Source organism: Oryx dammah, unplaced genomic scaffold (assembly GCF_014754425.2).
Source record: "Oryx dammah isolate SB20612 unplaced genomic scaffold, SCBI_Odam_1.1 HiC_scaffold_5, whole genome shotgun sequence".
In the NCBI taxonomy this organism is placed as follows: domain Eukaryota; kingdom Metazoa; phylum Chordata; class Mammalia; order Artiodactyla; family Bovidae; genus Oryx; species Oryx dammah.
Window position 1 is genome coordinate 43,909,259 of NW_024070189.1, and position 138,918 is coordinate 44,048,176.

Sequence of the window (138,918 nt, forward strand, 5' to 3'; positions counted from 1 at the left end):
CAGACCACCAGGGAAGTCTGTCATGTATTTTTTAAATATTTTCCCCAATTGTATGTTATCTTTCAGTTTTGCTCTGCTGCTTTAAAATTTGTACATCATTTTTAATTTGCAAGTAATAAAAATCCATCAATCTTTTCCTTATGTCTTCTGCCTTTACTTTGATACCTAAAAAGCTTTCTCCACTCCAAGTCAGATTGATTTTACCCACACTTGTTTTTTATTATACACCTCATAACTGCAACGTAGGTTCTTCTAACTGGGTTTGGTTTATCATGTTCAGAGTCTGTTGACCTGTGCTGAACTAGGTGGCTGCTCTGGCTGGCAGAGCACTCGACAGGGGATGGAGAACTGATGACAAAATGAGGGGAACCACCTTCACCAATGCACTTGGACTCTCTGCACCTAAATCCTGTTAAAACGTAGGAAATTACATTTGGACCCCAAGCATTCCTTTTTTAAAAACTACAAAGTATAGTACATGTAAACAGAAGGCTGTACAGTGAGATGAATAATCATGAAACAAATGTTCCTGTGAGTGCCATCCACATCACTGAGATGGAGAGGGAGGAAGAGCGGAGGGAGGAAGAGAGGAGGAGGAGGCAGGGGGAGTGGGCCGGAGGGAAGGAGGGAGAGAAGACAGATTCCCACAATGGGTTCTTTCTCAGAAACACTCCTTTCACCTCTTGATAATCAGTCCTGAGGCGGCCGTCTTCACTTCCTTACTTTATACTTTGCTCTCCTGTGTATTCATCACCTATCTTTTCTGCATATTTCTAAGCTTTAACGGTTTCATTTTTTCATCCTTATTTATAATCCATTTGGAATTAATCTTATCAGATGACGGGAAGAATTTCCCACAAATGATTTTTTAATTATTTCAGCACTGTTTATAGCATAATACTTTCTTCTTGAACCAGTTTTTTAAAGTCAGACCTCACAAGATATAATTCATACTCTTATGATAGTGTCATGAATTTTGACAAACACCATGTGTAGTCACAACAGTCAACACACATAGATGGAGTATTTCCATCATCCCCAAGTTTGCTTCTGCCCACTTGTAGTCAATCCCCCATTCCACCTGCCAGCCCCTGGCAACCCTGATCTGTTCTCTCTGTTCATGTGGTTTTGCCTTTTCCTGAATGTCGATGAAACATACAACGTATAGCCTTTTGAATTTGGCTTGTTTACTGTAATGCTTTTGAGATTCGTCCATGCAGTTGCTTGTATCAGCAGTTCCTCCATCTTATTGATGAGAAGTATTCCATTGTAGGGACACACCACAATTCATAGATTCTATCTTCCACCATTAAGTATGACGGTAGCCATAGGGTTTCTGTAGATGTCCTATTATCAGATTGAGAAAGTTCTAGTGTCCTGAGTTTTTATCATAAATGGATGTTCAGTGTTATCAAATGCTTTTCACGCAGTTATTAAGGAACACATTTTGGTCCGTCTACCCGAGTAACAGACTGCCACTGCAGAGATTTGAGGCTGTAGTCTACTGTCCAGGGAAAAAGGCAGGGTCTTGAGCCCCCTGTCCACTGATCACTTTGAACCCTGTGGGCAACTTGAGTTTCCTGCCCTACCCCCAGCAGCTTAGAGCTTTTGATCCCTAAGGGAGGAAAATCCAGGGAAGCCAATGGCATTTTGTGTCCCCAGCATCCACCAACTGCCTCCCTCTGTCTGGACCTCAGATGAGGGTTCAAGAGGGCCAGTCTCCTGCCCTCCCCCTGTACTTCTGGTGAGCAGCTGGTGGAAGTCTGTGGAGGACAGTCTAGCTGAGACGGAACTCCTCTGCTACCTCAGCTACCCGATTTACAGTTCACCCACATGCGGATTTTAAGCTACAATTTAGCTGATCTCATCTCCCCACCTGGACAGTGGCTGAGTTTCTGCTCCCAAGCTCTGTGGGAGTGGAGACAGTTGTGAAGCCATCTCTCTTCAGAGAGGCTTGTCTCTCTTCTGAATGAGGCTGTGCCTCCCAACCTCATCTTTCTCATGAGCTCAAACAAAGTCATGATTTTGTAGTTTATGTCATTTTCTCATTATTAGGACAGAAGAGATGTGCTTATTAGCAGCTTCCTATATTTTAAGCAGAGGCGTAAGAACATTTCAATTCCACCTTCATCCTAAACCAAATGTATATACTTAAGTCTGTTTGGGGGCCTATTTTTATTCTTACACAAGAACCATGCTGCTCTGATAATAAATCTTTCAGTGTAAGCCACCTCCCAATCTTCTAAAAATTTCTCAGCCTTTTATTAAGCTTCTCAGGTGACCTTAGGATTATACTGTCTAGATAAAAAAAGAACATTTTTGACATTTTTATTAGAATTGAAATGCCTGAATTACTGAGTTATGCCACCCAAGAATGTAGCATGCCCTGCCATGTAAGTCTTCACGTGTCCCAGGAAAGCTTTATAGTTTATATGGGTCCTGCATAGTTTTCATATGTCAAGTTTATTCCTAGATATTTTCTATTTTAGTCTCTATTTTAATGGCTTTTTAAAATTATATATTCTGATGACTGCTAATTTAAAGCATAAGCGTAGACTTATACTGATTTTGCAATCCACTGACTTACTGAACTTTCCTTACTTCTTATAATTTTTCAGTTGATTTTCTTGGTTTCCCAGGAAGGCAGTTACATGCAAGTAATAATTCATCTCTTCCTTTCCAAAGATTTTTCTCTTATTTCATTTTGTCTTATGGCTTTTGACTCAACTTTTGGGAAATATTAAATAACCATGAACAGTCGGCACACTTGACTTGTCCCCAACTTTGGTGGGAAACTCCAGGGTGTTATCATTAAGTATGACGATACTTGAGGCAGACACAACAAATTCGCTTAGTCAATAGCTACTCAAATTTCCTTCCAGCCAGTATTTGAAAAAGAAAAGATCAGTCCCTGACATTCAGAAGCTGGCTAGGTACTTGACACAGTTATTCTCCTGTTGGACAGAAACCATCTCTCAGAATACCAACTCAGACAAGGTCACTCTGGGAACATGATTAAATGAAATAAAACAGGTACACAACACAATTTCACCTAAGGTCACGGTGCCATCCACAAAATACCAAACACCCTTTCTTTGCTAAAATAAGTGACTGTTAATTCTTTATCAATTATTCACACCTATTTCCTCACCCGTTTGCCCTCCCTATATGTAAAATTTATTGAGATAATCAATCATAGAATTTCCCCCACCCACACTGTCTGATGACATCGAATTCAGAGCAAACCCTAGCAAGTCAACCAACCGAAGCCCAAATCCTATAAAATCACTCCACCAAAGCCCAAATCCTAACATCCTCTTGCTGAGGATTCCCCATGGTCGGCATGGTGTGTGTTCTCCCCTGCCGCAAAAAGTAATAAGCCCAACTTGTTCAACTCTGTGTTCATGGTGGTCTCTGGCTGCAGAACAGACATGTTTTAAGAGGCCAGAAGATTAGAAAGTCCATTTCTAGACTACTTTATAGCTAAGGTTCAGTCTTATGACACTTGCCAGTCACTGATACCCACTCCTGATTCAGAAAATGAAGTAAGTACCTACAGACCAGGGGAAAACATATTATATACTCTGGGGCCCACTTAAAAATTCTTTGAGCTAGCTAAGATCCTTAATAATTCCCTTCTGCTTAATCTAACAAGATGTTGAAAAGGGACACTTGCTGCCCTCATGTGCTATCTTACAATGAGGCACTATTGTGATAGGTATCGAGATGCCAAAATGATTGTGAGGGCATCACTTCTAACTCCCAATTATTACTCAGGTTCATCTTTTGATCAATTCTAATCCAGAACCATGCAGAGACATAGAATGACCCAGCCCATTTCTTCACAGGATTAATATTTTCTATTTTTATGCCCTTGTATCATACATATATTTTCATTTTTTTTAAATTAAAGTATAGCTGATTTACAATGTTCTATCAGCTTCTGGTATACAGCAAAGTGTTTCAGCTATATAGATACATATATGCATATATGTATATATATAGTATATATACATGTGTAGTGTATATATACATATACACATACATATACACACAAATATATCTCCTTATACACACATATACTTTTCCATATGATTACAGGATATTGAATAGTTTCCTGTGCTATACAGTAGGACTTTGTTGTTCACCTATTTTATCTGTAGTATTTTGTATCTGCTAATCCCAAACTCCTAATTTATCCCTCCCCCAAGCCCTTTTCCCTTTGGAAACCGTAAGTTGTTTTCTATGTCTGTGCGTCTGTTTCTCTTTTGTAAATCATTTGTGTTGCATTTTAGATTCCACATATAAGTGGTATCATAGTATTTGTCTCTTTTTGACTCACTTGATAATGTGAAGGACAGTACGATAATCTCTAGGTTTATCTATATTGCTGCAAATGGCATTATTTCCTTTTTTATGACTGAGTAGTATTCCATTGTACATGTGTACCACATCTTCTTTATCCATGCATTTATCAATGGACATTTAGGTTGCTTTCCTATCTTGTCTATTTGTATCATTTGTATTTCTTCATTAAACTTATAAGATTTGTCCATAACCATTTTTCCCTCAAATAATTAAGGAGTGTTTTATTATCAAGGAGGTTATGCTTAAACTTTCTTAAAAAGAACAACTTTCTGATTTTAGGGCAGAATGATTTTAAAAAGGGGTCTATATGATTCTTGAGAGAATGTGAGGACTTCTCTGTAAATTAAAATTGCAGAATCAATTTAGAGTCTACAACTATAGAATTTAAAATTTGTAGGATCAATTTTACCAATCGTTAAGAGACATTTGAAAAGACTGGTATTCTCCTTAGAGTACAAAGTTTGAAATATTTATTAGAGCTACTACTATGTAGCAACCACCTCAAATTTCAGTGGCTTAGTAAAAACTTACCAATTTGTTCATGAGTCTATAAAGTCAGTTTGTGCTGGTTTACATACTCTCACCTGTCATCAGTGTTTGTTGCATCAGCAGCTATAAGGATGCTGGCTAGGTTCTCTCGTGTTTTGTGGTTGGCTGGCTGTAAGCTGGGGCCCACATCTCTCTTCCACATGGTCTCTCATACTTGAGCACATCAGCTGGGTCTTGTTTACATAGAGAAGCAGAGATCCAAGAAAGAATAAGGAAGCAAAGACAAGGCTGAAAACCTGCAAGCTGTCACCTCTGCCACATGCTATTTGACTTTCTAGTCAGCCCAAATTCAAGAGGTCAGAAGAGAATCCACTTTGCAATAAGAGGAACTGCAAAGTCACACTGTAAAAAGCATGGATATAGGAAAAGAGTCAAGAACTTTTGGACTCAGAGGGAGAGGGAGAGGGTGAGATAATTTGGGAGAATGGCATTGAAACATGTATAATATTATGTAAGAATCGAATTGCCAGTCTATGTCCGATATAGGATACAGCACGCTTGGGGCTGGTACACGGGGATGACCCAGAGAGATGTTGTGGGGAGGGGGGTTCATGTTTGGGAACGCATGTACACCCGTGGTGGATCCATGTCAATGTATGGCAAAACCAATACAGAATTGTAAAGTAAAATAAAAAAAAATAAAAGTTAAAAATAATAATAATTTGTAGAGCCCAGACTGTAAAAAAAAAAATTTTTTTTTTAAATAAAAAGGAAAGAAACAAACAAACAAAAAAAAAGAACTATGGCCAGATAGATAAAATGAACTTAAATCATTTAAATCAGATTTTCTTATGCTGGGGTCCACTATGGAAACTTGAGACTTTAAGATGAGCTTCAGGAGGTTTAGAAATGGCTTCAAATTGACTGCAGAATGTGTTCCTCCCAATGTGCATTAAACAACCCTTTTAGGTTCATTTATGCCTTTTCCTTAAATTCCACTTCATTTGATATTAATATTGCCATCCCTTACTTTCCAGAATAAAATTTTTATGAGTCTCCTTGGACCATTAAGTGAAAATAATTATTCATTCAGTCCCTACTCAATAAACATTAAAAAAATTTTACTTGAGTGCACAAGTATGATTCACTTACCAATATTTTCTCTTCAATCCAATGAATTTGTGGTTCCATAACAGATACATCCTAAGCTGTATATTAACGTAACTCACGGTAGGCCAGTTTGCTTAAGACTAAAGGCTAAAACCTATCTCATACAGAGATTGGATCCTAGACAAGTTACATCAGACAATGGCTGAGAAGAGGGTCCTACTTCTAGGAATAGGAGTATCTATGTCATCTATGTAATTTTGTCCTGCTTTAGACTCTTTCTGGAAGCTCACCCACTCCAAAACCTTTCCTGTTTTAAACCCACATACGTGAGTGAGCTCTTCTTAATCAACTAAAATTGTTAGTACAATCTCTGCACAATGAAATCCATGGGAAAAATCTAATCATTTTCATCACTTGTGGAGAAACACATCCATTCTATTTTGCAATGTTTGCAGTATACTCACTTCACAGGTCCTTCCCCTCAGGGTTAGCTGGAGCCTCATTCACAGTTTGATAACTCGGAGTCAGCTCCAGAGACAGTATAGTCCGCTCTGCATCACACATGCTATATACTTCTCAACTTCTGGGAGGATGAAGTGGTCCTAACGTTCATACAGTTGACAACAAAACCCAAATTGGCCTGACAACATAACCTTTTATTGATCTGTATGATATTTTTAATTTTTACCTTTTCCCCTCACTATATCTCTTTAAAATTAATTTCCCCAAAACCCAAAGGCAGTTTTCCAGGGTGCCCTGATGTCTACTCCCAAAGCCCCATTTCTCTACTCTTATCACACTCAGCACAGTGAACACTTGTAATTACTGAATTACTCCTCCTTTCCCAGTACAGTGTGGGCTCCACGAGCAGGGGTTGATTCCTTTTTCACTACCTGTATCCTCAGCACCAAGCATAGAATGGTTGCCCAATAAACTGAGCTGAAGAAAACAAAAGCTTACCTTAAAAAAAAAAAAGCTATCATATGACAGCCAGGGTAATGGCTAGCCTTGGGGAAGAGAGGTGGGCAGTGACAGGGCAGGGGCATGAAGGAGACCCAGCGCTGCTACCACGTTCTCTCTCTTCACCTGCTTACCTGGGTACGCTCATCACTTGATCATTTATTCAGCTAAACTTGTGATGAGTGCAACTCCTGAATGTGCTGTTGCTGCTGTTTAGCCACTCAGCCATGTGTGACTCTGTGACCTCAAGGATTGTAGCTCGTCAAGCTCCTCTGTCCACAAGATTTCCCAGGCAAGAATACTGGAGTGGGTTGCCATTTCCTTCTCCAGAGGATCTTCACGACCCAGGGATCAAACCTATGTCTCCTGCTTGGCAGACGGATTCTTTACCACTGAGTTACCTACAAAGCCCTCCTGAATGCGCTATACACTAACAAAAAAAAAGTGTAAATCTATCATAATTCTCTGGGGAAAAAACGGAAATTACAAGCATTCAGATATTGTTAAAGAGAAGAAATCAGTTTCTGAACCATGTCAAGTTAATTTCAGCATGGAAACTAACCAGATGTACTTAGCAACAGTCATAATGGGAAAGGTTCATTGAGATAATGTATACACCATGTTTAAAACAGTACCCAGTCCTGAAGGTTAGCAATTAGTACACTTTAACATACTAGAAGCAGTTCCAAATCAAGGCTGAATCTTAGATTACAAGCAAACATTCTTCATTAGACTCCAAGATGTTTTGTTCTTACCTATTTCAAAACACTTTTAAGAGCCTGATGAAGTAGCACCCTCATTTATGCAATTTATAGTTACGGAGTCCCCACCACCACCTGGTGTGTTTCAGTCACACCCAAGGAAGTAAAAACTCTTAGGAGTAAAACTCATAGAGCATCTGCCCTGAGAGAAAGCCTGGAGACCCTCTGGTCGAGGGATTCTTAGCCACGCATCACTGGGGCATTCGTTACCAGTGTAAACCCCTGGTCCCCCACACCAAACCCTGACTCACTAAGTCGGAGAGTGAGGCCCAGGGATTTGGATCTTTTAACAAGCCCTTCAAGTGATTCTGAAGGTGTTCTCCAGACAACTCTGAGCCTCTTATCTTCTAGGTAAATTAAATGGAGGCCAAGCACGGAGGAAACCTGCCCAGAGTCTTACTTCTGGTTAGTGATTATGCCAAGACTAGAACAAAGGTTACCTCCCACCACTCCAGTGTTATTTCCATGCTTCCATGCTATAATACCTTAGGACCCAGAATGAATCTGCCCGACACCTCAGTGACTTATTCACTGAGCCCTCTGCCTTTTTTACCCATACATTAGGTTAACTGCAGAGGCCTAGAAATATTCCTGTATATTCATTGGGTATGCATAAATAACTTAAACCTAGAGTTTAAATTATAGTCCAATATTTACAAACTGTGTAACCCAGAGATGGTTATTTATAAAATATAGCACAGAGCATGTCAAATAATGAGGTCCCAATAAATAGTCGCTATTATTAACGCCATCTTAAAACATGGCACTGAAGCTACATTCTTCATTTGACTCGAAGTGCAGTTCCCAAAAACAGAATCATCTGGAAGTACTTATTTAAAACAGATTTTTAGTGAATCAGAATATTTGGGGGAGAGGGGTGGAGAGGGACCCAGAAGTGTGCATTAATAAGCACCCCAGGTTCTTCCTCTGCATATAAACATTAGAGAAACACCGAACTAGGGCCGTGGACAGAGTGCTGAATACTCTTAACAATTTCTGCTAACAAGAGGGAAGTGAGTGCCATCTACTGCCTTATTTTAGAATGCAAGACTGAGATTGGTTCTTCTAACTGAATTCACTCTGAAAAATCAATCCTAAACAAAATAGCCAAGCAACAGAAAGCACTGTTGGAAGGAGACATAAAAACAGTTATTATTTAAGGAAAATAAACTTTATAAGTTAAATGATTTTTGGAGTTTTAGATTAACATATCTAATAAATTCCTAAAATTTCAAGTTTCAGCTAAAACAGTAAAGGGTAATATAAACCTTCACCCACTAGTCAATGCCAAAAGTGAAAGGAAAAACTGAACCACAGAACGCTCTAAAATACTGCACTGAAACAACATGCAGGCATGCTCCCCTCCACCACCTCCCTTAGTCTCAAGAGGAAAATCAAGTGAAATAATAAGGACAAGCTTTCTTATCCTACAACTTTCTACTCAAGTCTGGTATCAAAACTACCACCTGCAGGGCACTAGCTACAAAGCTAACATTCCTTTCAAACGGTACTCAAAAAAGCCTTCTGAATTATACAGTCTGTCACTATATTTAAAGCTGATTTCCCCTTCCTAGTTGCAAATACATAAAATATAACCAGAGGCCCTCAAGAAATGGACAGAGATTTATAAATATTTGTATAAAACCAGCAGTGGTACTTCATATTTCAATAATTCAATAACAATTCATAGAAAGCATTTGTCTTTAATTTTTGTTGGTTTTAAGAAATAAATGGTAAAATATATACACCATGGAGTCTGAAAAGTCCCATCACAGAGCATGAATGATGGTCCGGTTGCGAAGCTCCTGGATATACTCTTTGGCGTGGTTGACTGCTGTCTTTGGTGCCTCAGGTGGAGGGGGAGGGCCTTCCACCAACTTCACAAAATAATGGCAAAAAACCTTCTCCATAATCCCAAAGCGACCTCTGCCGTGGTATCGGATGCGTTTCAGGTATTGGCCTCGCCCTGAGGTGGACTCAGCTAGACAGGGAAGAAAAAGAGAATTACACAAAACAACCATAACTGTATTTGCAAGATTACAGCTTGACTGGCTGAGCAATTTCTGTCTTCTCCTCAGCTAGATTCTAAGATTACATGAGCTCGTTGGCTGGCTACAGCAGCTTATCTAAAGACAAGCATCTCCTGAGTTCTTCCTCACAGATCAGGCTCCATTTCAGGTCCTGGAGAAGTAAGAGTGAACAAGACCAGCAAGGGCCCTGGCTCCGTACAGTGGACACTCTAGAGGAGAATGACAGAAAACGAACACCATCATTTTAGTTAGTGACAAGCACTATGAATAAAACAAAAACAGTGATGTGAGAGAGACTGAGAGGGTGTTGTGGGGGCAACTCCAGACTGGGTGGTGTCAAGAGGGATCCTTGAGGAAGACACATTTGATCCAAGACCAGAATGAATCACTCATGCAAATACCTAAGGGCAACGTGTTCCAGGCTGAGGAAAGAACACGCGCAAAGCCCCAAAGGTAAGAACATCCTTGGCTTGTTTCAGGACCAGAACCTGCAAAAGCACAGTAGGCAAGGCGCAGAGTGATACAAATAAGGGGAAGAGATCAGAGATGAAGACAAGATTACACAGAGCCCTGGAGGTTGTGGGAAGAACACTCTGATTTTATTTTAACTGTATGAGAAGCCTCTGGAACCAATGGTTCCCAAATGCTATCCTCAGGCTACTACATCAAGCAAACCTAGGGAACACATTTAAAATGCTGATGCTGATATTCTAGCTTACATTTGGAGTGGGCCTTGGAAATCATATCCTGAGCAAACAACATCCCCCAATCCAGGCAACTCTGATTCACAGTCAGGTTTAGGAGCTCCTGCATCACATCTACCCCCTCATCTCCCTGTCCCAATTCTACATCTCAAGGTTTGACCTTGCAAAATGGGAAGAAATCTTTTAAATAGTAATAAGAAGTAATCTATTCACCTGTTCACCCACGGTAAATCATAGTAACTACCTTCTGAATTTAGTCTTACATTTTTAGTTAGTTTAATAAGCCCATTAAAAAGGCAAAATCTATAGCATAAGGAGCAAATTAATTCACTTTCATACTCACCACTTTTATTCTTACTGTGACAGAACCTTATATTACAGAGACCATGTTAAAGTACGTGCTCCACAACCCTCTGACCACAAACCTCTCATGAAGTGATTTCAGCAGAACCATCCTAGCTTTGCCAAAGAGAAAGCTAAGGATGAAAGTGACTAAGAAAACTGCCTAGGGTTTCAATGAAATAAGGTGAGAGTTAACTCCCTATTTATCAAATTCATCTACTGGGCACTAAAGAAATGAATTTAAGAATTTCCAAAGACAGCGGTAGGGGGCAGGTGGGCAAAATGGATGAAGTGAGTCAAAAGGTACAAACTTTCAGTTATAAAATAAATAAGCCATGGGGATGTAATGTACAGCATGGTGACTGTAGTCAATAATATCCATATTGCATATCTGAAAGTTGAGAAGAGATATTACAAGATCTCATCACAAGGAAAAAAAAAAACCCTGTAACAATGTATGGTGACAGATGCTAACCAGATTTGTTATGGTGATCACTTTGCAATACTGAATCATCCAGCTGTACACCTGAAACTAACATAATGTTGCATGTCAATTATACTTCAGTAAAAAATTTTTTTTAGTTTCTCCAAACAAAAACCAGTATTACACAAATCACTTCATAATATAAAGTATTTCCAGGTGCTCTGAATCCACTTGTCAGGAGGAATCCTAAAAATAAAACCAGTGACACTGGGAAGAGTGTAGAAACTTCTGAAAAGATTTTACAAACATGATGGCTAATTTTATCCAAAACTCCTACTCTATCCAATTTGAGCATCAATCTCCAAATGCTCTGAGAATAAGGACTACTACACTCCAGGGAAAGAAGCATCGAAATCAGCTAACTGTGCAACACTACATAACCTATCGAAACACAATGAGCAGTGCTATCAGCGTCTATGCTAACTACCATTTTCTTTCCATTTCTCCCAAAATACCTAAGAGCAAACACTCAGAACCTACGAAATGCCAGCTATGGTTTCCTCTTTAGGCCATAAAATAACATTTGCCTAACCTTCATGCATATAATGCCATCACGTTTTAATGTCAAAACAAAACCATTAATTCTTCTCAAACACCACACCCTGGAATGGGAATACACAACACAACCACTCAGATCTGAACGAAATCAGGGCTTACAGTATAGATTTCAAATTGGTTTAGGGTCTCCCCTCTTCCAGTTTCTCCTCCACTAATTATGTATGTTAAGTTTCAAACTACTTTAGTACAGAACTACGTCAATTAAAATGAAACAGTATGTAGCTGCTGCTGCTGCTAAGTCGCTTCAGTCGTGTCCGACTCTGTGTGACCCCAAAGACGGCAGCCTACCAGGCTCCCCCGTCCCTGGGATTCTCCAGGCAAGAACACTGGAGTGGGTTGCCATTTCCTTCTCCAGAAACAGTATGTAGATGCCCACTTTAATAGCAATTTGTTCTAAATGAAACTTGGAATTTCTATTTGTTGGTTTGAAGCCAGGCTTCCCTGCCCATCACCAAATCCTGGAGCTTGCTCGAACTCATGTCCACTGAGTTGGTGATCCCATCCAACCATCTCATCCTCTGTCATCCCCTGCCTTCAATTTTTCCCAGCATCAGGGTCTTTACCAATGAGTCAGTTCTTCGCTTCAGGTGGCCAAAGTACTGGAGTTTCAGCTTCAGCATCAGACCTTCCAATGATCACCCAGGATTGATTTCCTGTAGGATGGACTGGTTGGATCTCTTTGCAGTCCAAGGGACTCTCAAGAGTCTTCTCCAACACCACAGTTCAAAAGCATCAATTCTTCAGCACTCAGCTTTCTTTATGGTTCAACTCTCACATCGATACAAGACTATGGGAAAAACCATAGCTTTGACTAGATGGGCCTTTGTCGGCAAAGTAATGTCTCTGTTTTTTTAATATGCTGTCTAGGTTGGTCATAGCTTTTCTTCCAAGGAGCAAGCATCTTTGAATTTCATGGCTGCAGTCACCATCTGCAGTGATTTAGGAGCCCAAAAATATAAAGTCTGTCACTGTTTCCATTGTTTCCCCATCTATTTCCCATGAACAGACATCTCTGCTAAATCTGCTCAAATTCTAAACTAAATTTCATTGTTTCCCAAGTACACACAGTACTAATATGTATGGTTTTGGTCCATGGGGTTTTGTGACCCCATGGACTGTAGCCCACCAGGCTCCTCTGTTCATGGAATTCTCCAAGCAAGAATACTGGAGTAGGTTGCCATTTCCTTCTTCAGAGGATCTTCCCAACCCGGGGATCAAGCCCAGGTATCCGGAAACGCAGGCAGAACCACAGAGACTGAGCCAACAGGGAAGCAGGCACTCAAATATTTTTTGAATGAAAGAAAAAACAGTAAGATATCTCAAAAGAAGAAAAGACCTTCAAAGATATTGCCCAGCAGGTACCATGTATTGAAAATACTCTCAATATTTCTGATTACTTGTATTTAGGTTAATGCGAATCTTAACATTAACTTCAGAAACCCTCCCCACTTTCCCCTTCATGAGTCTTAGCCCAGAAGACTGATATACAAAGTCACTTTCCCTGAAGTGAACCACTTTAAGATGCTATGAATCACAGAGCAGTGGCATTTTATTAGTCCATGTCCACTTGTTAAGGCCTATCACTGTGTCATCAGTCATCATTACAAGTTTGAAAAGGAAATGAACTTTCAAAGCCTATGATCATGCAACACCAGGTATGAGCTTTAGACTGATGACAAGCATTTGAAGGAATTACCACATAATGAAAACATATGCTACAAAAAAAGTACATCTCCTATAATGTCTGGACTTACTTATTTCAGGGGACTGAAAGAGCTTTTGCTGAGCCAAACCTGCAGTCAACAAGTAACTAGGCTTTCAAACTCTAAAAGAAGTCTATGGAATGAAATATCTAGGTCTTCTCAAAGACTATAAGATCAATCAGTTTCCCACATTTTATGGGTAAGAATCAATAGACTTTACCCAAGCCTCTCCCTTGGGGTTTCAGTCTGTGGTGAGGCCTGGGAATCTGTGTTTTTAATAAGAGAAAGTGAAAGTCACTCAGCTGTGTCCGACTCTAGAGCCTCAGACAATTCATATCAGGGAAGTTTAGCAAATACAGGGATAAACTGCCTGATGTATTGTGGTCAGATACTTCATCTTCCTGGGGGTACTCATCTCCTTTTCCTTCATAACAAAATTAGCCAACAAAACACTTTGCAAATGAGTTTTTAAAATCATAAGACAAATCCAGACTTACTAGCCCTACTTAAGAAAAGAGATTTTGACCCAGAACTAGATGAAAAGAAGGTACAGGAGGGGCAGAGGTTTCTCAGCAGAAACGTGCATAAGAAGACCAGTACATTAAAGGACCATTCACAGTTAAGTTGATTTCTGCTTAAAGGTAATATTGGACTTTGCTCCTTCATTCGGGAAGACAGGATTAAGCTCTTCACCCTCTCGCTATATATACTAACTACTGAAACGGATTTAAACACAAATTCCATTTCACTTGCATCTGAATTACATTATGAAATGCTGCCGATCAGCTAAGAAGCCAATATTCTTATGAAATTGAATAAAATTAATTAAATGTCATTTGATATTCAGTCATGGAGCAGGAAAGGTCACCAAGAGGTTTTAAGCAAACGGTCTTGCCCTTCATCCATTTCATCTCTTCCAGTGTTTTGGGTCCTTCCAGCATTACTTATTCATGCTTCTCCCAGAAGAAAATGCTTATGATTAACTACTGTGGCCTGCATCTTCTAGTTGCCATTTTGATTCCCCTCTAACTCTATGCATGTATCAGAATATAATTAATTTTACAAGACTCAGCTTTAAAATAAGATGTTTCAATTGAAAATCATAACTCATTTAAATTTCAGAAGTAGCTGTAGCTGCCAGCGTCAATTTCAGGTGAGGTGAGGTAAGATATTAACCAGAATAAACATCTCCAGTAGGGCAGAGGTTATGTGAAAAAGTGGAATTTAGATGATCTTTTAAAATGCTAATTGCTGAAAAACTATAAGGTACAGCAGCTAACTTCCACTATAATGATTCAGCCTTTTCCCCTCTGTGTGGAGAGCAGCGGTTCCCATATCTTGAATTTGAAATATCTTTAGTAAAATAGTCCTTCTAATATGCAGGTTTGGTAGATGGAGAAAATTTTGCTTTGACATCAACATCTCTGTTTGGTGACAAAACTGCTGAAGTCAGGAGTAACTGCTGCATTAACTCCAACCTATGCTCCATTTTATTGGGGTGGGGTGGGGAAGAGCTTTGTAATAAACACTGATCTCTTTCTAAAAAAAGATCAGTATGAAGGTATGCTACCAAAATATCCTTTACATTTGTACAGTACACCATGCCTTCCAAAACATTTTCACTTACATTAAATAGATGTGAGACAAGCCTACAAAACCAGAGCTAATGCTTTAGGATGTTAAGAACAAAGAAGAACCAACACATCTGGGTCACTAAGTCTTCGAAGGTCCCCTGGCTTTTGTAATTCAACAGATGATTTTCCATTCTGGTACTAGGAGGGCTAACTTACAGGATACCTCTATGGATGAGGCACCTGGCATGGCACATTATCTATAAAGACTTTCTAAGTCCACTGTGATCCTTTATATATCTCTTTCGGGTTGACAAAGAATTCATTTTTAAAAAATCAGCTACATTCTTATTATGAGTAAAGGACCACTCTACGTATCATCTTGATATCCATTATTTAATAACTCAGCAATAGATTTCATGATCTCAGTCTCATTAGAGAACAAATAAAAATAAAGCAGTTAGGACCATTACAACAGACTTAATGTTCACATGCTGGAGACTGAAAAATAAGCTATTACCAGCAATTTCCAATGGTAAACATGGTCCAAAGTATTTAGCTATCAAAGACTGTTATTAGGTAAAAAACTCGGCATCACTTCTGGAAGATACTTTCCAAAGCTAAGTATATTAGAGATCTTACCTATATATAAATTGGATCTGAATTCCACATTGTGGTCTCTTACTGCCATATCTTGTGCTTCTAAGAGAACCTTAAACAAGGAAAAGAAAGGCATTCGTATGACTGACCTTGAACTAAAACAGAATTAAAATTCTCATTTCTTGTTGTTATCTCTACATGACTGCTAATCACACACTTTTCTATTATAGTCAATTTTAAAAAGAGAATATCAAATGATAACAGTACTAAGGAGAATGGATACAGTGAGTTTCCTTCCTCAGATAAGAATTGCGAATGCAAAGAACACAGTCAATACTGCTAAGTTTTAAACGGAATGTGTAAGCTGTAAAGGAGGAGATAACAGTACTAGCAGCAGAAACCCTGGTAATGAGCAGTATGTCTTTGAGTCACAGACTCTGTCAAAAAGTTCAAGAAGCTCAACAGCTAAATCTTACTGAAAATTCTTAAACTTAGGATGCAAAATAACCATTAACAACATCAGACAAATACAGAAAATCATACTTGAAAATTTCCTTTAAGAGTTATTAAGTTTAGGGATTTCCCTGGTGGTCCAGTAGTTAAGACCCCAAGCTTTCAATGCAGGGGACTCGGGTTCTACCCCTGGTCAGGGAACTAAGATTCCCACATGCCAGATGGCACAGCCAAAAAATAAAAACAAAACAAACAAAAAAAGAATTATTAAATTTATACTCCATAAATATTTTGAATTAACTTTCTCCAGAACACATTTCTTAAAAGAGGACAATAGTTGTCAGAAATAACAGAAAGCAGATCTTTTTGTCCTTTAAAGAGGAAGAATGTAGTACAAAGCTGGGTACACAACAGATCCTTAGTAATTGCATTCTGAATGGAAATAAATAAGAGGCATTACAAGAGAGCCTCTTAGAAGTCTGAATCCAACAATCTCAGCTATTCAACTACTAAATTAAAAGATCTGACTTAATGTGAAAATTAACTGAAGTAATGCTGATTTCCCCAGCTGTCCTCAACTCAGTTTTCTGAAACAAAACACTTATGTGCCTAGAATGAGTCACCATAAATACCAACAGTATATTTGCACCAAGTGAATCAGCTACATTTAGAGCTAGAGAGGTCTTTCTTACAAATAAGAAAAATGGAACCAGACAAGTGCCTTGCCCATAGTCACAACAGAAATTGTCAGAGAAGAGATTAGACCAAGTCACCAGAGTTCCAGTCCAGTGCTTTTTCCACTCAGTTATAAAATCCCAAGGTCTCAGTTGTGGAATTGACAAAAATTCTAAAATAATGTATCAAGACCCAATAATTTAAAATAAGATGTATATAAATGACTTTGTGGTACAAATAAAAGCATCTCAGGAAAAAGAATACTTAAAGCATAGAACATCCCTAACGTATAAGAACATTAATAAAACTGAGTACCCTGAATCTGTATAATATAAACTCTGCACTTAAATGAGCTAATTCCGGATTTAGGCAAAGCTTACTAACATCTGCAAGCCAACTATGTGCTCTTTCCCCACCAATCTTAGTTTACCTCTTTAATTATCTGGGCTCCTTTTTTGTCACTGAATTCCAATTGAGCCAGAGCCTGGTCAATTGACATTCCTCGTATCTAAATTAAAGGATAACAGACAAAGAGAAAATAAATAAATTGGTTTACAAAGTCAGTATTGCCACTTCAGTGAAAAGTAAAAGCCTTACATAATCCAAATAACTTCTAAAAGTAGCTAACAAGTTACATGTTAATTACATCTCAGTAAAATTAGGGAAAATTTTTTCATTAAAAATAAAAATAGCTAATAAATGCAAAGGAGAAAAATACACATTTGAGAAGGTACACCATCACTCTCTTTAAGTTAAAATCAAACTTAAAAATTTCAACCACTAACCTGGATTTTAATAGTTTTAACAATAAAAGAGAGCAGACATGACAAAGAAAGATTATAGGTTGGCAAGGACACTAGCAGGCATAAAAGGCATCTTTCTCCTACAGAATAAATGTATTATTATACATGTATTTGCTGCTTTTGCTTTCTCTCCTATATAAATTTTATTTTCTGGGTAAAAAACTTAAAAGGCAACAGTTTTGAAACAGGTTGAATCAGCTTTTACAGATATGTAAGTCTGCTTCCTAGATTCTCTAACTGTAGCCAGGTTCTCGATGCCTTTGTTCTAAATATCTATGAATCTAACATGATTGAGATTCTCAGGAGGTAAAAACTGAACAAAAATCACTAATTTCTGAGCTATCATTTTTGGATTACCTACCAAATGTCTGAAAATGTAATTATATTCCTCACTTTTTGAAGAAAACAAGGCAAGTTTTTTTTCGGTTTTTGGTTTTTTTCAAATAATAGGATAAAATTTGAACCTTCTTTCCCAAAGTATTATATGGTAATAGTCACTTTAGCTTACCAATTTTGCCAAATACCACATCTTGTCTTTGCTGTACTTTATTTGTCTTCGACAATGGTAGATTTCCTTACAAACAGGAAAAAAAAAAAATTAAACAAGCCTATCAAAATGACAGTTGCCACTAAGTCACTTCAGTCGTGTCTGACTCTGTGCGACCCCATAGATGGCAGCCCACCAGGCTCTGCCGTCCCTGGGATTCTCCAGGCAAGAACACTGGAGTGGGTTGCCATTTCCTTCTCCAACGTGCAAGAGTGAAAAGTGAAAGTGAAGTCGCTCAGTCGTGTCTTGACTCTTAGTGACCCCATCGACTGCAGCCTACCAGGCTCCTCCGTCCATGGGATTTTCCAGGCAAGAGTACTGGAGTAGGGTGCCATTGCCTTCTCCAAAAATGACAGTAACACACTATTAATAAAGTTTTTTACTTTCTAATGCCTAATGAAATACTGCCATAAGAAATAAAAACATTATCAAGAACATGGAGACTGTTTTTTCCCTATTTAAAGCTATATTTTTCCAAAGTCTCACTATGTTATAAAGATTACTAAGGGAGAAGCAAAATGGCTAGTTTGTGACAATATTTGCAATGCTTCTATACAGGTGAATAGTAAAAGACTTAAATGAAAGTATTTTAAAAACATTTAGCTGGCTAAAAGAACAAAGCATACAAAAAGAAAAAAAGTTTCTTGTTAGTGAGGAAAACAATGGAAAAACGGATGAAACAGCTACTTTTGTAAGAAAACCAATACTGCAGGTGTCTGGTGAAGAGCATAGTTTCTAGAATCAAACTACCAGGGTCTGAATCCCCCACTCTACCATTTACCAACTACAGAGCCCGAGGCCCTTCACCGGTTTCTGGCTAAGTCTCTTCTTTAAAATGAAGACAATAGTACCTAACACCTAAAACTACAATAAGGATTAAATAAACTAACCTATGTGAACTAAGTACTATACAGTAACTAGCACATGGTAAGATCTTAGTAAATATTAGGTTTTTATTTTGGGGGGCTCCAAAATCACTGCAGATGGTGAATGCAGCCATGAAATTAAAAGACGCTTACTCCCTGGAAGAAAAGATATGGCCAACCTAGATAGCATATTAAAAAGCAGAAACATTACTTTGCCAACTAAGGTCCATCTAGTCAAGGCTATGCTTTTTCCAGTAGTCATGTATGGATGTGAGAGCTGGACTGTGAAGAAAGCTGAGCGCCGAAGAACTGATGCTTTTGAATTGTGGTGTTGGAGAAGACTCTTGAGTCCCTTGGACTACAAGGAGATCCAACCAGTCCATCCTAAAGGAGATCAGCCCTGGGATTTCTTTGGAAGGAATGATGCTGAAGCTGAAACTCCAATACTTTGGCCACCTCATGCAAAGAGTTGACTCATTGGAAAAGACTTTGATGCTGAGAGGGATTGGGGGCAGGAGAAGAAGGGGACGACAGAGGATGAGATGGCTGGATGGCATCACTGACTCGATGGAAGCGAGTCTGAGTGAACTCCAGGAGTTGGTGATAGACAGGGAGGCCTGGCATGCTGCAATTCATGGGGTTGCAAAGAGTCGGACACGACTGAGTGACTGAACTGAACTGATTTATAGAAGGTAGCTTTATCCCACTGAATTTTTTAATCAATCATCCATTACACAATTTATAGTTCATAAAGCATTTTCAAGCCCTTTATTTCATATGATCTAACTCTATGAGTTGGGAGAGAAAATATTTTATAAATCTTTTACAAAATGAAAATCAGAGAAATCAAGTGACTTGTCCAAGATAGCAAAGCTTGTAAGAGACAAAGCTAGTGCCACCCAGGGAAGTATGTGAAGGGCTTAATACAATGTCTGGCAGGTCTATCTTTAAAGTTCTCCTCATGACTCTAAAACCCACACTCTTTCTACTACTACACCACACCGCCACTTAAAAATCAGAAAAACGTTTTCGAGGCAATTCAAGGCAAGTAACAGCAGAGAAACCGCAGAACTTTTCAACATTCTGAGACCTGCTAGAAGTTTACAAATGACTTAGAAACACCAGTTAGTCTCAAGTGGCCATCTTTCAATATGTAGCAGATTTCAATTCTGTTGCAGCAGAAGCTGACAGGCTGAAAAGTGTAGCAACAGTCTAATTACATTTTCAGCAATAATGTGTCCTGGGGAGCACAGGAGAGGAAAGAACTGTCATGACTGATAATATTAATCTGCAAAATTAATACTCAACAAAATCTTTTATATAGAAACCTTTCAACTCTTGGTTTCCCATGGTGAGATATTGTTAAACCTGAATTGTATATAATCATCTTCAAATATTAAAAAAAAAAAAAAAAAGACACTGTAATCCTGGCAAAACACTGGGAAAAAAGGAATCAAATGTTTACCAGAAAACATGAAAGTTATTCAACCATCATCTTCTAAAACTAAAAAGCTCAATGTTTACTTGAGGCAGGTGCATTGTATAAGGGCACTTTCTAAAGGTAAACCAGATAAAGTCTCAGTAAATAAACCTATCATGGCAAATAGATAAAGTAGCAAATTTGGAGGTCAGAAGGCCTGGTTAAACATCATGGCTATTAATTACCCTACACAGTAGAATTAGGTAAAGTTACATTAGAATATAATGTCCAAAACAGCTATTCAAATAAAGTAAAAGTCTAAATTATGAAATGTCTAAATTAGTAACTTGTAAAGAAGTTTATTTTTAAATGCATATAATGACACAAACAGCAACAAAAAATGTCACCTAATAGAGGATCCACATTAATGACTCATAAGAATGACATATGATCAGTATGTCAATTAATCCACATATTAAAAACATGCCTCTTATAGAAGTGACTGTTCAAACAGTTTTGATAGAGTTTCACTACTAATTTATTTAACTTAGCTTTCTTCAGAAACACAAAAAGTCAAGCTCAATTTAACAAGGTATGACTATTTTATATGTATATATATTTTTAAAAGCCTTTAATTTCTGACTTACTTTCTTTACCAGGATGAAGTCACATGTAAGATATTATCTACAGGAGCCTACATTGTTTGGACATTTGTACTAGCTAAATTAGGAAGACACTCTTAAAAATAAAGGAGTGGTCTAAACTGGTGACATTCATTTTAAGTTACTGCTATAGGATTTATTCATTGCCCCATCTACTATTATTTAACTACATATTCCAAATGCTGAAGAATAGAATGAGATAGAATGGTAAGTATTATCTGGCCCTCTTTTAAACAAGAGGTAATACTAACTTTCTAAATGTTTGCAGCTAGCAGACTGAAAATTCTAAGGAACACTGCAAATAATGACACAGTGTGTAAACTATGTGGCTAGGTGAGCAAACGGTTAATAAGCAAGGTATTTATAGTGAAAAAAGTGAAAGTCGCTCACTCTTGTCCAACTCTTTGCAACCCACTGGTCTGTAGCCCACCAAGCTCCTCTCTCCATGGAATTCTCCAGGCAAGAATACTGGAGAGTGGGTTGCCATTCCCTTCTCCAGGGGATCTTCCCTGACCCAAGGATTCAACCCCCAGTTCTCCTGCATTGCAGGCAGATTCTTTACCATTTGAGCCACCAGGGAAGCCCATCCAGGAGCGCTTCTGGATAAGCAAATAAATAAAGAAACAAAATAAATAAGAAGCAAATAAATAAGAAACAAAAACAATCTTTTTAACTATCAAAAAAATAAACCTAGAATATTTTCTGCTATAATTTTTTTCTTAATATGGAATACTAAATCATTGCTAGCTACACAAGAGTAAGAGTGCTTTATCAAAATGAAGAGATCAATTATACCCACAAACTTACAGCTGGTCTCCGAGGCTCTCCAGGCAGTTGTGGAGGATAAACAATTTTATTCTTCTTCTCCCATTTTCGAGATATTTCAAGAGAAGCACTTGTGTGGATATGTGATTGGGGTAAAATGCTGTGAGATGAAAAAAGCCTGTAAAGCAACAGACACTTAGAATCTTCTCCACATCTATTTTCTGAACCACATCAGCTCCATTTTGATGGAAACTATTTAAGGATAACAAGTGGGAACATTCTGGACATACTTGTTAACAGAGAGTGCTATTACATAAAATACCACAAAGAGCTTGTAGTGTACTGAATGCTAAGAAGAGTGAAAAGTCAGTAACTCACATTAAGTCAAATAATAAACATATTATAATGCCCAAGATATCTTATCCTTACTGACCAATAAACACTTATTTTTTTAGGGACTTTCTCATCATATATATATAATATACAACATTATGTAAGTTTCAGGTGTACAACATAATGAGTCACAATTTTTAAAGGTTACATTCCATTTATAGTTATTATAAAATGTTGGCTATATTCCCTGTTTCACAATATGCCCTTGCAGCTTACTGATTTTATACATAGTAGCTTGTACTTAACCTCCTACCCCTGTTTTGCCCCCGCCTTCCCCTCTTCCCGCTGGTAACCATCAGTTTTCTATATTCACTAGCTTGTTTTCCAGTTTAGATTCAACATATGTTGTACAATATTTGTCTTTCTCAGTCTCACTTATTTCACTAAAGATAATAATTTAACTGAAGTTCATCCACATTGTTGCAAACAGCAAAATTTCATTCCTTTTTACGGTGGCCAGTGACTACTGATTCGCTACTGTAAGTCATCTCAGTCCTAAAACAGATTTAAAGACACAGCAGATCCCTGACATGATCTGAAGAATTACTCAACTTTGTTGAAAAATCAAGACAAATAACATCATTTTGTAATCCCTAAGAAATTAATGCATAAAGGTGGATTTATATGCCTCCTGATGTAAAAAGACACCACCCACTATCTATGAAGTAGTCTTTCTGCCAAAAACAAACCTGAATCAATCTTGAGTCAATACAGAAAAGACAGAGACAGGGACACCTGTTAAACAACACGAAGGGGATGTGCTCAACAAAATCCGAGCTGTACTTAAGTCTGTGACACCAAAGCCCACTTTCTTCAACAAACAAATCACAAGGAGAGTTTTTAAAAAGGAGCTGAATAAAGAACCTATATACAGACTATGAGAACTAAGAAAAATGTTGAGTGGACTTTTTTTTGAAAGTTTGATTCAATGTATTTAAACTAAAAAACGGTAAAACAAACAAAAAAAACCAATTTGTCCATTTTTCCCACCCCTCAACCCAAGAGGTTGCAGCCTCCTGCAACTATCAATCTGTTCTCTGTATCTATGAGCCTAGTTTTATTTTTGTTTTGTTTTTTAGATTCCACATACAAGAGAAATCAGATGTATTAGTCTTTCTTTGTCTGACTTATTTCACTTATCACACTACCCTCCAGGTTCGTCCTTGTCACAAATAGCAAAACTTCATTCTTTTTTACAGCTGATGAATACCTCTGTGTGTGTGTTTATATATTTATATATATCACAATCTCTTTACCTATTCATCCACTGACGGACACTGAGGTTGTTCCCATATCCTGGCTACTGTAATGCAGCAATGGATAAGAGTGTGTATATATCTTTTCAAAGCAGTGCTTTTGTTTTCTTCAAAAGTAGAATTGCTAGCTGACATGGTAGCTCATTTTTAAGTTTTTGAGAAACCTCCATACTGTTTTCCACGGTGGCTCCACCAAGTTACATTCCCACCAAAAGTCCACAAGGTTTCCCTTTTCTGCAAATCCCTGCCACCCTAACAAGTGCTGTGGTCTGGATTTGCATTTCTCTGATGATTTATGATACTGAGTATCTTTTCACGTACCTGTTGGTCACTGGCATGTCTTCCTTGGAAAAATAGCTATTCAGATCTTCTCAGTTTTTAATTTGATTGGGATCTCTTTACTACTTAGTTATATGAGTTTGTTGTATACTTTAGACATTAACCCTTTATCAAATATATTACCTACAGTTGTTTTCTCCCATTCAGTAGCTTGCCTTTTCATTACATAGCTGATTTCCTATGCAGAAGTTTTTTAGTTTAATAAAGCCCTACTTGTTAATTTTTGTTACTGCTTTTGGTGTCAGATTAAAAAACATTATTGCCAAGACCTAGGTCAAGGAGCTTACTGCCTGCTTTCTTCTAGGAGTTTTATGGTTTCAGGTCATACATTCAAGTCTTTAACCCACTTAATTTTGGAGTATGGTGTAAGATAGGATCCAATTTCATTCTTTTGCATATGGCTGTCCAATAGAGACTATCTTTTCCCCAATGTTGACAAAATATTTGTGGGTTTATTTCTGGGCTCTCTATTCTGTTCCATTGATCTATGTGTCCATTTTTATACCAATATCATACTGTTCTGATTACCACAGCTTTGTAATCAGGTAGCATGATGCCTTTAGCTTTGCTCTTCTTTCTCAAGATTGCTTTGGTTATTGGAGTTTGGAGGGTCCATACAACTTTTAAAAGTGTTCCATTTCTGTGAGAAAACGCCACTGAAAAACTCTTTTTAATTTTATTTATTTATGGCTGGGCTGGGTCTTTGGTGCTGCATGGGCTTTTGCTGTACGTGGGCTACTCTCCAGTTGTGGTGTGCAGGCTTCTCATCACGGCGGCTTCCCTTGTTGTGAAGCACAGGCCCTGGGACACGTGGGCTCAGCAGTTGCAGCTCCCAGGCTCCAGAGCACAGGCTCAATACTTGTGGCGCACAGGCTTAGTCACTACACAGCACGTGGGATCTTCCCAGGTGAGGGATCGAATCCGTGTCTCCTGCACTGGAAGGTGGATTATTTGCCAGTGAGCCACCAAAGCAGCCCTGCCACTGAAATTACGATAGGGACTGCACTGAATCTGTGACTTCTTTGAGTGGTATGGTCATTTAACAGTATTAATTCTTCCAGTCTATGAACACAAAACATCTTTGCATTTATTTCTATCTTCTTCAATTTCTTTCACTAATGTCTTGTAGTTTTTAATATACAAGTCTTTCATCTCCTTGGTTAAATTTGAGATATTTTATTCTTTCTGATGAATCTGTAAATGGGTTACTTGATTATCTGATAGTTCATTATTAGTATAAACAAGTTTTTGTGTATTGATTTTGTATCCTGCAACTTTACTGAATTCATTTATTTTTAATAGTTTTTTGGGGGGTCTTTAGGGTTTCCTTATCATGTTATCTGTAAATAGAGTTTTACTTCTTCCTTTCCAATTTGGATACCTTTTATTTCTTTTTTCTTGTCTAATTTCTGCAGCTAGAACTTCTAATATCATTTTGAATATAAGTGGTTAGAGTATATGTATATCATCATCTTTGTTCCTGACCTTATAAGAAAAGTTTTTAGCTTTTCACCATTGAGTATGATGCTAGCTGTGGACTTGACATATATGGCTTTTATGATGTTCAGGTATGTTCACTCAATGCTTGCCTTTTATCAAAAATGGATACTGAAAGTTTTTATCATAAATGAATACTGAATTTTGTCAAATGCTTTTTCTGTACGTCCATACTGAGATGATCATATGATTTTTTTTAATCTTTCATTTTGTTAATGTGGTGAATTGCATTAACTGGCTTGCATGTGTTGCACCATTTTTGGAATTGGAAAGTGTTGAATACATTTTTAGAATAAATCCCACTTAATCATGGTCTATGACCTTTTTTTTCTTTTTAAAAGTCTGGCAAGGATTTATTAGGAAGCTTATTAGTCACAGTGAATAAAAAGCCATGAACAGAAGAACCGAGATCTCCAAATTCTGCCACTGGGCTTACAACACTAGTTAGAAGCTGATAAACATTAAGGATATCCCAAAGGGAAGTATATCAAAGTCCCGTCTTACCCCAACCAGGATACCCACAAACACAGAAACAATGCCATGCTCTCCTCAGACCACTTACCTGGGCAACAGGGAAAAAGGACCCTCTCAAGCTATTAAGCAACATCAGGAGATTCCTGCTCTTCAAGCTGTAACATGGGACACTGGTACATGACAGACAACTCCAAGCTGGGCAACTTGACAAGTATGTTGAAAGATGACAGGGAGAAGGAGCAAGCAGGGACAAGTATTTCTGGTTACAGACTCCCCTGATGGTTAATACAAACACAATGCTGAGGCTTCAAAAAGTTTACCGCAGCCCAGGAATAGTTTCCATTTTAAAAAACAAGTCATAAAATAATCCTGCCACAAAGCAACAAGACACTTGGGATCCCATGGCCACATAAACTGGGAAGGCAGGCATTATCCATGGCTGCCAGATACTGACCAGCCCAAGACCCAGTTTCTGCAGGGCCCTAGAGAACCACGACTGTTCCCTGGCACCCACAAAACCCTTCCTGGGGGTGTGGTATCTTCCATAGGCCAGGTTTCTGCAGCAAGCCCCAAAGACAAAGCTTGGCAGAGGCTGTGGCAGCCAACTCTCTTTGGAGCCCCATCTCTCTGTCCTTCCCAACAGGATGTCATACTTCTTCAATGACACAATGCCTCTGTGGGAGTCTTAGCCAGACTTTAGGAAATAAATTGTGTCTGTGGGGTTACCTGATGGACCCTGTGGTCAGCTGGATTGGCTCATGCTTCATAACTGCAGATGGTGACCTCATGTGAGCAAAGCTCAGTCCATTCTCCTCTCAGGCCAATATAAAAGACCTTTGTGGTATCAGCTACAAAGTTTTTTGAAATATGAATTAAGAGATGACAGGTATTTGAAAAATGAGAAATTTTTGTAGCATACTCCAATACCCCTGTAAGATCCCGGTTCAGACTAAAGGTCTGATCTGGCTCCCTGTCTCTATCATCAAAGGACATCTGTGGAATGTTCCTGCACAGTCTTATCTCAGAAGGGTGTGAGTCATCATCTTCTCCCATTATAATGATGCCCTTGAGCTTGACATTGCCTGTACATGGAATATTAAACATAAGCTCTTCATCTGCATCACTTTCAACAAACTTGGAGCGGTCAGTCAGCTCCTCCATGGCCTAAAGACACCGCGGCCACTGCCCTCACGGCTCTCCTTGAGGCACTGCAACTGCTCCAGGTCAAAGAGCAGGTACAGGCCAGGTACAGGCCGAAGGTCAGGCCGCGCTGCTCGGGAGGCTCCTCCCGTTTGGCGGCGCAGCGGCAGTCGCCGCCACTGCTCGTGCGTCCCCTCGGCCTGCCGCTGCCGCCGCTCCCCACCACTCCTCTATGATCCTTTTAATGTATTGGTGAATTTAGTTTGCTAAGAACTTGTTGAGGGTTTTTCATCTGTGGTCATCAGGGATATTGGCCTGTAATTTTTTGTGTGTGGCACATTACTTGGTTTTGGTATCAGGATAATGCTGGCCTCATAAAATGTGTTTGGAAGAATTCTGCCCTGTTCTATTTGGGGGGAGAGTTTGAGAAGGACTACTTTTAATTCTTCTTTGAATGTGTGGTAGAATTTACCAGGGAAGCCATCTGGTCCTGGACTTTTTTTTTTTTTGGTCCTGGACTTTTGTTTGTTGGAGTTTCTGATTACTGATTCAGTCTCCTCGCTAGTAATCAGTTTGCTCAGATTTTCTATTTCATTATGATTCAGCCTTATGCTTCCCAGGTGGCGCAGGGCTTGGTAAAGAATCTGCCTGCCAAACCAGGAGACACAAGAGACGCAGGCTCAACCCCTAGGTTGGGAAGATCCCCTGTAGGAGGAAATAGCAATCCACTCCAGTATTCTTGCCTGGAAAATTCCATGGAGGAAAGCCTGGTGGGCTATAGTCCACGGGGTCGCAGAGTCCAACATGACTGAGCACACACACACAGATTCAACTCAGCCTTAGGTTATACGTCTCCAGGAATTTATTCATTTCTTCTAAGTTGTCCAATTTGCTGGCATATAATTATTCACAGTAGTCTCCTTTTTTTCAGTATTTTTCAAGTTATTTATTTACTTATTTTGGCTGCACTGCACCTTCACTGCTGTGCATGGGCCTTCTCTAGTTGCAGCACGTGGGGGCTGCTCATCAGCTGCAGCACGTGGCCTTCTCACTGCAGGGGTCTCTCTCAGGCTCTGGGCACGCAGGCTGCAGTTGTTGCAGTGCATGGGCTTAGCTGCCCTGCAGCACGTGGACTCTTCTGAACCAGGGATCAAGCCTGTATCCGCTGCAATGGTAGGCAGAGTCTTAACCACTGGACCACCAGAGGAGTCCCGTAGTAGTCTCTTAAGATCCTTTGTATTTCTGTGGTATCACTGTCACATATCTTCTTTTCATTTCTGATGTTATATAATAAAGTCCTCTCTCTCTTTTCTTGTTGAGTCTAGCTAAAGGTTTGTCAGGTTTGGAGGATTTTTTTTTTTAATCTTTTCAAAGAATTAGCTCTTAGTTATCAGTATTTTCTCTTGTCTTTTTAATGTCTAGTTCATTTGTTTCTGTTTTAATTTTTATTATTTCCTTCTTTCTGACTACTAACCTTGGGCTTCATTTGTTCTTCTAGATCCTAGAGGTGCAGAGTTATGCTGTTTCTTGAGATTTTTTCTTGTTTCTTGAGGTAGGCATTTGTTGCTGTGAATTTCCCTCTTAGAGCTGCTTTTGCTGCATCCCATAAATTCTGGTATATTACATTTCCATTTTTCTTAAGGTATTTTCTGACTTCTTCTTTGACTCATTGGTTATTCAGCAGCATATTATTTAACCTCCTATATCTCCTGCCATAGACACAATGAGTCTACAGCTACATATGGAACAATTTTCTCTTAAAAAAAAAAAAACAACTAAAGGTTGGCAGGATGACAACACATCAGGTACACAGGAAGAAAACTATATCACAGCAGTAGGAAAGGATGGCTCACAATCTTGTCATAAATTCCACACCCACCATGGCAACCCATAACTGAGAGGGAACTCAACACTCAGAGCTTCTCTCTGAGAACAAAGGGTTCAAACTCCATATCTGGCACTGCAACTTTTAAGACACACACTTGAGAGTTGAACCCCCAAAACACCTAATTTTGAAAACCAACTGAGCTCACGGCCCACAACCCACAAGCTGGAGACAATCAGAGAAACACCTCTTAAAGAGTCACACTCAGAAACTCACCCACCCCAATGCTCAGCTCAGAAGCAGCCAATTTCCACACTTACAGTAAAGGAGGCTCACTTGTTTACATTAAAACTTCAGCCCAGGGATTTCCCCAGCAGTACCATGGTTAAAACCGAGGTCTTACTGCAAAGGGTCCAGAGGCTCAATCTCTGGTCAGGGAACTAAGATCCCACAAACCATGTGGTACAGCCAAAAGTAAATTTAAACGAACAAACAAACCAACCCTAAGCCTGAGAGGCAAGTTAACACACACATTAAGGAGCCTGGTGCAACACTCTCCAGGGAAGGAAACTGGTAGGCACCATCTTTGCTCTCTCCTTTACCATGCTCCAGAGAACCAGTATCTATCTCCCAGAAGACAGCCTTTATATGCATCTGGTACCCCAACTTTTGCAGCTGCCATCCAGGAGATAACTCTTGACTGTCTGGCTCTGGGGGTCAGAGGAGCTTGCGTTCCTGTTCACATGGAACTGTAGTAACAGGTGTCGCCCAAAGAGCTCAGAACCCTGTCTGGCACCATGAATTTTATGACTGCTGCCAGGGAACACTTCTACATCACTTGGCTCTGGTAATCAGAGGCTTAAACTTACTTGTGGGTCCCCCAGGAATGTAACCAATGGAGAAAGAGTTCTTAAACAGTTGCCACCCATGGGACACAGCAAGAGGCAACAGATCTTTGAGGTCTTTCTATGAAGGAGGCCTATTAGCTAACCATCCTAACTGGCCTGGAGGCAGGCTTCTAAGCAAACAATACATATCAAGGGACTGACTGTAATCCTTTCCAAAGTTGGGGTTGGTGGTAGGGAGGTTGTAGACACTATCTTAGCACTCATCCTCTGCCAGGCTACAAAGCACCAGTGTCTCTGGAGGGGAGCTTTACACATGTCTCATATAGCTTCTGCAGCTGACATCCATGGAATGCCCCTTGGTCACCTGGCCCTCATGACCAGAGGGGCTTGTGTTCTGGGTCTCATGGGACTGCGGCCATTGGGGAAGGATGATTCGTGGCAGACTACCATCCTCAGGTGACTGAACAGACAGCAGACCAAGGCACACTCCTCAGTCTTTCTATGAAGGAGACCACACTGCAGTCCTGGAACTTTTGAGTGGAAAGCCTCAAGTCTGCAACACATTTAGTAGCCTATGAAGCAGCTCTCAAGAATGCAGGCTGGGGTCTTCGCTGGTTGTCCAGTGGTTAAGACCTCATGCTTCCAATGCAGGAGGCACAGGTTTAATCTTTGGTTGGGGAACTAAAATCCTACATGCCTTGCAGTGCAGCCAAGAAACAAAACAAAACAAAAAATAATGTAAGCTGTAGACATCAGCTTAGAGCTCTTTTTCTCTGCCTTACTCCAGCTTACCAATCAATATCTTCCCCAAAAGAAGCTTATACACTCATCTGGAGGGTGTATCCTGATTTTTGCAACTGCTGCCCAGAGGACAGATCTCCTGGCTCTGGGGGCCAAAAGGGCTTACCTTTGTGGCCCCCCAGAACTGAATATATTTGCATACTTATAAGTTTGCTGCCTAAGGGTCTAGCTTCCAGTCAGATTGAATCTAGGTGCTGAAATCCTCCTCTTTGGAACACTATTCTCAGCACAACCTCAACAAATGGGAGCCATTTGCCACTTGTGCAAACACAGAAGTGTGAAAGACAAACAAAAGCTGTGGCAGGGATGAATGAAAAGTTTCACCTCCTACATGAGGCCACTCCTTCAAGACTGGGAGAAGTGGCTGTTTCTTCTACTGTATAGAAACCAACACAGAGAATCAAGTGAAATGAAGACACAGATGAATATGCTCCAAGTGAGTTAAGATAAAAACCTCACAAAAAATTCTTAAGGAAACAGAGATAAGTAATTTACCTAATAAAGAGTTCAAATTAACAGTCATCAAGATGCCCAGTGAACTGGGAAGACAAATGGATGAAAAGAGTGAAAACTTCAACAGAAAGTGGAAAATATAAGAAAATATACAGTCCGTATATTTCTCTAGGCCAGAATACCAGCGTGGATACCCTTTCCCCTCACCAGGGAATCTTCCCAACCCAGGGATCAAACCCAGGTCTCCTGCATTGCAGGCGGATTCTTTACCAGCTGAGCCACAGGGGAAGCCCAAGAATACTGAAGTGGATAGCCTATCCCTTCTCCAGGGGATCTTCCCGACCCAGGAATCGAACTGCGGTCTCCTGCACTGGTGGATTCTTTACCAGCTGAACTACCAGGAAAGCAGCAGAAGTCACGGAGCTGAAGAATTATTGCGCTGAAAAATACACTTGAGGAACATCAACAACAAATTCAATGAAGCAGAAGAAAGAATCTGTCAACTTTAAGAAAAGGCAGTAGAACTCACCCAAGCAGAGCAACAAAAAGAAAAAGAATAAACTTCCAACCAAGAATACTCTATCTGGTGAAGTTACCATTCAGAATTGAAGGAAAGACACCAGAAAATGGGCATAGCGGGAACCTACCTCAACATAATAAAGGCCATATATGACAAACTCCGAGCAAACATTTTTCTTAATGGTGAAAAACTGAAACTATTTCCTCTAAGATCAGGAACAAGACAAGGGTGCTCACTCTTACCACTACTATTCAATATAGCTTCAGAAGTTTTAGCCACAGCAATCAGAGAAGAAAAAGAAATTAAATGAATCCAGATTGCAAAAGAGAAAGCAAAACTCTCACTGTTTGCAGATGATACGATTCTACACATATAAAACCCTAAAGGAGCCACCAGAAAATAACTAGAGCTAATCAATGAATTTACAGCAAAGTTGCAGGATACAAAATTAAGAGAGAAATCCCTTGCATTCCTATACACTAACAACAAAAAAAAATCAGAAAGAGAAATTAAGGAAACAATCCCATTCACCACTGAAACAAAAAGAATAGAATTCCAAGGAATAAACCTACCTAAGGAGACAAAAGATCTGTATGCAGAAAACTGTAAGACACTGATGAAAGAAATCAAAGACGACAGACAGATGGAGAGACGCACCGTATCACTGGACTCAAAGAATCAATACTGTGAAACGAGTATACTACTCAAAGCAAGCTACAGAGTCAACGCAATCCCTACCAAATTACCAACAACAGCACGAGTCACAGAACCAGAAAAAAAAATTTCACTATTTGTATGAAAACACAAAAGGCTCCAAATACCCAAAGCAAACTAGACAAATAAGAAGGGAGCTGGAGGAATCAACCATCCTGATCTCAAACTATACTACAAAGCTACAGTCAGTTAAGACAGTATGGTATTGGCACAAAATCAGAAATACAGATCAACAGAACAAAATAGAAAGTCCAGAGATAAATACACATACCTATGGGTACCTTATCTTTGACACGGGAGGCAAGAATATACAGTGGAGAAAAGAGAGCCTCTTCAGTAAGTGGTGCTGGGAAAACTGGTCAACCACATGTAAAAGAATGAAACTAGAACACTTTCTTACACCATACACAAAAATAAACTCAAACTGGATTAAAGACCTAAACGTAAGGCCAGACACTATAAAACTCTTAGAGGAAAACATAGGCAGTACATTCTTTGACATAAATCACAGCAATAACCTCTTTGACTCATCTCCCAGAGTAATGGAAATAAAAACAAAAATAAACAGTGGGACCTAATTAAACTTAAAAGCTTCTGCACAGCAAAACAAACTATAAACAAGACGAAAAGACAACCCTCAGAATGGGAGGGAATAAATGCCTGTGAAACAATTGAGAAAGGATTAATCTCCAAAATATATAAGCAGTTGATGCTGCTCAATACCAGAAAAACAAACAACCCAATCAAAAAATGGGTGTGAGAACTACACAGGCATTTCTCCAAAGAAGACATACAAATGGTCAACAAACACATGGAGAGATGTTCAACATCATTCATTACTAGAGAAAAGGAAATGAGGTATCACCTCACACCAGTCAGAATGGCCATCATCAAAAAATTTACAAAGAATAAATGCTGGAGAAGGTGTGGAAAAAAAGGGAATCCTCTTGCACTGCTGGTGGGAATGTAAACTGATAGAGCCACTATGGAGAACAGTATGGAGATTCCTTAAAAAACTATGAATAAAATTACCATATGACCCAGCAATCCCACTACTGGGCATACACCATGAGGAAACCATAACTGAAAAAGACACATGTAACCCAATGTTCACTGTACCACTATTTACAGTATCTAGGATACAGAAGCAACCTAGATATCCATCAACAGGTGAACGGATAAAGAGGTTGTGGTACATACATACAATGGAATATTATTCATCCATAAAAAAGGAACACAGTTGAATCAGTTCTAATGACGCAGATGAACACAGAACCTATTATACAGAGTGAAGAAAGTCAGAAAAATAAGTATCATATGTTAACACATACACATGGAATCTAGAAAAATGGTACTGATTAAGCTATTTTCAGGGCAGGAATAGAGATGCAGACGTAGAGAATGGGCTTTTGGACACAGTGGGAGAAGGCGAGGGTGGGACGAACTGAGAGAGTAGCAATGAAATATGTATATGATCATGTGTAGAATAGCTAAGGGGAAGTTGCTGTGTCACACGGGGAGCTCAACAAGGCACTCTGACAACCTAGGGGGTGGGATGGGGGGGTGGGTGGTGAGTGAGGGGACAGATGTATACTTATGACTGACTCACTTTGTCATATGGCAGAGGCCAATACAATATTGTAAAGCAGCTGTCCTCCAATTAAAAACAAAAACAAAGAAAAAAACTGACTGAAATACATATACGTAGACAATTGCTTCAAGAGATTAAAAAAAAAAAAAAGAACTAAAGGAGTCTTCTAGACAAGCAAAAGCTAAAGGGGTTCCTCACCATTAAACTGACCTTACAAAAAATTCTTATTTCTTTAAGTGTGGACTACTATAACTTTAAAAGTATAAAAGTTATTTAACCACTGGATATTTGAACATTACCTGGACATTCGATACTTTTAAATAAGATACACAGTGAAATGTTTATTGATGAAATAATAAACTATCTGGGATTTGTTTCAAAATATGGTGGGGGAAAGCAAGGGCCAAAGATAAAGCAAGAAAGGCCATGAGTTAATAAGTGCTGGAGTTGGATGATGGGTTCATGTGGGATCATCATACTGTCTACCTTTCCTTACATCTGGATATATCCAAATAACAACAAACTTTGGTGCTTCCCTACTGCTCAGAATATAGTCCAAACTCCTCAATAAGACATAGAAGGCCTCTCATATTCTAACCCCAAGCTGACCATCATAGCTTATTTACCTTAAGGCACAGACATTTGCTGCTCCCTGTACAAGCCACGTACTTTTATATATATCTTTACACTTTTGCTCACATTGTTTTCTCTTCCCTCATTATCTCCTAAATGAAATGCATGTCCTGTTTTAAGTCCCAGCTCAAATGTCACCTCAATGTGAAGCACTGAGCACCTCAACCTGAACCTGATTCCTTGTTTGAGATAACCAACGCCCCCCCACCATCGCCTTAATATGAATACTTTGTTCTTGCCAGCTGTACAACAAGTTGGACTACTCCTGAACTATTAATAAGGTGACTGCAAAACCATGAGTTCCCGCAGTAAGTATATCAATTTGAGCATCTCAGGGGCAAGACTGACATCCTTTGTATTTCAGCACCAAGGACAGTATCTGGCACATTCATACTGGGTGAAAATTTAATCTACACTTAAAATATTCAAAGCTGCTGTATACTGGCAGACTCTCACACAATATATATGCAATTAGATTATATACTTGGTAAAGTCTTTGCTTTTAATTCTCAAACCATTCAGGCTAAAGAATTTTAAAAATGTATTCTTCTAGTGGCTCATTTCTCCTACTCTACCTCAAGTTCACTGATCAGTGCCATCGAAATACCTAACAAAATCTGTACCTTTGCCATCCACCTTTAGGTTCTACTATTTTAACTGAAAAGCACAAAACTAGGACACATGATGTTAGAGGACAGAATTTTCTAATAAAATTATAAGCCAGGTGATGAGGGCAGAGACTATAGAATCCAGCAGACCTGGATCTAAATCCTAACTCTAATCCTAGGTGAAAGGCCTTGGGGAAGTGACATACCTTTCGAGGCCTGTTTTCTCACCAGTAAAATGAGTAATAATAATTATTATCTCATAGGCTTTGTTTTGGCTGCACTGTGCAGGAGGCGGCATCTTAGTTCCCCAACCAGGTGTTGAACCCACACCCCCTGCAATGGATGCACAGTCTTAACCACTGGACCTCCAGGGAAGACCCCCTCATAGGTTTCCTGAAAGTGAAAGTCGCTCAGTCGTGTCCAACTCTTTGCAACCCCATTGACTGTACAGTCCTTGGAACTATCCTGGCCAGAATACTGGAGTGGGTAGCCTATTCCCTTCTCCAGGGGATCTTCCCAACCCACGGATTGAACTCAGGTCTCCCGCACAGCAGGCAGATTCTTTACCAGCCGAGTCACGAGGGAAGCCCAAGAATACTGGAGTGGGTGGCCTATGCCTTTTCCATGGGATCCTCCCGACCTAGGAATCAAACCAGGGTCTCCTGCATTGCAGATGGATTCTGCACCAGCTGAGCTCCCAGGGAAGCCCATAGACTTCTTAAGGAGCTCAAATGAGATACTTTAAGTAAAATATTTAATCTGACACATTAATGAGGCTCAATAAATTTTAGATATTATTACTTTTAGAATGAGAAGAACAATACCTACTTCATTCTGTTGGCAGTGGATAAATAATTAACATACACCCCACAAAGTCTACCACATGATATACACCAGTAGCTAGTATTAATTTTTAATCAGGCCCTCTGAACAATTCATCTCTTCTGTTCTCAATAAGTAAATAAATACTTTGCAGATTAAAAAAAAACTCTTTGAACTGTAAACTTCACATTACAAAATTTCAAATCTCCTCTCATGTTTATAATCATGGTCAAATTTGTTTCTATGAAGCTGTGATTCATGGGTCCTAAGTTAGTCAAATTTCTTTTATCTATAAGAAGAGGAATTGGTGTACTTCATCTCCAGGGAATCTCTGAACCTTAATCTTCTCTAATCTCATGCCTAACAACAGGATTTCAGAAATATGAATGGCTTGGCTTCTATTTAAAAAACAAACAAAACTGAAAGGCAACCAGGATCAACTTTTATCACTTGGAAATTCATATATCACTACTGATATTTACTATATCTTTTCATTTACTAGGAAACCCACATCCCTTTACCTTCACTGTATCTCTGTTACTTCGGTGAAGGAAGGTAGGTATGAACCACCAGTCTAGAGTGTTCATACGTAAAATATACACACAGGTTCCCACAGTACAGTGAGACTGCCAGAACTCAAGCAGAAAGTGGATGGTATGCTGGAACTAGCATATGAATTTCCCTACTCTCATCATTCTAGTGTTCAGTATCTACCAATACTCAAGGATTAAGTTTAAGTAGCACTTTCCAATTCCTGCCATAGTCATTTGGCATTGAAAAGTAGCTCAGCATTGAAAAGTAGCAGATCCACGCCAAATTTTAGGATTAAGAGTTAAATCAGATAATAAGAGTATCTGAAACTTTAAAAAATCACAATTTGACAGAATACTTCCTCTTTGTTACTCAAAGTTTATTTAGAAATTTAATACAAGGTATACCCAAGTCCCAAGTGAAGATAATACTGGCCTCCAGCTCAGTCTTAAGAGAATTATGTCATTAGATGCAACAAGGTAAAAAATTCTTTGTTCCAAATTTACTTCAGATAACATCAAATTAATTCCACACTTGAGACTGAATAAAAGAACATACTCCCTCCTGACTCAATTATAATCTAAAAGGGCTGAAGTGATATATATATATATTCTCAGGCATGCGTGCATGCTAAGTCACTTCAGTCATGTCTCTTTGAGACCCTATGGACTGTAGCCCACCAGGCTCCTCAGTTCATGGGATTCTCCAGGCAAAAATACTGGAGTGGGTTCCCATGCCCGCTTCCAGGGGATCTTCCTGACCCAAGGATCGAATCTGCGTCTCCTGCATTACAGGCAGTTTCTTTACTGCTGAGCAACCAGGGAAGCCCTGTATATTCTCCTAACTCAATATGATTTTACTGTGTGAAAATCAAGGACAAGCAATCAAGGAAACAGGAATTTAGCAAACAAAAAAAAGTGAAACCAACATTGGTCTTGGTATCTTCTTATCTTCAAACTTTATGTCTCTTCCTTGCTAATTAAACCTCCAGTGTCTCCTCCCTCATCCTCAGTCTCAGCTAATAACTGTGCTTCTTCACTGAGATAAACAATCAGAAGAGAACATCTACAAGCTCCCACTACCTAGTCTACATACTTACCAGCATCCGTATCCATACACACTTAACGACTATACCTTCACTTACTACTATAATTCAAGTCTATGCACTAACCAGGACCAATCTCATCCCCTGCTCCCTAGATCCCATTCCTTCTCACCTACTTAAGAGCACTGCTCCCACCAATTCTTTCTTCCCCCTTTAAATCATCAATTTTTCTTCTCTACCAGAACATTCCCATCAGCAAACAAATATACTCTTAATATCTCTCAACTTAAAACAAACTGTCCCCAACCAACTTCCCCAAACTACTCAAGCAAAACTCCTTGAATGAGTAACCTAAATTCCTTGTCTCTCATTCCAGCCCTACCATTCACCCTTAATCCTCTCTTCAGTTGTGACACTAACACTGCTTTATTAAAGTCATTGAAGATATCTGTGTTGTAAAACCCAGTGGACAATTCTCACTTCTCACCCAGAACGATTTAAGAATCTCTGGTAAAAGGGATCTGACTACTCAACGATTCCAACTTTGGGAGGGTGGGATTCCTCACACCACCACTAAGCAACACGGACGTCAGCTGGGGGTCCTACAACTCAATTCTGACACTCTCTACCTGAGGATAGCAGATCAAGGGCTTCTCCCATAAAACCAACATCCACTTCAGATACCAATTACAAGCCCAGGTTGTTACCTGTGCTTCTGACCAACTGCCTATACAGATCAAGAGGTTCTCATGACCCCCTTTTGGGGTTTGCTAAAGCAGCTTATAAGATTCAGGAAACCTACTTAATCACTAGATTACTGACTTTTTACAAAAGATTGAACCCCCTTTTGTCTTTTTACGGAGGCTTCATTACACAGGCAGGATTAACTCATTCACTGGCCATTCAACCTCCACTCCTCCTCACCGCCCCCCCACACCCTGTCCCTGGATACCAGGAGGCGGTACAACTCAAAGTCCCACCCCTCCATTCATGCTTGATTCCCCTCACAACTACCACCCCGTCTTCAGTGCTTCCCCAAACTCACCTCATTAATAAAAACCCTGTGGAAAGGGGCTTGTCAGGAATAACAAGAGACCCATGTCACTTTATGCCTCTGAAGTCATAAACTGAGATGAAAGACCAAAGATGATGACAAAAGAAGCTCCCATCAACCTATGGCTCAGGAAATTCCAAAGGTTTCGGGAGCTGTAAGCCAGAACCATGGACAAAGACCAAATAAATATGACAGAAATGTATTTTGGCTTCTCATAAATCACAATACCCCATCCAGTCACTTGCTCTTCCTTGGGACACTTTTCTGAGCTCCAGGACACTGTGCGTGCTGGGTTTTCCTCTCACCCCTTAGACACTTCTCCAGTCTCCTTTGTTGTGTCCTCCTCACCCTGATGTGTAAAAGCTGGGTACCTCAGGTAGAAATCAATCCTTTAACTTGTGCACGCAAGCATGCTCAGTTGTGTCCAACTACTTGCAACCCCATGGACTGCAGCCCACCAGGCTTCCCTGTCCATGGGATTTTTCCAGGCAAGAATCTGGAGTGGGTTGCCATTACCTTCTCCAAGGGATCTTCCCAACCCCAGTCTCCTGCCTTGGCAGGTAGATTCTTTACTACTGTACCACCTGGGAAGCTTTCACTCCTGAGTTTTCTATCTACTCTCACAGTGAAGCCAACCAGTCTCATGGTTTTAACTACTGTTCATACACTCAGGTCAGTTCAGTTCAGTCGCTCAGTTGCGTCTGACTCTTTGCGACCCCATGAATCGCAGCATGCCAGGCCTCCCTGTCCATCACCAACTCCCGGAGTTCACTCAGACTCACATCCATCGAGTCCGTGATGCCATCCAACCATCTCATCCTCTGTTGTCGCCTTCTCCTCCTGCCCCCAATCCCTCCCAGCATCAGAGTCTTTTCCAATGAGTCATCTCTTCACATGAGGTGGCCAAAGTACTGGAGCTTCAACTTTAACATCATTCCTTCCAAAGAAACCCCAGGGTTGATCTCCATCAGAATGGACTGGTTGGACCTCCTTGCAGTCCAAGGGACTCTCAAGAGTCTTCTCCAACACCACAGTTCAAAAGCATCAATTCTTAGGCACTCAGCCTTCTTCACAGTCCAACTCTCACATCCATAAATGACCACTGGAAAAACCATAGCCTGGACTAGACGGACCTTAGTTGGCAAAGTAATGTCTCTGCCTTTGAATATACTATCTAGGTTGGTCATAACTTTTCTTCCAAGGAGTAAGCGTCTTTTAATTTCATGGCTGCAGTCACCATCTGCAGTGATTTTGGAGCCCAAAACAATAAAGTCTGACACTGTTTCCACTGTTTCCCCATCTATTTCCCATGAAGTGATGGGACCGGATGCCATGATCTTCGTTTTCTGAATGTTGAGCTTTAAGCCAACTTTTTCACTCTCCACTTTCACTTTCATCAAGAGGCTTTTTAGCTCCTCTTCACTTTCTGCTATAAGGGTGGTGTCATCTGCATATCTGAGGTTATTGAGATTTCTCCCAGCAATCTTGATTCCAGCTTGTGTTTCTTCCAGTCCAGCGTTTCTCATGATGTACTCTGCGTGTAAGTTAAATAAACAGGGTGACAATATACAGCCTTGATGTACTCCTTTTCCTATTTGGAACCAGTCTGTTGTTCCATGTCCAGTTCTAACGGTTGCTTCCTGACCTGCATACAGATTTCTCAAGAGGCAGGTCAGGTGGTCTGGTATTCCCATCTCTTGAAGAATTTTCCACAGTTTATTGTGATCCACACAGTCAAAGGCTTTGGCATAGTCAATAAAGCAGAAATAGAAGTTTTTCTGGAACTCTCTTGCTTTTTCCATGATCCAGCGGATGTTGGCAATTTGATCTCTGGTTCCTCTGCCTTTTCTAAAAGCCTATGCCCCAACCAGTAACACTGAAGAAACTGAAGTTGAACAGTTTTATGAAGACCCACAAGACCTTTTAGAACTAACACCCAAAAAAGATGTCCTTTTCATTATAGGGGACTGGAATGCAAAAGTATGAAGTCAAGAAACACCTGGAGTAACAGGCATATTTGGCCTTGGAATGCGGAATGAAGCAGGGCAAAGACTAATAGAGTTTTGCCAAGAAAATGCACTGGTCATAGCAAACACCCTCTTCCAACAACACAAGAGAAGACTTTACACATGGACATTACCAGATGGTCAACACCGAAATCAGACTGATTATATTCTTTGCAGCCAAAGATGGAGAAGCTCTATACAGTCAACAAAAACAAGACCAGGAGCTGACTGTGGCTCAGATCATGAACTCCTTATTACCAAATTCAGACTTAAATTGAAGAAAATAGGGAAAACTGCGAGACCATTCAAGTATGACCTAAATCAAATCCCTTATGATTATACAGTGGAAGTGAGAAATAGATTTAAGGGCCTAGATCTGATAGATAAAGAGTGCCTGATGAACTATGGAATGAAGTTTGTGACATTGTACAGGAGACAGGGATCAAGACCATCCCCATGGAAAAGAAATGCAAAAAAGCAAAATGGCTGTCTGCGGAGGCCTTACAAATAGCTGTGAAAAGAAGAGAGGTGAAAAGCAAAGGAGAAAAGGAAAGATATAAGTATCTGAATGCAGAGTTCCAAAGAATAGCAAGAAGAGATAAGAAAGCCTTCTTCAGCAATCAATGCAAAGAAATAGAGGAAATCAACAGAATGGGAAAGACTAGAGATCTCTTCAAGAAAATTAGAGATACCAAGGGAACATTTCATGCAAAGATGGGCTCAATAAAGGACAGAAATGGTCTGGACCTAACAGAAGCAGAAGATATTAAGAAGAGGTGGCAAGAATACACAGAAGAACTGTACAAAAAAGATCTTCACGACCCGGATAATCACGATGGTGTGATCACTCATCTAGAGCCAGACATCTTGGAATGTGAAGTCAAGTGGGCCTTAGAAAGCATCACTACAAACAAAGCTAGTGGAGGTGATGGAATTCCAGTTGAGCTATTTCAAATCCTGAAGGATGATGCTGTTAAAGTGCTGCACTCAATATGCCAGCAAATTTGGAAAACTCAGCAGTGGCCACAGGACTGGAAATGGTCAGTTTTCATTCCAATTCCAAAGAAAGGCAATGCAAAAGAATGCTCAAACTACCACACAATTGCACTCATCTCACATGCTAGTAAAGTAATGCTCAAAATTCTCCAAGCCAGGCTTCAGCAATATGTGAACCGTGAACTCCCTGATGTTCATACACTGATGACTCCCAAATCTGCATGTGCTCCCTGAACTCCAAACTCATATATCCAGCTGTTTCCTCACATCTCCACTTGTATGCTTACTGGATATTTCAAATTTAACAAGCCCTAAACTGAGTTCCTGGAGAAGACAATGGCAACGCCCTCCAATACTCTTGCCTGGAAAATCCCATGGACACAGGAGCCTGGGAGTCTGCAGTCCATGGGGTCTCGAAGAGTCAGACACGACTGAGCGACTTCACTTTCACTTTCACTTTCCACTTTCATGCATTGGAGAAGGAAATGGCAACCCACTCCAGTGTTCATGCCTGGAGAATCCCAGGGACGGGAGTCTGGTGGGCTGCCGTCTATGGGGTCACACAGAGATGGACACGACTGAAGCGACTTAGCAAACTGAGTTCCTGATGGTCTCCCAAAGCCTGCTCCTCTGGAAGTCTATCTCAGCAAATGGTAACTCCATCCCTCCACTTGTTTAAGTGGCAAACCTTGGTGTCACTCTTGTTTCTCACACTCCAATTCATCAAGAGGTCTTGTCAACTGTCATTAATATGCTGCCAAAATCCAACCATTCACCCACCTTCACAGCCATCCTAATCCAAGCCACAATAATCTTTATCTTGAAATACCCAATGGTCTCTCGCTCCTCATCCCCACTATGGTTTGTTCTCAACAAAGACTCACCCATTTCAGTCATATTATTCTTACACTGAAAACCCACCAATGGTTTCTCATCTCACTTAGACTAAAAACCAAAGTACTTCCAATGACCCATAAGGTTCTACATGATCTCCTATTCCTTCTTCTGACCTCATCTACTGTGTTCTTCCTCCTCTCATCCTCTCATACACTAGGTATGTGTCCTTCTTTGGGCCTCTGCATTTATGTTCCATCTGTCTAAAATGATCTTCACTCAGATGGCATGGCTTGAGAGTTTGCTCCCTGGTTTCTTTCAGATCTTTATGCAAATGTTATCTTCTTAAAGAGGTGTTTCCTACCTGAAACTGCAATATCCCTCTCATACACACACACACACACACACACACACACACACACACACACGCTTTCCACTCCCATGCTCTGCTTTCACTCTCTCCTACGTAGCTGTCACTTTCTCATATATTCTATATTTTACTTACTATTTGCCTCCCTCACTAGATTGTACACTCCATAAGGGCAGTGATTATGCTTTTTGTTCACTACAAAATTCCCAGTGCTAGAATAGCTTGGCATGTGGCAGGCACTAAATACATACTTGTATCAACAGAATGAATTAGAGAATACAGGGGACAGCCAGGATAATACAAACAAGAGGGCTGAGTATAAGTACCCATGCAAAAATTTTACACATGGTTGGAAAATGAGGGAAACTGAAGAATATCCACCATCCAAAGAGTGATGCACTCTTCTGCTCTAGAAATTGCTGCCATGTCTTGCTATGCATAACAGAATCTAAAAAGCTAGATTTTTATGAGAAAGTCACCAGTTTTAAAATGATTTTTTTTTAAGTTTTTAAATACAATATAACATACAAAACGTATTTGCAGGCCTGACTCATCAGGCAGATCTTCAATCTGTAACCTCTTGGGGTAAGCTAGTAGAGCCTCAAAGCAACTATTTAAGTTTCATTCCTTCCCAACCCCACATCACTCTTATTTTTCATGATACAGCCCTTATTCATTATTTTGTATTTTTATTTATACATATATATATATTAGGGGAGGTTGGCTCACTCTAGAGGTGGATAAGAACAAATAAAGAAGTCACAATTTTCAGCAGAATTATTTTTTTAAAAAAGAATCTGAGGGGGGAAAAAAATCACAAAATTTATAAATATATTCTTGTTTAACTTCCAATTTCACAGATGTAACATGTTCCCTCAGAGAAGCTAGTGGAAGTCTCTGGTGTCAATAATCATCTGAAAATAAGGCACTAATCCTTTCAGATCCCTACTGTATCATTCAGAGTAGTAACAGCCATGTTCTAGTCAGTAACAAAGGTACACAGAGCTTCTCATTTTTTCCTAAGGAATATTTAGAATACTTAAAAGAATCTGGATAATCAGTGCAAGCTAGTCTATTACATAAAGCTGGAATCTGTACCTGTACTTAATTTGCCATTAGGATTCGTTCTTGACACTGGAGTGGAAAAGCCAGGATCTCAGTTTCCGGCAATCCTTCATCTACAACTTGCATCCACTCAGGCTGAAAGTTCAACTTACACTTATTGACTAATAAGGACAGGGTACTACAGGTACTGTTTCAGGTGATGGGGATGCAAAGAGACATAAAACTATTTCCTGTCAAGTGATTTAAAACTCAGTTAGAGAGATAAAGAATTAACCATACTATGCAATAGGCATTAAAATGTCAGAAAAAGCAACAGAAGGGCTGGGGTAATCAGGATGGCTTTAAGGAGTTGGGACTGAGTGTTGAAGAAGGCAGACGTCCATACTCAGAAACCCAGTACAAGAGCACTCCAAGTTAAAGGCACAGCAGAAGTAAAAACACTTTTACAGGGCATCATTCTGGAAAAAAAAAAAAAAAAAAGACCTGAAGATGTCATCACAGACCTTTTTTGAAACTCAACGTAGTGGGCTGAACAATGATCCCCAAAATATGTCTGCATCCTCACTCCCAGAATCTGTGAATAATACTTTTTGTGGAAAACGAGGTAATTAAGTTAGGGATCTACACAGGAGGAGCTTCTCCTGGATTATCTTGTTCAGCCCTAAATGTAATTTCATCTTTCCTAATGAGAAAGATGCAGAGAAACGGAGGGAAAGGTGAGGTGAAGACAGAAGAAGAAGCTGAAGAGACAGGCAAGGAATGAATTCTCCATACAGCCTCCAGATGGAGTGCAGCCCTGCTGACAGCTTGATTTGGGGATTCTGGCCTCCAGAACTATGAGATAATAAATTTCCATTGTTTTAAGTCACCCAGTTTGTGATAATTTGTCACAGCAGCCCTAGGAAACGAACACAAAACTCTTTCAAGTAAAGTTTCTACAAAGATCTACAAGTAAGGCTTCAACAAGATACAAACCCTAATTGAAAGAAGAGTACTTACGGAAGAAACAAACACAACATTGTAAAGCAATTATCCTTCAATTAAAAAATTTTTTAAAGGAAGAAAGCATCTTGCGAGTGCCTTGAAAGGAGTAAAGTGTCACATAAACAAGAGACTCACTAAACAAATATAAACATTACGGCACTGAAAATTTTCACCTGTAAGTTTTAGTGCGTGGCCATTTTAGGGCTTATTGTCAAGCCACAAATAATAGTCAATTTTTCTTTTTTCAAAAGTAAATGCCAGCATACACTTGACTTCTATTTGACTCCTTTTAACATTGAAATAAAAGATAATTAAACTGTACCATTTCAATAATAGTTTGTGGTTCATGGGACCTTTGTCACTTTTCAGAAATATAACCTGAATTGATTAGGAGTAAAGTACCATAGTGTGTACAATTCACTTTCAAATGATTTGAGGGGAAAAAGCATATATATTTATAGAGAGCTAAAATTATGAGTTCAGCTGATGAGTCCAGCTGAAGGACACTGTAATATTCTTTTAACTTTCCTACAGAATTGAAATTTTTCCAAATAAATAGAGGGAAATATTTCATCCATGAGCACAAGGGCCACTGCCCATACCACTAATCATCACTGTGTAGCTATATACATAATTGTGTATCATCATCGTGCTTTTGTTTAGTTATCATGTCCCAGTGCAAAGATTCCTACACTAAGGATGATGAAATTACAAGTCAAACTATGAATACTATACGCATTTTTCTGGGAACATGTTTTGTGGCTTTCATCAGACTCTCAAGGAAGTCTGTGACTGCCTCAAATTTAAGAATCACTGACCTAAAGGGCAAGGAATCACAACTCCCTCAGGTCACAGGTTAAGATTAATTAAAAGAGCACAAATCGACATGGTAGTCATATCTGCTGGTCACAGCAACCAGAACACTGACAGCATAGATACATTAAAAACAAGAGATAATTTCTCTTGGTAAAGGTGACACTGCACTTGAAAACACGTGCGTTATTTTCAAATATCTTTTGATACTGATTTCTAACATAATTCCACAGTGATCAGAACAGACTCTGTATGATTTCAATACCTTTAGACCATAAAATATTTGCACCTTGTTTTATGTCCCTGGATATGATCCAGTCTCTCCTAATTCAATCTACGGGAACTTGAATAGGATTTTTATCCTACTGTTGTGCGAAAATTGTATAAATCTTAATTATGTTGAATCGATTTATGGTTCTTTTCAGGTCTACTATATTCTTCTACTTTTCTGTATATTCATTCTATTAATTTTTGAGCATTTGATATTGAAGCTCCAAGTAAAACTGTTAATTTATCTACTTAAAAAATAATTGTAATAAATAGTGGAACTATATGCAACTCTGTTCTGTATTTTCCAAGTTTTCTGTAAATGTGTTATCATACTTTAATAATTTAAAAAATCAAAAAGAAGGAAAAAAAGAATTAAAAAAAAAGTAGGGCTGATGGATGAAGTAGGTAACCTTATCTAAGAGTGTTGAGTATCCAGTGATTGATTCTAGCATTAAATATAATTCCTCTCAAACAACTTCACAGCAGTATCATCTCCAACACAACATTTTCACAGTGCCATGCACTATAAGACATTTTACGTATTAAGTCTCTTAATTCTCACAGGCATCCTTGAAGTTAAATATTATCCTCATTCTTTGATATGTGGAAACACTGAAACTGAATCTCAGAGAAGTTAAGCAAATGACCCAAGGCTCCAACACCTGTGCCTGACAGAAGCCTGAAATCCAGCTCTATCACCTGCAGCCCAGTGTTTTTCAAACATATCACAATGCTGTCATCATTGTTCCACCAAATTGCTGATTCACAGTATTTCCAACTTGGTTTTTCTTGTGGAGAGTTTTAACATATGTACACCTTAATTGTGTACACATGTAATTAGTGCCTTCAAACTTTTACAACCGGCTCTTCTATTTTTAAAACACCAAACCATACTCTTCACTCTTTAAATTTTAACATCACCTCTTCCGGAAAGACTCCCTTGATAAACCCCTTAAGGGCTCGTCACTCGTGTCCCTCCCATGTGTGATACAGCACTATTTTAAGCCCGAGAATTTTTTGTTTAGATCCCAGATTTGCCATGTAACCTTGAGTAAGTCACAAAATTTCCCAAATGCACGGATCACTAAAATGGGAGACTTAAAATTTAACGGCTGGAAATTGTCCATCTGCTACCAAATATAACCTGTAGAAAAGTATTTGATGAGCAGCATTTTTAAATCCAGTTCAGTGTCATTAGAGGAGGAATGTACTCAACTGACTTCCACAATCCCTACCACTCTTTTTACAACAACCACGTCTCTATAATTCATTTCTATTATCTGTCTGGCATTTGGGATGCAATGAGGTTTCCAACCACTGGATTATTATCAGTTATACCTTTTCTATTCAGTTTTCATGTGGTCATTTCCCCACTATTAAGTCCAAAATGGGGACTCATAAATTATGTAACTTCAAAACTAGAAAGAGATTACCTAGCAAAATCCAACCTTTTTGTATCACACAGATGAAAAGACTGAAGCCAAAGTGCTTTAGTTACTTGCTCAGAGGTTCCCAATACAAGTCAGTGTGGGACAATTTAAATCAACCAGAATAAACAAAACATTCACTTTGTGCAAGACCCTACCCTGGAGCTACAAAGTGAAACAAGAATTGTCCCTAACTGTCCAGGATATACGAGGTAAGAAAGGACAAAGACATATATATCTGAAGCCATTATTTAAGAAACACATGCTAAAAGAAAGAAAAAACTGATTTCATTTTTTTTTAATATTTATTATTTATTTGGCTGCACTGGGTCTTAGTTGCAGCATGTGGGGTATTCATTGCAGCATATGAGATCTTTTAGTTTTGGCATGTGGGACCTAGTTCCCTGACCAGGAATCGAACCCCGGGTCCCCTGCAATGGAACCATGGCGTCTTAACTGCTAGGCCACCAAGAAAGTCCCCATTTCTTTCATTTTTAGTGAGATCATGAAAGGGAAACATTTAAACAGGGATTTGAATAATGAGAACTGCTGGATTGTTTTGTTTGTTTTGTTTTTAGATTTCCCCATTGCCTTTACTCACAGAAAAATGTATCTTCACATTTGTTCTCAATCTGACCAACTGGAGCAGCACCCTTTCTCCCAGAGAAGTGCATTGTCAGAAGAAATGGAGAAGGGCTTTGAGGGCTGCCGTTACTAACAGAAAGTGAGGGCACAGCATGAAAAAAACAAGAAATATGTAAAGGACAGCATAAACAGAAAAAGTAAATGAATCAGCATGGCTGAGGCTAGTGATGGAAGATAATCTACAAAAGCAAACTGAAGACAAATCCTAAGTACCAGTACTTCTTATTTTCTTCTTTAGCCACCTCTTCATCCCTTAAGCCAAGAACCTAAAACAAAGCTAGATATAATAGGAACTACACTCATGGAAGCTAAGATTTAGGGTGGGAATATTATACGTCATGCACTGCATAAAACACTTTATAAACATTATTTCATTTAATCCTAATTTAAAAATCTATTAAGTAGGCACTAATAATCCTCTCATATCACAGAACCGAAGCTTAGGAAAAATGAGTTAACTTTTCCAAAATCAAAGTTAAAATGTGGATTCACAACTTATCAGATGTCTCCAAAATCTATGAATTAAACCAAAATTAATGTTAACAAACACATCAGTTAGAAAATTTACAATCAGATTATCAACCTCCACATAACAATAGCTATACTACATTAGAAGGAAAATGAGAAGCAGAGAAAGCCTCTTACCAGTACTGACTAAAGTTCATTCCCTAACCTTAAGGAACGCTTTGTCCTGAGGTCAAAGAATGCTCTACAAAATACAGTATAAAGCTTCAAAATTCTGTAACTGTGGGACCTTGGGCACAGGTTTCCTCGTCCAAAAAAATGGGTATTGCAGTACCTACACTATGTAGGATGCTGTAAGAATGAGATAATGCACATAGATTTTAACACAACACGATGTAAACTGCACCTGTCTACAATACAATCACTGCCCATATAGGCAGATAATTAGATAACTAGAAAAGTATGCTCCCAACTTGGTGGGAGAATCTAGGAAGTGTCCAGAAAAGGCATTTACAACGTCCCTTCGGTCACTGAAAATCCTGGTCCCCTCAGGGCTATGCAATACGGGGGTAACAAAAAACGGGGTGGCAAAGCTGAGATTCTGGTGTACCGTTCGCCAGCCTCAGGGCATAAAGCAGAGCCTGGCACTTAAGCTCTCAGAGGATGAGACAGTTGGACGGCATCACCGACTCAGTGGACATGAGTCTGAGTAAACTCCGGGAGTTGGTGATGGACAGGCGCAGGCGTGCTGCAGGACACGGGGTCGCAAAGAGTCGGACACGACTGAGCGACTGAACTGAACTGGACTGAGGCCAGGAACCTTCTGCAACTCCGAGGCGACAGACTTACCCCAAGGCCAGCTTCCCCCTGAGATTCTGCACCCATAACGCACCTGCAATATCAACACAAGTCGTTAATTCAAATTCCCAGCTCACTCCCTTCCTCCACCACTTAACCATCAAAAAATCTTACCCAAACGTTCCAGTATAACCGCCGCCATCTTTCTCCCTCCGTCTACGGAAGCCTCTGAGTTCAGAAGGCCGGGTGCGCAAAACGCATGCGCAATTCCCGGGGTTTTTAGGGTTTGGTTGGGTGGTTTTTTTGTTTTTTTCCCTTCTTATCGCGATACCCAGCCGCACCTTCATTCGTGGTGTTGTCTTGGAAACCGTCAACAAGAGGCTGGTGCTTAGGGCGGGGTCCCGTCAGCCTTGCTTCGTAATGGATTACTCAATAAGGGCCAAAGTTTAGCGAGTTTCCGAAGATTCGTCGGAATCCAGAAAAACTGCGAAGCCTCACAAATGGTCTGAAAGGATTAGGAAAACAGACCGTGAACCAAGCCAACTAACCTGGGAGGACTTCAGTTTTCTAAAAACAAAAATAAGTATCATTGGGGCACAGGCTTGTAAAGACCACTAGAGATTGTATGAAAGTTCTTTTAAAGAACTCTAAGCATCAAGGTGCTAGTCACTCAGTGGTATCTGACTTTTTGCGACCCCATGGACTGTAGCCTGGCAGGTTCCTCTGTCCATGGAATTCTCCAGGCAAGAATTTTGGAGTGGGTTGCCATTCCCTTCTCCATGGGATCTTTTCAACCCAGGGATCGAACCCAGGTCTCCTGCATTGCAGACAGACTCTTTACTGTCTGAGCCACCACTGAAGCTCACTATGTATAAAATAAGCCACAAGGATATATTGTACAGCACAAGCAATATGGCCAATATTTTATAATAACTTTCAGTTCAGTCGTTCAGTCGTGTCCAACTCTTTGCGACCCCATGGACTGCAGCACGCTAGGCCTCCCTGTTCATCACCAACTCCTGGAGTTTACTCAAACTCACGTCCATTGAGTGAGTCAGTGATGCCATCCAACCATCTCATCCTCTGTCATCCATCCCCTTCTCCTCCCACCTTCAATCTTTCCCAGCATCAGGGTCTTTTCCAAAGAGTCAGTTCTTCACATCAGGTGGCCAAAGTATTGGAGTTTCAGCTTCAGCATCAGTCCTTCCAAAGAATATTCAGGACTGATTTCCTTTAGGATGGACTGGCTGGATCTCCTTGCAGTCCAAGGGACTCTCAAGAGTCTTCTCCATCACCACAGTTCAAAAGCATCAATTCTTCTGTGCTCAGCTTTCTTTATAGTCCAACTCTCACATCCATACATGACTACTGGAAAACCAAAGCTTTCACTAGACGGACCTTTGTCGGCAAAGTAATGTCTCTGCTTTTTAATATGCTGTCTAGTTGGTCATAACTTTTCTTCCAAGGAGTAAGTGTCTTTTAATTTCATGGCTGCAGTGAAAAAAAAAAAGTCTGCAAAAAATAAAATAAAATAAAGTCTGACACTGTTTCCACTGTTTCTCCATCTCTTTGCCATGAAGTGGTAGGACCAGATGCCATGATCTTAGTTTTCTGAATGTTGAGCTTTAAGCCAACTTTTTCACTCTCCTCTTTCACTTTCATCAACAGGCTCTACTGTTCTTCTTCACTTTATGCCACAAGGGTGGTGTCATATCTGAGGTGCATATCTGAGGTTATTGATATTTCTCCCAGCAATCTTGATTCCAGCTTGTGTTTCATCCAGCCCAGTGTTTCTCATGATGTATTCTGCATATAAGTTAAGTAAGCAGGGTGACAAAATACAGCCTTGATGCACTCCTTTTCCTATTTGGAACCAGTCTGTTGTTTCATGTCCAGTTCTAACTGTTGCTTCCTGACCTGCATACAGATTTCTCAAGAGGCAGGGCAGTTGCTCTGGTATTCCCGTCTCTTTCAGAATTTTCCACAGTTTATTGTGATCCATACAGTCAAAGGCTTTGGCATAGTCAATAAAGCAGAAATAGATGCCTTTCTGGAACTCTCTTGCTTTTTCCATGATCCAGCGGATGTTGGCAATTTGATCTCTGTTCCCCTGCTTTTTCTAAAACCAGATTGAACATCTGGAAGTTCACGGTTCACATATTGCTGAAGCCTGGCTTAGAGAATTTTGAACATTACTTTACTAGCATGTGAGATGAGTACAATTGTATGGTAGTTTGAGCATTCTTTGGCATTGCCTTTCATAGGGATTGGAATGAAAACTGACCTTTTCCAGTCCTGTGGCCACTTCTGAGTTTTCCAAATTTGCTGGCATATTGACTGCAACACTTTTACAGGATAATCTTTTAGGATTTGAAATAGCTCAACTGGAATTCCATCACCTCCGCTAGCTTTGTTCATAGTGATGCTTCCTAAGGCCCACTTGACTTTACATTCCAGGATGTCTGCTTCTAGGTTAGTGATCACATCATCGTGATTATCTGGGTCATGAAGATCATGGAGTTAATCTTCAAAAATTGTGAATCACTGTTATATACTTGAAATTAATATTGTAAATCCACTACACTTCAATAAATAAAAATAAGGAACAAATGGTTCAAATACTAAGTATGATGCTAATCTTCAGGTTTACCTCCAAGAGTTAAGAGTTAATATTCAGCAGGCACTAGCTACCACATATAGCCAGGAGGCATTTCAGTAAATCTCATGTAATCCTCACAGTTAGACCCAACCCAGCTAGATCTGGATCATGATCTTACTTCTTCAGCTGAGAAAAAGGATTTATGAAAGGTTAAATTCCCTGAGATAATAACTGGTAAAAACAGTGGTCAACCTAGGGGGAAAGATTTGTAATAGGTTAAAGTCTCTCACATAATAACTGGCAAAAAACAGTGGTCAATCGAGGGGAAAAAGATTTATGATAAAGCTTCTCTTCAGTAGCATGGATAGTTCAGGTTTCCTTTGCTACATATTCAAGAGTTCGAGATACCCAATGCAAACAAGCAATACGAAGAATAAGTGCATAAACGGAGCATTTTAGGCCGTTTGAGGTGGAAGGAAACTGGTTCTTTTTTCTCCACAGCATTTAACACATACAGTCCCTTCATAGAGTGGTAGTTAATCACATCAAAAGAGGGTTACTCTATTCTGCTTCTCCTTGAGTAACAAAACCCAAAGATAGAATTTCCACCCAGTTTCAAAAACTCGTTTTTTATTTCTGATTATAATTTTTACCTTTTTGTTAGTTGGCTTCTTGCAGATACTTTTAAACCATCTCCAGAGCTAGCACGGTAGAAAATAAACTAGCAGGGCGGGGAGGTGACTCCATTGCTGTCGTTAATGAGAATACCTAACCTCTGGGCTGGGCTTCCTTGGTGGCTCAGACGGTAAAGAATCCGCCTGCAAGGCGGGAAACCTGGGTTGGATTTCTGAGTTGGGAAGATCCCCTGGAAAGGGGCTTGACAACCTACTCCATTATTCTTGCCTGGAGAATTCCATGGACAGAGGAGCCTGGCGGGCTGCACAGTCCATGCGGTTGCAGAGTCGGACACGACTGAGCGACTAAGCACACAGTACAAGCTCTGGCTAACTAGGCTCCAGTGGTACCAGACCCTCCAGGAGGAGCTGGGAAGCCGACTGCAACCCGGGGCCCCGCCTCTCCCAGGCTCGAGGCGGCTAGAGTCGAGCGCGCCTTGAGATCTGGACCTTCGCGCGCGCCGTAGCGGCGGGCTCCGAGTCAACCCCGCCCCCTCCCCGGCTCCAGCGTGGGGCTACGAACGGTCTGTTCCAGTGGCTGCTTCCCTCATCCCTGGTTGCCCGTGATTATGGGACAGGAACCGCGCACGTTGCCGCCCTCCCCTAACTGGTACTGCTCCCGATGCAGCGATGCCGTGCCCGGGGGCCTCTTCGGCTTTGCGGCGCGGACTTCGGTCTTCCTTGTCCGCGTGGGCCCGGGCGCGGACACGATCCCAGGGACGCCCCCATTTCGAGGTAAGTACCCACCTCTTGACCCCAAACTACCTGCACTAACTGCGTTCCCCGGGGGCGCCAAGAGGGCGTGTCTAGCCACCCCACCCCTCCATAGATGGGGAAACAGAGGCTCGGGCAGAGAGAAGGGTCTATTCATAGTCGTCTAAACTGAGTTGTGTCCGAGTCTCCAAGGCTGAGCTCTAACCACGCTGTGGCTGAGCGGTCCCGCCTCCTGGCTCTCTCAGCGTGCATCCGCTGGCTTACTAAAAAGTTATCCGTGTGTCTTTCCAGGTATTTATAACACCTAGGCCTTGCTTTCTACAGCTCCAGGCCCTAAGCGAGATCTCCTTCCAGGGTCCAGCTAGGTTTTGGTTATGCCTTGGGATACGGCATGCCAGATACTTTCTAAAGACTTCTAGCCAGATCCCTTTTACATTCTTCATTGGAGCTGCTCCTCAGCCTGAGAACTAGGCACATCAAGCGATATGAACGTATTTCACAGTTAAAAAGACTGAGTCCCAAGGAGATAAAACGACTTGTCTGAAGTCAGATGGCAGAGCCAATATCTGCACATGAGATTTCTAATTGTGGGTTTCTGGATATTTTTGTTATTCCATGGAATAAGTGAGGCCGCAATCACCAACAACAGTAAAAATGCTGGCAAGAATCTTAGATAGCTCTTTAACCTGCAGCCTGGTTTTGCTTGAAGTCATAGGCGAGTTGGTGGGACACACGGAAAAGGTGTCTGGCTTCACGTTTTGTCATCACCCGGGTCAATACAACCTCTGCGCCACCAGCTCTGATGATGGGACTGTGAAAATCTGGGATGTAGAGGCAAAAACAGTTGTGACGGAACATGCACTCCATCAGGTACCATGGCTTACTGGTTTCTCAAACTATTAATAAATATCTGTGTTAGAGTTCTCCTGCTTCAAGTATAGTTTTGCTAGCTCCTCTGTGCTAACTTTTATTTATATATATAATTGAATATAAATTTTAAAAGATATACACATTTTTATAAATATATATTAAATATTTATTAAATACATAATAAAATTTATATAATATATATGGTAACTTTTATAATTGTATTTGTTCATTAGTCAGAAGGTATATATTGTAAAGGTACCTCAAAATTTTTTTGGAAGGCGATACATATAAATCAACAAACTGCACTGCTGCCTGCTTTTGCAGATTGTTTCACTGGAATACAATCACAGCTGTTCATTTTAGTATTGCCTACAATTTTAATTATTGCTGCTTGCAGGCTACAATGGCAGAATTGAGAGTTAAAACAGACAATATGGCCCACACAATCTAAAATATTTACTCTCTGGCTCTTTACACGAAAAAGACTCCTGATATAAACTGTGAGTGAAACTTATTTTGAAACTAGATGGTTAATTGATATACCTGCCTAGAAAATATAGAAAAGAACTGTTAATCTTAGGAAGAATTTTGCATTAGTCTACAAAGGAAGAAAAAAATTTAATCATCCTTAGCCTGAATTCTCCTATCATTTGATAATATAATATTGCTATATGGGTGGTCCTAACAGTATTTATTAAGTATCTATAATATGCCTAGATTATACAGATTAAAAACTAAGTAAAAATTAAGCAATAACAAATGAGAAGCAAATGTATCTTTCCTTTGTTTTAAAGCATACAATATCAGCATTGCATTGGTCTCCTCGAGTAAAGGATTTGATAGTATCTGGAGATGAAAAAGGAGTAGTTTTCTGTTACTGGCTTAACAGAAATGACAGCCAGCACCTCTTTGTAGAACCCAGGACAATATTCTGTCTTACTTGCTCGCCTCATCATGAAGATTTAGTAGCTGTCGGGTGAGTACTGTGCCATGTGCACTAGTAATTTATTTTTGTTTATGATGTTATTTTGTATTTTCTTTACCTTCTCCTACCCCTTTATTTCTCACAGGAAACCATTTACAGGTAATAACCACTCTCCCTGCACCCCTAGCATCGTTATTCCTGTGACCTCCAGGTCCTCACTGTATTTTTGTTTCCCTGGTTTCTGTGATACTGTACTTTCCTTATTCTTCATATCTGATTTCTTCAGTGAATCTCCAAATGTCAGAAATGTCCTCTTCCACTTTTTACTCCTCTGTACTTACCCTTGGTTATATTAATAACATTTATTCCCATAGGGTCAAATGACTCAGCTCTGCTCTGATTCTCAGCTCTTCCACTCAATTGGGAAAACAGTGTGGCATTGGGATCCGTCTCCCCTGTGATCATCAAGGTTGTCTTCACATGAGCTGCCTCAGTAGGCAGTCCTCTCTCCCTTACTGCTCCATTTACTTATCTCTCAAAGATGTCCATTCTGTCTAGTTTAAAGATGAGACATAAGCACAAGCATCTAAGAGGAGAAAGTCCAACCGGAGAGAATTCCAGACACTTGGAGGCGGGGTAGATACACATGGTGACAACTTTTCCACAAACTCTGTTGCAGCAATGTGCATGTAGACATGAAGCCAGAGGAGGCATATGGGGGTCAGGGAGCATTAAATGGGGGTCAGGGAGATAACAAAGGCATGTTTCTCTGCTGATGGAAATGAGGCAGAAGAGGGGGAGTCTGTTTCAGGGGTGAACAGTGATGAATACAGGAGTGATGAGAAGTCAAGAGGGAATTGGCTCCAGATCACAAGTAAAAACAACCAGCTGAGAATGTGGAGATAGGTGTAAGTAGTTTCACAGATCTGCTTGGAAGAGAAGGGTGTTTCATTCTGATGGCTTCTGATTTTTTGTGATGCACAAGTCAAGTTCAGAGTGGGACAGGAGCTGGATGCAGGACGAAGGTATGAAGAGTCATCTCAGAGAACAGGAAAATGAACTTTCTGATGGAAATTGCAGGTCCCGTGGTCCTGGTTGAATGCCAAGCTGAGGATCATGATCATGAATTTTAAGTAAACTACTCAAACTGATTGAGAAAGGGGGTGGTTGGATTCAACCAGGTTTGGGGGTCTGTGGAGTAAATACCCCTGAGAAAAAGGGGGAACAAAGGAGATAAGGATTTTATTTAAGGAGTGATTATAATGATGGATCATGAATCTGCTCTGCATGCAGGGATGAACAGGAAGACAGGTGTGCGTGAGTAACACTGAAAATGGAAAGGGTCTGTGATGGGAGGTCTCCATGAAATGGGAGCACTGTGGTGAGGGTACAAGAGACAGAGCAGAAAGGGTGGTAGGCAGGGGTCAGAGAAGGGTAAATCAAACTGACCTTGAAAGATGAGCAGAAATTCACAAGAAGAGGTGAGTCTTTCAAACAGTCAAACAGGATTGAATCAAAATGATTTATTTTTAAATGTTCTTCAAAACAGTGATTAGTCCCTAAAGTCTTGATTGAAATTGCAAAACAGCTTGATCACATGTCTATTGTTAGGTTATATAACTTGATGGTTTTCAAAGTCTCTATCTTCAAAGATTTGATATATTCTATGATTTTATTTTTTTAAATAAAGTTGTAACTGGGAAAAAAATTTTTTTAATAAGAGAAATAAAGCTGTAGGATTATCTAGTGTATAGGAAAACAGGTATGCCCACTTTGGAGGCCAATTTTGCACTTTCTAGTAAAGCAAAAATGTGACTAAGATTCTGGCAGTTCTGTTACTAGGCATCAAACCTGAAACTGTCTTAAGTGTGTGATAAGATTATTAAAGATTATTATATATTTTATAATATAATAAGATTATTAATAGCATTTTATGTGTGTAACAGTAAAAAAAAAAAAGTGAGAGCCTTTCAAAAGGAAAATGAGTAAACTTGAAGTATATTCATACAGTGGAGTACTATGCAATAGTATAAATGACTGATCAGGGACTAGAGTTACATGTGTCAACATGGATGACTCACAAAAAGAATGAGTGGAAAAAAACAAGCTACAGAAAAATAACATGTTACCATTTATATGAAGCTTTTAAAGTACAAAGTAATTTTGTATCTCATTTAGGAATATATACAAAGGAAGTCTAGAACTAATGTAACACAAGATAGAGGAATTGCAGCTTACCTCTGTGGAAGAGAGGGAGAAAAATCTGATTGGGATGAGATATACAGAGGATTTCAACTGTACTGCAAAGTTTTTTTTTTCTTAAGCTAGAGAGTAGATATTTCTTGTGTCTGAAATACTTCATCATTTAAAGAAAAAAAACTATTAGAATTTCTCAATTTCTTCTAAATTAAAAAAAATGACAGTCTTGAAATACTCAGATCTACAGGTTAGAATTCTGCAGCTTTTGTTAGAAAAGTAAGATGACTTGTAAAATAAAAAGATATTTTTAGTGTATTAGGACAAATTCATTTCCAATTAGGGGGATTTCTGGCCCCTTTCAGGACTACTTTTCTTTAACTTTTCCCTCAAGCACAAGCATGCTCTGCTGTCAACCTTCATGCTGGGCAACATGCATAGTATAATATAGTACCTGGAATTTGATCATTTGATCAAAATATGAAATAAGTATACTTCGGAAAAAGGACAGAACAAAATTATTCCTTGCTCTCTTTCCTTCCTCCCCTCCATCCACTTAACTTGTAGAAATGCACTCCTAAGCCAAAAGTTTCCTAGAAAGACAGTCTGTATTTTTCAGCAATATTTCTAACCTTGTCTTTTAGCTACAAGGATGGCATAGTGGTTATAATTGACATCAGCAAGAAAGGAGAAGTTATGCACAGGCTTCGAGGCCATGATGATGAGATTCATTCCATAGCCTGGTGTCCCCTGTCGGGTGAAGACTGTTTATCCATAAATCAAGAGGAAAATTCAGGTAGAGATGATTTAAGAGGGTTCAGTACTCTTTAGACCCAAAGAACCAAGTGGGTAGAATAGTGCAATTTGAATTACATTTAAAACTAGATTTTACAGATCAAATCTATGAAAATGATAGTTACAGGAACCCTTGCAAACTAGTTTTTTCTTTAATGGGTACATTCTTAATGCAAATTAAAAACAAAATTACCATCTCTATCCTAGAAGAACCTGAAATTCCCAATGGGAAAGTTACAGCACAAACTCCAGTAACAAAAGGCTGCTACTTAGCCACTGGGAGCAAAGACCAGACCATTCGGATCTGGAGCTGCTCTAGAGGCCGAGGTAAGACTAATATTCAACATTTCCCTTGTGATATAACTTCTATCAATCCAGTAAAAGCTTTTTTACTGTCTTATTGTCCTGAGTGTGTGTTTGACTGTCCATGGAACTTCTTTTAATCTGCAGGGGTGATGACTTTGAAATTGCCCTTTCTTAAAAGAAGAGGAGGGGGTGTAGACCCAACTGTTAAAGAGCGCCTTTGGTTGACACTCCATTGGCCCAAGGATCAGCCAACTCAGCTGGTATCCAGCTGTTTTGGGTAAGTTTTTTTTTTGGTCATGCTCTCTAACACATTTTGTTTTCCTCTCTAGTCTCAGGAATTCCTAGGCTTCTCTTTCTAGACACAGAAGATGGAGACAGCAGTGGCTAAGAGACCCATTATATTATGATGGGCCATTAGTAATGGAAAAGTCATGGAATTAATACCTGTGCTGTCTAATAAGAGTCATGAAAAGATCAAATAAGTACAGCCTGCTTGTTAAGTGTGGACTCTGAAGTCAGGCAGATTTCAGAATCAGTCTGTTACTTATCAGCTGTTCATAAGCAAGATTCTTCACTTTTCTGAGCTTCAGTGACTTCACATGAATAAAGGGGCGGTTATAGTGTTTCCTTTCTCTTAGGATGATTATGACCATTTGTTAAGCAAAATTTATTGAGCACCTGTTTCTAGGGGCTTGAGATGACAAGTAAATTTCACAGACAAGGTCCCTATTTTAAGAGGTAATGCAGGTAGAGCATATAGGATCTCCCGAGGTGTTAGCAGTGATGCTACTACCCGCACTGCTCCAAAGCAGACGTATGTCTTAAAGCCTTTGTGGTTGTGCAAATTATGATGGCATTTTATAATTAAAGCTATTAGGAAAATCTGTTCAGAAGGTAGTCTAGTACGTTTGCATGGTTCAAAAAGAATGAAAGGATATAATAAAGCTCCTTTTTAAAAATTTTAGCCACACCACGTAGCTTGCAGGATCTCAGTTCCCTGACCAAATCGGGCAACTGCAGCGAAAGCAGAGTCCTAACCACTAGACCACCAGCGAACTCCAGAGCTCCCTTTCCACCTCTGTCTTCTCTGCTTGGTTCTCCTCGCCACAAGCAATAATTTCTTTTGTTTTTTTTTTTTGCGTCTGTTTTAGAATATGTAATTTGTCTCTCCTTAAAGGAACAATGAACAGAAAGTATTTTGCAGCTGAGGGCCCACACTCTGGCCCAGAACCGCTTGCTTTCAGATTGCTCATGAAAGAGAACTGCTACTTGTTTTTTCCTTCACAGAGGTGAACTGCTGCTATGGGATCTCACTCAGTCTTGGAGACGGAAATATACTCTCTTTAGTGGTTCATCAGAAGGGCAGAATCATTCAAGGATTGTGTTTAATTTATGTCCTCTGCAAACTGAAGATGACAAACAGCTGCTGCTTTCCATTTCAATGGACAGAGATGTAAGAACAGCTTATTTTGCATTCAATACTGTATATTGGTGATTTATGACTTGGATAGGATTAGAGGACTTTTTCAAACTATCATCAGTTCTCACACCTCACCTTGCTCCCAGGTTCCAATTTCAAAGTTACTGTTTCTGATTGGCATTAAATACATTAGCAGTAGAGAAGTAAAGGGAAGGGGAGGAACAACCAAGATGTCTTTTTGTTAAAGCAGATACGATAAGGAAGAGATGTGTGCATGGAAGGATGTGAGAGGTCATCATGGTTTAGCTTTAAAATATCCTTGTCTATATAGTTTTGGTTGCAGAATCATCTGCTCTTGGCAGAGTCTCTGTAAGAGAGAATTGGCTTTATCTAAGTAACCTTACTGTTTTTCAGTAATGAAAGCTTGTTTGATAGATTTTGTTTTCTCCCAAGTCACTGTGTTAATAAACAAGTGAAGATTAAAAACTTAGCCCTCCTCTTCCAACGGATATGGTAACATGTTTTGCTTTTTGAAATAAACTCTGATTCTTCCACTGTCCTGAGACCATCGTCATCTTTCTTCTTTACTTTTTTTTTGAGTTTACCAAATGAGATTATCAATGCTGTAATACTGTAGAAAGGCCAGTGGACTCTGGGAAATAGGAAGCCTGAGTTCTAGTGTATTGTGTGCCTTCAATTCACTTGGCATCTTAGGGAATAAATGTATTCCAAGATCCCTTTGAACTCTACAGTTTACTGCTTTTTTTTTCTAATTCCTAGTGGAATAGGTAAGTTACATTCTCCTGCTGCACTCATTGAGCCCATTCTGTCTGAAACGTTGATTGTTTTTCCTGTTTCTCCGATCTTCATAAAGACCTTAACCCTTAACCTTTTCAGGTAAAATGTTGGGACATAGCCACTCTGGAGTGCTGCTGGACCCTGCCTTCCCTCGGTGGGTTTGCCTACAGTCTGGCTTTCTCTCCTGTGGACACAGGCTGCTTAGCGATAGGCGTCGGGGATGGCATGATCCGCATATGGAATACACTCTCCATAAAGAACAACTATGATGTGAAAAATTTTTGGCAAGGTGTTAAGTCCAAGGTTACAGCGGTAAGGATGCGTTCTTTGAACTTGCCATACACTGTTTTCAAATAACTAATTCTCTCTTAGAGAATACCTATTCACACAAATGACCTCCATAGGGAATTTACACTTCAAGAATATTTTTGATGCAATTTGAAACTGGGAAAGCACAGGGACCCTCCCTAACCAAACGCATTACCTCCTAATTCCGAAATTTAGCTTTGTTTTGTAAAATTACATTTTTATTCAAGTCACCCTATTTTCTAATAGTAAGAAATTTAAAATAACCTGGATGTGCGTGCATTCATAGGAGGTACATTAAATTATAATATAACCACATGGGGAATAATGTTTGTGATTTTTTAAAAACCCACAGTACAGAAGTGTAGAAAGCAAAAATGTTTTCTTTTCCACCCTTGACTCTATTCTCCCACTTCCATAATCCAAAGAACCACCGTTGATGTATCTTTCCAAGCTTTGTTAATTAATAATAGAATCGTATTTTCTAAATTGTTCTGTAATCTTTTACTCCCCAACCAACAATGTATCATGCACATCATTTAAACATTTGATCCTATTTTTGTTTTTCAATTATATGTAAAGTTTACTCACAAAAAATTTCTAGAAAGATACAGAACTGGTAGTGGGGTGTTTTGGATGGTGAAATTACAAGTGACTTTATTTTTAATACTATTTTTCCTTTAAATAATGAGAATTTGTTACTTTTAAAATTGACAACAAGAGCAAGAAATATTTCCAGCTGAACGCTGAAGTATAACCTAATGAATCCCTTAACAGTGCCCCTTTCTTCCTATTTCCTTGTAGCTGTGCTGGCACCCGACCAAGGAAGGCTGCTTAGCTTTTGGAACTGACGATGGAAAAGTGGGATTGTACGACACCTACTCCAACAAGTAAGAAATAGATGATCTTTATTTAGCCCACTGACCAAAATGTTAGTGAGTTCATTTTGAGTTCATAGACCCAGATGTTTATCATAGTAAGACTGGGAAGCATCTTTAAGATTCTGACTTTGAGATGGGCTTAAAATTCAGAATTTTATTTTTAAAACATTTTTTCAGGTGATAGTGACGGTTCAGCCCATCTGACCTGTGAACACCACTGAAGTTTTTTTTTTCAGGAAAACATTTTCTTTTGTTTTCCCCCAACATCTTTTTTACAAACGTTTTCAGGCATCCAAGAATGTCAAGTTATACATAGGGGCTTCCCTGGTGGCTCAGGTGGTAAAGAATCTGCTTGCAATGCAGGAGACCCGGGTCTGATCCCTGAATTGGGAAGATCCCCTGGAGAACAGAATGGCTACCGACTATAGTATTTGGACAGAGAAGCATGGTGGGCTAGTTTATAGCGTTGCAAAGAGTCAGACACAACTGAGCGACTGATATTTATATGGGCCTCCCTGGTGGCTAAGACCATAAAGAATCTGCCCTCAATGTGGGAGACCCAGGTTTGATCCCTGGTTGGGAAGATCCCCTAGAGAAGGAAATGGCTACCACTCCAGTGTTGTTGAGCATAGAATTCCATGGACAGAGGAGCCTGGCGGGCTAGTCCATGAGGTCACAGAGTCAGACAACTGAGTGGCTAACACTTTCACTTTCAAGAATGTTAAAAGCTTAGAATAAAGAACATCTCTGTTTGTTCCATTTTGAATTACCAGTTGTTAACATTTTGCCATACTTTTGGTACACTTAACAAAGATTAGCAGTAATCCATAATATGATATAATATCCTGTGCATATACAAATTTCCTCAGTTGAGCCAAAAATGTTTTTCTAGCAATTTTTTTCAAACCTTTTTTTAATCAGGGGTCACACATTGTATTTTTTTATGTCTCTTTAGCCTTTTATTATAGAATAGTCCCCCACTTCTTTCCATAACACTGCCTTTTCAATTTGAAGATTCCAGATAAGTTGTTTTCTAGCATATTCTACATTTTGGACTTGTCTAGTTAATTCTTTGTGGTGACTTGTAATTCAGTTCACTCTTTCCTGTATTTCCTATATTCCTTGTCTTCCCTGTATTGCCTATAAACTTTCTAGAACAGCACTGTGTCTTTAGTCACAGGTGGCTACTGAAGTGTGCTAAGTGTAGAACACACTTGAGAGTTCAAAAAAGAAAAGAATGTAAGATGCCTCAATATTTATTTTAATTAGATTTTAAAAGGTAATACTTTTTATATACTGAGCTAATTCCTAAAATTGAATTTCACTTGTTTCTGATACTTCTGTTAACATAGCTACTAGAAAGCTTTAAGTTGCAGACGGGGTTTGTATTTATGGCTCACAGTATAAATCTATTGGACACAGCTATTCTGAGTGCTTGATTAGATTCCAAACCTGCACTGTTCAGTTTGGTAGCCACTGGCCACATGTGGCTACTTATGCTTAATTAAAATTAAATAAAATTAGAGATTGAGCTCCTAGTCACATGTGCCACACTGCCAGTGCTCAAGGGCCATATCTGGCTAAGGGCTACTTTATTGGACAGCACTGTTCTAGGCTAGGGATTAGAAAACTGTGGCCCATGAGCTAAGAAAGTGTTTAGTCGCTCAGTCGTGTCCGACTCTTACAATCCCATGAACTGTAGCCTGCCAGGATCCTCTGACCATGGGATTTTTCAGGCAAGAATACTGGAGTGGGTTGCCATTTCCTCCTCCAAGGGGTCTTCCCAACCCAGGGATCAAACCCAAGTCTCCTGCATTGCAGGCGGATTCTTTACCATCTGAGCCACCAGGGATGCCCATGAGTTAAGAATAGTTTTATCTTTTAAAAATCAATGAAAAAGAATCAAGAATATTTCAGGCAATGTGTGAAAAGTAAATAAAATTCAAGTTTCTCTGTCCGTAAAGTTTTATTAGAGCCCTGCCACACTCATTTCATTACATCTTATCTGAGGCTGCTTGTGTGCTACACAGCAAAGTGGATGGACTGTGACAAAAACTGCTTGACTCACAAAGTCTGAAGCACTGACTACCTGGCCCTTTACAGAAAAAGTTTGCCTATTCCTGTTCTAGATCATTTGCACCTAATTGAGAATCATTCATTATACAATAGAGCTAACCTTTTCATGTGCCAATTGTTTAAGTACTTGTGTATAACTTGTTGTTTATTGTTTAATCACTAAGTCATATCCGACTTTTTGCAACCCTATGGACTATAGGCCACCAGGCTCCTCTTGGGATTTCCCAGGCAAGAATACTGAGTGGGTAGCCATTCCCTTCTCCAGGGGATCTTCCTAAGCCAGGGATCGAACCTATATCTCCTGCATTGGCAGGCAGATTCTTTACCAGTGAACCACCAGGGAAGACCCTATGTATAACTTACACATAGTTAACTGTTTCTCCATTTTTAATCTTTTTTTTTTTAAAGGCTACACTGTTTCAAAGAAGTACTTAATAAAATAAAATTATATATCAATTTAAATAGCTTTGTGTCAGTACAAAATTACTAATTCTAGCAAATTACTATCTTTGGCTTATTATAAGCTAAATATTCAAACTGACAGCAGCAAAGGTATATAGTAGGAGGAAGGACGTTACTGTAGATATATTGCTAGGTATTAAGCCAGAAACGGTTTTTCTATTTCCTTTAGCCAAAGAAAATTTGGTTTATTGTCTAGACTGATCATGATAAATGTGTTAGATACATGGAAATAAAGACGTCAACAGCTCATTCAGTCACAGATACTGGAATTCTAAAATCACACAAAGAGTACAGTATATGTTAAAGGTATTAACTGCACTGCCCTGTCTGGACACATCACATATCATTAATCAACCACAACCTTCAAAAATACCCTGAAGAGCAAGGTTTCCTTTTTTAAAAAGAAATAAAAACCAAAAACTCGAACTACCGTATGACCCAGCAATTTCACTCCTCAAGATGTATCCAAAAAAAACAAAAACACTCATTCTAAAAGATACATGCACCCCAATCTTCAAAGCAGCATTATTTACCATTGCCAGGTATGGGAGTAACCTAAATGTCCATCAGCAGATGAAAGGATAAAAAAAGATGTGTGTACACATACACACAGGAGTGCTACTCAGCCATAAAAAACAATGAAATTTCACCATTTGCAGCCACGTGGTTGGATGTAAAGGACATTATTTCATTAAGTGAAATAAGTCAGACAGAAAAAGACAAGTAGTCTATGATATCACTTATATATGGACTCTAAAAAATACAACCAACTACTGAATATAACAAAAAAGAAGCAGACTCACAGATACATAGAACAAACTACTGGTTACCAGTGGGGGGTGGGGTGGATTATAGAGATGGAGAAGGGGAAGGTATAAACTATTGGGTGTAAGGCTCAAGGGTGTATTGTATAACATGGGGAGTATACCCAGCATTTTGTAATAACTAAATGGAAAGTAATCTTAAAAAATTGTAAAACATTGAAAAAAATTTTAAATAAATACCATTATTAGGTAGAAAGGATGGAAGAAATGAGTGTTTGTGAAGAATAAAAATACTAGTCCAAAGAAAAAAAAACCTAAAAAGCTATCTACTCTGAAGTCTTGGGAAGTCCCTGGCTATCCAGTGGCTAGAACTGCATGCTGCTACTGCAGGAGGCACAGTTTCAATCCTTGGTCCAGGATCCTGCAAGCTGCTTAGAACAGCCAAAAATAAATAAATTAAGCCTTAGTTTGAGAATGTGATGTTAATGACAGGTTAAGCCAAAAATGATTCTAGTCTTTTACTTGAATAAAAGGTGGAGATATTTGCATAGTGATTATATATGCTTAGTAGTAACCTTAGTTCTGGGCTGAACAGTTTGCATTTTCTGTCTTGTCCTGTTTTTCTCAAGTTGTGGATAGCCTTTACTTTTGTATATAACTACAGTAATTTTAGAATATTTGACATTTAGGTGAAGTGAGAAATTCAGGGATAGGGAAAATGACCCCAAACTAGCCAATTAAGGGATATTAATAACTTTTTTCTAGATAAAGTATGTTTGGGACTTATTTTTTAGTTGCTCTTATTACATGATATATTATTTAAATGTTTGCTTCTTTACAATCAGCTACTTGGAGATGGATACTGTTATTTTTCTTTAATATCAGCAACTAAGTTTGTAACAGGCAACTTTTTAAAAAAAGATGGTCTCTTTTCCACTGTACCTTTTTAAATCTTTCTGTTTATAATTTCCCTTCCCCCCAGACCTCCACAGATTTCCAGCACATATCACAAGAAGACTGTGTACTCGTTAGCCTGGGGACCACCAGTACCTGCCATGGCACTCGGTAAGTATCTGAATCATTCTCTAACAAACTTAAGAGTATTCTCTTTCAACTTAATCCTAGGATATTCAACCTGGAAAAAGTCATAAACATTCTAGTGCAATAAATCCTTATGCAGGCTGCTGTGTTGTCCCTGGGGTCCGTGAGGGCAGTTGTAACAGGTGATCAGTTAGAAACCATTCACCTAGAATAAGCCTCTCCAAATTATAGTATTTGGTCTCTCTGAGCTGAATTTTTTATTGTGAATACAGTTATCTCATGCTAGGTCCTGATACCTAATCTAATAATTTTCACTAAAACTTGCTATCGCCTTTTAATTTTATCAGAATTATAATGTTGGGTCTTCCTTGGCAGTCCAGTGGTGCAGACTGCATGCTCTCACTGCCAGGTGCCCAGGTTCAGTTCCTGGCTGGGCAACTAAGATCCCACAAGCCACTCAGTGTGGCCAAAAAAATAAACACTTTATTTTTAAAAATTTTTTAAAGAATTATAATGTTAATGATCATCTGTTTCAGCCTACAGTTAAAGCAGGGTTAGAATTTCTCAGATGATCTCTTGTTGCCTGTGAATACATTCTGACCCTTTTCTAGCCCCTCAGTCTTGCCTTTCTTATTCCTAGGTCTTGCAGAATTTATAAATTGAATGTGTTCAGCAAAATCTTTAGTAGTCTTTTCTTCAGCATCTATAGTGGAACATCTGTATATCTGCCTAACTGCAGTGTAAGTCATCAGAACTCAAGCAGCATTATAGTTGTAGTTCATTCATTCATTTAGCAAATGCTGATCCTTGATTTGTGCCAAACAGTTCTACAGTAGTGAAAATAAAATGTGTCCTTACAAAAACCCATCAGAACCACTGTTTACTTCCTAAAATAAACAGGAAAGTTACTATAACACCAACTGCTTTGAGAATAGCTTCTTACATTTAGTCATAGGAAGTCCTGCAGCTTCATATATTTAAATGCCAGACAGTACTTATTTCTGTAAGAGAAGATAAATTCCCCAAAACTTTGAGAACATGTCTTCTGATCCCAGCTTTGGCACCCCTACTGTTCTGAGTGGCAGAAGATAAAACATGTCATAGTATAATATGGTCATATTAAGCAACAAACAGTTAAGCTGGTGAAGTACAAAACTGATAAGCTTTCTTTTCTTATTCCATGTAGGAGAAGGAGACAGACCTTCCCTCACTTTATACAGTTGTGGAGGAGAAGGGATTGTCTTACAGCACAACCCTTGGAAGCTTAGTGGAGAGGCCTCTGACATCAACAAACTCATCAGGGATACCAATTCAATCAAAGTAAGTTCTTGTGATTTGAAGTCTTCTCATGATCTCTCTGTTTTATCTTCTCATCTTGCATGATAAATGCCATTATGTGAGGTATCCATTATGCTGTCAGATTTCAGGCTTCTCTCAGTTGCAATGGTTATTTATTATAAACTTTCAGATCTTGAATATAAAGCACCCTTTTCACACCTGCCACTTTCTCCAGAGGGAGGTGTTTGTAAAACTTACTTTATAATATGTTATCCAAGTACAACTATGAGGTATTTTGCTCAAAACAGAATTATCATTTGGTTTTTTAGTGAAATAATGACAGATTTATACAGAAGCTGCAAAAATAATGCAAATAATTTCCTTATATCTTTCACCCAGATTTCCACGTTTAATCACATTTTCTTTACCTTTATATCAATGTATCTGTATGCCAGAACTGTCTTTTTAAGTGAAACCGTAAATGTTGAGTTTTTCTTACTCTTTCAAATGAGCATTTTTTACTTTTGCTCATTATTTGTGTATGGCTATTTTTGTTATAAAAATAATATTTAATCATAAATTGAATTGTTTTTAATGGCTATATTCCTTCATGTTTTAAATGTTATCTGAACATTCAACAATGAATAAAAGAGGCAAAATTCCTGTTCCTAACAAGCTTTTAGTTTTGTAAGACTTAAATAATATAGATCAGAAGTTCACATAAGGAATTTGGGCCGGAAATGGAAATTTAGAGTCCCTTTATATGAGTGGTAGCTAAAGAAGCTGTGGGCATGTATGAGGTGGTCTGTGGAGAGACAAGTAAGAAAAGAAGAGGGCCCAGGCAGCCTTGGGGAACAAAGGAACTGTTCTCTAATAAAAAGAGAAGAAGAGAAAAATAAAATTCTGGAAAAGAAACAGAAGAGATGGGAAGAAAAGAGAGTGGCGTATATGACTTCTCTTAAGATGACTGCCCCCATGTTATCGAAGCCAGTGGACATGTTTCATGTCTTACTGTGGGATAAAAATCATTTTAATTAAGTTCATTTCACAAGGTTAGATACTGCAAACATTTAGTATTCACTGGCCTGTCTTTTGTCCCAGTTAGGAAATCATATTTAGAATACTTGTTCTTAGTAACTATTTGGCAAATTATGTAGATTATTTATAAGAATGGCTGTTGTAATTAGAACATTTTTAAACCAAGGTTTGTTGTTTTTTTTCCCCTCACACTGTCATCATTGATTTGTAAGCTGTGTGGCAAGAACAACGTTTTTAGTAGAGATTGGTTTGTTTTGCTTTTCTAGTACAAATTGCCTGTACACACAGAGATCAGCTGGAAAGCAGATGGCAAAATCATGGCTCTTGGCAATGAAGATGGGTATGTGTTTGTTTCTTTAAAAAAAAAACTTTGTAATTGCACATATATTTGATCACAAGCTAGTGCCATCTGTAATGTTAGTTGGGAAAGCCTAGCTGTATTTGATATTCTGACTTATCCCTGATATCCTTAAATAACTCAGGAGCTCTCTGCATTATTGAGAACTGCAAAATAAGTTAAGTATTTATAGCTCAAAGAGAATGTTTGCCTACTCTGTTTTGGTTGTAATATACTTCAAAGAATGCCCATCTCCAGAATTAAGTTCCCTAAATCTCCTTTCATTCTTTTTAAAGAAAAAAAAAAAGCAGAAATGCTTTTTAGCTCTTATTATATCCTTTCCAATGTTTTGGTTTGGTTTTTTAGGGTGGTTTGTTTTGTTTTGCCCTTTCCAGTGTTGATCATAGTAACATGGTACTGTTTCAGCCATTGGTGTATTAATTCTTCTTTTAGTTTTTCCCTGGTACCATTTATTATTTTTAGAGCATGATAAATACAGCTTTCCAGAGGTTGTTGAGATTTATTAAAGCTGCTGAAAGAACTGCCTTTTGTACCTGATTTTTTGTAAGAGAGTAACCTCTGCAGTTTAGATTGGGTTACCCTATTCCATTTCACCTTTCTTTGACTGATGGAATGAGGGTGATACCTGCTTGCACTGAACTGTAATTTGAGCATCCTTTCTTATCTTGGTGTGTTTCTTATTCCAGATCAATAGAAATATTCAGGGTTCCTAACCTGAAACTGATCTGCACCATCCAGCAACATCATAAGCTTGTGAATACCATTAGCTGGCATCATGAGCATGGCAGCCAGCCAGAACTGAGCTATCTGATGGCCTCTGGCTCCAACAATGCAGTCATTTATGTGCACAACCTGCAGACTGTCATAGGTAACTTTGGTTTCTTTCCATACTGGGGGTAGTATATGTGTTCAGCTACTTTTTGTTCCAGTCTTCGTACACTTTCCTTTTTCTTTGGTATTAAACACTACTCTTACTATTTTTCTGCTTTCAAAAGTAATGTATTCACCTTATTTAAAACACAACAAAAATTTCAAACATGACAATACATGTTAACTTAGAAAGTGAAGTACCTCCCTTATTCCCATCCCTCATTGATAAACATTGCTGTTTCCTCCAAATTTTCTAAAGTATAGTTATTGCCAAGTCACTCTCCAAAAGATGGTGCCAATTTATATTCCCTTCCTTCAGTGTTTGAGTATTTGACACGTACAACACACATACCATCCCATGCCTGACTGCATCTAATTCTTACAATCCTGGGAGGTAGGTTTTGTTATCTTCATTTTCCTAATTGAGGCTCAGAGGGGTCAGCTCACTTCCATGCGTCCCACAGCTCAGATATGATAGGGCCCAGATTCAGTCCCACACTGTCTAATTGCAGCATCTGCATGTGTTCTGGTAACTACTAGTCCCTGCCTAGCAGGTTGATCTTTTTCATATTTTCATACAACTTATTCCCTAACAAGGCTTAAACTTCTCTGAACTTCCTCAGCACCTAGAAGTTAAGTGGTCAGAAGAGCCTTTTTTAATGTGAAAGAAGTATAATTACTTTTTTTCTTAATATGAAGAAAAAAACAAACACATAACCCATCTTCATTGCCAAGAGCTATAATTTTTGTTTTTTAATATGCTTTTGTTTATTTTGCCTGAAGAGACAAATCCAAAGTAATACTGCTATCATTTATGTCAAAGAGTTCCTTTCTAAGAGTTCTAAGGTTTCTAGTTTTACATTTAGGTCTTTAATCCACTGTGAGTTTATTTTTTTATAAGGTGTGAAAAAATGTTTTAATCTCATTCTTTCACAGGTAGCTGTCCAGTTTTTCCAGCATCACTTACAGGAGAACATTAACTTAATTCTTAAAAGCAGTGCAGATCTTTGTCTACTGAAATACTATCATCCTGGTTTGTTTTTTATTTCATATCTACTGAATAACAGAAAAAGGGAAAAAATGACCAGGAAAAACTTCATTTTTATCTTCTTATATTTAAATAATTCACACTTAGAGGAAAGTTGCAAAAATAGTATGAAGGACTACCATATACCTTTTCACAAATTCAACAACTTATAACCTTTTGTCATATTTGCTTTGTGCTGTGGTGTATGTATTTTCCAAAGTGTGTGTGTATTTTGTAAGAATAATGATATTCCCTTATATAACCACAATTCCATTATTCAGTTAATTTAATATAATAGTTTAATCTACCATGCTTATTCTAGTGTTGTCAGTTGATCCAATATTGTCCTTTATATCTCAGCCTTTTTTGTTTCTTCATCTTGATTTTTTTTTTTTTTTTTTTAAATACCAGCTGGTTATGTGGTAAATGTGTCCTCAGTTTGGTCTCATATATTCTTATGACTAGATTCAGGTCATTTTTAACTATACATGATAATACATCCTTCTTGGTATCACATCCTAAAGGCATTACTTCCATTTTGCTGGCTTTTAGAAAGAAAGAATGATAGCAAACACTTCTTACAGTCAGCCCATGTGCCAGGCACTGTGGATATGCCTACACTCTTAACCACTAAACAGTGCTGCCCAGTGAAAATCACGTAGAAAGCATGTGGTAACATCTTGACTCTTGCCATGTTAATTAAAACCCTCCTTTATGTCTTTCTGTTGCTATTATTGGTACCAATGACATCATCCCTGTCTTTTAGAGAGCAATCCTGAATCTCCAGTGACCATTACAGAGCCCTACCGGACCCTGTCAGGGCACACAGCCAAGATCACCAGTCTGGCATGGAGCCCACATCATGATGGAAGGCTGGTATCCGCTTCCTACGACGGTACAGCTCAGGTACTATTGCATCCCTGATTCTGCGGGTTCTTCACTACACACTCTAACTGAAACTCTTCTTCTCCCCTGCGATTTTTCTGAGCTCTCAGTTCAGTTCGGTTCAGTCGCTCAGTTGTGTCCAGCTCTTTGCGACCCCATGAACCACAGCACGTCCTAGAGGGCATTTTATTATATCTGGGCCCTTGGCAGGGTAAATTTGGGTTTTTTTGTAACTTATGTGAAAGAGAATATTGATAGGAACTAGCTAAACTGATGTTTTTAAAGATTTCACTTTGACCTACTGTCAGTATGATAGACTAAAGTTGATGTGAAAAGTACTCCTCCCATTCTGTTCTATCACAGAATGGTGACTATAAATCATGAAAAAAATACTTCTAATAATAACTCAGTAGCTCACATCTTCAAGTTCTCAAAAATAAAGATGAGATGCCAGGCCAGAGCTGTGAAGTGAGTTTCGGATATCAGAACCAGAACAGACCTCAGGAACTGGGGATCCATCATCAGTGATGGATGTCTGTCTCAGTACTGAGTGGTAAATGAGCTGTCTGCACAGAGCTGAGAGCCATGACTGGCTGCCCTTTGAAATGGAGACTGGAGTCATTCAGGAAATAGCGAGGAAATTGATCATTTGCCCTGAGACAGAAGAATCATCTGTGAGAAATTAGAACCCTTGCATCACACATGTAGATGTGGGCTCTGAATTAGAGGTATCAGAATCCCCAGCCCAAAGATAACATGCATTACTGGTTCAGGACAGTGAAATCCACAGGGCACCATTAAAAGCTTACTCAAAATCATTCCTATGGGAATGCCTCTATATCCCAGAATACAGAAACCTCCGTTAGGAAATAGCACTTTCTGAAACTGCAAGTACAAATTACAAGAGGAAATCAGAGTACACAGATTGTTTGTTTGTTTTTTTTAATTTTTTTTCAAAAATGTATACCAACACCCCCTCAGACAATAGAATAACCAAAAATTTATCTATTCTCTTGTGTGACTCTTGGTTTTAGGTGTGGGATACTCTCCAGGAAGAGCCTCTATGCAATTTCCGAGGACATCGAGGTCGACTGCTTTGCGTTGCATGGTCCCCGTTGGATCCAGATTGCATCTACTCAGGGGCAGATGATTTCTGTGTGTACAAATGGCTCACTTCCATGCAGGAACACTCCCGACCTCCGCAAGGTCAGTCAGAACCTGGAGCCTATAAGGGCTTGCCTCATTCCCTTTTTGCTTTCCTCAGTAAGTTATCAGTCATGCAAGGAGGACATTCAAGGAGGGCAATAGAGCAGTATGGTGGGAATGGAAGCCTGGGCAAGGATAGTAGCCCCAAGAGGTCTGAAGACAACACCTGAATAGTAACAAGTATACCTAGCACCCAGATCTTGTTTTCTAAATATCAGTCTCTTAAAAGGAACCTACCAGGGCTTCTTGGAGAAATGGCTAGTTCCAGGTTAGGCGGAAAAAATCTAAGATAAGTCTGCAGCATCATTTGCCACAAAGGTATAACTGAGGTCATCAAAAGGACAAAGAAACCAGCTTGAAGGGGCTGGCTACCCAAATGTGAGATAATCTGAACTTGAAAATAATTAACAGAATTTCACTTCTGGCTATAAGAGACTAACTGGAACCAGATTTTCCCACCCACCAGAAATAGCTAGAAAACTAAACAGGGTATATAAACAACTAGAAATGTACTCAAGAAATGAAACGATACATCCACATAAAGACTTATAAAAGAATCCTTATAGCTTAATCTGTAACTGCCACAAACCAGAAACAACACAAATGTCAGCTGGTAAATAAACTGTGGTATATACCCTATAGTGGAACTATTCAGCAATAAAAAGCAAGTAGCTACTTATAAATACAACAAAATGGGTGAACCTCAAAGATTATGCCTAGCAAAGTAAGCCTGGCACAGAAGACTAAACACTGTATAGTACTAATATAGAATATGAAATGTAGTTGTAAATCATACAAATTTCTAAAACAGACAAAACTAAACTACAGTGATAGCAAATCAATGACTGCCTGGGGCTCAGGGAGGAGGGGAATCTACACAAAGAGGCCTGAGGGGACATTTTGAAATAATGGCAACAGTTTATTTGTGGTGGTGGGTTACCCTATACATCTGTCTAAACTCATAAAAATGTTAAAAAAAACCTGGTATTTTTTCTTGTGTTAAATTATATCTCAGTAAGATGACTTGAAATCAAAAGATAAAAGCTTTCAAACTGAAAAAGTAAATAAGTAATAGTAAAGGGTTAAAACATTAAATAGGAATTCTTGAGTCCATACTGACCACTATAAAGTAACGGTCTAAATAAATAGACAAATGCAAAAGTTCTTTTCAGCAGAAGGCCACCTGGTAAGTGTAGACTGAATGATGGAACCGAAAATTGCCATTTGGCCATAATCATAGTAACAATTTTTAGTAAAACTAGTGGGGACAAACCTGCAAGGTACCGCCCTCCTTATTCAAGTAACTAAGTAAGTATTAGTTGCTCAGTCGTGCCTGACTCTTTGCGACCCCATGGACTGCAGCCCACCAGGCTCCTGTGTCCATGAACTTTTCCAGACAAGGATACTGGAGCAGATTGTCATTTCCTTCTCCAGGGGATCTTCCCGACCGACCCAGGGATCAAACCTAAGTCTCCTGCACTGCAGGCAGATGCTTTACCAACTGAGCTACAAGGAAAGCGCACCAAGTAATCAAAGTGAACCACAAATAATGAGACAAACAGAAATTATGTGCTGCCTCACAGGCTGCACCAGGACAAACACAGCCTCACTGGTTTGTATTGCAGCTGAAAGTACATAACCTAAATCTCATCATGCAGAAAATAAGGCAGACCCAATGTGAGGGAAATCAGACAAAATATCCTGTGATCTTCATGAGTTTCTAGTCATGAAAGTCAAAATAAAATCTGAGCCTGTTCTAGGCTGAAGGCAACTAGAGATGTCACAAGCCAGTGCCACATGTAGTCCTGGAGTGATTTCCTTTTGCTATGAAGGACACTTCTGGTGTAACTGGTAGAACCTGAATGAAGTGGGAATGAATAATCTATCAGTGTTAATTTCCTGATATTAATGGTTGTGCTGTGATGATGCAGAATATCCTTCTTTGTAGGATATACACTAAAGTATTCAGGGGTAAATGGGCATCGTGTTTATGATTTAATGAAATCTGGAAAGGGTTTGGTTTGGTTAACATTTTGATAATATAACTAAGACTTCATTGGGAAGGTAGGGAAAAGGTAAGAATGTTATCAAAAAGAAGAGCAATAAGGTTTTGGAGTTTATCTCCTAGAGTGCTTTTAACCCAAATATATACTTTAATCTATCCTTTTCTGAATTGTGATTTTATAGGCAAGAAAAGTATTGAATTAGAGAAAAAGCGGCTCTCTCAACCTAAGCCAAAGCCCAAAAAGAAGAAAAAGCCCACCTTGAGAGTGCCTGTAAAGCAAGAATTATGTGACGGAAATGAAGAAGAGAGTGTAAAGGAGAGCCTGGGCCCTGTTGAGAATGGCGTGTCAGACCAGGAGACAGAGGAGGAAGCCCGCGAGCCAGAGCCACCCTGTGGTGTCACCCCGGCAGGCATGTAGCCGAATCTGAATCTCGTGTTTCACTCTCTAGCACTTAATAGTCCTGACCAGGAAACTAAGTCAGGTCTACCTTTGAAGTGTTAAGGGAATCTAATGGATGATTGGGATGGAAATAGTAAAGTTCTCTAGAGAAAACTTATCAACCTGGGCAGGGTAAGACTGTGGGACAAAGTGAAGCTGGGGCAGCGTATACATAGAACCTTACAAGTAAGGGCAAGTTTTTAAAGTTGTGGTGACTATAATCTTTTGTAATTTTCCTTAGATCAGTTAGTCAAGAGGTCTAGGTGATAAATCTACAGATTCCTGGAAGGCAGTTTGAGAGGTGGGGAAAGGGAGACTGACTACCCATGCTTCCTGTCTGAAATATTTCATCTTATATTTGGAGTAATAGATAAAATCACACTGTAAAGACTGGGATAGCTCTTAATTTTTAAAAAGAACTAGATTCTACATTGTTCTCATCCAAACTTTTTTCTTTCTCCCCATGATGTAGTTTCTAAAGAACCAATTATCTGCACTCCAGCAGCCTTAGGTTTTGAAAAGTCAAAAAGCACCATTAATAACAAAGTCACTTTACTGAAAAAGGAGGTACCTAAAGAGAAGCCAGGTTGGTATCTAATAACTAAAATAATTTGTTAAAGCATCCTCATTACATGCAAATGAAAACTCAACAGAGTATGGTTTTTTGGTTTTATTTTAGGTTTTAAATATTTATGTTTTGATTTGGGGTCATTTTTTTAGTACTTGGAAGAACTGTCATTTTGTAGTTGTTGATGTTGGTTCAGAGCCTTCACAGGGACTCTGTGTGTGTTGAAAGCACTACCCCCAGCTGCTAATAATTTAATTTGACAGCTTCCTTCTAAGAGTGGGAACGTTCTCTGCTCAGCAGTATTCCTCGAGTAGGTTGCATACACAGTGGACATGCATTGTTTGGGGTTTGTAATCAGTTCTTCTTCAGATGGTCTGTACTTGTATTACATTTCAGAAGCCTTAATCAAGAAGCGAAAAGCTCGTTCCATGCTTCCACTGAGTACAAGTCTGGACCACAGATCCAAAGAGGAGCTTCATCAGGACTGTTTGGTATTAGCCACCGCCAAACACTCCAAAGGTATAGAAATAAACTTCCCTGGCCCATCCGTAGTCTTCTGGGAACTGGCACATAAGTGCTTTTTTGGATGTTGAATGGATGAGTCAACAGATGTCCAAAATTATTGTGTTTCTGCATCAAGCCTGCTGTGGCTCTGCACTCTGACCGCTATCAACATTCCCCAGTGCCTTGGAGACATAATGCTCTGCTTTTCTGTTGTCAGGTTGTTGCCAGCCATCTGTGTGCTGGAATTGGTATAATGGTGGAAATATCTCGGTGTCAGTCAGTTCCATCAACTGTTTCTCCCCAGTAAACAGCATGTACACGTAGAAAAGAACATCATTTGTTTATTGGAAATATACCCTTAATATGGCAGTTCCTTTAAAATTTTTTGATGGAAATTTTTGTTTATAGGTTTTTTGGTTTTAACTTTTCAATGTCCTCACTAACGTGCGTTATTCTGACATTACAGCAACTTTTTCTTTTTAATTTTGAATTTTATGTGTTGAAAAGGGATGCACATGATAAAATGAAATTCAAACAGTCTCCCTCCCATCCCTCACCCCACCATTCCATTTCTCCCCTGAAGCCACTCTTATTATCATTCAGTTGCCTTTTTCAAAAACAATCTATATTGAATCCCTCTGTGGAAGATCCTAGTTTACATTACAGACTTTGCTTGTTAGTTTTTTTGGTCTTTTTTTTTTTACTGCATAAATACACTGAATTTGCGGTTGGCTTAACATTCCTTCTTCCTCCCCACCCCCAAATCTTTCTTTGAGCAAACTTCAAACTAAACTGTCTTACTGGATTTTGCCAAGACTGAGCCTAAAAAGCCTGAAGTATTTTCATATTTTGCTATCAGTAGGGGTCTCTGTTAGGGTACACAGGAGCACAGGACTCTCTCAGAATCTGAAATGGGCATTACAGACGTAGAATCAGAATTAACTGAACAGACAATAGTAATGTATTAAATCATTTTCATCTGAATTTTTGTCTTTTTGAATTAGCAGAGCCAAATGAGGATGTGTCTACTGATCTTGAGGAAAAATTTCACCTGGGGCTTTTCACAGACAGGGCTACCCTGTACAGAATGATTGAGGTTGAAGGTGAGGCAAGTCCAATCAACACAATCCTGTCTATCTTTATGCTTTCCTAACACTCTGTATGTAAGCCTTTAATGGCTCCCATCTTGTGGCATGTAATGACTAGTTTTACGTGTCAGCTAACTAGGCTTCGAATTCTGTTTGCAAGTTCAGACACCCCTTGCTCACATCTATCATAGGACCCTAAACTTTAGTGTTCATTCCGAGTGACTGAGTACAAGTGAAAGTGGCTGGGTGGACAGATGGCTGAGTGGGCGTCAGGCCCCACTACAAACACTCCTGGGAAGGGACTGACCCATTAGCGAGTGACTACGTATTCTAGAAATTTATTCCTCTCTTTCATCCTGCCTTTCTTTTTCTAGAAGACAATACAGACAAATGTTTCTGAAACATCTTCCAAATATTATTTATCCTCCAAACAGGAAAAAGTCACTTGGACAATGGCCACCCTGAGTTATTTCACCAGCTCATGCTTTGGAAAGGAGATCTAAAAGGTGTTCTGCAGACTGCAGCAGAAAGAGGGGAGCTGACAGACAATCTCGTGGCTATGGCACCAGTTGGTATGTTCTTTACCACAAAAGCTGTAGGGTACATCCACTAAAGATAGACATTGTCTTGAAAGACAGTTTGGCCAAGTATGATGATTAGGTTTAAAATCCACATACCCTTTGGCTCAGCAGTTCTAACTGTAGGAATTTAACTGTACCTACACATGCAAAATGAAAGATAACATGGACTGTGATTGCAGCAGTATCTGTAACAGCAAAGATCACAAGAACCTCGATGTCTGTCATACTCTGGCATTTATACATGTGTGGTTGTATATTCATAGACTGTTGCCAAAGGTTTCAAAAGAAACCAGTAATAATAGTTGTCTCTAGGGAAAGGAATTTGGACAAGTCTGGGTAGGAGGGCTCCAGGATAAAAAGGAAATTTTTTATGCCAGGCCGCATTTTTTAGCTTTTTATTCAGGTATGCAAAAGAGAGAGGGAGAGAAGTACCCAGGTCATGAATGTACCTGAATTTCACTAACTGAATACACCCTTGTTAACTAGCATCTGTATCAAGAAATATAACATTATCAGCACCTAGAAGCTTCTCTCATGCACTTTTTCACTCAGTCTGCATACACCCAAACAAGGGTAAGCACTATCTGACTTCCATACTCTTGCACATTTGAATGTTGTACTATTTTTTTATGTATTACATAATCAAAGAAACAGTTTACATTTCAAGGTATAGGGATGGGGAGAGATAGATGAAACAAATGATCATAACAGCAACTTAATTACTATCTAAATGTTCTGCTTAATGCAGTGACTAACAACAAGCATTTTCCTTTTTCTTCCTAAAGCCGGTTACCATGTGTGGGTATGGGCCGTGGAGGCTTTTGCCAAACAACTGTGTTTTCAGGACCAGTATGTCAAGGCTGCCTCTCACCTGCTTTCTATCCACAAAGTGTATGAAGCTGTGGAGCTGCTCAAGTCAAACCATTTCTACAGGTCTGTATGACCCAACAGTTGAACTAACAGTTGGATGTGATATGAAATTAACCTATATAACAGTTCTATTTCTTGACAACCACCATAAAACCTTTCCTGTAATTAAACATCTCAAATGTATACAAATATGTTCACTAGCTTAACAAGATCAACACATCCACCACCTATACTTAACAAAATGTTAACTCTCAGCAATATTTGCCACTGATCTTTTTTTAAATTTCTTTATAAAGTATCACAAATAGAGAAAACAGCATGATACAAATGAACTTAATGAATTATTAAAAGAGGAAATTGTTTAACCTGGGAAGGAAGAAGTATAGTATTCCAGACTTGGCTGAATTGCCTTTCCCCAGTTCTGTCCTCATCCCTTCTCTAGCAGTAACCACTCTGAGACTGATGCTGTTCAAGTTAATATTGTTTCACTGCAATACATATGTAAGTACAGAAAACAAAAGCAACAAAATATGTCTTATTTTAAAATTTTTGCTAGTATTTATTTTTATTTATTTGACAACTAAGACTCTTAGTTGCTGCACGTGGGATCTAGTTCCCTGACCAGGGATCGGACCCTAGCCCCCTGCATTGGGAGCTCAGAGTCTAAGCCACTGGACCACCAGGGAGGTTCCCAAAATATTTCTTATACACAGCATACAACTGGGTTTTGTTTTTTTGTCTAGTCTGACAATCTCTGCCTTTTAATTGTGGTGTTTTAATGTAAATATTGGTATGACTGAGTTAAGTCTACCATTTTGCTATTTTTTTTTCCTCCTTTCTTTTGGACTTTATCTCTAATACTGGCTTCTCAGCTATAATCCTTTATTTTCTTAATGGTTGCTTTAGGATTTGTGATGAGCATTTCTAATTTATCAGTTTACCTCCAATAACATTGTACCAGTTCTTGCATGCGTCACACTTTTCTTCCTATGCATTCCACTGTTGCTGTCGTATATTTGACATACTATGTACATGTTATAACCCCACATTACAATGTTAGAATTTTTGCTTTAAACAATGAGTTGTCTCTTTAAGTTTTTAAACATTTTCTTATTTTTGCCCATATACTTATTCCCAACATCTTCCATCCTCTTAATGTAGATCCAGATTTCCAGTTGTTATCAATTCCTTCTTCACCTGATGAACGCCAACATTTTTTTTCTAGTGTGATTCCACTGGTGACATACTCCATCAACTTTTGTTTGTCTGTAAAAGTCTTTAATTTTGCCATTATTTTAAAGAATCTTTCAGTGGGTGTAGACTTCTAGGTTTCTAAGGTTTTGTCTTTCTGTGCATCACAGATATCATTCCATTTTTTCTTGGCTTGCACTGTTGATTTTTTTTTTCCTGTTTGTCGGACTTTATCCACCACTGATTTTTCAGCCATTTCATATGGCTTTGATGAGACTTTCTGTTTCTTTATCCTCTTCTGATTTGTTGTCTTCCTTTAGAGCCTGCTGGACACTTTTGGCAAGCAGTCAAGTTCCCTGTAGATCAGCTTGATCTTCTCATGGCTGTTTTTAAGCTTTCTTAGGACAGGTGCAGAAAAATCCATACACTAGAATTAGTTTGCCCTCCTACCTTCTAGTATCTTTACGAAATGCATTGTGTAATTCAACAAATCAGAACTAGATGTCAGGGTGGTCAAAACTTGTATATACGTCTCCTGCCCTGAATGAGCCCTGGGAATTAGTCAGCTTATGGCTCCCTGATTATTCTTTGTCCAGCCTTAAGGCCTTTCCTCCATGTACAGCTTTGTGTTTAAAGCAGAGACTCAACACTATCCATAAGCACCACTGTGGAGCTCTTTCTCTGAACAGCTTCTTGCTTCTTACTGTCCTGCCCCACAAATTCCAACTGCTTCGTCTCCATTCAGCCCTAACTGTGAAGGCTCTGCTGGAGTTTCTTCTGGGAAGATGGTTTTAGGCAGAAAGCCAGGGCCAGGGCCAGCGCCAGGGTTGAGCTCACAGCATGCTTTCTTTTCTCCAGGATGACAGTCCTGTGCTGCTTCGTGTCCAGTGTTTGCAAACACTTGTTTTGTACCTATTTTCTCCAGTGTTTTAATTTTGTGACAGGAGAATACATATGGTCTTAGTTATCACCCCATCATGGCTGGAAATAGAGGTCTTCTTAATATTGCTCTAAATCACTTTAGTCTAAAACACTGACTCCAGCCACAACTTTAGGTTGAATGCAAACCATAAGTTGTATGTCATTTGGAAAACAGTAGTTCAGTGAGTTACACAGATCCTCCAAATGTTAACACGTTTCATTAAAATATATATATAAAAAAATGACATTCCTTACTTCATCAGAAAAGTCTTTTTAACTTTGGGGAAGCTGTCAGGTTCCCAGTGAGAGAGACAAGATTCCTAAAACTCTAATTTTCACCTGAAAGCTCAGATTTTATCACTGGCAACAATACTGTTTTGGTTGGTTTCCATGAAATGATATGCTTACTTTGATCATTCTTGAGAAAACATCTGCCAGATACTCAACGCTAAGTAACTATCGTTTGTATGTTAGTCATTCTTTCAAGAAGTAATGAGAAGTAATGAGGTTCCCTCAATATTAACCTGACGTTTAGTGAAATTAATAATTTTTCCAGAAGTTTACCTTTATTGAAAAAAAAAAAACAAGAGCCACTACCTCCTGGATCCTTGCTCTGGGTGCCAGCAGTGTACCCACCATTGCTTTTGCATCATCAGTACAAATGTCAACACAGTAAGAAAAGGCAAATAATCTTGACATTATTATGAAAATAGTCTTGACCTCATGAACCCCATGAAAGGGCCTTGGGTACTCCCAGGAATTCACAGGCTACACTTTAAGTATTGCTGACCTAGGTGAAGAACAGGTGAAAAGCGCAGCTTGCGCTTTCTAACTTGCCCTGAAATGCAGAAATACAGTTGTTTTATGGGAAGTTGGATTAAGACAGACAACAGAGAAGGCGTAGCCTATCTTGCAACCCGCTCCTAGAGCTTTTTTCAGATTGGCTCATTACCTCTTCTTGCCTCTAGGGAAGCTATTGCAATTGCCAAGGCCCGCCTGCGCCCAGAGGACCCAATCATAAAAGACCTGTACCTCAGCTGGGGAACCGTCCTAGAAAAGGACGGCCACTATGCCTTAGCAGCAAAATGGTAAGTCTGAGCGCACCCAGACAGAGAAGAGCTGCAAAGAGCAGGACAAGAGCGGAAGTAAGCGTAGAGGTGGGGGTGAAGTGACTAGCAAATTAAAAAGCATGTGTGTATTAAACCCAGCTTCATCAAGATTCAGCAAGGTCTACCTACTTGGTATTGACATAAGTCACCATAACTATTCAAGAAATCCTAGTAGCGGATTCAGAAGTTACTCCTTTCTTCAGGGATGTCTTGCATCATTAAATTTGGAAAAGGGGAGGGAATGACTCTTTTACTTGGGTTCAACTCAGCAACTGCTGCGGTTCCTTCATGTCCTTAACCTCCACGATGCTGCCTCTGTTTCTCTGCCGTGCTAGCCTCAGCCTTCACAGGGAGAGCCACAGGCAGTGACACAGCTAGGACCACAGGAAGCCATGCAGGTCAGAGTGGACAGAGAGAAGTGATTCGACCCTCTGGGGAGCAGGAGGAGGCAGTCTTTTTATGTTTGATTTTTCTTTTGTATCTTAGCTATTTAGGGGCCACTTCAGCTTATGATGCAGCCAAAGTTTTGGCCAAAAAGGGGGATGCGGCATCACTTAGGACAGCAGCAGAGTTGGCCTCCATCGTGGGAGAGAACGAGTTGTCGGCTTCCCTGGCTCTAAGATGTGCCCAGGAACTGCTTCTGGCCCGGAACTGGGTGGGAGCCCAGGAGGCCTTGCAGCTCCACACAAGTCTGAAGGTCAGTCTTTTTGCCTCTCCTGCTTTTAGGAGGGAGCCCCAGATCCTCTCCAGTCACATTCCAAGTACACAAGCTGAACCAATCTGGCATGTATTCTTAGAAGTATCCAGCAAGCCCTGGCCATACTATCCCATCTAAGTACCCCAGGGCTTGCAGTTGCCATATTCAGAGTTAAGAGATAGTGTGGTTATCGACAGTGATTCTGATTGCTTAGCAGTTGAATAGCCTTTAGTCAGCTCAGCCCCTGTGCTTTCTTCATTGATGTCATCAGCACAAAAATGAAGAGGGAGAGGGTCTGCTTTGAAGAGGGAGATGGATCAGCTTTAACAGAAATCACCATGCTCTGCCTGTAGGAGCCCTCCTCAGCTGCATGCCATAGTGAATTTGGGTAAAATCAAAACATTCTGTTAGGGACGTCCCTAGTGGTCCAGTGATCAAGAATCCACCTTGCAATGCAGCATATGTGTGTTCTATGCCTGGTCAGAGAACTCAGATCCCACATGCCACAGAGCATCTAAGCTTGTGTGCCACAAGTACTGAGTCTGCGCACCACAACTAGAGAGTCCACGTGCCACGAAAGATCCTGTGTAACCACAACTAAGACCTGACGCAGCCAAATTTAAAAAACATTTTTTTCCATTAAAGCTTTTGTTCCCATCTGGCTAAAAAATCAATAACTTTTTCAATATATCTCTTTTTCGACGTATCAACATTGTCTTTTTCGATATATCAACACTGTGATGATCTTAAAAGCCTTAGCAAAAATGAGTTTTGAAAACATGTAAACATTTGATTCATTTTAGAGAATTTTGCTTGTCAGATATTTTATGAACTTTTTTAGTTCCTCTGTCCTTTCAGGAGAATAACTTGGCCAAACGACAGTTCCTAGCTGAATGTCCAAAGCCCAGGAAAAACACTAGGTGAGGAGGTAGCTTTCTGGGAAGTGCAGAATAAACGCGGAGGCAAAGGTGGAACATCTTCAAAGATAGTATCACATGGCACGTTGTTTGCAGAGAGACCAAACAGAGAGAGACTACTTTATCCACCACCACAACAAAAAAAAGTTTCCAGAATGGTTATTTAGCACTTCTTTTTTTTTCCTCTTACTATCCTTAACAAAGCAAGAAGACTAGGCCTTTTGTCTGTGTTCTGTTCTGTTCCAGTTGGTTCCCTCTGTTAAACCTACTTGGATGTAGCCCCTGACTACTGCCCCAGGTCTCAGACCCACACAGCTTGTCTGCTCCAGCACTTCTGCCCATGATGCTTTAACTTTTGTATTCTTTCATCTGAAGTCTGGGCGGAGGAAGGATCTAGATGAGTCCAGCCCATCTTTTCTCACACTGGCCACAAATCTTAAGTGGCTGGCCCATATGTGGCTTAAATATCAGTGAGTAGGGCTATAGTTAGGGTTTCATGTTATAAAATATGGTTGCTTGAGCTCCAAGAACTGTGGATAGGAATTCCCAAAAAGGCTAGGATCCCAAAGATCCTAGAAAAATCATCTATTAGATCACCTTCTCCCTCCCTTCCACCCCCGCACACAAGACTCACATCGGGTTGGCAGCCTACTGAGGGGGTATGGTTGCTGCAGATACAGAGGGGGAGAATCTGAGAGACGGGGGAAGTCCTAGATAGTGGAGCACTTCCCTGTGTAACAGTTCCTCTCCTTTGTTTTTGGGTTCCAGGGTCAGAGATTGGTGTTTTGCCTTCTTGAGCTACTGTCCAAGCACCTGGAGGAAAAGCAGCTCTCTGAGGGCAAAAGTTCCTTTTCTTACAATGCTTGGCCCACAGACAGCGAAGGGTCCTTTGTGGAGAGGGTGACTGCGGTATGGAAGAGCACCTTCAGCCTCAACTCCCCAGAGCAGTACCAGGCAGCATTTCAGCAGCTGCAAAAGATCAAATACCCATCTGCTACAAGTAACACTCCCTCCAAACAGGTATGCCTTCTGCTTGAGCTTCTGATATTAGTCACTCAGTAGTAGGACTTCTCTAACCCCTGTCTAGTATAATAAGGAAACATGTAGAATGCCAGTTTGCATTTCAGAAAAGACTAAGCCAGGGCCAGGAAAGTGGAAAGATCCCTTCAGGGTAATTAGAGCCCTTTATCTCTGAAGTTAAGTCTTCAACCAGCATTCCCTTCTAAATGAAAAAATAAAACAGTCTGAAAACAACAACAACCAAAAAAAGCAGATAATAAGTACCCATCAATTGGAATTAACAGATTCATATTCTGTCATTTTTGCTCACAGAGTCTTTTGGTTTGGTTTTGTCTATTGTGCTTTTAGTTAAAGAAATACAACCAAGTCAAAGTCCCTCAGTGTTCCCTTGCCCAGTCCCATTCCCCTGCCCTAGCTCACCAACATTTTAGCCCCTGCATCAGACCACGTGTTATTTTGTGGCTTGCTTATGTGACCGTTGTTTATAAAATCTGTCCGTATTGATAGGAAGAGATCAAATCAATTCATTACAGCTGCTCTACTCATGCTATGAAAACATCTCAGTTTATCCACTTTTTTAAATGAGAAACACTATTATATTTTTGAGGAACGAGATGTTCTCAAGTAGTATAGCACTTTGGAAAACTGTGGCTGTTCCTTATAATTAAACATATATGCACGATGACCGAGCAACCCACTGCTTAGATATTTCGCCAAAAGAAGTGAACTCAGGTGTCTGCACAGTCTAGTACAGAAACGTTCATAGCAGATTGGTTCATATAGCCAAACAGAAACAACCCAAATGTCCATCAGTTGGCAGATGGGTATACAAACTACAGTATTTCCACATAGTGGAAAACTATACAATAACAAAAAGGAACAAATTACAAATGCAAAAAGAATATCAGTGAATCTTGAAAGCACTATGATAAGTCAAAGAATCAAGTCACAAAAGACTACAGACTCTACTGTTCCATTCATATGAATTCTAGAAAAGACAAAATGATACTGGCAAAAACTAGATCAGAGGTTGCCAAGGGATGAGGAGAGGGGAGTTGACTGCAAAGGGGTTTAAAGTGAAAATATCATATCCTATGTCTTGATTTTGGTGGTGGTTATACTAAATGTATGTATATATACATATGTTTGTCAGAACTCATCAAATTGCACACTTAAAATTGAAAATTTTCTTAATTACACTCCAGATTTTAATTATAAAGCTTTTAGTTCCAGAAAAAGTTTAATTAAAACTTTTTGTTTTAATTAAATGCAAATATCAAGGCATTTTCTTAGCCTGAACAGACTTTAAAACTAGACTGTATATTGCTGTGCAACTAAATATGAATATTTCCAATGAGGAAGCAAAAATGGGTGGTGGGGATAGGAGGATTTTTCTTAAATGTGAACTGTGTGTACTTCCCAAATGCTGTAAATGGGAGCATTTCTGGTGTCATCCCAGTGCTTGCTGTGCAAAGATGTTTACCTGAGACTCTGGCTCTTCTCTCCAGCTCCTGCTCCACATTTGCCATGACCTGACCTTGGCAGTGCTAAGCCAGGAAGCGGGCTCCTGGGACGCAGCTGTGGAAGGACTGCTTCGGGCTGTGATCCGGAGCTACGACTCAGGAAACTTCACCATCATGCAGGAAGTGCACTCAGCCTTTCTTCCGCAGGGTAAAGGAACCCCGGCCCCACTGGGGGCACACCCACTGAAGGATGATATAACCACTGCCAGTGGTGTGGCAGCAGGAGTACATAGGTTATTGAAAGACATAGATGAGCCATTGTGTCACTTAGTAGAAAGTTTGAATTCTCTTACCCAAAATCCTAAGAGGTAGTTAGCGTAACTGAGCTGTTTTCCTTTATTTTCCTTGTTTCTGTCATGCTTTAAATGGCTTGGAGCAATGAGGACACTGTCTTAGGCCAGAAGCTCTGGCTGACTTTTGGTGGAAAGCATGCGGTCCCACGGATCACTGCCGTTCTTTTTCTTGGGATCTGGCTGGCCTCTTGGGTTACAGGGAACATGTGGGCATGAAATCAGATTTCTGGCAGACAAAGAAATAAACAACCCTAAATCCTTTTCTTCTCTTCTAGGCTGTGACCACCTAAGAGACAAACTGGGTAATCATCAGTCTCCCACCACACCAGCTTTCAAAAGTCTGAAGGCCTTTTTTATTTACGGACGTCTATATGAATTCTGGTGGTCTCTCTCTGGGCCTTGCCCTGAGTCCAGTGTCTGGGTCAGAGCTGCTCACAGAAGTAAAACCTCTACTGAACAGAGCCAAGAGGTTGACAGTGTCAGCCCTGAAGAAACTGACCCCAAAGCTTCCCAGCCAGAGCCAAGCAGGACTCCAGAACTAGATGTGAGACTTATAGAAGAAGGTGAGCAAATGCAGAACGCTTGTAAGGAGCTCTTGTCAGAAAAGCATGCTGACCTCCAAAATGCACAGAGAACTGTTGCTGAAGTCCAAGAGACCTTGGCAGAAATGATCCGCCAACACCAGAAGAGTCAACTCTGTAAATCCACAGCAAACGGGCCTGATAAGAATGAACCTGAACAGGAAGGAGAGTCCCTCTCTCATCCTCAGAACCAGTGGTAAGTACTGATTCAGTACGTTGTGGAACTAAAATCCCCTGCTGGACTCTCACATGGTACTTGGTGAGACTGGTCGGGTCACTTGGAAGCCCGACAGAGCAGTCATTAAGGCACAGGCTTTGGGGTCAGACATGGGGGTCCAGTCCTGGTCCTGCTCAGTGACCTCAGGAGTCTTAATGTCTCTTGAGCTTTAGTTCCCTTATCCATAAATGCAGTACCAACCCTATCCTTGCTTGTTTTGACAAGCAAAATCACAAATATTGTTAATAAAATAGTACAATGAAACCCTTTTGGGCAAGATTCCCAAAAAATCAGTCATGTAAAATAGGGAGTTGCAACATTACATCATTAATGAAAACCACTGTTTTTCTTCTTTTGGCCACCCTCCCTGGCTTGTGGAATTTTAGTTCCCTGACCAGGGATTCAGTCTGCGCCCTCAGCAGTGATAACACAGAGTCCTAAACACTGGACTGCCAGGAAATTCCCCAAAACCATTGTTTTTTAATTTTTCAGTACTATCCGCAAAAAACACACAAAAAAGGGTAGTATATAGAATTACACACCAAACTGTAAAACATCCCAAATGATCAGATTGCTGCAGTGTCCTAATCACATCTTTTGAAAATAAGGGCCAGGTAGATGGTCACTGATCACCTTAGAGCCCCTCTGTATTGGCACAGGGTACTCGGCTGTGCCATCTGCAGTGATTAGCAGTTACAGATGAACTGTTATTGCTGAGTACCTTTTACCTTATGGTCCCGCCAGCAGAGGGCCTAAAATATCTTAACTAATAGTCAATAAATTAATAGCTATTATTACTAACTTTTAAACATTAAAATTACATTTGTTGCTCTAAAAATACAATTGAAATCTTGAGTCAAAGTTCTGAGTACTTCTCTAGTGAGGTAAACTCTTAAGCAGCACTATACGTTTGGTCTTAGTAATAAGAAAAACATTAAACAGTTCTCTAACCAACAGCTCTCAACCTTTGATCAGAGGGCCCCTTTGAGAAGTTTAAGACACTCTTCCCAGAAAAACGTGCATCCATACACCCCGAGCGTAGGGACCCCTGCTCTGTCCAACCCATTACCCAGAGAAATCCAGGCCCTCCGCACTTGGCTACAGGTTGAATCCCCTGAAGAACCTTAATTCTTCCTGGAGCTGTGTGTCTAAGAAACAGGAATTTGGAAAGTGGTCAGGAACGAAAGCGCATTTTGAAAACTTTATATCACATCACATTAAATTCCCTTCTCTTAGCCTTAGTATTTTAAAGATGAGAGTTAAAGACCCAGGTGACAAAAGTAATTTACAACATAATGGATTTAAAAGTTATGTGCAACAAGACATATGACTTGTAACTTTTTTTATTATCACTAGTAAAGAAGAAAAAAATGAACCAGTTTCTTTGCCTGAATTAACCAAAAGACTTACAGAGGCAAATGAGAGAATAGCTAAGCTTCCTGAGAGTATTAAGGTAAGATATATTAGCAGTTCATTTGGTAAAATATTACTTTTTGTATTATCAATTGACTACACCAAATTCTTTAATGTCATCTGAATTCTGTACACATTTCTGTATATTTAAAAACTGAGGATTTAATTGCTTTTGGTGAGCTATAATGTTTTGTGAGAATAGAGTGATTGATATCCCAAGCAATTTTATACCTCAGCCTTCAGAGAAATCTATTAGGAGGTAAAGTAAAATTGTACCATGTATTTGATCGTTTACAAATGGATAGGTACATTTGAATGTGACCCCTAGTAGTAACAGAAGCATCATGTTTTAAATTCATTTGAGTAGGGCTCTTCTTAGAAAAAGATTGTATCGTTTGAGGATATCCCAGTTTTGAGTATCATCTCTCCTTAGAGTAACTGATGAAGAGTTTTAAGAGAGAAATGGCTCAGCCATGCCGGGGATATGTCAGTAGCAGAGGCTGAGTCACTAGTGACTTCTGTGCAGGTGTACAGAGCTTTTTTTTGGCAAATGCTTCCTTGTTTATCCCCGTGTCATCTTTCAGACCTGGCCTTTCCCAGACGTGCTGGAATGCTGCCTCATCCTGCTTCACGTTGGGTCCCAATGTCCTAGCTTTGTGACCCAGGAAATGCAGCAACAGGCTCAAGAGCTCCTTCAGAAGTACGGCAACACAAAAGTTTACAAACGACATTACCAGACCCTCTACACATGAACTTCCAAGGATCTGTAAGAAAGCCAAATCTGAAACATCCAACACCTTTCACCTCTGCATTTACACTTCACCAGACATTCACTTTGATCCCTAGATATTTCTGCAGCGATCCAAGTAATACAAATGAGGGTCAAGTTTGAAACAACTCTACACTTGGACCCAGTGAAATCTGACTCTGGACTCAATTATAGTTTCCTACTGGAGGAAAGATCATGAAAAGCCAGCAGTAGTTACTCAAGAACACCTGCTAAGTGATTGCCTTATGCAGGTTTCACCCAAAGAGGAGAAACTCTTTCAGTCTCCCAAAGTGTTATATTCTTAAACACAAGCTACCTTTATAAATGCTTCGCCTGATCATAAACATGTCTTTCTGGTTTAAGACACAACTGCTGCATATTATGACTACTGGTATCATTTCTTTTTAACTGTTTTTGTTAATTTGGGTTCACTTCTACTCTTTCAAAGACTGAAGCTTGAATGTGAAAGAGGTCTTACCCATCATGCTGACTCTACCCTTTGTCTGAACTTCAGGCCAGAACTTTGGTTTCAGTGGGTAATGGAATTGCTTATTTGAACAAATCACTGACTAACACTTTAGAAGAACAAATAACTAATTCCGATGTGACTTACCCCTTCAGTTTTATAAGAAATGAATGGTGATCAAAATAGCTCAGGATGAAATGACTGTTTCATTGGTTCTTAAACTTTTTTTTTTTTTTTTTTTTGGATCATAGGGACTTTTTGAGAATTAAAGCCACAGATGATCTTTGAAGAAAAATGCATACTCTTCATTTTGCATATGTAACTTTGGAATCACTGGACTCCAACTTTAGCATAATAGGACCCTATATACTATTTAATTACAAATCCCTGTGCGGGTTTGTGGGGGGTTTATTGTTGTTTGGTTCTGGTTTTCTGTTGTTATTGTTTTCCCTCACTAATGAGCCTTTTCTTAAGATCTGTTCTTCCCACTGGTTATTTACATAGCTGGAAAATGTCAGGAACAGATGTTTCTGTAATATCACAGTTGCTATAACATAAAAATCAGGCAGTCTAGGGTGAGTTGAGCGGGAGCACTTTCCCAGTACTATTTTCTTTTGGGGATTCCTTGTGAAAGCTTTCCTGCTCCAGTGTCCTATTTATTTTTCAATTATTTCCAAGGGTTGAGGTTGTTGTGGGCAAGAATGAAATTGATTACAGAAACTCTCTAGGAAGGAAAAATAAACTTTTCCTTAGAGGCAGTTTTCAGACTTACTGGGGTTTGTTTTTGCTTTTTTATTAGACCTAGCTTTAGGATTTTAAAACCCTAAATCCAAAAAAGGAAATACTGTAGAATTTAGATCCTCATAGTTCTTTACATAGGTACGTGAATTTTAGGAAGATGTATGAAGAATCTTTGTAGCAAAGTGGAGAACTAGGTACCAGTTCTACAGTCTTTGTTAAAATGAACAAATGCTTCACTTAGAGAGAGTAAAGAGCAGTATTATTAAACTAGAAATTTCTAAATTCCTTCATGATTTACCAAAACCAACACCTCTGGGTAGGGGCATCCTACATCCTCCTTGATCCCTGCTTTGGTAAGAACAAGTATTGCTCTACAACTAAGCAAGGAGACTTCCAAAAGCAAAGATGAAAGAAATTACACAACTCCATTTCCTCTCAAACTCCTTTTTCCAATTCCAGATAATGTATCAAACTATTTTGGGAGTTGGTGATGGGCAGGGAGGCCTGGTGTGCTGCAGTCCATGGGGTCACAAAGAGTCGGACACTACTGAGCGACTGAACTGAATTCTAATTTGAAGACATGGTTTTCATTTCCATCTTCCTAATTATCAGAACCTCAGGGAGGTAACTCAAGCTTTCTAAGTGGATAAGATACATCACTAAGCAACTAAAGATTTAGTTTTGGTACTTTTACCCCACCCAAAGTAACTTTTTCTCTAATATAAACCACCATCCTATTACCCAGAAAGCTGCACTCACCTCTCAGTATCTGAACCTGCTTACTTTTTCTTTTTTTGTCGCATGGCTTGTGGGATCTTAGTTCTCCAACCAGGGATCAAACCTGGGCCCTCGGCAGTGAGAGCACCATGTCCTAACTACTGGACCTCCGGGAATTCCCTAAACCTGCTTTCTTATTACTAATTCACCATTCTTCATATACCAATGACTGGTATAACTTAAAAATCAAATCTTGTCTACTCCTCACTCCAAAAAACTTTTAAAGTATTTTCCCATTGGTACTGGAAAGCCCTGCCTAATCCTAGCCCTTACCTCTCAGCTTTCTGCCTAGATGTTCTCATCCTTGTTTCAAGACTCCAGTCACACTGGTCTCTGAGCTGCCACCAAGTTCTCTTGTCATCTCAGGGATTTCTGCCTATGTTGTTTCTTTGCCTGGTCCAGTTGTGCTCATCTCTTAGATCTCAGCTTAAACGTCCTGTCTCGGGGACTTTCCTGGTGGTTCAGTAGTTAAGACTGCACTTCCAATGCAGGGGGCATGGTCAAGGAACCAAGATCCCACATGCTGCACACCACAGCTGAAGAAATGTCCTTTCTCAAAGACTGTCCTTTGACTTCAACCTCAGGTACATCAATATCCTATACTTTACAGCTCACAAATTATATTTTTGTGATTTACTATCTGGCAACACAGGTAGATTGTAAACTCCAATGAGGATAGATTGTTTTCCATTTCCTACTTTATCCCTAGCATGTATTTACAATGTCTAGTATCTAGTAGGTGCATAATTCAGACTTACCCACTGAATAAGCTGGGAAACTGAAAAAATGCTCATTAATAGCTTGGACTTAAAGGATTCCAGCACTTTCATACTAGCACTGGCTGACAACCAAGGCTTGTGAGTGGTAGTCAACCTTACTGCCTTAGCAAACCACAGAAATTCAATAACTGGGATTACAATAGCCCCTCCACCCCCAGCCACAATGTGACTTTCCACAGTTTCAGTTACCCCCAGTCAACAGAGTCCAAAAATATTAGATGGGAAATTCTAGGAATAAACAATTCATAAGTTAAACTGTGGCCATTCTGAGTAGCATGAAGAAATCTCACAGCCCTCCCAGTCCATCCCACCAAAACATGAATCATCCTTTTGTCCAGCATATCCATACTGAATATACTACCTACCCATAAGTATATGAAGATTACAAATCATACATTATAGGGCTCAGTACTACCCATGGTTTCAGGCACCCACTGTGGGTCTTGAAACATTTCCCCCACAGATAAGGGGGACTGTACGTGGGGGAGCTGAATCACACCCAAGTTAGTATTCTCTTGGATATTCTGCAGGACCATCCCTTTCTAAGGATAACCACTGACAGCCCTACACACTCCTATATACAAAGTGAAGTTCTTTCCAGTTCTACTAGACCTGTGCCCCTTCTTTAGCACTTTAAATATAAAGTTATCTCTATGCAATGAGTACACCCCCATGTCAGTAAGCCTGTTCTTAACTGTAGCAAACATAAATGCCTATTTTATACTTGATCTTAGTCAAAAGCCCAATAAGTAACTAAATGCCTATTTTAATCCAAATTTTTTAGGACATCTGTGTAGGGCTCATAGTCACCAGCATGCCAAAGCACCCTGATTCAGAACCACTGACTGAAGCTGCTTTACCACAAATCTTACAACGATAAATATATATTGCAGTCAAAATACTAGCTCTGCTCTTGTACCTGACTTACTGTGTCCAACTGTTTGCAACCCCATGGACTGTAGCCCGCCAGGCTCCTCTGTCCATGGGATTTCCCAGGCAAGAATACTGGAATGGGTTGCCATTTCCTACTCCAGAGAATCGTCCCCAACCAGGGATTGAACTAGCACCTCTTATGTCTCCCACATTGGCAGGCAGATTCTTTACCACTACAGCCACTTGGGAGACTTATTACAGCCCCATATTGTTGGGCCAAAAGGAAGAACTGGAAACAAAGTCCTGAACCAAATCTAGAACTTCAATTTGTCTAAAAGTCCAGTAATTAATAAGCGAATCCACCACATATAATGGAATAGCACGAGGAAACAGAATTAAAACCAATTTCCAAGTAAGGCCCAATAATCAGCAGAGCATATGAAGTAAAGAGACAATTCCGTTTACACAGTTGCTCATTAAGAGCTTTCTACAGAATGAGACATTTTGTATGCAAGCCAACTTGTGGAAAGTGGAGGCAAGTTGCATCCATGTCAACAACCATCTTCTAGAGCTTTGAAAGACCAAACCTTCATGCCAGTGGTTAAAAAGAAATCTTTATTTTACAAAATTAAAAACATAAATAATATTTACAAGCATCTTAAATACCAGCTTATAATACTTGACATTTTTTAATCATTTCAAATTGAGTTTTCCATAAGCTTTTAAAATGCAAGACTATTCATCCACTTCAGTGAGTTACCAGTTTTCATTTCCACTATTCCAAAGGAGTTTTTGGTTTTTGAAATTGTCCATACTGTAGTCATTCAAAAAAAAAAAAAAAGGATACTTTTTAAATGACTAGTTAAAAAAAAATTTCACAATCCTGAGCTTCCTTACCCTAGTTGTGCATGGGATACTACTCCAAGAGAACCCTATAAACCAAATTCCTTACTGCCCTGTTTACATGTAACCACTGTGACTTTTTTTAAAAGACTCACCTTCCTTGTACTCACATTAATCCATGTCCCTAACTTCTCAGTTTGCTGAAAAGGAAAAGCACAGAAAACAGAGAAGAGAGGTGGGAGAACAGAGACAACCATCTGAAATCACATTACTGAAAATATAACAGACTTACGACCCAAAACCTGCTCTCAGTAATTTCCAAGATATTTTATGAAATGAAAACTTAAAATGATTTCAAATGATGCATATGTCATAGCTAATCTCAGTGGCACAATGGAACAGACTTGAAGACATTTAAGTGGTTAACTTAATACCCATTCTGGAGTTCCTTGTACATAATGCGTAGACAGATGCAGTAGAAATTTGTTTTTAAGGAACGTTTTCATTATCTGGTCTTCGTATTTCAGCACTAATTCATTTCCACATAATAATACATAAGACCAGCAAAGTGTGAGGAAAGCAAATGTCCTTGAGAAAAGTCAAAATAAAAGAAAGGAAAGAAAGGAAAAGGCTCAACATCTATAACCCACTTCACAAGCCCATCGCTTGGTTCCACTTTTGCTCGAAGCCCTCAGCTCAGCTGAGGTTCACAGCAAGAAGTCTTCATCCTCAGAGATTAGCAACAAATTTAAAAGAAAAAGAATGACAACAGGTAAGAGTTATATACATTTTACTAGTTTCCGACTTGTCCTGGATTTTAAAAGGTGTCAAAGGAGCCATGGATGCTGGTGGCAGGAGGTAACTGGAGAAGAGAGGCTTAGGGATGAGGAATAGGGAAGACGTTACAAATTCAGAGCAAACTTCTTCTGGATCTAAAATAAACTCATCTTTTGTCTTCAGTAAAACAAAAGTCTGTCTGTAAACAGAGATGGTAGGTACAGTTTGCTCAAAAGCGCATCTTCTCTTCGGGAGGAAGGTGAGTATACACGGTCAGCACAGGAAGCACCACTCTGGAGCCGGGCCAGCCTGCAGAGCCTCGCCACCATCACTGCTGCATGTTGCTGATGATCGCCAGGATGCTCATCTTCTCCTGGGCAGAGTCCATATCCTCATTCTGCTTCTGGGCCACTCCCGTGCCTAGGCCATAGAGCCGCCCACAGTACTTGGCATCATCAATACTGTCCTCAAAAAACAACTGCAGAACAGGACAGAGAACCCCTGGTGAGAACCACGCCAAGAGTCAGGCCAAGAACCAGGCCAAGCCGCAACACTATCACATCAGCACCTCCCAGCTTTCTTAAGGCCTTGAACATCTAGCCAACTAGAAGCTAACTTCATAAAGAAAGGCTCCAAACCTCTCCTATGCATAGTCGTTTTATGTTCCTTTCTCTCTATACAGGTTCCCCTTTCAAAACAGACTTCTACTGATACTTTCCATGAGTTTTCACTGCCAAGATCCCTCTGCTGCTGTTGCTGCTTTTAGTACAACGGCCTCTCTCATCCCTTCTCTTTAACAGGTAGCACAATGGTTAAAAGCTTGAGCTCTAGCCTCAGACTGACTGACTGTGGTAAAGTCACTTCAACGCTCCTTAAGGCACAGATTCCAGTCCATAAAATGGGTAACACAGTAATAGATTGTTACAAAAATGGACATGAAGCACACACAGCAAGGTGTCTCACCCTTCTGGGCACTCCTGGGCAGGAGAACGCTCTGCTGGAGGTTGAGGAGGTGGTCCAGTGTACAGTAGCACTGTGGGATATTCAGCAGCATAACCCCACTCCCCAGGTTATGATAGCCGAAAATGTCTCCAGACACTGCCAAGGGTGCCCCAAAGGGCAAAACTGGGAGCATGATGTTGCCAGCTTTGTTCTTCTTTCTCAAGATGGCTTTAGCTATTTGGGGTCTTGTATGCTTCCATACAAATTTTAGGATTATTTGTGCTATTTCTGTGAAAAAATACCCCACTGGAATTTTGATCAGGATTACATTCACTGCTTTGGGTAGTATGAATTAACAATATTAATTCTTCCAATCCATGAGCCCAGAATATCTTTCCATTGACTTATGTCGTCTTCAGTTTCTTTCATTAATGTCTCACAGTTTTCAGTGTACAGGTCTTTCATCTCCTTGGTAAAATTTATTCCAAGGTCATTTTATTCTTTTTGATGTAAATGAGGCTGTTTTCATAATTTCTCTTTCTGATAGTTCACTATCAATGTATAGACACAAAAGATTTTTATATTAAATTTTTTATCCTGCAATTTTACTGGATTCATCTATTAGTTCTGAAAGTTTTTTGATAGAGTCTTTGTGGTTTCCTATATATAGTAAGTCATCTGCAAATACTGACAGTTTGCCTCCTTTCTGATTTGAATGCCTTGAATTTCTTTTTCTTGCCTAACTGCTCCAGCTAGGACTTCCAAAACCATGTTGAATAAAAGTTGGCAAGAGTGGGTATCCTTGTCTTGTTCCTCATCTTAGAGGAAAAGCTTTCAGCTTTTCACCGAGTATGACGTCAGATTGGGACATTTGATAATTAATAGAACTCAGCATGAAATGAGTGAGTGGTTTAACAAATGTGTTCACATTACAGAAATCAGAAGAAAAGCAAATAATTGCAAGGATGAGCACTGCAAGGAACACTAAGTACACTTCTAGACTTGAGCATGCTGAGTAACCTCCATTTCAAAATGTTTCTTTGCCTCTCAAATCAGTGTGTTTAACATATGCACAACAAACACACACACACAAAAAAAACCCTGCTTTCAAGGTGGCCATCAACTTCTAAGAGAAACTATAAATTTCCAAAAAGCCTTTTGCCTTACCTCTTTCATCCTGAAGAATGCCATTCCCGTCAACAGTGAGTCTGAGCCTGCCTGGTGCTGCCTTCCAATTCTCTGCAAATCCAACTGATCAGCAACTTCCTGAAGACCTCCCTGGAGATGGAAGGAAAACACATGTAATACTACAGACCCAGCTTCTCTACTGGAGTCACCTATGTCTGTCAACTCTGTCTGTCTGCTCTACTGGAGTCAACTATGTCAACTATTTACTTAACAGGCCTCACCCCAGACTATCCCATTTTTAACCCTCCAAATGATACACTGTCTTATATTCCACCACTTTTCACTCCTTTCTTTTCTGTATTAATCTTGTCAGGCCTCTGCCACTGAAAGTCCTCACTGCTGGAAAACAAGGTTGGGGAAAGAGTAAATGCCAGTGCCATTCTAGATGGAAGCCTCTTAGATTAGCAATTTTTAGAGGAGAGAGTTCTTAAATTGTTTAGAGCTAAAACTCCTCTGAGAGTCTGGTATACTGCAAACCCTATCGCTAACAAACTGTACACATACCTCACGTCTCCAACTGTTTCACTAGGTTCATGGGCCCTAAGTGAGGAATGCCTGCCTTAGGGTGAGAGAAGTAGAAGGCTCCATGCATGCCCAGGTCAAAGACAGTTACCACGCAAATCCCTGTGCCAATCTACTCTACGTGCACCCTGTCTAGCACCAGACTGGCACCCGGCAGGATTTCAAGGACACGCGCTCAACAAACTGCAATAAAGCAAAATGACAAATCTACATTTTTATCTTTTTCTTGTTGTTGTTACTATATATTAAGAAAAATACTGTGTACCTTAAGATTTTTACAACTCTTCATCAGGTATTTGACATCATAAATGGATGGGAAGAAAAGATTCAGAATATGAAAGAATTCATGTTCTTCTTCTGGCAAACGAGAATCTGTTAGCAACTTTACCATGTAGCCGAAATCATAGCCACTATAAGGAGAGAATGAGGCAGTAAGGTAAAAGTTATCAGCAGTTATCAGACCCCAGCATTCAACTGCCTATTTCTCAGAGTTTATGGTGCTACCTCATGTTAGGAACTTCAGTTTTCCAAAGGACTCGACATTATCCTATACTCTGAACTTTCCATTAAGTGACAACCTAACAGATTAATATGGGATATATGTAAGTGAATCCAAGGGTTTATCAATGTGGGTTTTACACATCAAAAATTTAAAAGCAGTGAAAAGTAGAGAGTTCCTTAGTGGTCTAGCGGTTAGCAGCTTTCACTGTGGCCTGGGTTCAATCCTTGGTCGGGGACTGAGATCCCACAAGCAACGCAGTGTGGCAGAAAAAAAAAAAAAACCTCTCCAGGAGAATGTGGTTTTTGAGTACCCAGGAAACTCCAGGTCAGCCATTTAAATGACAAGAAAAGGTGACCAAGTCTTCTATCCTTCCCACCCTCCATCTTTCCACTTGGCATATGCCCCCTGACAGCCACAGGACACAGCCTAATACTGTGTGAAATAAACCAGCATGAGTGCCAAAGTGTTTTTTGAAAAACTGAAATGTGAGCAATAGTTATCATTTCAACTTTATAACTGCTAGTGAACAACAAGAGTGCCAAGAGGACTGCAAAAGTAATGTAAGAATTCGACTGCCTGCTCCCAAAGCAAAAGAGAAACACTGAGGCTGACCTGTGAAATGAGAGCCATTTGACGTTGTCACAGAGAACCACCCCGGATGTCATAAGCAGCTCTGCAAAGTGCAGTGTGTCGATCCCTTCCTCTTCATGCTTCTGAAACTGCAGTCCTGAGTTAGCGAGGAGATCTATGGAATCCTGAGAGTACATGTCCTCTCTAAAAAAGAAGGCATTCATTTCTTAGCTCCTAGCATAGTAAAAGGAGTGGGCAACAATATTACCATCACTATATAAATCACAGAACAAGTATTCTTGAATTGCTTTCATACTTTAAGAATAAATCAACTCATTCCTTTCAGTATTCTAGCAAACAAAGTAATCTTATCTGTAACAGAAAGAAAAATGGGATTTTTTTCCCCTGCAAAATAAGTGTATTCATTATGAAAGATCCACATTTTCTCATTTAAAGAAAAGCAGAGTCAATCAATGCAAAAATTTAAAAATAACAGAAGGTGGAAAAAATAACTTTATTATAATGCTACCACATAGAAATGACTGTTTTAATTCTTTCATCTCTGGTTGGTTGGTTGGTTGGTTTAGTCGCTAAGTCGTGTCTGACTCTTGCGACCCCACAGACTGTAGCCTGACAGGCTCCTCTGTCCATAGGATTCTCCAGGCAAGAATACGGGAGTGGGTTGCCATTTCCTTCTCCAGAATATCTTCCCGACCCAGGAATCGAACCTGGGTCTCCTGCATTACAGGCAGAGTCTTTACCGACTGAGCTATGAGGGAAGCCCTCATCTCAGTTTACATACCCTGTTTTCTCTACCCACAGACACACCTCCATCCCTGTATCTACATATCACAGACTATCTTTCCAGACCAACACTCAGATATAACACATTCTTTGTGGCTCTGAAATAGTATTCCACTGTAAAGATCCATTAATCTAAACACAGGAATATTTATAATACCACATAACAGAAATGAAGGTTTGTGTTCTCCTCCTTTTCCACTAGATTTCACTGCTTGCCTTTTGTTTTTCACATAAACTTAGGACAGAACGCTAGAAACCAAAACACCACAATCTCAATTTTTTTCCACTAAACTGAAACCAATGCTGAATCACAATCTTGTTCTTACTAAAATAAACACTATTTTAAATACAAACACCAATCACGCAATAAATATAACCCTTATTTTTCCTGTGTACTAAACTGTCATCACTGTACAAATAACAGGCTTTGGCTAAGGACTCAAAAACTACAGTTAAAGGAAAGATCCAAATCATCTCCTAAAATTATTCTCTGAACCTCAAAGAAAACTCCAGAACAATAATCAAAAAATTATTCCTGACCTATCAGATGCTCCTGGTCCCAATTAAACAAAGCAGTTTTCAAGAACTGGGGCCCAACAGGAAATACACTAACACCACCTCATTTAATGAACAAAACAATGATCTCCCCAAATTTTCCCCTTAAAAATTACATCCTCCTCAAAAACTTCGAAGAAGAACTATGATGTGATCCAGCAATGCCACTTCTAGGTATATATACAAAGGACAGAAAATCAGTATCTCAAGGTGATAGATCTCTGCACAGCCATGTTCACAGCACCACTATTCACAACAGCCAAGACGTGCAAACCACCCAAAGGTCCATCAGCGGGTGAACAGACGAACAATACACAGCACATGCATACAGCGGGCTATCACTCAGCTAAAGGAGGCCATTCCGCCACATAGGACAACATGGGCGGCCCTTAAGGACATCTGTCGTTGCTGTTCGGTCGCTAAGTGGTGTCCAACTCTGCGACCCCGTGGACTGAGCGCACAAGGCTTCCCTGTCCTTCACTCTCTCCCGGAGTTTGCTCAGAGTCATGTCCATTGAGTCAGTGATGCTATCCAACCATCTCATCCTCTGCCGCCCTCTTCTCCTTTTGCCTTCAATCTTTCCCAGCATCAGGGTCTTTTCCAATGAGTCGGCTCTTCACATCAGGTGGCCAAAGTATTGGAGCTTCAGCTTCAGCATCAGTCCTTCCAATGAATATTCAGGGTTGATTTCCTTTAGGATTGACTGGTTTGATCTCCTTGCTGTCCAAGGGACTCTCAAGAGTCTTCTCCAGCACCATTATGCTAAGTAAAATAAGCCAGTCACAAAAAGACAAATACTGTATGATTCCACTTATATGAAATATCTAAAGTAGTCAAATTCATAGAAACAAAGGAGAATGATGGTTACCAAGAGCTGGGGGAAAGGAAAAAGGTGAGCTGTTGTTCAATGGATACAGTTTCAGATTTGCGAGATGAAAAAGTTCTGGAGGTGTGCTTCACCACAACACAAATACACTTAACACTACTCAACTGTATACTTAAATATGGTTAAGATGGTAAATTTCATGTTGTGTGGTTTTTACCACAGCTTATTTCTAAAGTGCATAAAAATCTGCCCACTATCAGATAGGCTTCAGTTTCAATCACCCTTGATTAGCATACTCTCTATACTTCATTTCTATTATGAAAGACGGTAATAACACCATTTACCGATAAGGAAACTGAATTATAGAAGGTAAAATAACTGACCCAAATTTGCCCAGCTAAGAAATGGCAGAACTGCAATTAGAACCCTGATCTCCTAATTGGGGAACTGATTTCCCTTTTACATTTTACACAGCCCTACTAAGATATAATTCACATAGTGAACAATGCCCTCATGTAAAGTGTGCAATTCAACAGTATATTCAGAGAGTTGTATAACCACTGTCAATCAGGTGCCACCTCATCACCTCTAAAAGAAACCCATACCCATTAAGCACTCACTCCCCATTACCTCCCCGCTATCCGCCCTGAACAACTACCACTCTTTTCTCAAGGACCTATTTTGGACATTTCCAATAAACAGAATCATAGGATATGTGATCTTTTGTGTCTGGCTTCTTTCCCTTAGCATGATGTTTTCAAAGCTCGTGCATGTATAGCACATGTCAGTACTTTATCTCTCTGGACAGTCCAGTAACATTCCATGGCATGGAGACACCATATAGAGCCATTCCTCAGATCATGGACATTTGGACTGACTGTTTCTACATTGTGGCCTTGATGAATAATGCTGCTATGAACACTCACAAGTTTTTACATTGATGTATGATTTCATCTTTTAGGTGCAATTGCTGGGTCATACGGTAACACCATGTTTCACCTTTTGAGAAACTGCCTGTTTTCCAAAGAGGCTGCACCATTTTATGTTTCCAATAGCAATATATGAGAGTTCTAATTTCTCCACACCCTCATCAACATTTGCTATTATGTCTTCTTGATTATAGCTGCCTAGTGGGTATGAAGTAGTTTATTTACTATCTCATGGTTTTGATTTGCATTTCTCTAATGACTAAGGACGGTGGCCATCTTTTCACAAGCTAATTGGCCATCTTTAAATCTTCTTTGGAAAAATATATATTCAAATCTTATGCCTATTTTTAACTGAGCTTTTTATAGTCAACTTGTAAGAGTTCTTTAAGGAAGGCTGTTCTTTCTGATATTTGTTACTCCATCTTCTGACTGACTACTCTGTCCACCCCCTACTTGGGTTTGAGGGAAACAAAACTTAAAATTAATAAAATCAGTTAAAGTCACAGTCTGCACAAATGTAGAAAGTCTAAGAATAACACTGAGAAGTGTCTCAGACACTTACGTAAGGTTGAATTTGAAGTTGAACTGCCAGGTGTTGATTCCAGAAGGATATTCTCCCTTCTCATTTGTGAATGTAAGGCCCAGCTGGATGATTTTTAAAAGGTCAACATTGCACCGTAAAAGCTGATACTGGTAATCTATGGAACTACGAAATTCACCAATGGGTCGTACCACAACACCTGGAAATTCTGTGTCCTAGGAAAGGAAAAAGTCTCTCATCACAAGGTTTCACAAACCACTGGATGCTGACTTGATCATTCATAAAAAAAATTTTATCTCCATTTATAAAAGCTATACGACAAACCCCAAGCTCAGGCACAAAAATTCACCTTAAAATACTGATTTCATTAATCTGCAGAAGGAGCACTAGAATCATGAAGCTTTACACAACAACTTGGAGATCTAAGCAGAATGCGAACAGAAGTAGTTGACTAACTCTGGGTCCACTAAGAACATTCTCAGTTTGGGAATTCCCTGGTGGTACAATGGTTAGGACTCAGCGCTTTCACTGGTTGGCAAACTAAGATCCTACAAGACAGGCAGGGTGGCAAAAAAAAAAAAAACCCACCATTCTAGGTTCATATACAATTAACTAGGAACAGTCGAGGTTGAGAACAGAACTCTATGAATAAACACAAATACAGGAACATGAGATAGCCATTAGAAAACAATAATCAAGAGCCAAGCTTGGCTTAAAGTAAAAAGCCTGGAACAAGATCAGAGAGAGAGTTCTGAATACCAGCCTGAAGACATAATTCTATACTCTCCACAGCAGGAGTCGCAAACTCCAGGCAGTTAAAGTAAAGGAGTAACGCACACAGAATATGAAAAGGGTTATGAGTAATGGAGACTGGAGCAAACTAAAGAGTACGCGCCTCCCCTAAAAGAGGGCCTTGATTTCACTAGGACGCATGTCTCCCTCCAGCTACTCAACACCGGACAGGAAAGTGGACACTATGATGCCCATTGTTTCCAGATATATCAGAAATCTGGAATTTGAGTAAGATCTCTTGACTTTTAAATGCTGCCAACTACTTAAGTGCTGTAACACTGTCAAAGTCACCATACCTGTGGAACACATGTGTCCTATGGGCTGAGACAACTTCTATTTAAAGACAGAGTAACATCATCAGTAATCTAAGATCTTGCAGGTTACATCCTTCTCAGACACACAGGCTACCTTGATGTTTCATAAAATCAACATAACCTGCCAGCATGTTTAATTTACCACGGCTTTAGTGTAATCATTTCTTTCAAAATCTCATATTAAATATTCCCTAAGTCCATTTCAGAAGGTGAGTCAAAGAGAGTAGAGCTCCTTACCATGGCAATATAACTGTAACTGAGCACAATTTCTCGGATCTTCCTCATCTCTTCTTCCAGATTGCTGGCCCAGACTTCACAGATGACCTGGCTGTTCTCCACAAGTGCCGCAGGCATCCTGAAGAAACTTGAAGGGGCTTTCAGCAGACTACGTTGGAGGGCAAATCAATGGCTGATCTGATCTACATTCAAAAACATATTTTGAAATCACATTAATTTACACACTGGCATTAAGATGTTAACAAAACAAAGACATCAAAACAATACCATCACATCATCAGCTTAAACTAAAACATTAAGACTACTGTATTTATTCTCCAATTTATATAATGGAGAGACACACACAAACACATACTTTGGCTCCATTCCTCAGTTCTTAAACTTGAAGAAAATAAATAAAATTACTTAAACATGAAAAAACTTTTGCCTAAGCTGCCCTTTAGCACAGAAATGACGCTATTACCCTAATCCAGTTTTTGAGCCCTCTCCAGACTAACTGAAGACTAAAATAATCCCGTGTGAACACAAATATGTCCTTATACAAGACTTTCACATCACTCTGATCACTCTGCACACAGACCAAATCATGGAAACATTTCTAAAGGAATCACTTCAGGAAGTTTAAATGTACCAGGATCTCTGAAAGCCTGAAAGAATGTGGACCTAAACACTTACGCTGAAGTCTTAACACTGTGACGGATATGGGCATGGGAATAGCCACTCCAATCCCCAAAAAAGGAAATTCTTTTTCCCCATCAAAAAAAGTCAAATACAACCAGTGGCAAAAAGATCAAGAAGTGAGAGATTTAAGTTGTAAAAACAAATCCCAAGGGCTAATCTGAGCAACTACAATGAAAATCAGAATTTGAGTTATTAATGTCTACTTTTCACCATATAATATTATAAGAAGCTAAGCAGCAGTTCAACAATAAAAACAGAGAAGATAGAGGCATAAACAATTCAACCAGAAGCAACATGATTTACAATGTATATTCTGGGAGGAAACTGGGGAGGCAACAAGATAAACTCAACCTGGTTCAGTTTTAAGAGTAATGCTATTACTATAGAAATGATGTGCCTGGTTATAAAATGACAAAAAGGAGCTTATCATAAGGGTATTTACTTAAAAAGCAAGCCCACGCACAGATCCTCAACACAATAAGAGTGGGCTCCACTGAATATATTCAAGGGAAAATTCCTAGAAAGAGTAAAATGAATCTTTGCTTGCAAGATGCTGTTGTTGTTATTTAGTCGCCAAGTCATGCCCGACTCTGCGACCTCATGGACTGCCACACACCAGGCTTCCCTGTCCTTCACTATCTTCCAGAGTTTGCTCAGATTCATGACCACTGAGTCAGTGATGTGATCTAACCTTCTTATCTTCTGCAGCCCCCTTCTCCTTTTGCCTTCAATCTTTCCCAGCATCAGAGTCTTTCTTTTCCAATGAATCAGCTCTTCGCATCAGACAGCCAAAGTATTGGAGCTTCAGCTTCACCATACCAGAGCTTCAGCTTCAGCATCAGTCCTTCCAATGACTATTCAGGGTTGATTTCCTTTAGGACTGACTGGTTTGATCTCCTTGCAGTCCAAGGGACTCTCAAGAGTCTTCTCCAGCACCACAATTCAAAAGCATCAATTCTTCGGTGCTCAACCTTCTTTATGGTTCAACTTTCACACCCATACATAACTATAGATAGGCAGATGCGTAGCTACAGTCATATAGCTATGACTATATCAACACCATAGCTAGACAGATGCAAAAATAAGAATGTGGATGAAAACAAAATTGGCATTTCCACGTGCTATCATTTCCCTGAGACACTTCTGAAAAACCGTCTGTAACCAACCTCTGAAGCTATGAAGCTCACTCAGTCGTGTCCAACTCTTTTGAAACCCCATGGACTGTAGCCTACCGTGCTCCTCCGTCTGTGGGATTCTCCAGGCAAGAATACTGGAGTGGGTTGCCATTTCCTTCTCCAGGAGATCTTCCCAACCCAGGGATCAAACCCGGGTCTCCCGCATTGTAGGCAGACGTTTTACCATCTGAGCCACCAGGGAACCTCTACCAACCTCTGAAGATTCCACTTATTCAAGTTACTCCATACTTTGACAGATGCTTCTCTGAAACTATAGTAGATTTTCTGTAATCACTCTGAAACTTAAATAGACTCTGTGGTAGGTTCCTAACAAATATGGGTGAACACTTCTTAAAGGCAGAATTCATTTCTTCTCATTTTTATTCTACACACAACAGGCATAAATTAAAGGCGTGCAAATGAACTAATCAAGAACATCAGAAAATGGCAGAAGTTCAGACAGAGTGTGGAGTAAATTCCAATATTTGACCATTATTAAGAAAATGCTGGGGGGAATTTTCTGGTGGACTAGTGGTTAGGACTCAGCACTCTCACTGCGGGGGGCTCAGGTTTGATCCCGGGTCAAGGAACTAAGATCCCACAAGCCATGCAATGTGGCCAAAAGAAAGAAAGAAAGAAAATGCTGGGGCCCAAAACCTTAGATTCTAAACCATGCTTAAGATGTTCCCCTGCAATAGGGCATAAAACCATTTCTATGCCCATTAATGTTATATCAGTACCCCTTCATGCACTTCCTTTTTGGCGTCACATCAAACACAACCATAAAACAACTTTAGGGGAAGTGGGTATCGCTAGTGAGATATTTACATAAAAACAAAACAAAAGCAATTCAAGCAAAAAATGTCTTTGTCCTCCGAACAACAAAGATCAGGCTTAAAAAGAGGACAATTAGATTATTTTAACTCTTAGAACAAGGTTCCCGAGCTAAGAAGCTCTAATGTCAAAGCGTTAGTTGCTTCATCTCAGTTGTATCCAACTCTTTGTGATTCCATGGACTGTAGCCCGCCAGGCTCCTCTTGTCCATGCAAGGCTCCAGGCAAGAACACTGAAGTGGGCAGCCATTCCCTCCTCCAAGGAATCTTCCTAACCCAAGGATCGAACTCAGGTCTCCTGCATTGCAGGCCGATTCTTAATGTTTTATCAAAAGAACTCAGGGAACAATCTGAAGAGGTTCCCTCTGGTCAAACAAAATACGATCTGAATATCTTTATGGATAATTACTAAAATGTATTATGACTTCTCAGATAGAGATTTAAATCCAAGAGTTCATAATGGGTCTTCCCTGGTGGCTCAGTGGTAAAGAATCCACCTGCCAACGTAGGAGACACGGGTTTGATTCCTGGTCGGGGAAGACCCCACATGCTGCGGAGCAACTAAACCCATGCACAACTATTGAGCCTGTGCCCTAGAGCCCATCTCCGCAACAAAAGAAGGTACCACAAGAGAAACCCTCACACCACAACTAGAGAGTAGCCCCCACTCGCTGGAACTAGAGAAAAGCCCCAACAATGAAAAATCAGCACAGCCAAGAAATAAATAAATAAATAAAAATTTTTTAAGAGTTCATAATGAGCTAAGAAAATACATTTCATTGAGCACCATTAGAGAATGAGAGTGAGTGGACTTATTTTTTAAAGCATGTATCCTGTCTTTCCTATATAAACTATAACCCCAAATAACCAAATAGTTGAAGGAAAGTTTCTCTTTAGAGACTGTATAGCTAAAAATAAATACGGAGTCATAGACTATCACCATTTTGTAACTCCTAACAAATTTAAAATCGGACCCCACTCCACTCTTGCCTGGAAAATCCCATGGATGGAGGAGCCTGGTAGGCTGCAGTCTACAGGGTGGCTAGGAGTCGGACACGACTGAGTGACTTCACTTTCACTTTCATGCATTGGAGAAGGAAACGGCAAGCCACTCCAGTGTTCTTGCCTGGAGAATCCCAGGGACAGGGGAGCCTGGTGGGCTGCCGTCTATGGGGTTGTACAGAGTCGGACACGACTGAAGTGACTTAGCAACAGCAGTAGCAGCAACGAATTTAAACATCTGGCATTTATATGGAATATCTAGAAAAGGCAAAAAAAATCTATCAAGACAGAAAAGATTACACGGTAGAATGGGACTAAGAGTTATATAAATGGGAATGAGGTTTATCTTATTGAGGAGACAGAAATGTTCCCAAACTCCACAACAATGATTATTGCACAACTCAAAAAATTTAATTTAAAAAAAAAATCACTGAATTTTACATGAAAATGGGTGTTTTTATAGTAATGTAAATTACATCTCAATAAAGATGTTAAATAATCACTATGGCTGTAATCATCACAAAAAGACCACCAAGTATTATGTGCCTCAAAAACAAAACACATCACCACAATGAAATTGTCTTGCAAAAAAAATTTAACTTGAATCTGACCAAGTCTCTATATTTAACTACTAATATACAGAAAATAAGGCCACAGGAACACATTAAATGACACTAGAGAAACTCAACCAACAAAATCCAGAAACTTCTACAGGAAACTAGAGAATCCAGCTTTTTCAACAAATAAATTACAAGAAATAAAGGTAAAAGACTCTCAGGATATCTATCAATCAATCAAAACATACAGACCTTAGTTAAACTCTGCTCTAAGCAACTCATAGGAAAAAAAATTCTAACATTTTTGAGACAAGTAGAAGTCTGAACTGGAGAAGGAAATGGCAACCCATTCCAGTGTTTTTGCCTGGAGAATCCCTCGGACACGAGTAAAGCGACTTAGCAGCAGCAGCAGAAGTCTGAACAATGTCTGATTTTTTTTGGTTTCAAGGTTTTCTTTACTCTTTTTTTTTTTTTTGGTGTTACATAGCAGTTAATAGTGTTTTTTTAATAAGTTCTCACGTTTTAAGAGATAATGCAAAATAGTTGTAAGTGACTGGACATAAAATGTGGGATTTGCTTCAAAGTAACAGTGAAGAAAACTCACAACAACTTTTACAGTACTATCATTCTCCACAGGCTTCCCTGGTGGCTCAGAGGTAAAGAATCCACCCACCAATTCAGGAGACTCAGGTTTAATCCCTGGGTCAGGAAGATCCCCCAGTGAAGGACACAGCAACCTACTTCAGTATTCTTGCCTGGGAAATCCCAAGGACGAGTAGCCTCAAGGGCTACAGTCCATGGGGTCACAAAGAGTTGGAGATGACTTAGCAACTAAACAATAATTTTTCTCTATATTTTACAGCTAAGAAAGCTGAAATTTAAAGACATTAACTCTAAAAGGTAGTATTATGACTTCCATTTCCAAGAAAATTCTTTTTATAATACAGGGACTGGAGATTAAGAGGAGTACAAACTATTATGTATAAAATAAGCTATAACAATATACTGTACACAAGGAATATATATAGCCAATATTTTATAATTAGAAATGGAGTACAACACTTAAAAATTGTGAATCACTGTTGTACACCTGTAACATCTAACTTTGTACATCAACTACAATTAAGTTTTTTTTTTTTACTTCTTTTTAAAAGCTAACCATTGTTATGTGTGTGGGGGTATGCTCGGTCATGTGTGACTCTCTTCGACTCCGTGGTTGTAGCCCACAAGGCTCCTGTCCGTGCGATTTTCCAGGTAAGAAGAATGGAGTGGTCACCATTCCCTTCTCCAGGGGGTCTTCCTGACCCAGGGGCTGAACCCAAGTCTCCTGAATCTCCTGCACTGGTAGGCAGATTTTTTTACCGCCGAGCCAGCTGGGAAGCATATATAATCACTGTCATAGCACTGACAAAGAAGGAAGTCAAGACCAGACCACTGGCAAAATATTTAAGACATCCTTCCACCAAACCCTTATCTAGGAAAACTATGCAGAAACCAACAATAGCTTGGAAGCAGCAAAATGTAGTGCCACTCGAAAACTGAAAAGGAACATTCAGTTCAGTTCAGTTCAGTTCAGTCGCTCAGTCGTGTCCGACTCTTTGCGACCCCATGAATCGCAGCACGCCAGGCCTCCCTGTCCATCACTAACTCCCGGAGTTCACTCAGACTCACGTCCATCAAGTCGGTGATGCCATCCAGCCATCTCATCCTCTGTCGTCCCCTTCTCCTCCTGCCCCCAATCCCTCCCAGCATCAGAGTCTTTTCCAATGAGTCAACTCTTCGCATGAGGTGGCCAAAGTACTGGAGTTTCAGCTTTGGCATCATTCCTTCCAAAGAAATCCCAGGGCCGTTACACACATTTAATTTAGCGTAAATTACTACTGTCAGCCAAAAGCAACGGAAATAATGATGATGATAATAAATAAAACTAACAATTCTGCCTGCCACTTTCCACTCAGTGAGCATAAGCTCCAGTATGAGCCCAAAATGGGGATCAATAAACATACTTTTCCCCATGGTCATCAGTCCTCTTCCTAAGCCTCTCAGTGCCAACACAGCACAGGGCACCTCATAGTGTAGAATGACTCTATGCCATTCAACTGTGTGTATCTGTTCAACACAGCCCCTAAAGGTAACCTAATTACTGTACCTGGAGTACAACCAAAGAAACTGTAATAAGTTTCCAAACTGAGGGAGAAGACTTCTCTAGTAGAGTAGTGTTAAGAATCCATCTGCCAATGCAGGGGACGCAGGTTTGATCCTTGATCCAGGAAGATTCCACATGCTGCGGAGCAACACTGTGCCACAAGTACTGAAGCCGGCTCGCCTAGAGCCTGTGCTCCACAAGAGAAGCCACCACAATGAGAGGCTCACAGACTGCAGCTAGAGAGCAGCCCCCAGTCTCCGCAACTAGACAAAAAGCCTCCACAGCAACGAAGATCCAGCTGAGCCAAAACTAAATAAATAAATTATCTATTTTTAAAAAATGAAGGCGAAACAACTGTGCTAGATTTACTGAGAAACACAACGGCCATTTCCAATTCTGCACTTTCCGAAGGAATTTTTAATGATAATTTTGGTTGCACGCAAGGTTTGCCCCTCAGGCTGACTTGAAAACCTGACTCCCACAGAAGCTACTCCACTCTATATGAAAGCAAAATACAAGCCCTGATACCTGTTGTTTGCCAGTACTAGACTGTGTAAGGCCACTCAGGAGTTCCTGAGGTGTCTGCCCTGTGCTTATCTCTAGAACAAACTGAGCAGATCGTCCCTCAATGATCTACAGTGTAACTTCTCCAAAACAAAGCTTCTTACTAACTCGATCCTCCCTCAATGATCTACAGTGTAACTTCTCCAAAACAAAGCTTCTTACTAACTCAGAAAAGCTCTGAAGAGCAACTCAAGAAAAAGTCAACAGAAAGCTTTCTCTGCAAGCAATCCAGAGAACCAGACCTTGCTTGGGAAAAGCATGTTTTGGTTTTTCTGGGTTTGTTTTGTTTGAGGCTGTGTGTGCAGTTCAATCCAAGGAAACAATAAAAAAGACTTCCCCATTCTAGCGAACAAGACAAAGGCTTTGCAACGCACGGCTAAGAAGGAAAAGGAAGTAAGCAGCACTTCAGAAGAAATGGCAGCCTCCTGGAGGGGGGTTCTCCCTATCCCGGCCGCGGGGGCCGACGTCCTCCGCCTCCGCCAAACAGTGTCCCAAGACACCACCCTGGACCGAACCGCAGTTCAACCCAGTTTTAAAAACTACCCTTGTGGCCCGGACCTGTGACCTGGCTCCTCCAGAGCGAACAGCTCTGGTTCAGAAAGCCACCGAACAGCAAGGAAAAGTTGTGAGGCCGCAAGAACCAAGAAGGGGGAGGCGCGCGAGGTTCCAAACTCAGGTCCCCTGCCTTACACCTTCTTCCTTCACCCTTCTCTCCTGTTCTGGATCACTTTCCCACTGCAAACCACCCTCACCCCTCTCCTCCTCCTAACCCCACTTTTTTTTTTTGGTAAAACAAAGATACTTAAATTACACCCCTTAGGGCCAAAGATACCTAAGTTCGAAGCGAGGACGCGAAGGAGCTATGGGGCTTTGCCTAAGTTACTTAACCTCTCTCCTGCCTCAGTTTTCCCTTCTTTTAAAATGGGTTTAATGATGGCATACATCTCGGAGGATTGCAGTAGGGGTTAAAAGAATGAAGCACACAAGGTGCTCTTCAAGCTCCGGGACACAGCACTAGAATATTACTGTCGTGTGCTAGTGGTGGTTATCATGACTACCATTTTATTTGATGGGCCTCTTTCTCTTCTCATACCCTTTCCCTCACGCACGCTCCCACCCCCTTTCCTCCCGCAGGCCCCTGATGGCCTCCCACACTCTCTTATCTCACCCTCCTCCCTGATAAGCCTGGACCCGCTTACCCTGATAGGCAGAACCCGCAAAGCGCGGTCAGACGGGCTGGCGGGAGGACTTCCCGGGAGCGGGGACGGTGGCCCTTGACCCGGTGTTCTCCTCCCCCTGCCCCGGATCGGGTCCTAGAACCAAGCGGCCCAGTGAGATGGGCGCCCTCGGGCCCAGAGCGGCTTCACGCACCGCCCCCAAACAACCTGGCCGCACCGCTCTATCCATCCGATCCGCCCGACTCGCCTGCTCCTTTCGCGTCCCTCCTGGCGCGCGCGCGCGTCTGACTCCACCCGCCCCTCCCTTTCTGCGCGCCCCGGCGATCCTGTGCGTGTTCGCCCAACCTGTGGCCTCGCGGGAGCGTCGCGCGAGCGCGCAAACGGCAGGGCGGGGCGACCTCGAGCGACGCACGCGGAATACAGGCCCCTCCGGCCTTCGCGCGGTTCGTTGTGTTGGTTCATTTCATCACCACCACTGCTCCTCCATCTCGGTTCGCCTTCCGCGCAAGCTCAAATGAAGGGGCGCGGCCTAGGGCTAGCCTCCTCCCAATGGTGGGCGTGGCCTAGCTAGACTTAAGGCCGAGGGCAGCGCTGGGTCTGTCCGACTCAGTCTTCACAATTACGACGTCTGGGTTCTTTCTCCCTTCTCTGAAGGACCATTAATATCGGCGGCAGCAGACTTTTAGGGAGGTGTGCTGGGGAGGGGAGGGGGGAAGGGGGGTGTTGTCCTGACCCCTTCCGATTATACTAATGCCGCCCTCTGGACACTTCACTTACAAGACATCTACCTTACGACTTCCTTTCTGACAGTTGGTTGGGAGTGGGGCAGTAACCCCAAATAAAGTCTAGGTGACATCCACCAAGGCCCGCTCCCCACCTCCTCGCCTCGGGGAGCAGAGCCAGCACCGCTACCATAGCAACCAGCCCTAGGGTCTGTTCGAGTTACAAAGAAGACGCGGCTTGGTTGAGGAGGCACAGGGTGAATGCTGGTGCTCGGAGCTTCTCCGAGACGTGTCTGATGCTAAGCGAACTCGCCAGATCTTCGTTGTCAGAGCAGTGAGGTCCAGGCCTAGCTTAGGTTCTTTCAAAGCCCGCACCTGCCCTCTGATTATCCGTGAATCTTGTTTGGAAGGAGAGCTCTTTGCCAACTCCTGTTCTTGGCAGCTTGACCGAGCTCGGATGCAAGGCTGCCTCGTGTTCTCCGATGGTGGGAGAGAACGCAGAACACTGACTTCCTGAACAGTTAGCAATTCCAAGCAGCCCACACAGTCACTCACGCAAAACCTCCCGTCCCTGTGAGAAGGTGCAGACTCCCCAGAGCATAGAGAGTTATCCTCCTTGATGTCTTCCCTTGAAGAAGCTGTTGGTACTGCTGCTGCTGCTGCTGCTGCTGCTAAGTCGCCTCAGTCGTGTCCGACTCTGTGCGACCCCATAGACGGCAGCCACCAGGCTCCCCAGTCCCTGGGATTCTCCAGGCGAGAACACTGGAGTGGGGTGCCATTGCCTTCTCCACCTGTTGGTAAGTGGGTAGCAAATTCAACCCCAGGGATGTGAACGCTTATCCCATTAAAAATGCACTTTCTGAACACTCCTTCCCTTTTCGTCTCCAAAGGAGTATCTGTCTCCTTATCCATAAGAGGGATATGAAAAACAATCTCACAAGATGTTTGTGTTAATAAATGGAAAAACGCTGTACAAGATATAGAAGTGTATTCAATAAAGCATTGTTTCTGGCCTGTCTCTGTTATCCCTGAAATATTCAGTATTTGTTAGCTCTGCTGCAGTCTTAACAATCATTCCATTCAGCAATACTGTGATGGAGAAGGCAGACAAGACACTCCCTTCTCCCCGACCTGTGAGTTTCTAATATCCTCTTATCCACTCTGTCATAACATTCAGTAAAGGGTAGCTCTATCAAGAGCTAGTCACATGAAGAACAGCCTGTATTTTCCCCACAGCACTGGGCCTGGTGTGCACTGAAACAATCAAGTAGGAAACATATCCCATCTTCTCCCCTCTCCAACACCCCAAACCCAAAACTGACTGTTCATTTCTCAGGTTACACAAGTGTAAAACAAACACCCTGATGGCTTGTATTTCCGAAGACCCTTAAGTGTTTGTTGCAAACAATGGATTTTATGCTGCACTTGCTTATTGCAAAATTAGAAATCACTGATTCTTAATGGGAGGGAAGTCCCAGATGAAGCAACAGTTAGAACTGGACATGGAAAAACAGACTGGTTCCAAATAGGAAAAGGAGTACGTCAAGGCTGTATATTGTCACCCTGTTTATTTAACTTCTATGCAGAGTACATCATGAGAAACACTGGGCTGGAAGAAGCACAAGCTGGAATCAAGATTGCCTGGAGAAATATCAATAACCTCAGATATGCAGATGACACCACCCTTATGGCAGAAAGTGAAGAGGAACTAAAAAGCCTCTTGATGAAAGTGAAAGAGGAGAGTGAAAAAGTTGGCTTAAAGCTCAACATTCAGAAAACAAAGATCATGGAATCCTGTCCCATCACTTCATGGCAAATAGATGGGGAAACAGTGGAAACAGGGCTCCAAAATCACTGCAGATGGTGATTGCAGCCATGAAATTAAAAGACGCTTTCTCCTTGGAAGAAGAGTTATGACCAACCTAGATAGCATATTCAAAAGCAGAGACATTACTTTGCCGACTAAGGTCCGTCTAGTCAAGGCTATGGTTTTTCCAGTGGTCATGTATGGATGTGAGAGTTGGACTGTGAAGAAAGCTGAGTGCTGAAGAATTGATGCTTTTGAACTGTGGTGTTGGAGAAGACTCTTGAAAGTCCCTTGGACTGCAAGGAGATCCAACCAGTCCATTCTAAAGGAGATCAGTCAGTCCTGGGTGTTCATTGGAAGGAATGATGCTAAAGCTGAAACTCCAGTACTATGGCCAGCTTATACGAAGAGTTGACTCATTGGAAAAGACTCTGATGCTGGGAGGGATTGGGGGCAGGAAGAGAAGGGGACAACAGAGGATGAGATGGCTGGATGGCATCACTGACTCGATGGATGCGAGTTTGAGTGAACTCCGGGAGTTAGTGATGGACAGGGAGGCCTGGCGTGCTGCAATTCATGGGGTCGCAAAGAGTTGGAGATGACTGGGCGACTGAACTGAACTGAACTGGAGAAGAATATATTCAATAATATATATCACATTTGAAAGAAAAAAACTTGCTTTTGAATGGTACACATTATGAATGGTCATTACAGTAAGTAAGACTTAAACATCTTCTGAGCTGGGAGAGTATATAGGTTTTAAAAACCTGAGGAACATTGGTTGTAAAATCAGTTTTCCTTAGAACAAGACAGGATGATTTCCTTAGCCAGCCAAGCCTTTCTGTTATTACTGATTCTCTTGCTCTCCCTTTCTCTCCCTGTTCATGAATGTAACAAACTCATCTTTAGTGTTACAACCAGATTTCAAAAATCCCTGTAATTTTTTTGTAATATGACCAGCATTGAGAATCTTTTCTGAACTTCTGCATTATTCTGTAATGTTCTAGGAGCAATGGGACCCCAAGGCTTCAGAATATCTCTGAAGATTTTAACCAGATGTGTTTATTTGGAGTTTGGGATGAGGGATATATTCCAGAAAAATTGGTAAACATAGCTATAAAAATCTAACTTCCATTAGATCTGGAAGGGGCCTCCAAGATACTCTTATCAAACTCGCTCATATTATAAATGAGGAAATTGAGACCCAGAGAGGCAGAGGTCACAAAACTGGTGAATGACAGTGCCCAGTTTGAGCCTAAATCTACCTTCTTTCAAGATCTCAGAACCTGTCCTCCCTTTAAAGGAGATCAGCCAAGGAAAGGACCATCTTATACAACCTTGGAGTAACAAGAAAGCTAAGCGAATCCTCAAAGACAGAATGGAGAAAAAAACCAGAGGATCAGGGAAGAGTGTCTCATTCATGCAAACTCTACTGCAAACCTACTATGTGCCAAAGTTATTAGTGCCACGAGGATATATAAAGCTATTTTCGGTCATTCCTACCTCCACTTGTACTAATCCTCCCATCCAGAATTTCCTTCCTTGTCTTTACCACTACTCTGCCTCTTTAAAATAGAAAAAAAAAATTTCTGCATATAGTGATCAATAAATATATCCACATGGCAGTGATTCTTAGAGCACAGGAAAATAGGACATAGTGAGGAATAACAGTAAAGGAGCGAGATAAGGCAGACCTTGGAAGTCAGTAAGGTTTGGTCAGTGCACAAGAAAGACTTGAGTGGCCAGGAATATATACATTACACAAGTATCTAGATTATTGAACAAATACTGGTACCTCTAAAAAGAGCAATGATAAAAAAAAATGAACAAGTTGTACAAGATGTATTTTCTGAAGAAGCATTGAATGTTTGCTGAGCTTTGTGTTGTGCAGGGAATTAGGGAAAGACGACTAAGATGTGGTCTTTTAATTGGCCAGATAAGGTATATATGGAGACAAAGGGACAGCGTGCAACCTTAAGAAAAACATGGTAGCTCTTCAAGGTACTAAATGGAACAACCTCTGCATGTGCATGCTAAATGAAAAAGCAAGGAGCATGACAAGTATATATGGCGAGCTGTTCCTAAAAAGGGGAGACATATATGTTAGTATTTACAGAGATAAGCTCTGGATGGAAATACAAAAACATTAGTTCTAGAGGTTGCCTCTTGGGAGAAGTAGAGGACTGGGAAGGATGAAAAAAGACTTGCTTTTCACTCTACACTCTTTTGACCCTTTTGTTTTTTATATCAGACATACATGCTGCCTAGTAAAAAAAAATTTTCAGAAACTTAAAAATTCTTTTTTCAAAAATCTCACCTTCTCACATCACGGGTCATCCTGTATTCTAATTTTACCTGTTTTACCTCTCCAGGGAGGGGTTCCTTTCCTGCATCTAGACTCAACAGCAGTAGTTGCCATATCTCTCCTCCCTTGGCTGCCCTCAGCAGCAACAGAAGCAATCAAAAGTGAGACAATGAGACCTTGTGGTCCAGGGAAGCTTTTTATCCACTTGGACAGCCCATCTTCTGCCGTCGACATTATCTGACTCCCACGACTCTTATGGAAACTGCCTCCTATGAGACAGTGACATTTTCTTAAGTTGAAGATGTAACAAGTTTGGAAAAAGAAAAAAAGACAAAAGCTCATAGCTCAGCCAAATGTGCTTTTTCAAGCCGTGGCTTGAACTATTTCCTTTTGGTTTTCAGATGTCCTTTGGCAAGAAGGGCGTTTTTGTCTCTCATCAAAATAGACCCAAATTCTTTTTCCCATTATGTTCACATGCCTGGCCTGAGCCAGCCAGTCGGCTTGGCCAGCCTCCCAGCCCACTCGAGTACTAGCAGGGTGAGAAGGCAGCAGCTGCAGACTGGGGGCTGAAGGAAGAGAGAGCTGGCTTAAGTTGTGCAGGGACCTGAAGGAACTGGGAAACAGCCCACTGCAGAGGTGAGTGGGAGCTAGGCAGGGAAGCTCGTCACAAAGATTAGGATGCGTTCAAGTTCATTTAAAGAAAGGCCAAGCATCCCCTTCTCACCTTTGCACCTCTCTGTCTTGCCCACTTACAGTGCAGGTGAGATCTGCCTCTGAGAAATGTCCTGGGATGTTTTCTTAGTACACAGAGTCCTCTCCTGTCTTGCTAATGTCTACATCCTCCGCCTGTGTTTTTACCATCTCCCTCCTCTGTGTAGTCCCATTTATCTAGCAACTGACAGATAATTCTGTCAAATGGATTGGGTTTGGCTTCAAAACCATGTGAAGGAGAAAACCCCAAGTTAGAATTCAAAAATTTGACTGTAAAAGACTGTCAGGAAGCAACTGTGGTTGAATTGCCTCTCTGTAAACTGGTAGGGCCACCTGGAAGGGATGGGGCCAATTTCAACAAAATTGCCAAGGCCCAAGGTACGTGTGTGGGCTAGGAGCTGGACAACCACATCCAAGCTGTTTTCAAGCAGCATACTGGGATTTATCAACAGCTGTTCCATGTTTAGATTTGTGGATGTCCTGGTAGTACCCCAGGATGGATTCCCACAGAGGTTACCAAGGGAGAGGAATAGTGTGTGTAGATGGGGATGAACAGTGGGCCAGTGATTTTCAGGGTGCTCATATGGATCCTTTGAGGTATAAGGCAAGCAAGACAAGATAGAGACTTGTAAGTTGCTTCAGTTTCATAGAAATTCCAACTAAATTTCTCTAGCTGGGATATAAAGAGTCCATTCAATTTGGCAGAAACAAATGCTCTGAGTATTAGCTTCTGACCTTAGAAAGGAAAGTGTATAGTGTAGGGAAAGGTGCTGAAATGCTTGACAGCAAATGTTAGACACATTCTGAGGGCAAAAAAAAATATTTTCCCCTTCTTTTGTTTATTCAACAAATACTTCCTGAGTATGCTAGACTTGTGTTTGGTGCTGTGGATCTCAGAGTAAACAAAATAGGCATGCTTTCAGCCCGCCAGCCATGCGGTCAAGTGGGGCAGTAAATCTGAAGGGGTATAAGTACCCACAGCAAAAGCAGTGAAGAGGGCATTGCTAAAACTGTCGAGACGGGGTCATTCTTGTCTCAGAGTTTAAACGTTTTCTTCAAGCATTTTACCTTCTTGAATGAATATCTTTTCCCTCTATAAGAGTTTCACTTACATACACACCTTGTCTTTCTACCTTCTCCAAACCCTCTTTATCAGAAGCTTTAAGCTGGAGGCAGACTGCTCAGCTTTTCCCAAGAATACAAACAGCCTGAGAGCAGAGGCTGAAGTGATGGCAGTTTCAGTCCTCAAGAGACAGTAGCCCTCTCCCTTATGAAAAAAAATTTATGTTATTCTGAAACCACTTGTGATACCAGGCAAAGTGTTAGAAAGCCTGGATTTTGTCAGACACTGTGGAGTTTGGAACAAGTCAGTTTTGCTATCTAAGCTTATCTCTTTACCTATAAAATGGAAGGGGTAGAACAGATGGTCTATCAGGTGTTCCATTTCCCTAATAATTTTTTTTCTAATAATTTCACAAGATATTTACAAAGAAACCATGTACATTCACATAAAATACTCTTGAGAGTCCCTTGGACTGCAAGAGATCCAGCCAGTCCATACTAAGGGAGATCAGTCCTGAGTGTTAGAAGGACTGATGTTGAAGCTGAAACTCCAATACTTTGGCCACCTCATGCAAAGAGCTGACTCACTTGAAAAGACCCTGATGCTGTGAGGGATTGAAGACAGGATAAGGGGACGACAAAGGATGAGATGGTTGGATGGCATCACCGACTCGATAGACAGGAGTTTGGGTGAACTCTGGGAGTTGGTAATGGACAGGGAGGCCTGGCGTGCTGCGGTCCATGGGGTCACAAAGAGTCGGACATGACTGAGCAACTGAACTGAACTGAACTGATCTTTTACCTATCAAATGGGAAACTTCATCAACCATGTAGAATATCCAAGAACCTAGAATCTGAAAGAACCAGGCTGCAGACAAAACTGCCTACTTCTCCCACCTTCATCCCATTCCGCTGCCCTGTCTTCAGAGTTTCAAGGCTCTGAACATCCACTATAGCTTCACTCTGTCATTTATCTAGATTCGGGATTCTACGATAAAAAACTGGCATAGTCAGAATCACCTACTTTCAAAAGAACCACACTAAAAAGCATGTACTTTGGATAATCTTATAATACCTATTGAAATCCCTTTAAGGGAAAGTCAATTCATTGTCATAAAGTATTAGAATATTTACTTTTAGTGCATATAGTTTCTTTCTCTGAATGCAGTCCCATCATAAATGCCATTTCCTATCCTCCCCCTACATATTTTCTCACTTGGAAAATCAAAGTTATATACTTTTATGTTATTAAATAGAGCCAAGAAGCATGTCTTATTCATCTTTGTATCCTCTGTGGCTAGCATTGTATCTAGCACACGATAAATGTTTCTCAAAATAATGATTAATATAGAAAAACCATGCCCTATTTTACTTTCAGTATTAAAAAAGAAAGCACGCACACACAATATCTAATCCATTATTTACAGCTAATAGAGGCTGATCTTATTCCTTTTTGTCCCTGTACCACCTGAATGACACCCTGCATTCACCGACTTCAGCACATTCTATACATTATGCAGACTCAGTTAGTATAATAAGCACTGAATTCAAGTTCTGCCACTAAATAACTGTAATCTGAAGCTGAATAATGAAAAATTTTATGCTTCCATTTCTTCAAATGGAAAATGGGGGCAACAGAATAGATGAGATTGGGACTTTCATGGTGATCCAGTGGTTAAGACTCCAATGCTTACAATGCAGGAGGCCTGGGTTCCATCCTTCGTCAGGGAATAGAGCCTGCATGTCACAACTAAAGATCCTGCATGCCGCAAAGAAGGGCCCGTACAGCCAAATTAAAAAAAGAAAAAAAGAATAGTTGAACTAAAGACAACGGTAGTTCTTAAATGGGAGACTTCAAAAGGTAGAGAAAAAGACAGGAAGCATGATAAAAATGTAATGATTATAGTACCTTCGGTTCAGTTCAGTCACTCAGTTGTGTCTGACTCTTTGTGACCCCACAGACTGCAGCATACCAGGCTTCCCTGTCCATCACTAAATCCTGGAGCTTGCTCAAACTCATGTCCATCGAGTCGATGATGCCATCCAATCATCTCATCCTCTGTCATCCCCGTCTCCTCCTGCCTTCAGTCTTTCCCTTCAATCTTTCAATCAGGGTCTTTTCTAATGAGCCAGTTCTTTGCATCAGGTGGCCAAAGTATTGGAGCTGCTTCTTCAGCATCAGTCTTTCCAATGAATATTTAAGGTTGATTTCCTTTAGGATTGATTGGTTTGATCTCCTTGCAGCCCAAGGGACTCTCAAGAGTCTTCTAAAACACCACAGCTCAAAAGCATCAGTTTTTCTGCACTTAGTTTTTTTTTATGATCCAACTCTCACATCCATACACGACTACTGGAAAAACCATAGCTTTGACTACATAGACGCTTGTTGGCAAAGTAATGTCTCCACTTTTTAATATGCTGTCCAGGCTTGTCATAGCTTTTCTTCAATGGAGCAAGCATCTTTTAATTTCAAGGCTGTAGTCACCATCTGACACTGTTTCCATTGTTTCCCCATCTATTTGCCATGAAGTGATGGGACCAAATGCCATGATCTCCATTCTTTGAATGTTGAGCTTTAAGCCAACTTTTTCACTCTCCTCTTTCACTTTCATCAAGAGGCTCTTTAGTTCTTCACTTTCTGCCGTAAGGGTGGTGTCATCTGCTTATCTGAGGTTATTGATATTTCTCCAGGCAATCTTGATTCCAGCTTGTGCTTCTTCCAGCCCAGCATTTCTCATGATGTACTCTGCATATAAGTTAAATAAGCAAGGTGACAATATACAGCCTTGACATACTCCTTTCCCAATTTGGAACCTGTCTGTTGTTCCATGTCCAGTTCTAACTGTTGCTTCTAGACCCGCATACAGATTTCTCAGGTGACAGTTAATGTGGTCTGGTACTTCTGTCTCTTTAAGAACTTTCCACAGTTGTTGTGATCCACATAGTCAAAGGCTTTAGCATAGTCAGTGAGGCAGAAGTAGGTGCTTTTCTATAATTCTCTTGCTTTTCCTATGATCCAACAGATGTTTGGCAATTTGATCTCTTCCTTTGCCTTTTCTAAATCCAGCTTGAACATCTGGAAGTTCTCGGTTCACATACTGTTGAAGCCTAACTTGGAGTATTCTAAGCATTTCTTTGCTAGCGTGTGAGATGAGTGCAACTGTGTGGTAGTTTGAGCATTCTTTGGCACTGCCTTTCTTTGGGATTGGAATGAAAACTGATCTTTTCCAGTCCTGTGGCCACTGCTGATTTTCCAACCTTGCTGGCATTTTGAGTGCAGCACTTTAACAGCAGCATCTTTTAGGATTTGAAATAGTTCACTAGCTTTGTTCATAGTGATGCTTCCTAAGGCCCAATTGACTTTGCACTTAAGGATCTCCATGTAAATTTTAGAATCAGTTTGTCTCATCCCAGGGGAGATTTGGGGTGTGTGTGTGTGTGTTTTGTAACTCTTGGGTGATCCTAATGAGTAGCCAGCATAAAAAATCACTGCTGGCCATTCACTTTGACATTCTCTATTACTTACTTAGCTGGTTGCATGTGAAAATGACTCCTAGGCTCACCTGCACTTTCTTATTCCAGATGAAAGGAGAAGCTGGACATATGCTACACAGTGAGAATCCAAACCAGGTAAATATGAGTACCCTACCCACCAAACTGAGCTTCCCTGAATGTTCAGATGGTAAAGAATCTGCCTGCAATGCAAGATACCCAGGTTCAATCCCTGGATCAGGTAGATCCCTTGGAGATGGGAATGGCTACCCACTCCAGTAGTCTTGCCTGGAGAAATCCATGGACAGAGGAGTCCAGCAGGCTACAGTCCATGGGTCGCAAACAGTCAGACACAATTAAGTGACTTCACTTCACCTTAACCCATCAAAATGGTGAGCATGCAGCCAATGCTCCCTTCCATGCCTGTGCTTGCAGCGTAACTGACAGGGTGCTGGGGTAGCTGACATGTTAGTGAAGTGCTCCCTTCAGTAGCTGAGCAGAATCACTGGACTCCAAGCTGCCTCCTTATCACTCAAGCCCCTTTGCCTGCATGTAGGGCACTGAAGAGCCACACAGCTGTCCCACCAAGGTCTCCTGGCCCTTAGAATGCCCCAGGCTCAGGCCTTTGGAACCACCCCTTCTACATCTGCTCTGGGGACGAGGGAGGTCCACTCTGGTCTGGGCGGGAGGGGCGGGGGGAACAAGCTGCAGCAGATCCCAATAACATCTGGTCTGTATGCACCTGCCCTTCACAGAGACCTTTGTCCTGTATATGTTCCTGGCACTTTGGGCTGCAGGAGACAGAAAACACCATGATCCATGAAAGCATATCGAGTCTTACACATGAAAATGAGGTTTTAAATTCGACTAAACTCAAAGGGAAGATTCTTAGGCCATCTGGAAAAGCTCATGATAAGGGTCCTTTGAATCCTAAAAATGGAGTAACTGCAAAAGCCCAAGACGAACTGACTTGGGGGGAACTTTAAACAGCCTACATAAAAGAACAAGTTTCTGTGGTCCTGGTGATCCAGCCCATAATGGCAGAGACAGAAAAAGAGAGAGAGAGATCAAGAAAGAAAGAAGAAAAGGTCATTTTTCATAACTCAGGACCCTGAAGAGTAGTAGGCGTTGAAAAACATTTCACTGGCCCTAGAAAATGACTTACAAACTTCTTCTGATTGAAAGTATAAAGGGGTAATCGGAGAAGAGTCAGTGCAGATTCAGGTTGCTCTGAATGCGTCCATCAAAACAGTCTACTAGGGGACTTCCCTGGTGGTCCAGGGGGCCAAGACTCCACACTTCCAATGCAGGGGGCCCAGGTTCCTTCCCTGGTCAGAAAAATAGATCCCACATGTTGCAACTAAGAGGTCACATGCCACAACTAAGAGTTCACATGCCACAACGGAAACATCCTGCATTCCACAATGCAGCCAAATATTTTAAATAAGTATTAAAAAAAAAAAAAAAAACTCACTCCTCCAAATCTCCAAAGTCTGGGTTAAAACATGGCATTCTATTAGATCAGCTTCCTGGACAAGGGTGTGTGTGGTTGGGTTCACTAACTGCACACACCTGTAGGGACCACCACCTCTCGTTCTCTCCCTTGAAGGAACATGAGCAGACTCCATCCAGGCTTATAAACATAAACTGTAATGGACATTTGTCATCCCTGTGCAAGGTGCTATGGAAATTGGTGACACACCAGGGATTTCCTTCTACAAGACTGGACCTTGTTGTTTTACCATCAGGGTTGCTATCTTTGTGTTTTAGGCTTCTGGAGAACATGTCAGGACCACCCAGTGATGGCCAGTGCCTATTCTTTGCCCAGCTCATCAGCCTTAGACATAAGCTGGCAGCCCAGGCTTATGTCTATGGGAGGCAGAGGACTCATTACAAGTCAGGACAAAAGAGTGATGGGCTCTGGAAAGCAGGCCTGGCTGGGGAACACAGTAAAGTCCCCACGGCCTCACTGAAGATCCTGCAGATCCCTCTGTGATGGCCGTCCCAGCCTTGCTGCCCCCTGAATTTCAATGGGGAGCTTTAAAAACAGGGCAGCCCATGCTCCACCCCAGAGACTCTTATGTAACTGAGCTGGGAAGGAGCCTGCATACTGGGATTTTTTAAAAGCTCCCAAGTGACTGACATGTATAGAAAATCTGCATCTCTGTTCAACACGAGGACTGGTCATGAAATCCCGTGGCTCTTGGAAGACTCATCTGTCATTATCTAGGTGACAAAACTGCCTGCTAGATTCTCTGGGGCAGGTGTGCGCTCTTCCTTCCCTCCACCCTTAAGCTCTAACTTTCATGCTCGCCTCCACACAAGCTTGAGAGCTCTTGACAAGGAAGAGCCTCCTGTGGAAGCTGGGAAAGGTCAGCAGATGTGCCATGCTGGCATGACTGAGAACCCGATGGCCCATCACTCCTGCCAGGCTTCAGCAGGGAGCTGCCTGAGAAGGCACGAGTCTGGTTGGGGCCTGACATTTTCTTGTCCTCCCCTAGGAAGGACACATCTGGGGCTCCATGAGGAGGACGGCTTTCATCCTGGGCTCCAGCCTTCTCTTGCTGATGGTCCACTGGAACTGTGTCATAGGGTGAGTCTGCTCGGCCGGCTCTAATTCAGGATCTGGGGGCCTTGCGGTGGAGGTCTGCGGGCAGAGCATGGATTCAGGAGCTGTCCACCCACCAGTCTTCACTGAGAAACATGAATGAGTTTTCTTTCAAGACATTTTCAGAGATTTGGGGGTGCTTCCAGCTACTTTTGGCAAGCCCAGTAGGAGAGGTTGCTGTCTACATTTGAAGGGAAGGAGTGGCTCCTCTACGTTCTAGGTAAGATTCCCAGACACCAGCCCTTAGGGTTTGAGTACAGGTTATAGCTTAATTCTGTTTGTTTTGTTCTGTACTCTGAGACTTCTCAGTTTATTACTCTAAGGAAAGAGGACTTAAAGACAGTGGTAATCCCAAAGAGTACTAAATGTGTGGGCAATCTTGAATGGATGTTTAAGGAACTTGAGAAAAAAGAACTTGAGACATCCCTCTAGCTATGTCAAACAGAGAGGAAAAAGAAATAAAAGGAATAAAAAATAATTTAAAAAGAAATGAAAGGAATCCAGATTGGAAAAGAAGTAAAACTCTCATTGTTTGCAGATGACATGATACTATACACAGAAAACCCTAAAGATTCTATCAGAAAATTACTAGAGTTAATCAGTGAATTTAGCAAAGTTACAGGATATAAAAATCAATACACAGAAATCTCTTGCATTCCTATATACTAACAATGAAAAATCAGAAAGAGAAATTAAGGAATCAATCCCATTCACACTGCAACAAAAAGAATAAAAAATACCTAGGAATCAACCTACCTAAGTCGTTCAGCCACGTCTGACTCTTTGTGATCTCATGGACTGTAGCCTGCCAGGCTCCTCTGTCCATGGAATTCTCCAGGCATTACTGGAGGGGGTTGCCATTTCCTTCTCCAGGGGATCTTCCAACCCCAAGGACTGAATCCAGATCTCCTGCTTTGCAGGCAGATTCTTTACCTTCTGAGCCACCAGGGAAGCCCCACAAAAGAAGACAAAAGAGCTGTATTCAGAAAACTATAAGACACGGATGAAAGAAACCAAAGACAATATAAACATATGGAGAGATATTCCATGTTCCTGATAGGAAGAATCAATATTGTGAAAATGACTATCCTACCAAATGTAATTTACAGATTCTATGTGATCCCTATCAAATTACCAATGGCATTTTTCACAGAACTAGAATTAAAAAATCTCACAATTCATATGGAAACATAAAAGACCCTGAATAGCCAAAGCAATTTTGAGAAAGAAGGATGGAGCTGGCGGAATCAACTTTCCTGACTTCAGACTATACTATGAAACTAGTCATTGAGATAGTATGGTACTGACAAAAACAGAAATATAGACCAATGGAACAGGGTATAAGTAAATATACCCATGAAATAAATATACCCAGAAATAAACCCATGCACCTACAGGTAGCTTATTTTTGACAAAGGAGGCAAGAATATACAATGGGGCAAAGATAGTCTCTTCAATAAGCGCTGCTGGAAAAACTGGACAGCTATGTGTAAAAGAATGACATCATACACAAAGATAAACTAAAAATGGATTAAAGACCTAAATGTAAGACCAGAAACTATAAAACTCTTAGAGGAAAACATAGGCAGAACACCCTATGACATAAATCATAGCAAAATCCTCTATTACTCACCTCCTAGAGTAATGGAAATAAAAACAGAAATAAACAAGTGGAACCTAATTAATTCAAAAGCTTTTGCATAACACAGGAAACTATAAACAAGGTGAAAAGACAACCCTCAGAATGGGGGAAAATAATAGTAAATGAAACAACTGACAAAAGATTGATTTCCAAAATATACAGGCAGCTCATACAAGTCAATACCAAAAAGACAAACTACCCAATCAAAAAGTGGCCAATAGACCTAAACAGACATTTCTCCAAAGAAGACATGCAGATAGCTAATAAACACATGAAAAGATGCTCAACATTGCTTATTATTAGGAAAATGCAAATCAAAACTACAGTGAGATATCACCTCACATTGGTCAGAATGACCATCATTGTCCAAAAAAAAGATGATCAAAATTCAATAAAGAGGGAAGATGAGTGAAAATATAAAAAAATAAAAAATTATGGACCTTAAAAAAAATCTACAAATAATAAATGCTGGAGAAGGTGTGGAGAAAAGGGAACCCTCTTGTACTGTTGGTGGAAATGTAAATTGACACAGCCACTATGGAAAACAGTATGAAGATTCCTTAAAACATTAGGAATAAAACCACCCATATTACCCAGCAATCCCATTACTAGGCATATACCCTGAGGAGACCAAAACTTAAAAGACACATGTACCCCAATGTTCATTGCACCACTGTTTACAATACCTATGCCATGGAAGCAATCTAGATGTCCATTGACAGATGAATCGATAAGGAAGATGTGGTAATTATATACAATGGAATAGTACTCAGCCATAATAAGGAACACATCTGAGTCAGTTCTAGTGAAGTGGATGATCCTAGAGCCTATTATACAGAGTGAAGTAAGTCAGAAAGAGGAAAATAAATATTGTATACTAACGCATATATATGGGATCCAGAAAGATGGTACTGATGAAATAAATTATTTGCAGGGTAGTAGAGGACACAAAGACATAGAGAACAGACTTATGCACACAGAAGTAGGCAGCAACGAGAGGGTAGGATGTATGGAGTGAGTAACACATAAACATACATTACCATTTGTAAAATAGATACCAATGGGAATTTGCTGTATTACTCTGGGAACTCAAACCAGAGCTCTGTAACTTCCAAGAGGTGCGGGATGGGGAGGGAGCTGAGAGGGAGGTTCAAGAAGGAAGGAACGCAGGTAAACCTCTGACTGATTCATGTTGATGTTTGGCAGAAAGCAACACAATACTGAAAAGTCATTATCCTTCAATTTAAAATAAATTTGAAAAAAAAGATCTTGAGACATCTCCCACACACACAAAAATAGAAAAATTTAAAAAGTTTATGTATAAATGAAAGCATGTGAGAGCAGTAGGGCTGCTGCATCTCATGTGAGGCTATGTCCTTGGAGCTGATGCACCCCAGCTCTTGGGGCCTGACAGCATGTGTTCAATCAGCAAATATTTACTGATAGTGCCACTGGCTCTAAAGAGTCCTAAGAAAACAGAGTAGAAGAAAAAGCTATTTTCAGCTAGATCTCTATAATAGCATTATCTACAATAGTGACTGTCCTCAATTATACATGCATTCAATCAAATAGTACTTATTAAGCGACTTTGTGTCAAACTCATAAGTAGGATATAGAGAAATTTAAGATAAAGTATTAACATACTCTAGCTACCCCATTCAAATCATGTCACAGTCTGACTGGAAGAAAATAACTACAAAACAAACCTCGACCAAAACGATGTCAGAGCCTGGAAGGGGAGATAAAAATGTATCAGTGTCACAAAGCAAATGTAGGGACGAATAAAATGTTTCCTGTTTCTGACGGCTGTTTTCTTCAGAAAAAAACTCTGAAAATGGGCTAAATATTAAACATGACGGGTTAATGGAATCTTAAGGACTCACTGAAAAAAAAATGCAAATTACAAATGTACATGGGGAGAGTGGTGGGAAAACATTTTATGTTTCTGTTACAATGATGGGGAAACTACCTATTCTCTGTGATAGGTAGTGATAAGCAAATACAAGACAGAAAAAATATTGGCAATTTGACAAGTTAGAGCTGAAAAAAATGCTCAAGACACCTCTTGTGATTTTCACTCTGTATTCCTCAAGGAGCCCTTAGATGAACAGGGAGGCAGGCACCTCGATGGATGGCCCACTAGGCCTAAGGGCCAAACTGCCCTGAGGACCTTTATGCCAGTCACATTTCCCCACTGTGTTAGCCAAATACTTCCCAGGTATCTGCTGGCACAAGCCATGGTGCCTGATGGAGCCAGAGGGCTACTAGAGGAGGATGGAAGGAAGAGAGAGAGAATGGAGGAAAACACCCTTGCTCCTTGGGATGCTGAAAGCAGAGGAGGCAGCAAATCAAGGAAAAATACAGTGAACAGCACAAGAGTTAGGTAACACTGTGATGTCACCTGGGTAACTGCCACTTGCGGTGGACAAAGTGCTTATTTGTTCACCAGAGGAGATCAGAGATATTTGGAGTGACTTCATGGAAAAGCGGGATCCGGACCAAGAGCCCTATCTAAATTTGTGTTGATCGGCATTTTATAAAATATCCTGCAGGACAACAGTATTTCTGTAGGAGGTTAATGGGGTTGGGGGGAGACCACACAAGGTATCATCCAAATGGGTCACGTGTGAGAGTAAAGGAGGGGTTGTTAAGAATGATGCTGGAATCATAGATGTAAATTGAAACTGTCCTGGGCAGACAGGGACGTATGGCCATCCTCTTCTGAGCTATCGGAGAAAACAGTACTGGATACAGAAAAGCCTGGGAAAGGCTGAGTTTAACAAAGTCAAACAGGAAATATCAGAGCTGTTACCACACTGGTCTGGACCCTGACTCTCTAAGAGGGCAGGGTGTGAAGATTGTTTAACCAGGGAGCCCCTCAGAGGTGGGTTTTGCACTTTGGAAAATGCCCACTGGACACCAGAGCTCCCTCTGCTCATGGCCTCATAGGCTCATGAGGACTGGGTGACCCGAGTGCCCGTCATGAGCTGAACTGGTCTCCCCCTGCTCCTCCCTTCCTCGGCTATTCTTCGGGCTCAGTGGGCAGAGATCCAAAAGTCATTTCTACATGGAGTGCATCACACATCTTATAATGTTTTGTTGTTCTGTCTCAAACCACCTAGAAGTCTATTGCCCCCATACTACAGCTAAGAAAAGAGAGAGAGACACTCCTTAAGTGACCCATGCCAGCTTCCAGAGCAGGCCTGTCACCTGAAGACTAAAAGCAGGGCCCCGGCCCTGGGCCTGCACACAGTGCAACCTCAGTCACCACCGAGCGTGTGTTCAGGGAATACTTACCCTGCCAGCTCCAGAAGTTGCCCTGAGGTTTTCCTTCTGCTTCCTAACTTTAGGTGTCACCCAAGTGCCTCTTCTGGTCTACTAGCCCTTCAGTGGACTTCTCCTGGTGGTGGACGTGACTGGAAAGCCTGACTTCATCTCCCGCTACCGAATTCAGGTCGACGACAATGGCCGTGTAAGTGTTGCTGCTGCAGCTTCTGCAGGCTGGAGCACAGAGAGCAGGGGCTGAAGCTGCGACCTCCAAACTCTGCTAGCCAGCCCCGGGCAGAGCATGGCCAGTGCGAGCCCAGGGCTTCTGCAAAAGGCTCCCCCAGATTAGAAGCTTAGAGAGAGTACATAATATGTCTCAAATCTCAGAGCCAGCCAGTCAAGACTCATGTCTGGTCTCCTGACCCCTAGACTTGGCTCTCCACCTGCCTGTTCTGGCCCTTGACACCTGGGTCAGCATTTTAGGAACAGAAATGACTGTCTCAGTCCAACACTGACCAAGCCCCAGAGAAGTCAGGCAGGTCTCCCCTTACTCACGGGAGCAGGGACAGCAATGGCAGACGCTGACAGATATCAGTTGGCCTTGTTTGGGAAGGATACAGCTGCTGAAACAATGGATAACCCCACCATCATGAATTCTGTCTGTATGCACGGTGGTTGTTTTTTAAGCAGGGACTCCTTCCTGATTATTTCAGTCAACCAATTGAACAGAGCTGCCAGATTTTCTAAGACCAGTCCGTGCTCTGCTCACCCTCCCTCTCTTCTGGACAGGATAGCTAGTTCATGCTTCTCCTCCCTCTTCAAATCCTCAACACATCCTCCTAGATTATGGCTTTGCCTTCAAGTAGACGAGACCCTTCACAGCCTCGCACCACTGCAGCCTGCGGGAAGCAACTGCACGCATGCTCTCCCTGCCCACCTGGGGCAGCATGTGGTCTCTCCTTGTTCCTCCTCCAGCTGTTCCTCTACCATCTGTACACTGCAGCCACCACCTCTTGTTTATTCCAGCAATTATTCCTTCTCTTTCTTGCATTCTTTTCATTTTTCCTCTCCTACTCTCTTCGGTTCAGTTCAGTTCAGTTCATTCACTCAGTCACGTCCGATTCTTTGCGACCCCATGAGCTGCAGCAGGCCAGGCCTCCCTGTCCAACACCAACTCCCAGAGTTTACCCAAACTCATGTCCATTGAGTCAGTGACGCCATCCACCCATCTCATCCTCTGTCATTCCCTTCTTCTCCCGCCCTCAATCTTTCCCAGCATCAGGGTCTTTTCAAGTGAGTCAGCTCTTTGCATCAGGTGGCCAAAGTACTGGAGTTTCAGCTTCAGCATGAGTCCCTCCAATGAACACCCAGGGCTGATCTCCTTTAGGATGGACTGATTGGATCTCCTTGCAGTCCAAGGGATTCTCAGGAGTCTTCTCCACCACCACAGTTCAAAAGCATCAATTCTTCAGCACTCAGCTTTCTTTATAGTCCAACTCTCACATCCATACATGACTACTGGAAAAACCATAGCCTTGACTAGACGGATCTTTGTTTGCAAAGTAATGTCTCTGCTTTTGAATATGCTGTCTAGGTGGGTTATAACTTTCCAAGGAGAAAGCGTCTTTTAATTTCATGGCTGCAATCACCATCTGCAGTGATTTTGGAGCCCAAAAAAATAAAGTCTGACACTGTTTCCCCATCTATTTGCCATGAAGTGATGGGACCAGATGCCATGATCTTCGTTTTCTGAATGTTGAGCTTTAAGTCAACTTTTTCACACTCCTCTTTCACTTTCATCAAGAGACTCTTTAGTTCCTCTTCACTTTCTGCCATAAGGGTCGTGTCATCTGCATATCTGAGGTTATTGATATTTCTCCCGGCAATCTTGATTCCAGCTTGTGTTTCTTCCAGCCCAGCGTTTCTCATGATGTACTCTGCATAGAAGTTAAATAAGCAGGGTGACAATATACAGACTTGACGTACTCCTTTTCCTATTTGGAACCAGTCTGTTATTCCATGTCCAGTTCTAACTGTTGCTTCTTGACCTGCATACAGGTTTCTCAAGAGGCAGGTCAGGTGGTCTGGTATTCCCACCTCCTTCAGAATTTTCCACAGTTTATTGTGATCCATACAGTCAAAGGCTTTGGCATAGTGAATAAAGCATAAATCGATGTTTTTCTGGAACTCTCTTGCTTTTCTGATGATCCAGTGGATGTTGGCAATTTGATCTCTGGTTCCTCTGCCTTTTCTAAAACCAGCTTGAGCATCTGGAAGTTCACGGTTCACGTATTGCTGAAGCCTGGCCTAGAGAATTTTGACCATTACTTCATTAGCGTGTGCTCTCTTACTCTCTACTTTATCACAAACCTGCTATAATTTATCCCAGCTTAAAAACCAAACCAAACTCAAAACTGTTACCTCCCTCTCCCATATGCACTCCCACTCATATTTTTGGTCCCCTTTGCAGAGTTGTCTCTACAGTTTCCAGTTCCTCTCGTCTACTCTTATTCCCCATCATTTCACACTATGAAGAATGGAAAACACATATACAGAAGGTTAAAAGGTAGTACCCTGATCACTCATTTACCCACCACCTAGATTCACCAATCTTAAACAGTTCAAAATGTGTGCTTTTGCTATATATAAAAATATAAATATCTATGCATCTATAATTTTTTGGTTTGTTTGAAACTAAGACATCATAAAACTCTAAATCCTTCAGCCTGTACCTCATACAAAATACAAATCTATCCTCTCACCTACTCTAGCTAGAAACTTCCTCCCATCAGGCCTTAACCTCCATGGCTCCTTCAGAATGTACAGGTCGCCAGTGTCCCTGTCACAGGCTTGTCTCATTAGACCTCATAGGGCTGTTTTCACAGTTGCTCACTGATGCCCTGTTGCAGCTTCTACTGGCTCCCAAGGCTTTGCTCTGTCCTCCAGCCTCATAGCTTTCCCCTTCGCAGCCTGCTTTCTGGCTCCACCTCAGCCTAATCTCCCCAAGCTCTTAATGTTGACACCCAGGGCTCAGCCTTGGTCTGCTTCTCTGTCCTCATCTCTTCAGTATCATGATTTTAAATAGCACCTAAACTCTGACAGCTCACACACATGTAGCTCTCAAACCCAGACTCTCTCCTGATCCAGGATCAAATATCCACCTGACTCATAGACATCTCCAATCCAACATGACCTACAGACCATTTCTGAACTTCTACTCCCTCCAAAGTCTTTGCTCCCCACAGCCTCCCCCATCTGAGTTGGGCAGCTTCTCACACCCAAAGCCTTGGAGTCACTCTTGAGAATGTTCTTTCCCTCACACTCCACATCCAGTCTATCAGGAAACCTCCAGAATCCAACCACTTCTCACCACCTCCATTGCCACCCCCCTGGTCTGCGCCATCGTCCTCTCATGTGTGTATTTTGGCAATTCTAATTAGCACCCTGATTTCTGTTCTTGGTCTCCTACCATCTATTCCCAACACAGCACCCAGAGTAAGCCTGTGCGTGCTGTCACTTCTGGGCTCGCGCCCTTGGGATGACGTCTACTTCTCTTGGAGTAAAAGTCCAAGTCCTCAGCGTGGCTTCAGGGGTCCTTATGTACTGGCTCCTCCCCACCTCTTGACCTCACCTTCCCACTCCTCACCCCACTGCTCACTCCTCTCCAGCCAAAGATGGCAGGAGTGTGCTGCCTGAGAGCCTTCTACCAGCTCTTCCCTTTACCCGAACACACTCCCTCTCCATAAATGTTTCCTCTTCATTATTTGTTCAAATCTCGCCATCAATGAAGCTTACCCTGATCATTCTATTTAAAATGGTAAGCATATAAGTTCAGTGAGGGCAGGAATTTGTTTTGTTCAGTTTTCTTCCCAGCATACAACACACTGCCAGGAACATAGAAAGTACTCCATAAATATCATTTGAATGAATGAGTGATCATACATCACACTCTCCTTTTGGTCAAGGTTGCCAGAAGAGGTGTTTTACTTCCTCTATAGGTAGTCTGAAATGAGGCCGGCCAGACTTGGCTTTGCCATGGGATGAAACTGAAGGTTTAGAGACTGAATTCTGGTTCCTCAATACACACAGCGCTTGGAGAAGCCAGAGAGCCAGGCCTGAAGTATAAGGACCACTCTGAACCTGGCCTTGCCCTGGGGCAATACACCTCCAGCTTGCAGAAATTTCTCAGGAAGAAATCCTTTCTGACACCCCCAAACCAGTTCATTAGGACCAGCAAGTGACCTGTGGTCATGGGGCTATTCCCTGGAACAAGTTGGTCAAGAGGCCATATAGCAGCTCCCTGGCTCCTTCTTCACTAGGGCCTGATGCAGTGAGACTAGATTGCATGAAGGGAAAGGGCGTGACTGGTCCCCAAGGAAAGGTTGGCTGCAGCATTGAGGCCCAATGGGGTGTGAGCATGTGGGGCCAGCTCTCCACAGTGACGTGGGAGAACGCTCAGGCAGGCCCCCATCCTGAGCTGAGGTCACTGAGGGTGACATCCTGTCACTGAGGGTGACTACCACCCTGAACACCAGGAAGACCCACTTACACAAGTTGGTCAAGAGGCCAGATTGCAGCTCTCTGACTCAAATCCTTCTTTACTTGGGCCTGGTGAAGCGAGGCTAGACCACTTGAGGAGGCACATCACCTCAATCTCTGCACCTGACCCTGGTCAAGCCTCCCTGGATGACCAGGGGCCAAAAAGCTGAAGAAGGAGTCAGGCTGACTGCCTTCTCCACGCTCCCTAAGGTGCCTGTGTGAATACATGGGGTTGGGCCTGGGCGAGAAACGGGGAGGACAGTGGTGGAAGTTGTAGAAGGAGGAAGCAGCAGGCAAGTTCAGACAGACACTCAGATTGGGGGAGGGGCTTTCCAAAAGCAGGGCATGACCAGGTGGCTTCCCCCGAGCTGGTCCACACTCGGGGGCTGCCAGCTCCAGCCAGGCATTACTCCTAGCACCCAGCCCAGAGAGAGGGCCTCCTGAGAAGAGTCCACAGGGGAGCCTGGTTTCCAGAAGACAAACACCTGCTTATACTCTTGTCCACTTCCTTCCTTCCTTCCCTTCACAGGTGGATCCCATGAAACTACACCAGGCTCTCCTCATGATTCTCTTCAATCAATTTGTGATCTCTCTTCCCATGCTGGTCTCACTCTATCCCATCCTCAAGTTGTGGGGACACCCCTGCCGTCCAGAGCTCCTCACCTTCCACTGGTTCCTCCTGGAGCTGGTCATCTTCACGCTGATTGAGGAAGTGCTATTCTGCTACTCACACCAGTGAGCGCACTCCTGATCACAGCCAGCACCTCACTCTCCAGGTACACCTATCACCCAGGAAACAAGGCCTCCTTGGAGTTGTGGGGATGGGACACCACTACCTGGCCTGGAAAGCCTCTTGTTATCTAGGTAACAGGAAGACCACTCTGTGCTCCATAGCTGGCAACCCAAGACAACTCAGGAGTGTCTGGAACTCCCATTTATGCCTGTGGCAGGGCTGTTTCCCATTCATTCCCCTATGGAATCCTTTCTGGCCATCATCCACTTTGCAGCTCATACAACTGAGGCAGAGACAGGCTACGTCACCCTCCCCAAATTATGCGCCACAAAAACTCAAAGGCAGGTCTGTCTGGCTGCCAATTCAGTGTGTTTTCAACTTTGCTCCTTGTATGTAACCCCAGTTTTTACCTTTGCTTTCTCAAGTTCTGATCAGGGATGGGGAGAGGGAGGCTGGCAAATTATGAACTGGTAACTATCTTTCACCACCCAAAATTCCATAAGAAAATCCATAAGAAACACCACGAGTGGACAGTACCCATCGCTGCAACCTATCTGTCCACCCTATTGAACATGTGGTGAGTAGAGCTCGGCTTCCCCAGAGGAGAGGACAGAGAGCCCCAATCCCCTTCCTTAAGCTAAGGTCTCCTGCACAAAATGGGACCACAGTGGGAGTTTCTTTCTTCTGCCCCTTCCACAGCTACCATTTATGCTGGCATATCCAAGGAAAAGCCAGATGCCTAATGTGAGTTATCTCATTTAGTCCTCCCAACAAGCATTTAGAAACAACCATTCTGATGGAAATTGAGGTTCAAATAGTCAATATCTTGTCCTAAGTTTCAAGCTGAAAGTTGCTTGAAATTCGCCCAGTTGTGTCCAGCTCTTTGCGACCCCATGGATTGTAGCCTGCCAGGCTCCTTTGTCCATGGAATTCCCTTCTCCAGATCTTCCCAACCCAGGAATCAACCCTAGGTCTCCTGCCTTGCAGGCAGATTCTTTTTATGGTCTGAGCCAGCAGGAAACCTGAAAGACTCCAGTAGATTAAGGTCCAGAAATTCATTCATCTTCCCCAGATCTGAGTCAGGAAGTCTTCCTGGTACCACTCTGGGGGAAGGGGCCATCCACCTTGGATCCCTTCCTCCCCTCAGGACCCCCTCAGACAGCTCTCTCCTTGCAGATCAACACGCTGCCGGCAATACTGGGTCCAACAGTAATGGGCTCCCACTTGCCCTCCATCACCACGTGGACTTCCTTGGCCCTCATCTTTTTTTTTTTTTTTGGCCCTCATCTTCACCGTGATCTCCCACTGTGGCTACCACCTATCTTTCTTGCCTTCACCTGAATTCCATGACTATCACCATCAAAAGTTAGGCACCCCTCCCCACTTTGGGTCTCTGGGCAGTTAACACTCACCTTTATTCCTGGAGCTCCTGACAGCAGACACTGGTGTCTCAGTGTAAATGTGGGTCTAGTGGAGGGAGAGGCGTCTGGGGTCAGCACAATAACCACCATCCTGGGACCCAGATCACCTTGCCATTTTGGTTCTGACACTGGATCTTCCTTGCCACTGTTTAAGTTCCATTTACACCTGGACCCTTTGAGTATATAGCGTAAGCTATGGGCACTACCAGAAAAACCCATGTATGCATACAATTCCTGCAGTTAAATCAAGGGGAGCTGTGCGCTTTCTGAAAGCCTCCAGTCTCAGCAGTGTGGTCTAGGACCCTCCTGCATCAGAAATCACCTGAGATGCTTTTTTCAAATGCAGGCTCTGGGGTTCCACTTCAGATACACAGAATCAAAGCCTCTGGGGAAACAGGTCCTGGCAACTGCATTTACTAAGTGAATAATTCCACTTAGTAAGGGGAATCTGATGGATTCCAGAACCTACCTCAACAAGCAGGCTCTGCTGCAGCTTCTGACTTGTGTGCATTAAATCAGAGAGAGAGCTTTTCATCAATTTTCACTCTGGAGGGGCCCAGCAATCTGTGCACACCCACTTGGGTGACTCAGAAGCAGGTGGTGGGCATGGTGGGGACAGAAAGGCTCAGGTGGGCACAGGTGAAATGGACATGAGTACACCAGGCTGCAGCACCCTCCTGTCTCCTCCAGGGTCGACCAGTGCTATGCCGCTCTGGGGATGCTGGACTACCTCCATGGGACTGACATCGTGTTTAAGCAGACCAAGGCCTACAAGAGATACATGATCCTGCTGGGCTTCACCCCACTCTCTGAGAGCATACCCGATCCTCTGAAGATGATGGACTAACAAACAGCTGTAGTTCCACACTGGTCATCCCCTCAGCAGACAGTCCTCTGCTATGCCCGAGAACTCCTACTCACATCTAACAGCTTGCTCCTTCAGCCGCACACTCTGATGACAACCCTACAAGGGCAGGGGAAGATCAGCTTCCTGGAAAAGCAGAGCCACAGAGACTAGGCTCCCCCAACTGCTCCTGTTATCCACAATGGGTCCAAGCATTCACAGAAAGAAGGGAAAAATACATCTTCCTGGAATGCAGGCCAGAGCGAAGAAGCTACTGGAGAGGGTTCCTGGGGAGGCCACTGGTCCTCACCAGTGGAAGGGGACAGGCACCCCAAATGATCCCTTGGTGGCCCTGGCAGGACACAGAATGACAAGGTGGCAGGGAGCTGCGTGCCTGCAGCCATCCTTGCTCCTGGCACCAGGGGATGAGGGAACCAGATGCTGCTTTGTCCCTTCCTGTCCCCTAAAGCCTCTCATACCCTTCTCAGGACAGGGTTAGGACACCCTGGCTGCAGTTCTGGGATCAAGTTCCCATTACACACACACACACAAATGTCCCATTTAACTTAGCCCACTGCAATTGGACATCAGCCTCCTCTGAAGAGAAAAATAAGTCACAGTAGCTTCTCCCAGGATAACTGAAATTTAAAGAGGTGCAGAGGTTACCCTAACACCTTCAGCCACTCAAAGGCCAAAGCCTGCGGCCCTGCTCAGCTGGGGCCCTTGTAACCAGAGAGATGGGTCAGAGTGCTGACCTTGGAGGACACCCATCTGAGGTACCCTAGTATCCCCTGTGTAAAGGACCAAAAGGGCTAGCACCCTCTTCCTCCAATAAGGTAGCAAATACACATCTGAACAGTGGATAAAATCCTCATTTCCACCCAAATGATGAACCAGTTGTTTCAGCACCCTTTTCACAGGATAATTTTAGCAGCAATGCCTTTTCTGATGAGACCTGTCTACAATGAAACCAGAGAGCTGCCCAGGTGGAAGCCACCCCTACCCTGGGTTCCCAGGGCAGTCCCCAACATTGCCCAGAACCCCGTGGCTCCCAAGATCAAGGTGAAGACCACTCCTACTTGAAAGGACACCATTATCAGTTCCCGAGGTCCAGTATTTTCCTGAACTTTCAGTTCTCCTCTCTCTAGAGTAACCACCTGCTGTAGTTTTATGAAATACTTCCACGTCTGAGAAGGCCTCATCTCCAGGCAGGACTATCAAAAAGGACCTCTTCCTATAGGCCAGACCCAGAGGACCTGCCCGGGAGGCCAACCAACTTACCAGGCCACCACCCCCTGGGGCCTGGGGGAACCCCCAACTCCTCCCTGGGACCAGGCACCTTTAGCTGGTGGTATATAGTTTCTGGAGCATTAGTGCTGTGCGTGCTCACGGCTGCTAGCCCACACCCACAGTCCATTCTACAAACAGACAACTGGAGAGCAGCCCATTTTCAGTGAACTTAGCAAGGGTCCAGAGTGAGGAGTGTGTAGAAAAAGGAAGAATGGAGGTCTTCCTCCCTTTCAGGTCTGTAGCCTGAAGGTAGCGTCAGGCTGCAGAGGGATGAAGGGCCTCAGGTCTCACCGTTTCTTGGGCAGGTGGTTGGGCTGGCCCTCAGACTGGTTACCAAATAGGTTCCAGCAAAGGCTGAAGTCTCAACCTTCCCACCAGAAAATGTGAAAGCAGAAAGCATGAGAAATAAACTGGTCTCCTTTGACCTGCAGTGGATACTTCTGAGTTGTTCTGGCATCATGACCTCATGGCATGTGGGAGTCACAGCAGCACAACCAACACTCCACCCTCCCAGGCCCCCAGCCTCGTTCAGTGTTCCCAGCAGGCGACAGAAGTGCGGTCCCTCTTCCAGAGAGGCCTGCAGAAGCCCTGGCTGGTGTCTCCTGGACTCACCTCTGCTCCCTGCAGGCCATCGGTGGTGTTAAAGTCCCTGCTCTCCCGACACAAGGCGAGCTATCTGCAAAACCATTTGTGAAGGGATGCTGACGTGCCAGGCCCAGGACACTTAACAGCTAGTGAATAAGGCCCAGTTTTAGTTTTGTCAGTACACACTACAGCCAGACTGACATTTGGCCACTACTGCTGGTGCCTGGCCTCATGGGTCAGACAAAAGCCATCAGCAGCCTGGGGACCAGTCGTGGTAGGGGTGCTCGTCCTTCCTTCCCAGGCGTATCCGGGGCTGATGTGGATTCCATCGGGCCAGAGTGCTGCTCCTCCTCTCCAGTCCATAGGGAAGTGTGCTCACCTAGGAATCACAGCAGCTTCTATGTTCCTGGCTGTGTCCTGATACACCACCAAGCCACAGCCAGTGCATGAAATCCTGGAATTCCAGCTACTGGACTGGGGAGTACTCTTGTCT

At 41.0% G+C, this 138,918-nt stretch overlaps 4 protein-coding genes across 9 annotated transcripts; 2 read left to right on the forward strand and 2 right to left on the reverse strand.

Annotated features, from left to right (window-relative positions):
• Nucleotides 1–9,371: 9,371 nt before the first annotated feature.
• MRPL22 (mitochondrial ribosomal protein L22) lies at nt 9,372–49,588 on the reverse strand. 3 transcript variants are annotated; one of them, XM_040241455.1, is made up of 7 exons: nt 49,263–49,588; nt 49,140–49,182; nt 21,914–22,049; nt 18,120–18,185; nt 17,239–17,316; nt 15,723–15,792; nt 9,372–9,669 (listed from the first exon to the last, which is right to left on the reverse strand). In XM_040241455.1, the coding sequence occupies exons 1-7, from the start codon at nt 49,288–49,290 to the stop codon at nt 9,458–9,460; spliced, it is 633 nt and encodes a 210-aa protein (XP_040097389.1). In that variant the 5' UTR covers nt 49,291–49,588; the 3' UTR covers nt 9,372–9,457. The 3 variants fall into 3 exon arrangements, with proteins under 3 accessions (XP_040097389.1, XP_040097390.1, XP_040097388.1); XM_040241456.1 differs by having other exon boundaries at nt 21,914–22,031; nt 49,263–49,362; XM_040241454.1 differs by lacking the exon at nt 21,914–22,049 and having other exon boundaries at nt 49,263–49,389.
• Nucleotides 49,589–52,844: 3,256 nt separating this feature from the next.
• GEMIN5 (gem nuclear organelle associated protein 5) lies at nt 52,845–90,516 on the forward strand. Of its 2 annotated transcripts, none has more exons than XM_040241457.1 (28): nt 52,845–53,096; nt 53,785–53,945; nt 54,740–54,921; nt 57,711–57,862; nt 58,069–58,188; nt 58,312–58,444; nt 59,455–59,620; nt 60,485–60,697; nt 61,496–61,581; nt 65,857–65,939; nt 67,102–67,235; nt 68,498–68,571; nt 69,276–69,457; nt 71,253–71,392; nt 72,406–72,577; nt 74,765–74,992; nt 75,494–75,607; nt 75,986–76,108; nt 77,098–77,196; nt 77,616–77,753; nt 78,548–78,695; nt 81,713–81,832; nt 82,340–82,550; nt 84,236–84,487; nt 85,996–86,158; nt 86,579–87,080; nt 88,458–88,554; nt 89,099–90,516. In XM_040241457.1, exons 1-28 carry the CDS (start codon nt 52,931–52,933, stop codon nt 89,264–89,266), a joined length of 4,527 nt encoding a protein of 1,508 aa, XP_040097391.1. In that variant the 5' UTR covers nt 52,845–52,930; the 3' UTR covers nt 89,267–90,516. The 2 variants fall into 2 exon arrangements, with proteins under 2 accessions (XP_040097391.1, XP_040097392.1); XM_040241458.1 differs by having other exon boundaries at nt 77,101–77,196.
• Nucleotides 90,517–93,513: 2,997 nt separating this feature from the next.
• Nucleotides 93,514–111,913, reverse strand: CNOT8 (CCR4-NOT transcription complex subunit 8). Of its 3 annotated transcripts, none has more exons than XM_040241460.1 (7): nt 111,743–111,913; nt 103,262–103,443; nt 101,940–102,133; nt 98,306–98,467; nt 97,457–97,601; nt 96,649–96,759; nt 93,514–95,017 (listed from the first exon to the last, which is right to left on the reverse strand). In XM_040241460.1, the coding sequence occupies exons 2-7, from the start codon at nt 103,376–103,378 to the stop codon at nt 94,868–94,870; spliced, it is 879 nt and encodes a 292-aa protein (XP_040097394.1). In that variant the 5' UTR covers nt 103,379–103,443; nt 111,743–111,913; the 3' UTR covers nt 93,514–94,867. The 3 variants fall into 3 exon arrangements, with proteins under 3 accessions (XP_040097394.1, XP_040097393.1, XP_040097395.1); XM_040241459.1 differs by lacking the exon at nt 111,743–111,913 and adding an exon at nt 111,419–111,587; XM_040241461.1 differs by lacking the exons at nt 101,940–102,133; nt 103,262–103,443; nt 111,743–111,913 and adding an exon at nt 100,159–100,198.
• Nucleotides 111,914–121,550: 9,637 nt separating this feature from the next.
• Nucleotides 121,551–136,565, forward strand: FAXDC2 (fatty acid hydroxylase domain containing 2). The gene is given in 10 exon segments (XM_040241544.1): nt 121,551–121,634; nt 123,998–124,089; nt 124,221–124,324; nt 129,097–129,218; nt 134,082–134,287; nt 134,737–134,828; nt 134,831–134,862; nt 135,462–135,530; nt 135,532–135,650; nt 136,397–136,565. Coding segments are annotated over 10 exon segments (1,077 nt in total). The 3' UTR covers nt 136,554–136,565.
• Nucleotides 136,566–138,918: the final 2,353 nt, after the last annotated feature.

Coding starts and splice junctions, on each gene's coding strand:
- CNOT8 (XM_040241460.1), bottom strand. CDS start 103,378: ATGCCTGCGGCACTTGTGGAGAACAGCCAGGTCATCTGTGAAGTCTGG. Junction 98,468..101,939: donor AACTTCAAATTCAACCTTAC/GTAAGTGTCTGA, acceptor CTTCTTTTTTAG/AGAGGACATGTACTCTCAGG. Junction 97,602..98,305: donor AAATGGCTCTCATTTCACAG/GTCAGCCTCAGT, acceptor CTCTCCTTATAG/TGGCTATGATTTCGGCTACA.
- MRPL22 (XM_040241455.1), bottom strand. CDS start 49,290: ATGGCGGCGGTTATACTGGAACGTTTGG. Junction 17,317..18,119: donor TGTGGTATTTGGCAAAATTG/GTAAGCTAAAGT, acceptor CCTTTAATTTAG/ATACGAGGAATGTCAATTGA. Junction 9,670..15,722: donor CAGATCCAATTTATATATAG/GTAAGATCTCTA, acceptor TTCCCTGTCTAG/CTGAGTCCACCTCAGGGCGA.
- GEMIN5 (XM_040241457.1), top strand. CDS start 52,931: ATGGGACAGGAACCGCGCACGTTGCCGCCCTCCCCTAACTGGTACTGC. Junction 53,946..54,739: donor CGGAACATGCACTCCATCAG/GTACCATGGCTT, acceptor TTTGTTTTAAAG/CATACAATATCAGCATTGCA. Junction 78,696..81,712: donor AAGTCAAACCATTTCTACAG/GTCTGTATGACC, acceptor TCTTGCCTCTAG/GGAAGCTATTGCAATTGCCA.